Source organism: Ambystoma mexicanum, chromosome 13, assembly GCF_040938575.1.
Source record: "Ambystoma mexicanum isolate Mex_15411 chromosome 13, UKY_AmexF1_1, whole genome shotgun sequence".
Taxonomy (NCBI): Eukaryota; Metazoa; Chordata; class Amphibia; order Caudata; family Ambystomatidae; genus Ambystoma; species Ambystoma mexicanum.
Genome location: NC_090938.1, coordinates 599580252 through 599724430, shown reverse-complemented (window position 1 = coordinate 599724430; position 144179 = coordinate 599580252). Strand labels below are relative to the sequence as shown.

The 144179-nt window shown below is 45.9% G+C and overlaps 1 protein-coding gene across 1 annotated transcript; it reads left to right on the top strand.

The window, feature by feature from the left end:
- Positions 1–39839: 39839 nt before the first annotated feature.
- Positions 39840–133549, top strand: NAGLU (N-acetyl-alpha-glucosaminidase). The gene is made up of 6 exons (XM_069634436.1): positions 39840–40454; positions 98892–99039; positions 119816–119962; positions 122896–122981; positions 123612–123868; positions 131933–133549. The coding sequence occupies exons 1-6, from the start codon at positions 40057–40059 to the stop codon at positions 133144–133146; spliced, it is 2250 nt and encodes a 749-aa protein (XP_069490537.1). The 5' UTR covers positions 39840–40056; the 3' UTR covers positions 133147–133549.
- The last annotated feature ends 10630 nt before the right edge of the window (positions 133550–144179 follow it).

Here is a 144179-nt window from a genome sequence, read left to right as displayed (position 1 = left end):
TCGTTTTGACAACTGTTGTGCAGATTTGTCAAATGGCACCACATTTGTAAGCCTTTACCATATTGTGGGATCCCCCTCTCATTTTGCCCCTCTTGACAGAATCCCACAAATCTTTGCAAAACCATTTGGAATTAGGTCTAGAATCAAATTCCAAAATGACATGCAGTTTCATTGAGTGGCACCAAAGTTTTAAGCCATCCAAAAACTGCTTTTTACCAACCCTGTAATGCAGAAATGCGAACCCCACAGGACTGTCCCAGGACATCTGCAGTGTTTGTGGACTTTCGGGGATCAAAACCACCTGTTTCTTTGCTTCTTATGGCCACTTATTAAACGTGTAACAGTATGCAAAACTGTAATAAGAAAGTAGTTATCATTTCAGTTTTGAATATTGCAAAATTATGTATATTACACTTCCATCATGTATGTTGCACACAATGTGTATGTTTCTACATGAGTATGTTAGTATACTTGATAGAATTTATAATAGAATGCATTTATATCAACGTATTGATTAATACACTAAATAGCTCATGATATTTATGCTAATGATCCTTGACACTTTTTTGTGAACATTATAATAGGAATGCATTGCACACAGTTTTTATGAAAATTGAATGCACATGTGATGTCATCAGTGGTGTCATCAATTACATTTGTGGTGTCATCTTTGATGTCCTGGATGTTAGTCTTAGCAGTGCACAGTTGTGGCGCGAGTTATGGTTGTTTAACTTACCATAACTGGCGAATTTCATGGGTTTTTCGGTTTTACTTGGAACCATAACGACCCTTTCACAAAGTTTTTTTACTGAATTTCATAGGTTTTTAGTAGCGCAACTTAACCATAACGTCCCTTTAACAAAGTTTTTTTACTGAATTTCATAGGTTTTTACTAGCGCAACTTAACCATAATGTCCCTTTAACAAAGTTTTTTTACTGAATTTCATAGGTTTTTAGTAGCGCAACTTAACAATAATATCTCTGACTTTATGTAAATGTAACATGGAACATACTGAACCCCCTCTACTGAATTTGATGTCTGCGAACTCTTCTAATATCCGCAGACATATGCGGACAACAGCACCACTACCCAAAAAGTCTGGGGAGTATGTTTAATTGTTATATCATAACATATGAAAATTTTACAAATTCACAAACCAGCACACATACACATTATATGTAGTAATAAATAAGAAGTGTAACCTATATATATAACACATTAACCATTCATTTAAATACAATATGTTCTAAAATGGAATATACCAAAAGAAGAAAGATAGTCTTCCAACATGATTACCTCACTGAAACTCCATAACTAAGAGCAACAGCAGATCTACAGACCAGTAAGAACACACCTTACCAGAAGTTAGTAAGTGTACTGTATTTTACTCATATATTTCTAAACTTTCTGTATTAGATACAAAAAAACTGATATTATTTTTTGTTCTCACAGAAATGTCTAGTACTCTGGAGTGGCTAGAGGAGCATTTCCCACGTGAGGAAATGTCTGAAGATAGTGAACCTAATGGTAGACACTTTACTATATAAACCAATTAATAAATATTATTTTATATACATTTAACATATACATTTTTTTTGTACAGACCATACAAAAATTGAAAATACTAAAGAAAAATAAGTATTGGATAAGACTCTCCAGCACATGGAAGAAAAAATTGACCTACTCATGGCAAATTTCAACAATTTAAAAAACTTTGTGGAGGATCACTTGAAACAAAAAACTAGATACCATTGTCCCACATGTACCTGCCCCCCTCACCATATCACAGTCAATTTTCCCCAAACGTTCCCCATGAACCGAAACGTTTTGATGAGACTTCCATCCCTTCTTCACCTCATATAAATCCTATTGAAACCCCCAATTCTCCTGTTTTTGTTTCAGTTTCTGCTTCACCTTCTCTGTCATAAATTTAACATCCATATAAAATAAAGTAACATTTTTATATTGTGTCCTAATTCATTTCTTGTCTTTTTTAAAAAAGCAGTTCAGGTGTCCGCCGACAGTGTGGGTGTCCGGAATGTCTGTAAAGAAACGAAAATGGGGGCATCCTAAGGACACTATATCTGTCCGTACTGTTCACATGCAAGTTGAAACTGTTCTAAGAACACAGCTGGTGCTCGGGAAGTCCGCAATCAAACTACGGTGTCCTGAAATGTTCATCAATAAAAAAATTGGGGTGTCCTGAGTACGCTAGACCTGTCCGTATTGATCGCAGGCGAGTTGAAACTGTTCTAAGAACACACGCAGTATTCTGAAATGTTCGTAAATAAACAAAATGGGGGTGTCCTGATGATGCTATACCTGTCCGTATTGTTCGCAGGCGAGTTGAAGCTGTTCTAGGAACACACGCAGTGTCCTGAAATGTTTGTAAATAACCGAAATGGGTGTGTCCTGAGGACTCTTGCCTGTCCGTATTGTTCAGAGGCAAACTGAAACTGTCCTAAGAACAAACGCTGTGTCCTGAAATGTTCGTAAATAAACAAAATGGGGGTGTCCTGAGGACGCTAGACCTGTCCGTATTCTTCGCAGGCGAGTTGAAACTGTTCTTAGAACACAGGCAGTATGCTGAAATGTTTGTAAATAAACAAAATGGGGGTGTCCTGAGGCCGCTATACCTGTCCGTATTGTTCGGAGGCAAGCTGAAACTGTCCTAAGAACACACACGGTGTCCTAAAATATTCATAAATAAACAAAATGGAGGTGTCCTGAGGACGCTAGACCTGTTTGTGCTGTTCGTAAGCATGTTCAAACTGTTCTAAGAACACATCAAGTGTCTCGGGGTGTTCGCAAATAAACAAAATGGGGGTGTCCTCAGGATTCTATGCTTGTCCGTATTGTTCACAAGCGAGTTGAAACTGTTCTAAGAACAAACGCCTGTTTGTAACTGTTCGTTTCACTTGTGACGCACTTTTTATTAGTTTCAGGACCCGAACAGTGTCCGTAGAACACCAACGCGCATGCGCAAAACAGTTTCAGTGCATTTCATTTCCTGAGGACACCCGCTCCTTTCGCGAACATGTTCGCGAAGCTATCATATGACTGCACCTATGCTGAGCGTGTGTTCTGACTGCGAACACTGTTCGTGTCCCCGAACAATTTAAAACTACCTTTTCAAGCAATCCACAATATTTTTCAATAATAACTCACCATAGCACAAGTCCCACATAGTAATCCTGAGTTTCTACATACTTTTTGGGACTTTTTGAATCTTTTTTTGGTGTTTTATCTGTCCGCGAACAGCGCGCATGTCCGCGAACCGCGCACAAGAACCCCTATAAAAGGCCACACCCTAGAGCTCATTCTCATTGTGTTTCTCGCTTTCTTACAGAACAAAGTGCATTTTGCTGCCAACTTTCCAGATTTTCATCTGAAACCTGATGGCATCCATGGTTGCAGTACTGCCACCTGGTGCCACATCTGCCTCAGCACCTCCCCTACCCCCTCCACCACCACCACCTCCCCAAGGGCCTGAAGAGGGTAACAGGAGTGAGGATGCAGAGGAGGATGAAGAGGATGATGAGAATGAGGTAGAGGAACTCCCTACTACCAGCACTCGGCGTGAGTCTTGGGTGTGGCGGTTATTTACCATTCATGGTTATGTACCTAAGGCGCGTGCAAACCGAGTCACCTGCAACGAGTGCAAAATGGTACTCAGTCGCGGGAGGCCTGGTTCATACAGCTTTGGGACAACTACGATGAAGCGACACCTAAAGTCATTCCACACTGGGGCCATTCGCAAGGTTGTACCTTGCGAGGAGCGTAGTAGGTTGACTTCCTCTACTACATCTTCCGTTTCCAATCCTGTCACCACAAGGAACACTCCTGTGGGACAGCGTATTCCTCAAACTGCCTCACAGGCCATACGCAATACTGATGACCCTTACCTTTCGAGGGTCACAGTTGTGTGTATGTACTGCGACGCAGTACTCTGCAGGGGGGAGAGACTTTGAAGTGCTTTTGAGGCTCTGGTCTCAGAGCACGAGAAGATCTGCTCACTACCCAAGTAAGACCCACTCTACATCTTCCTCTCTCCACCCGCCCTTTCTTATCCCCGTGGTTGGTGTCCCCCCTTACCCTCCTTTTCCCTCCACTCCTAGTGTGTCGTGTATAAAAAACCAAAAAAAAATAAAACAACAAAAATCAAAAAGAAATGGCTCTTTTCAGAGCCGTCTTTCACAGTTTAAATATAGAAGTGAAAATAAAGGAAGCAGGGCCCTGTGTATTTTTTAGAAGTCCGCGGACAGTCCGCGAACATCTAAAATTTTGGGGTGCTGCCCTATCATAACCATTGCAGTTTTGTCTGGGAGGAAGTGGTGGCTCTGAAAATAGCCTTTTGGGGGTGTTTGTTTGTGTTTGAACAATTTGAAATGCTCAACACCTACTAGAAAATGGATGCTGTAATTCCAAGAAAGGTCGCAATGCATTTTGTACATTTCTCAGAAAAATCTGATTGCCAGCGTAAGTAAGATGGACTCCATCTCTGCGAAAAATGTATGTGCTACGAAACATAATATTTTCATTGTGAAAAGAGGACATGCCAACATCTCTTAGAAAGGCACAAACAGCTTTATTGAGATTGCGCCTTGCTTTCTCCATTTGTGGACCAAATAAAGAAGAACAAAGCCACATTTGTCTCTGCGCAATCCGTGAAAAAATTACTTGAGCATTTGGAAACATGTCCATGACCTTCCAAAGTCCTTCTTTCATTGCAAATTGCAAAGAAATTCCAGATACATGTCCTAAACTGTTCCCTCCGCAATGAATTATAATTATGTCTCGATGTTGCGCTGTCTCCAAAGTAGCACAGAGAGGTAGCAAGTCCAACCACTTCATTCCACGTACTCCATGCCAGTGCACTTCCACATGTGGGAATCCAAGATCTCCAGCTACTCCACAGCTTTCTGCATGCAGCTTCAACCAATGTATCCACGAGTCTCCCAAAATCCAAACAATCTGTTTTCTGAAACACACAGCCATAGCTATCTGTTCTTCTCTCAACAAAAAGAGTATCCGAGAAACTCTCTCCTGGCACAACACACCCACTAAACTTTACTGACCAATCCCTTGCTCTGCTCATTCTCATTTGCATGCCTCCGCACCCCAAAATCCCCGGATGTAACACGCGATGTCCGCGGACTACCACCATGTCCATGGACATATCGTAACATGGACAGTCCTTCTACCATTTCCATTTCACTTTCTGTGCCATTCCCTCATTGGATATAGCTAAGCAGCCACACGACCATCCACCAATCACATCCAAGACCTTTACATCTAACTGCATCATCATAGATCAGCACTTCAAATGTACTGTTAATCTCTCTGAGTACAAGTGTCATATCATTGGAAAGCACCTTCTACAAGAAATACTGTACAAGTCTCCAAGATTTCTACTTGCAGCTGCATGCATATCCATATGCATGAACACAAACTACAGGTATGCATATTTTCTGCATAATACATGTACAATTCTTATAGAGTCATATAAACAGATTAACTGACTTTTAGCTGTATAACCTATAAAATGAATTTACTGTCATTTTTTCCAAATCCTATAATCAACTGTCACTTCCAAACCCATCTGCTATTTAATTTCTTTTTACACAGACATTTGCAAAGCATGTTGAACTAACATATTTAAAGTACAATATAAAGAGTTAACATACTCAAACAAAATTGCATGCACACAGAATGTTCAAATATCAAACAATACTTGTACAACAACATAAAAATCAAAGTCTAAATTAAAATCAGTGCTATATACAAAAACAATTACTAATTTGTTTCCTTTACAATTGCAGTGAAGACCACTCTCCTGAAAAGAAGCAGCTGCATTTGAAGTACAAAGAACAACTAAGAAGAAACCTGCTCATTCCAGAAGAAATGTAAGCTACATACCACCATAATATTTCTACTATTACTCAAACACAATGTAAGGTTAATTCATACTATTTCTGCACCTAAAAATACAGATTGTGCACCATTCTGTCCACAAATCCCCATTTCTTAAACAGAGATTTACAGGCAGAATGGCGCACAAATTCCTATTTTTCGGCGCACAAATGACCCAACTCAGCCCCTAGAATTTTGATATTATAGAACAAACAACTGTTTTAATTGTATACCATTAGATTTACTATTTGTACTTCTCCACACCACCAGCTTACTTTCTACTGTCATCTGAACCCCAGTTTAGTAGCACATAAATTCAAGAATACCCACCCCAACTAGTTGTAGTTGCCCAATGCACAATCACACACCATCACATACATCTTTATCATCATACTCAGACACTCATGCACACAGCACACATACATTGCAGAACACCCCAACCCATACCTTCTTTATTTTTTTCAACAGACCCTAAAGAATGCCTACCAAAAATCAAGTCCGTAGAAAGAAACGCAGAAGCAGAGCAAATGAAAATAGAAGTGTCCAAAATAAGAATCCATCTCTAGCAGAATTTGTAAAAAAAGTTCAAACAAAACAGCTAATACAGTCATTTAGCGAAACAAAACAAGCTTCAAGTAAAGAAACTTTGCCTCCTCTATCAAAATGTAAAACGAACCAGAAAACAATTAACAAAAATTCAGCTCCAACTACTGATAAAACTGTTCCTATAAATCTTGATGTAACTTGTACAATCAAAGTGGGAAGCAATCTGTTCGATATATGTATTATAAACATATATTGGAATCCGCTGAAATTTGATGTGTCTCAGCTAACTAAAGAACTATCAGAGGTTACTGCTAAAATTGATGCATGGCGCGAAGTGAAAGTCAATGGATTGATTATGATGGCTGGCGACTTAAATGCAGATTGCAATATTGATAACAACGAAATTGATTCACTAATGTGTAGTATAGATGTGGCTTCTAAGCAACCCAAAACTTTGAATGATAACGCAAAACTGAGGGGGGCTATTTGGATGAACTTTGCTGAGGTCATGGGACTAGTGCTACTACCAAACCACACTCAAACCTGGAATGCGAGAGGGCATAGTTCAATAGTAGATTATTTTTTTGTCTCTTATGGTTTGGATGCATACATATCTAATTTAAAGGTAGAAGCAATGATAACCAGCGATCATAATCTCTTGTCGACTTACATAATGCACACTAATAAACCTGAAGATGATGTGTTTTATAATCCTGGCTTGATTGCTAATTCAAATGGTTCTCGGATACGTTGGTCGTATGCTAACACTAAGAGATTTACATCAGTCCTAGTAAAACATCAAAAGAATATGTCTTACGAAGAATGTCAATATTATTATACACCAGCCTCCTTTTCAAACTACTAAACAGCATTACAAGAACTGGCTAATAGCTAATAGAGTAGCAAAAGACCAAACGGATGGAGAAAATATGTTGGCGACTATAAAAGGAAAAGACATTTCTACTTTTTGGCAGATGATTAATGGGACCCGGTTTTTGCAAAAAGAGATACTACTGACTTCGATCAGCGAACGAAATTGGAAAACCCACTTTGTAAAAATGTATGGCGATGTCAATGATTATGTCAGACAAGCTCGTACAATAAAATCCACGTGGACAATGGATATATCTCCCAACAATATTACGAAAATTATTATTAAATCAAAAAAATCGGCAGCACCGGGTCCTAATAACTTATCTAACCAAATACTAAAAATAAATCTGCTGTTATGGGGCGACATCTTGCATGTGTTGTTTAATAATATTCTTGTAACTAATCAAATACCGAACTCATGGAGATTGGCAATATTAATTCCTATTTTTAAACATGGTCCTAGATCCGCCCCTGGAAGCTACAGACCAATAGTGATCTCTGATCCTGAATATAAAATGTTTACATCCATTGTTTTGGAAGAACTAGATGTTTGGGCTACTAGTGACAACATATTGGATGTCAAACAAATAGGATTTAGAAATAATGTAGGTACGGACTGTGGAGGCTTGATTGTATAAAGCCTCCAATCTAAAACAGCTAAGAACTTAGGCTACGTAATATTTGTGGCTTCAATGGACCTCTCTAAAGCGTTCGATCTTGTTGACAGGCATACTTTATGGTCAATCCTTATAGATCTCTCAATTCCTAAACATTTATTAGAGATGATTATTGAGTTATACTCCAACACCAAGATCAAGGTAAGACTCAACTCTGCAGGGCGGCTCTTCCGAAATACCTATACCTAATGGGCTGAGACAAGGCTGTAAGTTAGCCGCCATTCTATTTAACTTATATATCTCTAAGGCTGCCAAAGCAATATCGGGTAAAGGTTTGGTTCCACCAAAACTAGGTGAAACGGCAATAGAGTGGATAGCATATGCCGATGATTTTTTATTATTAGATCGGACTAAAATCGGTTTGCAAAAATTGATCAATGCTTTTGTGTTATTTACTGCTGGTTTACACCTAAAAATTAATGCAGAGAAAACTATCATTATAAGATTGGGAAAATTAAATAAAAAACAATCTTCCTCAACATGGTGTTGTGAGGGGAAACGATTAAAAAGTCAATCGGTTCTGAAATATCTAGGATACCATTTTATAGCAAATAGTACGATGCCAATAATTAAAAAACAGTTAGAAGTTAAAGCAGAAATAATAAAGCGACAGATGTCGAAAATTGATGCCAAATATGGTAGATTCACTGCAACACCATTGAAACGCTTTTATGCTATTTCGGGCATTCCTAAACTTACATATGGTTTAGCATTTTACGAACTTGAAGGCTCTGATTTCATGAAAAAACTTGAAAGAGATATGTGGAAAGGTGTGTTATTTTTCATCCCTAAAGGGGTTCCCATTCATGCGATTAGATATGAATTTGGTCTGCAATCCTTACATTCAATTATTATATGGAGAAACATGTTGTTGTGGAGGAAATGTTTGATGAATGATACCTCATCTCTATATATGATTGCAGCAAAAGATCGATCTAACCCTTTTTGTGTGAATTTAAAATCTGTAATTGAAGAGTCACTATTGAATATAGGAGTAACTATAGAGATGTTGATAAGTAAACCGCAAAAAGTGAAACTTATACTTCAAAGTAATGATTGGCATAAGACTTTGGACTCGGTCCTGCAATCTAAAACCCTTAATCAGATACACTCTTTTTGGAAATTTTATCCCGTTCTTGAGAATTATTTAGTGAAATACCCTTCACGGAATTTTAGAAACTCTTTTATGAGGTTCCGTTTTGATATCTTGAAAACAAACTATATCTTAAAAAGATGGAACCTATTGAACGGTGAATGGATGTGGTGTAAATACTGTAAGGTAGAAAGGACCGAAGAAACTTTGAAGCACATACTATTACAATGTCCAGCTCTTTTAAAACAAAGGATTTTATATTTCGAACAATTTGTAATGCATCTTCATGCAGTTGATACAGAATCTTCATGGTATCAAATTAGACATAACACATCTACTGTTTTAAAACTGAGAATTTTGGCGTTTTTAAAAAATGTCTGTGATTTATCTTAATTCATTATAATGAATTTTCCTCTTATGCTCAAACCTTATATATAAATAAGAAATATCGGTGTAAACAAACTTACATATTTTGGGAATCTTAAGAATTCTTTTAAGGTTTACAGGATCGACTTTATATGAATTGTTTCTGATCTGGTTCGTAATTATTATGGTTTTTATGGTGTAATTGTTATTTGTTTATTTTTATCTTGTGATCTTAAATTGTCAAATTTTATTTGAAGGTGTTTAAAATGTCTGTTTGTTTCAAGTATGTATCAAATGTACGATATGTCTTTATTCGATTCTGAAATGTAGTTTTATTTCTCTTGATGTACTATTTTGTAAAGGTTTATATAAACCATAAACAAATAAATAAATAATAATAAATCTTGATATAGTGCCAAGTAAGCATACCAAAAAAAGTATTTAAGCAAAAATGTTTGTCACAGAGTCCTTCAAAATCTTATGAAAACAGGAGAGGAATCAGGCACAACCCTTAAAACCTATCGTAGGAAATTAATCTTAGAAGCGTTGATAGATAGTGCAATCCTTCTCAAAAGAAAGTTATTTATTTTAGTGTTAAACAAAATGAAACCACTAACAAAACTAATGACTAAATTACAAAAAAGACTTCTCAATAAACGAAATGTCAACAGAAATAATTTCTTAAATATCTGTGGAGGCGAGTGGAGTCACACTACAAGCACAGAACCATATTTTAATGAAGAAGCATACAAACAAAAGCAAACAAATACAATTGCCTTACATAGCAGTGGACGAGGTTATGAAAAAGTTAATAATACCATAATGGAACAAGAAATACTGCTTAAAAAAATATCCCCAGAAAACTTAGAATTACCTCTCCATTCAACTGAATCAGAACGTCTAGTATACAAAAGGCCATGCACGTCAATGTGTAACATTCCCAAAAAATCTTTCAATTATTTACGCCAATTCCTCAATTAATATGTGAAAGGCAAAGACAAAATCAAAATTAAACTACGGCAAAATATGGATACCTGTCCAATGCGCAAGTACACAGGACTACAAGGACATTCATTGGCCTGAATTTCAGGACCTACTTGCAAAACCAACTTCCATTATATCAAAATGATATCAACACATCATTCAACTATAAGAAATCTAATCTATAAACTGTACTATGCTAAAAGTCCTGCTTTATCACTAGCCAATTTAAATAACATTCTTCTAGATGGTACAGCAAAAGACCTACTTGAAGAAATCGACTATATCCAGAAAAAATATTTTGGAAGTGAAAGCCACTTACAGAATGAAATAGCTTTAAAGCAAATTAGCAACAATTATATGCATGGCAACCTTCTACTACACATATACAAACAAAAAAGAAATACTGAAATGTAAAAGTACATCTGCTGAAGTACCAAACCATGTGTGTGTATGTTGCCGCATAACTTTTTGTAAAAGTAACACAAAAACTGTAGACCTAACATACAAAATAGAAGACAATGAAGATTCTAAATGGTTTGAATTAGCTCTCGACCTTATAGCAGAAAACAAATACGAAATAACGGACCCCTTAATACTTTGCAGTTACTGCACTACAAAACTTGACAACAACCAAACTCCTTCACGTGCTATCACAAATTAATTGGAATTATTTCCACTACCAAAACCCCTACAACAACTCAATTTATATGAGAGCATCATAATTCAAACAGTGCACCCCTTTCAAGCAATAATACGCCTTCAACCTAAAACAGCAAAATTACCTCCCTCTGAATTAGTGAAAGGTATTCGTGGAAAAGTAGTGTATTTACCATTAGATCTAAAACAAAATGTGCACACTCTAGGAGTGCAACGTCCAATGGAGCAATCTTTAATTATCTTAGTAAATGATGTACCTACAAAAGACAAAAAAAATTGGCAACAGCTGGTAGATTTACATAAAGTTAGACAAGCCTTGCAATATCTAAAAGACAATAATGAATGCTACAAAGAAATTAATATTGAAGAAAACTTGAAGGATACCACTGAAATATTTCAAGAGTCACAAGAAGCTGGTCAATTTGAGCTCCTAGATCCTGCTACAGTATCCAATACTTTAGACCATTATGCAATTCATCCATTGCACTCTAATGACACCGTAGAAGATGCACTAGAAACGTACCAAATGTGACAAACAAAAGGATCACCAATCAGCATATGGGAAAAAAGTATAGAAGCGCATGCTATTCCTATACTCTTTCCTACTGGCAAAGGAAGAAGGTATGATGATAGACCTATTCAAATAACAGCATCAGAATACCGCTCGTTGGAGATGTATTCTGAAGATCCCAGATTTAGACAAAATGTGGAATACATATTCCACCTACTCTTTGAAATTGAACTAGAAACTTTATATTACGGACTTGCACACACATTAAAATCAGGATCCCACTTTCTAAATATGTCAGATACACAATTATTACAAAAAGTGCAACTAAAGATGAGGTTTTACAATCAAATATTACAAATCTATTAGCAAACATGCGTGGTACGTAAGAGTACTGGTTTCAACGTCATGGAGATGTACGTTGTATGATAAGAAACCTAGACCCAACCACTTGGTTTGTTACATTAAGTTGTGCAGAATATGCATGGGAAGATTTACATGATTTCCTACGCATATCAAACAAAAACAAAACAAACATAGATATACTAACACCTGGAGAACTTTGTTCTCTAGATCCTGTTAATGTTTCAAGATATTTTCACCATCGCTTCATTGCTATGCTACACTTTATTTGTAATAAAACGGTTTTTATTGTTTTTATTGTTGCTCCCCTCGGAGAAGTGCAACACTTCTTTTGGAGAAAAGAATACCAAGCCAGAGGAGCACCACATATCCACATGCTTTTATGGATTAAAGATGCTCCTAAATTTGCTCAAGACAATGATGCCACTGTGTTACAGTTTATTGAAAAATATGTCACTTGTGAAATTCCATCAGAAGCAACAAATAGTTATCTTCATGCACAAATTTTACAATTTCAAAGACACAAATGTGGCAAATATTGTCGTCGCAAATACAAAAACAAAGGGAAATACTACACCAAATGCCGCTTTGGTTTCCCTAGACCGGTTACAAAAACAGGTGAAGTGAACAACTTCATGTCTTCAGTTAGACATAGTGTTAAAGGTAAATCACCTAAAAATACATATGACATAAAAAGAACAGAAGAAGAAAAATATATCAATGATTACAATGCAATCATTGCCCACCTATGGAATGCAAACATAGATGTGCAGTACATTGCAGACAATTCCACTGCAGTTGCACGATATGTTACATCATACTTAACCAAAGCAGACAAAGCAGAGCTCCAAGACCTCTGTAATGACCTGTTATCAGACAAAACACTGTCTCAGAAATTATACAGCTTGGGCATCAAAATGCTCTCCCATAGAGAATGTGGCTCCTATGAAGCAGCAGATCGTTTAACTGGTACTGCTTTGTATGGAAAATCTGAAAATATAGTATGGCTAAGTCTTGGTCCTGCTAAATCTAGAAAAAGAGTTCTAAAATCATACGAAGATATAGAAACAGTAGCCAAATATGATCCCAACAGCCAAGACATTTTGAAAAACAATTTACTGGACACATACTACCCAAACAGAAGTACCACTTTGGAAACCATGTGTCTATACCACATAGCCCAAAACTTCACATACAAAAATAATATATAACCCGATGAAAAAAAAGGTTAAATACAGAGTGTCATATTGTGGAGGCAGCTTAGTAAAACTCACCAAACCAAATTTAATTAATCATATCAAATTGTCATTAAAGACTCCTCAACATAAAGAACTATATTACATGTCCCTGCTACAACTCTTTAAACTATGGAGAAAAGAAGAAGAAATACTAGATAACTATGACTCCTATGAAGACGCTTTCAAAGCAAATGAAAGCACTATAACCGATGTAAACTTTACATAGTACAAAACAATGTTGCACAATGAACAGCAACACGAAGAAGAACTCCAGGCCCAACTAGATAAGGACACTCCTTGTCATGAACTACAGAACACGCCCCTTTTGGACTTCCTGGTCCTTGTCTCAACGGGGCTTACACTCCCTTGTACTTCCAACATGGCCGTCCACTGTGAAACACCTTCCTCGCTCTACACCTTGGACGTAGCGTGTTCTATTACTAGACCACGCCTCCCGCGGCTCTGCGCATCTCAATGCTATTGCGAAGTAGCGACCAGACATGTGCTCCATAGCTCCCGGTATTGTTTCCCTTGCTTCTTCCAGCCAACCCCATTCCTAGTCCCTTTCCTTCCTTTCTTCATTCGTGGACTCGTGTGCTAGCAGCGCACTCTGTAAATTTCCCGGATTCCAGGATCCTTGCATCCCGGAACTTTGAACGCACGCTGGAGTCGGAAGAGACTCGTGCAGCCTTATTCAAGACTCGATCCGTCTGCAAGAAGGCATCGATCAAGAAATCCAGCAAAGATCGAACTCAGGCGAGAAGGGGGGAACTCCTTGACAGTTTGAGACGCCACCCGACCGAACTCGATATGGACATAGAAGCGGCCGTCCAGGACCTGATGCGTGGCATGCAAGAGCTATATACCGAGGTGCAGAATCTAAAGGCATAAAACACCGCTCTAAAACAATTAGTTCTATCCCGAGCTTCTGCAACAAAAGAAAGTGTGTTGCTGGGTGGCATAGTGGACAAATACGATGGGTCGGCAAAAACCCTTCGCGGATTCCTGGATTCATGTTTGGTCCACTTTACTTTTAAGCCCTACTACTTTTCAACTCCCAGGGCTAAGGTGGGGTTCATAATTTCCCACCTTTCAGGAAACGCCTTAACCTGGGCTACGCCCCCTCGTTAATTCCGACGATGCTCTCCTAGATGACTATGATGGCTTCATACAAGCCCTTAAGACCATGTTTGACCATCCAGAGCAGGTCTATAGTGCCCAGGAACACCAGTTAGACTTTCAGCAAGGATCCCAGGATATGCTCACCTATGTTACCCGATTCAAGCAATTAGTCAAGGAAGCTGATTGGTCCCCTGAGGCGAGTTTTACCCTTTTCAGGAGAGGACTGAATGAGGAGATTAAGGATGAGTTGGCCAGAGTGGCTCGCCCAAACTCATTCCAGGCACTAATGGACCTTGCCATGCAAATAGATTTCCGTATCCAGGAAAAAAAGGCAGAGAAGAAGAAATCCAGAGGTAATCCTCCGAAGCTGTCCTTTGAGAGTACCACCAAGACGGACACAAACCCAGGCTCAGTTTCTGAACCAGAACCCATGCAGTTAGGAGCCTTCCGTGGACCTATATCCCTGCAAGAAAGGATGAGAAGGATTCATACAGGGTTGTGCATGTATTGTGCCTCAGACAAACACTTGGTTAGGGAGTGTCCTCTAGCCCCTCCTCGGCATTCTGGAAACGCCAGCTCCCGATCCTAGATGGAGCAGAGCTTCGGGAGAGAGATGTTTGCTCCACATCAATTCCATCCTTGAACTCTCCTGGACAAAACAATTTGGTGATACTACAGGCCTTCCTGTCGCCCTCCAAGAATAAGACCTATCCCATTCTGGCCTTGGTAGACTGCGGAGCTATGGGAATTTTCATTGATAAAGACTGGGTTGTTACTCATCATATTCCGTACGAGACACGAAGCACCATGCAGCCGGTGAAAGCAATCGACGGAAGACCCCTCACTTCAGGACCCATAAGCCTGCATACAAAAGAGATCCAGCTTTCCATAAGCCATCACCAAGAGCGGATTACATTCGACATCATTAAGTCAGCTCATTACCCCATGGTATTGGGTATGCCCTGGTTACAGAAGCACAATCCGTATATCAAATGGACAGCAGGATCACTATTCCTAGGCTCAGAGTTTTGTATGTCCCACTGTCTATTCCTGGATCCCTCCTCGACACCCCCTAAAGAACCACTAAGAGACCAGCAAACACCACTCATGGTTTCAAATATCATACAAGTCCCAGAGGCCTATCAGGGATATGCTGATGTATTTTCAACTGCCATAGTCCAGGCCTTACACCCTCACAGACCTGAAGACTGTGCCATAGATACAGATCCCTCAGCAGTGATTCCCTTCAGTAGAATGTTCATCCTTTCCGAACCAGAGAAAAAGGCCCTCCGAGAATACCTGGATACCAACTTTGAAAACGGCACCATAAGACCCTCAAAATCTCCAGCGGGTGCTTCGTTGTTCTTTGTTCCCAAGAAGGACACCAAGGAACTCAGACCTTGCCTCGACTATCGTGGCTTAAATCAATGCACCCTCAAAGATCGGTACCCTCTGCCCCTGATCTCAGACATCCTGGAAGCTGTGTGAGGCGCTGTAATATTCACGAAGTTGGATCTCCGGGGTGCCTATCATTTGATCCGTGTCCGGGAAGGAGACGAATGGAAAACAGCCTTTAGAACACCCTTTGGTCACTATGAATATCTAGTCATGCCCTTTGTACTAGCTAATGCCCCCGCAGTTTTTCAACGTTTTATGGATAGGGTGTTTTCTGACATGTTATTCCTCTTCGTCATTGTCACTCTGGATGACATATTGACCTTTTCCAAGGATCCTCTAAAGCATGAAGAACATATAAAGGCAGTATTACAACGACTCTGTGAACACAAACTTTTAGCCAAACCCGAAAAATGCTTGTTTCACGTTACTTCTGTTCATTATCTAGGATTCATCCTTAGCCCAGAAGGAATTGGTATGGACCCTTCAAAGGTAAAGGCCATACTGGCATGGCCCTCTCCCACGTCCGTGAAACAAGTTCAATCCTTCCTGGGGCTTGCCAACTTCTACTGGAAGTTCATCTCTACCTTTTCCGAGATCGTTCAGCCGATCGTTGCCCTCTTGAAGAAAGACACCCCCTTTATCTGGTCTACACCGCAAGATAAGGCATTCCAACGTTTAAAGACAGAGTTCACGCAAGCCCCCATCTTGGCCCAACCCGACATAAATCGGCCATTCCTAGTGGAAACGGATGCCTCTAACTATGCCATAGGAGCGGTCTTGAAGCAGGAACTTGAGGATAAACTGGAACACTCCATTGCTTACCTCTCACGAACCCTGACTCCCAGTGAGACACATTACTATGTCCTGGAAAAAGAACTGTTAGCCATCCGCCAAGCCTTCACTGAATGGCGACATCTACTTCTGGGTGCTAGATATCCAGTTCAGGTCCACACTGACCATTGAAATCTTCAAATTCTACAGTCATTGGAGTGCAGGAACAGTCGTCAGGCGCGTTGGGCCTACTTCTTTGCCCACTACCAATTCCAAATCACTCATGTTCCCAGATCACAAAACATGATTGCTGACGCCTTATCTCGATGTCCTGACTATGTAAATACTGAAGACAGGGCCTATCCTAAAATGTTTCCCCACACGATCTTTGTAGCTCAAGCAGTCAACCTCCTGGAAGAAATTCGAGTGCAAACACAATCCTCTGACCTCTGGAAGGATATTTCAAGGAAGAATCCATGGAAACTAAGAGTTAAGGAAGGATATTTATTCAAGGACAATGCACTGGTCATTCCTACACAGAAATTACAACAAAGAATAATAAACCTATGTCATGATACCCTTCACTCCGGACATCGTGGCATAACCAACACCCTTCGTCTCATAAAAAGACAGTTTTGGTGGCCTGGAATGAAGACCAACGTACAGCAGTACATCAAAGCTTGTACTATCTGCAGTCAAAATAAACATGATAACAAGAGTCCGGCGGGTCTTCTACTGCAACATACACTGCCAACAAGGCCATGGGAATTCATTGCTACAGACTTCATTGTGGAATTACCACCTTCCCGAGGATACACAACCATCATGGTTACCATAGACTTGTTCACTCATATGGCTCATTTTACACCCCTTTGTAAGCTACCATCCTCGTCCGAGCTTGCTGGAATCTTCCTGGAACACATATTCCATTTACATGGACTTCCTTTCAAGATCATATCTGATCGAGGACCTCAATACGTCTCTCACTTCTGGAAACATCTCTGCCGCATTTTGGGAATCCAACGCGCCCTCTCATCTGGTTATCATCCCCAAACGAACAGGACCACAGAACATGCTAATCAGACCCTGGAGCAGTATCTTCGATGTTTCACCACCAAGGTTCAGGATGACTGGTCGCTCCTGATACCCGTGGCTGAATTCGCCTACAACAATTCCGATCATTCAGCACTTAAGACCAGTCCCTTTTATTGTAGCCAAGGTTTCCATCCATCGGTTCTTCCCTCTGTTCTCCCTCATCCTACACCAGTATCTGCTGTCGACTCCTGGATAGAAACCCTCATCAACGTACACCAGGAGGCCAAAGAAAACTTAGAGAGGGCCAGAACACAGACTAAGAGGTATGCAGATTCCAAAAGAAGACCAGGTCCTTCCTATGCAATTGGTGATCAAGTCTGGTTGTCGTCGAAATTACTACCCCAACATCTACGGCCAAACAAGTTGGCCCCTCGGTACTATGGTCCATTTCCCATCAAGGAAATGATCAATCCAGTTTCATACCAGATCAGACTACCAGACTCCTGGAAGAAAATTCACCCAGTATTTCACACATCTTTATTAAAACCCTACACCCAATCCTCCCGGAAATCCTGCCTACCTCCTCCTCTGCTGGTCGACAACCAATTGGAATATGAAGTATCCCGAATATGTGACTCCAGGTATAAACGGGGTCAGCTTCAATACCTGGTTGAATGGAAAGGACATCCTCCTAGTGAAAGAACCTGGGAACCACTTTCTAATCTCAAGGCCCCTCGACTGCTTAGAAGATTTCACCTTATACACCCGTGCAAACCCGGAGGAACGGGTCTTCGGAGGAGGCATGCTGTCATGAACTACAGAACACGCCCCTTTTGGACTTCCTGGTCCTTGTCTCAATGGGGCTTACACTCCCTTGTACTTCCAACATGCCCGTCCACTGTGAAACACCTTCCTCGCTCTACACCTTGGACGTAGCGTGTTCTATTAATAGATCACGCCTCCCACGGCTCCGCGCGCCTCAATGCTATTGCGAAGTAGCGACCAGACCTGTGCTCCATAGCTCACGGTATTGTTTCCCTTGCTTCTTCCAGCCAACCCCATTCCTAGTCCCTTTCCTTCCTTTCTTCATTCCTGGACTCGTGTGCTAGCAGCGCACTCTGTAAATTTCCCGGATTCCAGGATCCTTGCATTCCGGAACTTTGAACGCACGCTGGAGTCGGAAGAGACTTGTGCAGCCTTATTCAAGACTCGATCCGTCCGCAAGAAGGCATCGATCAAGAAATCCAGCAAAGATCGAACTCAGGTGAGAAGGGGGGAACTCCTTGACACTCCTGATAGTAGTCAACCTTCTGTAACAGGAAGCCAAGAATCACTGGGAGAGCCACTAATAACAAATGAGGCAGAATTAGCTATGATGGAAGTAGAAAACACCATGTGTCAGTATGAAGATAAAGAAGAGTTAACTATACTACAATCAAAACTAAACAATGAGCAACGTAGCATTTTTGAAGAAGTAACAAAAGAAATTGCACATGGTGCATAACATGAAAACAAAGAATGCACCTGCCAAAATTACAAACCTATACAACTGTACGTCAGTGGTGAAGCAGGTTCTGGCAAAATATTCTTAATCAAAATCATCAGTAAATTCCTTCAACAATTGACAAACAACAAATTGTCAGCTGTTGTCACTGCCCCCACAGGTTTAGCTGCCTACAATATAGGTAGTCTCCCTTTACACCGATTACTAATCCTGCCAGTAGAACACCAGAACAAATTAGACTATTGCAAACTTTCTACAGAAGCTGCAATGGAACTACGCAGAGTATTAAAACAAATGAAAATGCTACTAATAGATGAAGTGAGCCTGGTCTCCAACCTAATGTTGGCTTTGATTCACCTCAGATTACAAGAAGTACTCAAAACAAACTACAAAGAGCTCTTTGGAGGAAAACACATTATTGTTTTCAGAGATCTTCTTCAATTGACACCAGTGAAAGGTGAGCCTATTTTTAAAACCTTAGGACACAAACTCTGCCGTAAAACTGTTGGCAGTATTGGAAATGTCAACCTTTGGCAACATTTCCAATACAGAGAATTAACAGAAAACATGCGGCAATCTGCAGATCTCACTTATGCCAACATATTAAAAAGTCTTAGAGTTGGTATATTATCTCAAGAAGCACAAGCAATATTGAAAACCCGGCACACTCATGCACTTTATGGCGATAATGCATGTGCTACAGATGTTATGGAACAATTAGCCCACAAAAATGTCAATTGTATGGCCTTAATGCCAACTCTTGCAAGCTGTTTCAAATTCAATGAAACAATGTTAAAAAAAGAAATCCAACCAATAATTGAAATTAGCGCCACAGACAAACTAGACATACATGGTATGACACTATCCATCTGTGAACAAGCCACAACAAGTCTAAATAGTTTAGAAAATTCAATCTCCAACACAGCTGGATTGGAAAAAATATTAAAATTATCCTTAAATTGCAGAGTAATGCTTAAACGTAACCTTGACGTGCATCAAGGACTAGTTAATGGAGCACTGGGTACAGCTGTTGGCTTTCGAACATACCCACGTGACAACAACATTCAGTTTGTCAATATTCTCTTTGACAAACTTTCAGAAGTGAAAAGGATAGGACGCTCAACAGCTCGATTCCTTCTCTTCAAAGACATGTATGTACGCAGAGAACAATTTTGTCTAACTCTTGCATACGCAGTCACCATTCATAAATCACAAGGTCTTACCCTAGACAAAGCATTGATAGACATTGGTAACACAGTCTTTAAAGAAGGCATGAGCTACGTAGCACTATCATGCTTACGTACATTTGATAGTCTATTTCTAATCAACTTTGATGCAAATAAAGTAAACGCTGATATTCCTTGCATTTTGGAATACAATAGACTTTGTTCACTATACACCCCCCATCTAAAAAAATATCCTGTTCCAAAAAAAGTAAAATGTTCTAAAAGAAAACTAAATCAGACAGAAATGCAACAGGATGTCACTGCAAATCCTCCAAAGAGACTAAAAGAAACGAATACTTCATCAAGTACCACAATCAAAAAAGAACCTATTAGGGAAAGTAAACCAGGTACTTCAAAGAAGGAAGACAAACTCCAAAAAAGCACTCAGATACAGAACTATCTGGTCCATTTTAACTTTCAAATGTAATTGGTGTAAGTTGCTAGGCAAATGTAGCAATGAATATTCTATTTCAATTACCACCAATTGATAACAACATTTACTTACACAGTACAGACCAATTGTGTTTGCAAATGTTAGTACTTCATAGAAACGCAACAAACAATCCTGACAACATGTATAGTGTTTATGGAATAAGACAACAATTGGACTACTGTGCTGGAATGGTGAAATTCACTATAAACTCACAGGAAGATCCACAAGAATTTCTAATGTACTTACTACAATTACTGGAAAACAAAAACATACCTATAAATGAAATCTTCCAGATTTCATACATGTGGAAACATACATGCACTCTCTGCAACAATGTGACACAAGAACACTTGAGCGCTTTGTGTATGTATCAATACCTAATTTTGAATCCGTTCCATTTCAGCAACTTGTACAAAATGCAAACCATGGTAGATTATGTACTACCTGCAATTCGGATAATCGCTCCACCTTATTAATACAAACACATAGTAAATACGTAATACTAATGCTTCTACGTTACAATGCAGATGGTACTAAAAACAACTGCAAGCTGACTGGATTCACACATGATCAAGTATCACTTGGTAAGAAAACCTTCACAACAATAGGTATAATCTACCACACAGGAGCCACAACCAATGCAGGTCACTATACTGCATATATAAAAAAAAATGTGGATGGTTCGAATGTAATGATAGTACCATTACTCTAAAGCAGAGATTACCTGCAAATCTTACAAACGCTTATTTAGTCTTCTTAAAACCAAAATGTATTAACTAAACTGTACTTAAACATTAACTAAACTTCTATTAAAAAACTGTCAACTGTTACAATATGCCAACAGCAATATAACTGCCCCAAGATTCTACAACAACTAAACAGATAAATGAATACTACTAAATTATATCTAAAAATAGATAGCTAGAATACGCCAACTGGTATCTAACTGCCCCAAGATTCTACAACAACTAAACAGATAAATCAATACCACTACATTATAACAAAAAATAGACAGTTATAATACGCCAACTGGTATCTAACTGCCCCAAAATTTTACAATATCCAAACAGATAAATCAATACCACTTCATTATAACAAAAAATGGACTGTTAGAATATGTCAACAGGTATCTAACTGCTCAAAAAATCTGCAACAACCCAATATATAGAGCATTAGCCAGAAACAACAAGTGAACACTGAAAACAAACAAACAAATAGACTGTAGCATAACAAAAAAAGTTATTTTTTTTAATCCACCATGGATTTTTTGCACAGTACACTGGTTTGTAATCTACTAAATATGAGGGTAAAAAAAAATGTTGATTATTCAATGTTATAAGTCGTTACAAAATACCAATACTAACATGATCTTTTCTTTTATCACAGAAATGACCAAGAAATACATGTACTCCAGTCACTAAACCAAACAGTAAGTATATTATAATAAGTACAACCATCACAGCAAATCACACCCATAGTGACTTATAACTTTGGTGCTTATAAATTTGGTCTTGTCCATGCACCCAAGACTATAGGCCCTGCCCACAACCACCACAGCATATCACACCCATAATGGCTTATAACTTCGTTGCTTATAAATTTGTTCTTGGATCCCAAAGTTATAAGCCGCTATGGGTGTGATATGGTGCGGTGGTTGTGGCCAGGGCATAGAGCCTTGGGTGCATGGCCATATGGACAGACAGGCATACCGTCCTCAGGACGCACCCATTTCGTTTATTTTTGAACATTTCAGGACACCGCGTGTGTTCTTAGGACACAGTACGGACAGGTATAGCGTACTCACAACACCCCCATTTTGTTTATTTACGAACATCCCAGGACACATGATGTGTTATTAGAACAATTTCAACTTGCCAGCGAACAATACGGACAGCGTCCTCAGGACACACCCATTTCGTTTATTTTCAAACATTTCAGGACACCGCGAGTGTTCTTAGAACAGTTTCAGCTTGCTTGCGAACAATACGTACAGGCATAGTGTCCTCAGAACACCCCCATTTTGTTTATTTACAAACATCCCAGGACACTTCATGTGTTCTTAGAACAATTTCAACTTGCTTGCGAACAGTACGGACAGGCATACCGTCCTCAGGACACCCCCATTTTGTTTACTGACGAACATCCACCATCCTCAGGACACCCCCATTTTGTTTATTGACGAACATCCCAGGACACATGATGTGTTCTTAGAACAGATTCAACTTGCCTGCGAGCAAAACGAACAGGCTTACCGTCCTCAGAACACAACCATTTTGTTTATTTGCGAACATTTTAGGACACCGCAAGTGTTCTTAGAACAGTTTCAGCTTCTTTGCGAACAATACGTACAGACGTAGTGTCCTCAGAACACCCCCATTTCGTTTATTTACAAACATCCCAGGACACTTCATGTGTTCTTAGAACAATTTCAACTTGCTTGCGAACAGTACGGCCAGGCATACCGTCCTCAGGACACCCCCATTTTGTTTATTGATGAACATCCCAGGACGCATGATGTGTTCTTAGAACAGATTCAACTTGCCTGCGAACAAAATGGACAGGCTTACCATCCTCAGGACACACCATTTTGTTTATTTTCGAACATTTCAGAACACCGCATGTGTTCTTAGAACAGTTTCAGCTTGCTTGCGAACAATACGTACAGGCGTAGTGTCCTCAGAACACCCCCATTTGGTTTATTTACAAACATCCCAGGACAATTCATGTCTTCTTAGAACAATTTGAACTTGCTTGCCAACAGTACAGACAGGCATACCGTCCTCAGGACACCCCCATTTTGTTTATTGATGAACATCCACCGTCCTCAGGACACCCCCATTTTGTTTATTGACGAACATCCCAGGACACATGATGTGTTCTTAGAACAGATTCAACTTGCCTGCGAGCAAAACGGACAGGCTTACCATCCTCAGGACACACCCATTTTGTTTATTTTTGAACATTTCAAGACACCGCGTGTGTTCTTAGAACAGTTTCAACTTGGCTACGAACCATACGTACAGGCGTAGTGTCCTCAGGACACCCCCATTTCGTTTATTTAGAACATTTCAGACATTTGTGATGTCATCTTTGATGTCCTTGGTGTTAGGCTTAGCAGTGCACGTTGGTGGCGCGAGTTATGGTTGCTTAGCTTACCATAACTGGCGAATTTCAAGGGTTTTTCGGTTTTACTTGGAAGCATAACGTCCCTTTAACAAAGTTTTTTCACTGAATTTCATAGGTTTTTAGCAGCGCAACTTAACCATAACGTCCCTTTAACAAAGTTTTTCACTGAATTTCATTGGTTTCTATTAGTGCAACTTTACCATAACGTCCCTTTAACAAAGTTTTTTCATTGATTTTCATAGGTTTTTATTAATGCAACTTAACCATAACGTCCCTTTAACAAAGTTTTTTCATTGAATTTCATAGTTCGTTATTAGTGCAACGTAACCATAACGTCCTTGTCAATGGATGAAGACCACTAGCATCCTAGGTTCTCAAAGTGGGAACCCGGGGTGGTAAGAAAAAGATTTTTCTTCCCAAACCGGAACGCCTGCGGCATCCCGGTGTAGGCAGGAAAATCTTTTACCGAGATGGACACCATGGAAAGGGAAGGCGGGGGACCAGGAGGGAGACGCAGGGCATGAGAGGGTGGTGGGGGGGGTACAGGAGAGAGACACGGGGCATGAGCGGGGGTGGGGGGCAACAGCAGGGAGACACGGGGCATGAGCAGGGGATGGGGCAACAGCAGGGAGACACGGGGCATGAGCGGGGGGTGGGGAGGAACAGGGGAAACACGGGACATGAGCGGGGGTGGGGGGCAACAGCAGGGAGACACGGGGCATGAGCGGGGAGTGGGGGGAACATGAGGGAGACACGGGGCATGAGAGGGAGGTAACAGGATAGAGACACGGGGCATAAGCGGGGGTGGGGGCAACAGCAGGAGACACGGGGCATGAGCGGGGACTGGGGGGCAACAGGAGAGAGACACGGGGCATGAGAGGGGGTGGGGGGAACACGAGGGAGACATGGGGCATGAGCGGGGGTGGGGGGTAACACGGGGCATGAGCGGGGGGGTGCGGGGAACACGAGGGAAACACGGGGCATGAGCGGGGGTTGGGGGTACAGGAGGGAAACACGGGGCATGAGCGGGGGGTTGGGGGGTGGGGGTACAGGAGGGGGACACGGGACATGACCGGAGGGTGGGGGGGCAACAGGAGACACGGGGCATGAGTGGGGGGTGGGGGGTACACGAGGGAAACACGGGCATGAGCGGGGGTGGGGGGGCTAACACAAGAGAGACACGGGGCATGAGCGGGGGGTGGGGGGTAACAGGGGAGACAGGTCATGAGCGGGGGGTGGGGGGAACAGGGGAGACACGGGGCATGAGCGGGGGGTGGGGGGTGGGGGGGAAGTCGAGAGAGACACGGGGCATGAGCAGGGGGTGGGGGGAACAGTGGGGAGAAAGGTCGTGAGAGGGGGTGGGGGAAGTGGAGAGAGACACAGGACATGAGCGGGGGGTGGGGGTAAGGGGAGAGACACTCGGGGCATGAGCAGGGGGTGGGGGGAACAGTAAGGAGACACGGGGCATGAGCGGGGGGTAGGGGGGAGGGGGAGAGACACATGGGGCATGAGCGGGGGTGGGGGGAGGGGAGAGACGCACGGGGCATGAGCGGGAAGTGAGGGGGAAGGGGAGAGACACACGGGGCATGAGTGGGGGGGAAGGGGAGAGAGAGACACGGGACATGAGCGGGGGTGGGGGGAAGGGAAGAGACACACGGGGCATGAGAGGGGGTGGGGGGAAGGGGAGAGAGACACGGGGCAAGAGCGGGGGTGGGAGGAGGGGAGAGACACACAGGGCATGAGCTGGGGGTGGGAGGGAGGGAAGAGAGACATGGGGCATGAGCGGGGGGTGGGGGGGAGGCGTGAGACTCACGGGGCATGAGCTGGGGGTGGGGGAAAGGAGGGAGACACAGGGCATTAGCGGGGGGTGGAGGGGGGAGGGAGACACGGGGCATGAGCGGGTGGTGGGGGGAAGGGGAGAGACACACGGGGCATGAGCGGGGGGTGGGGGGAAGTGGAGAGAGACACGGGGCATGAGCGGGGGGTGGGGGGAAGGGGAGAGACACATGGGGCGTGAGCGGGGGGCCGGGGGGGGAAGGGGAGAGAGACACGGGGCATGAGCGGGGGGTGGTAGGTAACAGGGGAGACAGGTCATGAGCGGGGGGTGGGGGAAGGGGAGAGACACATGGGGCATGAGCGGGGGGTGGGGGGAGGGGAGAGACACACGGGCCATGAGCAGGGGGTGGGGGGAAAGACGAGAGAGACACGGGCATGAGTGGGGGGTGGGGGAACAGTAGGGAGACACGTGGCTTGAGTGGGGGGTGGGGGGGAAGGGGAGAGAGACACGGGCCATGAGCGGGGGGGGGAGGGAGAGACACACGGGGCATGAGCAGGGGGTGGGGGAGGGGAGAGACACAGAGATACATGGGTCATGAGCGGGGGGTGGGGGGAAGGGGAGAGACACACGGGGCATAAGCGGGGGGTGGGGGTAGGGGAGAGACACACGGGGCATGAGCGGGGGGTGGGGGGAAGGGGAGACACACGGGGCATGAGTGGGGGTGGGGAGGAAGGGCAGAGACACATGGGGCATGAGTGGGGGGGGGAGAGACACACGGGCCATGAGCGGGGGCTGGGGGGAACAAGAGAGAGATACGAGGGCCTGTGCCTCACCGCCTTTTCGTGGCCGATGCAGGGCCGATGCAAAGCCAACGCAGCCCACATCTACACTGTGCAGGCAGCAGATCCCAAAGCTGGCGGGCGTCTCTGAAAATAGACGCACTGCACGCTTTACTGCAGCCAATGGGAGAGCACGTCAGATGTCCGCGGACGTCACGCAAGCTGCTTGCCCAATCACCGTCCTGTCCGCGGAGCGAACAGGGAAGTGTGTCCACGAAGCGAACACAGATATCACTAATTTGTTCTGACCTACTTTTTGGTCATTTTTTAAAAAAACTACTGGACGGATTTTCACCAAATTTGCGAAAAGAACGCTTTCGGGAGCAAGCCGCTGCTCCTGGTCCAAATTTGGTGAAAATCCGTCCAACTTAGAGAGGGCCAGAACACAGACTAAGAGGTATGCGGATTCCAAAAGAAGACCAAGTCTGGTTGTCGTCGAAATTACTACCCTGACATCTACGGCCAAACAAGTTGGCCCCTCGGTACTATGGTCCATTTCTCATCAAGGAAATTATCAATCCAGTTTCATACCGGATCAGACTACCAGACTCCTGGAAGAAAATTCACCCAGTATTTCACACATCCTTATTAAAACCCTACACCCAATTCTCCCGGAAATCCTGCCGACCTCCTCCTCTGCTGGTCGACAACCAATTGGAATATGAAGTATCCCGAATATGTGACTCCAGGTATAAACGGGATCAGCTTCAATACCTGGTTGAATGGAAAGGATATCCTCCTAGTGAAAGAACCTGGGAACCACTTTCTAATCTCAAGGCCCCTCGACTGCTCAGAAGATTTCACCTTATACACCCGGGCAACTACAGAACATGCCCCTTTTGGACTTCCTGGTCCTTGTCTCAACGGGGCTTACACTCCCTTGTACTTCCAACATGGCCGTCCACCTTCCTCGCTCTACACCTTGGACATAGCGTGTTCTATTAATAGACCACGCCTCCCGTGGCTCCGCGCGTCTCAATGCAATTGCGAAGTAGCGACCAGACCTGTGCTCCATAGCTCACGGTATTGTTTCCCTTGCTTCTTCCAGCCAACCCCATTCCTAGTCCCTTTCCTTTCTTCCTTGATTCCTGGACTCGTGTGCTAGCAGCGCACTCTGTAAATTTCCCGGATTCCAGGATCCTTGCATCCTGGAACTTCGAACGCACGCTGGAGTCAGAAGAGACTCGTGCAGCCTTATTCAAGACTCGATCCGTCCGCAAGAAGGCATCGATCAAGAAATCCAGCAAAGATCGAACTCATGTGAGAAGGGGGGAACTCCTTGACACTCCTGATAGTAGTCAACCTTCTGTAACAGGAAGCCAAGAACCACTGGGAGAGCCACTAATAACAAATCAGGCAGAATTAGCTATGACAGAAGTAGAAAACACCATGTGTCAGTATGAAGATAAAGAAGACTTAACTATACTACAATCAAAACTAAACAATGAGCAACGTAGCATTTTTGAAGAAGTAACAAAAGAAATTGCACATGGTGCACAACATGAAAACAAAGAATGCACCTGCCAAAATTACAAACCTATACTACTGTACGTCAGTGGTGAAGCAGGTTCTGGCAAAACATTCTTAATCAAATTCATCAGTAAATTCCTTCAACAATTGACAAACAACAAATTGTCAGCTGTTGTCACTGCCCCCACAGGTTTAGCTGCCTACAATGTAGGCAGTCTCCCTTTACACTGATTACTACTCCTGCCAGTAGAACAACAAAACAAATGAGTCTATTACAAACTTTCTACAGAAGCTGCAATGGAACTACGCAGAGTATTAAAACAAATGAAAATGCTACTAATAGATGAAGTGAGCCTGGTCTCCAACCTAATGTTGGCTTTGATTCACCTCAGATTACAAGAAGAACTCAAAACAAAGTACGAAGAGCTCTTTGGAGGAAAACACATTATTGTTTTCAGAGATCTTCTTCAATTGACATCAGTGAAAGGTGAGCCTATTTTTAAAACCTTAGGACACAAACTCTGCCGTAAAACTGTTGGCAGTATTGGAAATGTCAACCTTGGGCAACATTTCCAATACAGAGAATTAACAGAAAACATGCGGCAATCTGCAGATCTCACTTATGCCAACATATTAAAAAGTCTTAGAGTTGGTATATTATCTCAAGAAGCACAAGCAATATTGAAAACCCGGCACACTCATGCACTTTATGGCAGTAATGCATGTGCTGCAGATGTTATGGAACAATTAGCCCACAAAAATGTCAATTGTATGGCCTTAATGCCAACTCTTGCAAGCTGTTTCAAATTCAATGAAACAATGTTAAAAAAAGAAATCCAACCAATAATTGAAATTAGCGCCTCAGACAAACTAGACATACATGGTATGACACTACCCATGTGTGAACAAGCCACAACGAGACTAAATAGTTTAGAAAATTCAATCTCCAACACAGCTGGATTGGAAAAAATATTAAAATGATCCTTAAATTGCAGAGTAATGCTTAAACGTAACCTTGACGTGCATCAAGGACTAGTTAATGGAGCACTGGGTACAGCTGTTGGCTTTCAAACATACCCACGTGACAACAACATTCAGTTTGTCAATATTCTCTTTGACAAACTTTCAGAAGTGAAAAGGATAGGACGCTCAACAGCTCGATTCCTTCTCTTCAAAGACATGTATGTACGCAGAGAACAATTTTCTCTAACTCTTGCATACGCAGTCAATATTCATAAATCACAAGGTCTTACCCTAGACAAAGCATTGATAGACATTGGTAACACAGTCTTTAAAGAAGGCATGAGCTATGTAGCACTATCATGCTTACGTACACTTGACAGTCTATTTCTAATCAACTTTGATGCAAGTAAAGTAAACGCTGATATTCCTTGCATTTTAGAATACAATAGACTTCGTTCACTATACACCCCCCATCTAAAAACATATCCTGTTCCACAAAAAGTAAAATGTTCTAAAAGAAAACTAAATCAGACAGAAATGCAACAGGATGTCACTGCAAATCCTCCAAAGAGATTAAAAGAAACTAATACTTCATCAAGTACCACAATCAAAAAAGAACCTATTAGGGAAAGTAAACCAGGTACTTCTTCAAAGAAGGAAGACAAACTCCAAAAAAGCACTCAGATACAGAACTATCTGGTCCATTTTAACTTTCAAATGTAATTGGTGTAAGTTGCTACGCAAATGTAGCAATTAATATTCTATTTCAATTACCACCAATTGATGACAACATTTACTTACACAGTACAGACGTATAGTGTTTATGGAATAAGACAACAATTGGACTACTGTGCTGGAATGGTGAAATTCACTATAAACTCACAGGAAGATCCACAAGAATGTCTAATGTACTTACTAAAAGTACTGGAAAACAAAAACATACCCATAAATGAAATCTTCCAGATTTCATACATGTGGAAACATACATGTACTTTCTGCAACAATGTGACCCAAGAACACTTGAGCGCTTTGTGTATGTATCAATACCTAATTGTGAATCCGTTCCATTTCAGCAACTTGTCCAAAATGCAAACCATGGTAGATTATGTACTACCTGCAATTCGGATAATCGCTCCACCTTACTAATACAAACACATAGTAAATACGTAATACTAATGCTTCTACGTTACAATGCAGATGGTACTAAAAACAACTGCAAGCTGACTGGATTCACACATGGTCAAGTATCACTTGGTAAGAAAACCTTCACAACAATAGGTATAATCTACCACACAGGAGCAACAACTAGTGCAGGTCACAAAAATGCATATATAAAAAGAAATGTGGATGGTTCGAATATAATGATAGTACCATTACTCTAAAACAGAGATTACCTGCAAATCTTACAAACGCTTATTTAGTCTTCTTAAAACCAAAATGTATTAACTAAACTGTACTTAAACATTAACTAAACTTCTATTAAAAAAACTATCAACTCTTACAATATGCCAACAGCTATATAACTGCCCCAAGATTCTACAACAACTAAACAGATAAATGAATACTACTAAATTATATCTAAAAATAGATAGTTAGAATACGCCAACTGGTATCTAACTGCTCCAAGATTTTACAATATCCAAACAGATAAATCAATACCACTTCATTATAACAAAAAATAGACTGTTAGAATATGCCAACAGGTATCTAACTGCCCCAAGATTCAACAACAACTAAACAGATAAATGAATACCACTAAATTATATCAAACAATAAACAGTTAGAATATGCCAACTGGTATCTAACTACCCCAAGATTTTCAATAACCAAACAGATAAATCAATACCACTACATTATAACAAAAAATAGACAGTTAGAATACGCCAACTGGTATCTAACTGCCCCAAAATTTTACAATATCCAAACAGATAAATCAATACCACTTCATTATAACAAAAATAGACTGTTAGAATATGTCAACAGGTATCTAGCTGCTCAAAAAATCTGCAACAAGCCAATATATTGAGCATTAGCCAGAAACAAGTGAACACTGAAAACAAACAAATAGACTGTAGCATAACAAAAAAAGTTTTTTTTTTATCCCCCATGGATTTTTTGGACAGTACACTGGTTTGTAATCTACTAAATATGAGGGTCAAAAAAAATTTTTGTTTATTCAATGTTATAAGTCGTTACAAAATACCAATACTAACATGATATTTTCTTTTATCACAGAAATGACCAAGAAATACATGTACTCCAGTTACTAAACCAAACAGTAAGTATATTATAATAAGTACAACGATCACAGTAAATCACACCCATAGTGACTTATAACTTTGGTGCTTATAAATTTGGTCTTGTCCATGCACCCAAGATTATAGGCCCTGCCCGCAACCACCACAGCATATCACACCCATAATTGCTTATAACTTTGTTGCTTATAAATTTGTTCTTGGATCCCAAAGTTATAAGCCACTGTGGGTGTGATATGGTGTGGTGGTTGTGGCCAGGGCATAAAGTCTTGGGTGCATGGCCATATGGCCATGCTTCCAAGACTCTATGCCCTGGCCACAACCACTGCAGCATATCACACCCATAGAGTCAAACATTTTAACTATGCCATATGGGCACTTTTAATGTCCGCGGACATGATGAGTGTTCTTAGAACAGTTTCAACTTGTCTACGAACAGTACGGACAGGTATAGCGTCCTCAGGACACCCCCATTTTGTTTATTTACAAACATCCCAGGACACATGATGTGGTCCTAAAACACTTTCATCTTGACAACGAACAATACCGACAGCGTCCTCAGGACACCCCCATTTCGTCCATTTACGAACGTTTCAGGACACTGCATGTGTTATTAGAACAGTTTCAACTTGCCTGCGAACAAAACAGACAGGCATACCGTCCTCAGGACACACTCATTTCGTTTATTTTCAAACATTTCAGGACACCGCGTGTGTTCTTAGGACACAGTACGGACAGGTATAGCGTACTCACAACACCCCCATTTTGTTTATTTACGAACATCCCAGGACACATGATGTGTTATTAGAACAATTTTTCAACTTGCCAGCGAACAATACGGACAGCGTTCTCAGGACACACTCATTTTGTTTATTTTCAAACATTTCCGGACACCGTGAGTGTTCTTAGAACAGTTTCAGCTTGCTTGCAAACAATACGTACAGGCGTTGTGTCCTCAGAACACCCGCATTTCATTTATTTACAAACATCCCAGGACACTTCATGTGTTCTTAGAACAATTTCAACTTGCTTGCGAACAGTACGGCCAGGCATACCGTCCTCAGGACACCCCCATTTTGTTTATTGATGAACATCCACCATCCTCAGGACACCCCCATTTTGTTTATTGATGAACATCCCAGGACACATGATGTGTTCTTAGAACAGATTCAACTTGCCTGCGAACAAAAAGGACAGGCTTACCATCCTCAGGACACACCATTTTCTTTATTTTCAAACATTTCAGGACACCGCATGTGTTCTTAGAACAGTTTCAGCTTGCTTGCGAACAATACGTACAGGCATAGTGTCCTCAGAACACCCCCATTTCGTTTATTTACAAACATCCCAGGACACTTCATGTGTTCTTAGAACAATTTGAACTTGCTTGCCAACAGTACGGACAGGCATACCGTCCTCAGGACACCCCCATTTTGTTTATTGACGAACATTCCAGGACACATGATGTGTTCTTAGAACAGATTCAACTTGCCTGCAAGCAAAACGGACAGGCTTACCATCCTCAGGACACACCCATTTTGTTTATTTTCGAACATTTCAGGACACCGCGTGTGTTCCTAGAACAGTTTCAACTTGCCTACGAACCATACGTACAGGCGTAGTGTCCTCAGGACACCCCCATTTCGTTTATTTAGAACATTTCAGGACATCTGCATTGTCCGCGGACAAAGCGAACACAACAGGGGTGTCTACCACCTAAATAAATACAACATTTAACCCATCTCTTACTCCCCCACCCTCCCCAAACAGTTTTACACACCAACACACTCTACTAAATAGTATTTTTCCACCAAGTTTCATCGCGCTGTCTGTGGACGTCCACAAATCCCGAAAATCTGACGCGCTTCACGCTCTTCACCGTCCAATCAGCGAACACGTTGCATGTCCGCGGACATGACGCAAGCCGGTAAGCCAATCAGGACACTGTCTCCGGAGCGAACAGGGAAGTGTGTCCGCGGACCGAACATAGATATCACTAATTTTTTGTGACCTACTTTTTGGTCATTTTAAAAAAAAATACTGGACGGATTTTCACCAAATTTGCAAAAGCATGCTTTCGGGACCAAGCCGCTGCTCCTGGTCCAAATTTGGTGAAAATCCGTCCAGCGGTTTGGGCTGTAGGCGTCAGTAAAAATGTTTCCCCATTCAGTCTATGGGAAAAAAAAAAGTTTTGGGACCCCCCCTATAACTTTGCCCGCCCTGGACCAAACCTCACCAAAAATTCAGAGTGATCCATATACTTTTTTTGCAAAGTTTGGTGAGGATTCGTCCAGGAGAGCAAAGTTATAAGCCACCCAAAAAGGGCTCTTCCTATGGAAACAGCAACTTAACCATACCGTGGCTGTGTAATATATATATATATATATATAGTCCTCCGCACCGTCTGCACGGTGCAGTTTTGAGCCGCACTCCCAGAGTGGTGTGCCAAAATTGGAGTCAATCCTTACGTTCTCCCAGAAAACTCACTGTAGCCAAATGCAGGTTAAAATTCTTCTTTAATGATACAAAAATTAAAAATCCATGTGGAAATCTCCAGCCCTCGCCCAGTAGCACAGAGGAAAAACCTCGACGATGAAGCGTTTCGCTACATTTGGGTTGCGGATATATATGTAACAATTGACCTTCACAATTCGGTGAATTGTGCAAAGGTCAATTGTAATTCGAACAATTGTAGTTTGAACAATTCGTATACAACCGTATCGACAAGTGCTAAACTTACTAAGATACCTTACAGGATTGGGTGCCTACACATCCTCTATCTCACACAGGAGGTGGCTACACAGTCCTGTTTTTTCTTTGCATTCGGGCACTTTTAGGCCTAGATTTCTAGTGGGAAAAGCAAAGATACAAGTCCCTGAAGTTAGAGAAAAAATATAGGACTTCTCAACCATCTTCTGAATGCTAAGAGGCATGTTGGCATCTTGTTTATATTTACCAATGTATTAATACGTATACCCCCTGCTGTATTGGCATTATGCATGCTTGCAGTGCCTCAGCATGCAGTACAGCATCACTTTTTTGGTTACACAGCAGCTGTAAGGCTACATAAAACAAATAATATGCTCTAATTACAGTCATTAACAATATAGAGCTGCTTTTGCACAGAGCTCCCGACAGCTGAGCTCGCCCCGTCCACACTCAGCAATACTATTAAATACACAGAAGGGGACCAGCCAGGCCAGCCTGAAGCTGCCATTTTATGCTAATGAACCTTTGCTTTGGTTGTGTGAGTTGTTGCCAGCAGTGCTGGCCTTGGTCCGGATCCCAGATCCAGGTAAACCCAGTTGCACTCTTCAGTTAATTGATCATTTGCCGACTGATATGAATCGTGCCGAAGCCGGGATTTGACCCCACCTTGTTAGGGCTGTTGGCGACACACAATTACGTTCTAGACCACTTGAAGCACTGTTCAAGCTGCCTGTGACCAAGGCTGATTTGCACATGGTGTTTCCTCTTCTGTAATTAATTGGCAGGCTGGCAACGATGGCCTGAAGGGTTTCTTACGTATTTATTTATTTAATTGTTTTTTAACGCACCTAATACAGTACCTGAGTTTGGTTCCTAAGCGCGCACCTGGAATTCGAACCTCTGTTGCTCTGCGTGTCTTGCTGCCAAGACCAATGCATTGCCCCTGTGCTATCCTCCTGCTTAGAGGAAGGCCAGAGGTTAGGATTCATTCGGAAAAGATATTCAGAAAGGTATTAACAAATGGTGTAATCCCGAATTCGTCAAAAGAATCTCTTGTCATCCCAATCTTTAAAAGGGGGAGCCATAGTGATCGGACTAACTATCGGCCCATCACGTTATTGGACATTCCCGGCAAAATATTTGCCCAGTTAATACTCTGAGATCTGAATAAATTGCTTAAATCGGGCAATTTATTAGACAATTTTCAATCCGGTTTTATTAAAGGCATGGGAACATCACCTAATCTATTATTGGCAGCTTTAAAAAAAAACAATCAATAACTACAAAGCAATCAATCTATCTGGCTTTTATAGATGTTAAACAAGCATTCGATTCCGTATCGAGACATTTATTATGGCCTAAATTAATCAAAGCAGGTTGTGCCACCTATATTTATAATTTATTGCATCAATTTTACTCTAAAACCTCTATTAAGATCAAAATAACCAGCGACAGAGTATTATCCAAACCAATTATGATACATTCAAGGTTAAAACAAGGATGCATTTTAGCTTTGACTCTTTTTAATTTTTATATTAGGGATATCAATACATGTTTAGACTTATCACAAGCTTTTCCACCTAAAGTAGGGAATAATCTGGTAGCGTGGCTTCTCTACGCTGATGATCTAGTGATAATTGATCAGACCCCAATAAGCATTCAAAGGATACTTTCTGCCTTGGCTCACTATGCATCAACAAATTGTCTAGTGATAAACACGCTGAAATCTAATATCATAGTAATACATTGCAATAGAAATAAGCATGCTCCACAGTTTAAATGGTCAATTAACACTCTAAAGATTGATATTGTCCATGAATACAAATATTTGGGTCTAAATATTAATAATAATTCAGGTGACCAACCGTACAAAAATGAAGTCAACTTTAATATGCAAATAATGACTTCGCAAGCTAAATTAATTCAAATGAAGTTAAGAAAATTTTCTATTTTTCCTATTATCCACTTTTATAAACAAAAGGTTATTCCAGTGGTTGTCTATGTAGCCCAGGCTAAACTTCCTGAAAACCACCCGAATTTGGACTATGTGGAAGGTCTTTACTGGAGGAAAAAAATATTTTTCTTGCTGAGGAGTACTCCAATGGCCATCATTCGAATCGAGCTCGGTCTTGTATCCCTTGCTTCTGTGGTAGCATGGCAAGCTATATGTTTGTTCCGGAAATGTCTCCTAAGCAAATTTGATGATGGAAATCTATTGACTTTACTTATGGCAACAATAGAGAGTAAAAAGGAGATATCCCTGGAAAAGTGGAAAGATTATTGCATGTTAACAATGGAAGATGCTGATATCTCTGAAGAATTACTCCTTGAGAATCCTGTCAGAGTAAAAACAAAATTGAGGCAGTGGGACTGGTGCTGGACTTGGGACAAATGCTCCCCTTATTTAATATTTGCAAACAGAGAATTTCAATTGAAACCTCTCCATCAAATCCCAACATAGCTAATAAAATGTCCAGAATTTAAATATGCTACTACCCTAATGAGAATATGATTTAATATATGGCCTCCGAGAACACAAATTGTGACTCGTTCCAAAATTCCAAAATCTAACACTGTATGCAGATTTTGTATTGCACCTGGACAAAGCGAAACTCTAAAACACCTATTTGTAGAATGGAAAATTCTAGCTTTGCTAAGGAAAGAATATTTTTATAAATTCTTTGGCAAATATCGAATGCCATCTGATCAGCAACTTTGGTCAAAAATGTGTAATGCAAACCATGTTGCCATAAATATTTCAACTATTATGTATTTATTTTGATTGAACATTCATAATGATTCCATTAATCAAGGATCGGTTATACAAGTAAGTGAAAAATCGATTATGATATACAATTGTGACAACCGTCTCTAGTGAATTTGTATTATGTGGTTAGTGTTGTTCAAAATTCGAAGATATCAAATCGAAATGATAAAGGAAGTGTAACACGAGTGGGGAGAAATAGATCCTGATATGTACTTGTGACAATTTTCTTCTGCCGTATTTTTAGCACGTGACTAGCAATGTTTAATTGCGGAAAACAGCAAGTCTGAAATTAATGACATACTGTTTGTACAGTGAGAGAAATGAACCGTAATGACATGTAGGAAATCTCCTTATACTGGCATCTGGTAGTTCTTATATACACCCTTATATAAACATTTTTAATCCATATTTTATGAAACTAGTATATATGAAAATCCTATGTTTTTATATACCACTAAACTCTGGTAAAATAAGTATTGTGTTACAAATGTGGGCCTCTACAGAGGAGCTAGAGGTAAGAGACTGTTAATAGGCTATGTTTTTGTTTTTAATTGTCTTAGATCTATGAATATTTATTGTTTTAGTTTTGTTCGGTTTTTACAAAATGAGTCTTTTAAAATTAATGACTGAGGAGGAATGTAAATAAAATGTTGACTACTCTCAAATAGATGGGTAAATGTCAAAGGACTGTATTTAAAAAGAATGTCTATGGGCCTCATTACACGGACGGCGGTAAGGGTTTACCGGTAACGGTAAGGGCACCGGTACCGGTAAACCCTTACCGCCTTACTACGAGGTCCCTTTGCGGGTTGGTACTTTGACGCCTGCTTTTAAGCAGGCGTTAAAAACCAACCCGCAAAGGGACCAGGGTGCTAATTACGGTACCGCAATTCGCGGAACCGTAATTCGTGCCTTCCCCATTCCCATTATGCCCTATGGGGCAAAAATGGCAATGGGGGAGGGCAATGGGGGAAGGGGGAATTACTGCCCCGCCAACCTTGGAATAGGGCGGTAATTCCCCTTTCCTCCAAGGCGGTGCCGGTATTTTACCGGCATGGACCAAGGTGCTAATAGCACCATGGTTCTCCGCCTACCGTGTAATGAGATCCTATGTAACTTACGTTTGTCGAATATTTGAAAGGTTGCATTTAACACCCAAAACAAATTTTAAAAAAATATTTATAAAAACAATCTTTCAGCCATCCCCTTTCTATTTTGCTTGAGAGATTTGTATATATCCTTGCCAGTGGTTTCAGTCCTGCCACGTTGACTTACACTTTCTTCTGGTCAGTGAGTACCATTGCAATGCTAACCCCCAACACTTCAGAAATGATGTACAATCTTTTGGTTCCATGTAATGATGTCCCCGCAAAAATGTCTCCTGACAAAAATGTTGCAGTTTCTTGCACATGCATTATTACATTGAACATGCGGGGGACACCCCTGCAACCCCCAAATTACTTTATTTTTTACATGGGGAGCAGGGGACATCCCCGCAACCCGTCCCCATGCATAAAGTCGCCTTATATAATGTCACCAATGGCTTTTCCTGGCGACATTATGTATGGGGACATTATGTATGGGGACATTATGTATGGCGACATTATTACCTGATACCAATCTTTTTTAGTCAATTAATTTATCTAACACTGTGCATCGTTCAGATGTTGTTTTATGTCGTATGATTTAAATTGAAACTGTTTTATCAGCAATAAATGTATACTAAAACTTAAACAATAATTTTGACAAAAAGTGCAAAATAAAAGTGGCTATTTTGTGTCAACCTTAGGTTGAATGAAGTTGCCCTTCACATGAAAGCCCCCAGAGAGCTCAAGTTGATCCATGCCAGGTGTGGCCTGTTCATCAAGTCGCGCTCTTTTTGGGGCAGTGAAGCATCTTTGGGCCATCATGTACCCTCCTGGGCCTCCATTTTGTGACCATTGAACACATTATACCCGCCCTGTCAGTAGTCATGGTCACATAGTTCGGCTCTCTTTCCTTTGCTCGCTAACTTCAGAGCGCTCAAGTTGTCCCACGCGACATGTGTGCCCTCATCCCGTGGCGTTTTTGATTTGCATTCTGGTACTTGCAGTATAGCTCTTGTCATTATATGTGCAGAATACAGTAACTGGAACACAGAGTAAAAAACAGAACTCGTCTTGAATATTTTCTGAGCGTTTTCATTAACTTGGACAGATCGTGGTCACTAAAACGGCATATGATTCTGAAAAAAAGCGGTATTATCAGAGAAATGGTTCCTTTGCTGTTGTTATGCCAATGTGGGTTTTTCAAAGCGCCACACATGCAGCTAAAAGGCAGCTTCCGGCAGCTGGTGGCTGCTTAAGTCCTGTGATCTCTAGCTCGGATCTTTCTTCCTCTTTTAACACAACCGCATCTCTCATTTCATTTTTATTTCTCCAGCTGAGTCCTTTTTGAGGGGGCATACTGGGGGATACATAATTAAGGCAGCTAGATGTATGGGCGCCAGATGGCCCGTGTGGCTTGCGCTCAAGCAATATGTTCATAGGTGGGAGCAAACAGGCTGGAATGTGCAAGGGTTAAAAATGAGTACTGCCACAGAGGGGGTGGGGGAGAGTACTTCTGCAGTCCTTTGCTGGAGCCCCCTCCTTATTTGTTGCTTACTGGGCCCCACACAGAGGGCGTATTCTCTACCACTGGTGGTAAATGGTACCTTGACGGTACGGCCTACTGCGCTGTTTACCGTTGGTGGTAACATTACTGCTAATCGTCAACTGTAAAAGTCCTGCCGCCAGAGTTAATTGCATACCTACGGCGGTAATGCCACCGGCACCTGCCAAAGGAGTCTAAGCAGAGCAATAATTTGCCGCCATCGGTAAGTGCTCTCCAGTGAGGCCCAAGCCTCGGTGTAAAAGTAGGCGCTGGCGTGGTATCGTGTGGCATCCTAGTGATCTTGGGCAAGTATTGTGAGCTGTAAGAATGCATTGGCCCTCTCATCAACTCTATTTCTTCTGGAAGGTGCCGATAACGCTGTTCGGCTATCTCTCGTTGTACAGAGCGGCTCTCATCAGCTTCACAGAATGAATGTACTTTGGCTGAGCGATGGGGGATGAGGTGAGGAAGGTCGCAGCAGCCAATCAGAGGAGGCGTCTCGCCGGCATCTCACGCGCTGTGACCATCGGCCAATCGTCAGCCGGCTTAGAGTTGGGAAGCTGCTTAACTTCTTAAGTCCAGGAACTGGCACGGGCTGCGGCAGTGCCTGTTGCTGCTGGAGCTAGAAGTGCTCGTCTCAGGGCTGCTCCGCAGGATGCTTCGGGGAAGGGACCGGGGCATGTCGAGGAGGGTGCAGCAGAGTTGCGCAATAGTTTGAGTGGTTCGGGCGCATGTCGGTGCTCGCTTTTGCGCTGAACAGTATTCTTGTTTTCCCAAACTGCGGACGTTTGTCCCCTATCAGCCCTGAGCCATGATCGGGCGGGTGCCTGGCCTCCTCTGCTTCCTCCCCGCCCTACTGGCAGCCGCGAGCCGTGACTTCCCCACCCTGGCCCACCTGAAGCCCCAGGCGGGCGATGCCCCGCAGATCCAGGCGGTGCAGGAGCTGCTGCGGCGGCTGATCGGAGGCCGGGCGGCTGACTTCGCAGTGCAGGTGGACAGCTCCCTGGGCGCAGACACCTACCGGCTCAGCTCGCTGGCCGGCGGGCAGGTGCAGGTGGTCGGCGGCAGCGGGGTCGCCGCTGCCACCGGGCTCTACAGCTACCTAAAGTCCTACTGCGGCTGCCACATCTCGTGGTCGGCGGCGCAGCTTCGGGTCCCGTCGCCGCTGCCACCGGTGAAGGGCACCGTGATAGTCACTGCACCCAACAGGTAAGTGGGCATCCGGGAGGCATCTCCATCAAGGGAGATAAATGGCAATGCCAGGGCATGGGTGTCCCCTAATTAGCATGTAACGTGACCACAGAAACTGACACGATCTTTGATGCTGAAGCTCATCACTCTAAGTTACATTACTAGAAGTTGACAAGAGACTAAAACCTTTATGCTGTGCAATATATGAGCACTCCTTATGGTTATTACAAATGGGACAAGACTCCTGTGCATTTAATCCTGACTATATTGGTGTACATTAAGAAAATGTTTATTTAGGGCCCTTCTATTTTGGCATGCGAGGCACACTGATGTACAACGATTTGCCCAGGATCACACGTATCAAATATTAAAACCAAGGTTTGAACCCTGTCTGCTGGTGTGACACTTCTCAACTCTAGGTGGTACACATATGCATTCATTTTGGACTTTCATGAACTTGAAAAGCACACAAGACACACACTAAACTGAACTGGTAAGTTTTCTCACCCCTCTAGAAACTTATAAGCAAAGGTTGTGATTGTAGTTATATCTCTACAGTCGCATGGGGAATGTAATCAGTGCCTTTTAAAAATATTCTTTGTTTTACAACTGTGCTTCCAATAGAGACACACAACAAAACAAGCAATGTGAGAAGGTTACCTGCTTGTGGTTATTGTTTGGCACAGACATCTGCCACGGCTATCCACCCACACACATTAGAATTCAACACTTCCGTCCAACTGAACATGTAACATCTTTGTCTCCTTAAACCAGACTTGCCTCAACACCTCTGCCATTAGAATACAGCGACAACCTACGACCATATTTGGTCTAGCTGGACACATAACGAGTCTCTTGCAATAGCACACTCTCATGACCTACCTCCGCACCCGTCCACATGCACAACCCCTTAAGTTGCTTAGTGGAGGCTGGCCAGCCCACCTAATTCCTTTTCTTGACCAAATGCAAATACTGAGCATAATCCTTTTCTGAGTATGTTCCTAGGGGCCTCATTACGACCCTGGCGTTTAACCATGGCGCGATTAGCGCTATGGTTGACGCCAGTATTTTACCAACTCCGCCATGGTGAATGGCGGAATTACCGCCCCATTCCAAGGTTGGTGGGGCGGTAATTCCCCATTCACCATTGGCCCTTCCCCATTCTTGCCCCCATAGGGCTCAATGGTAATGGGGAAGGCGGTAATTACGGTACCGCAAATTGCGGTACCGTAATTACCTCGAAAGTCCCTTTGCAGGTTCCTTTCTTAACGGCTGGTAAAACCAGCTGTTAAGGTCGGGACCCGCAAAGGGACCTCGTAATTAGGCGGTAAGGGTTTAACGGCGCCAACACCTTTTACGGCGCCGTTAACCCCTTACCGCATGGGTCGTAATCGGTCCCCGAAGGCGTCCACACCACAAGCCCGTTGAGGCCATAAAAATGGATGAAAACTTGCTATATAAATGACTACTACATCCAGATTGTTGGAAGGTACATTTGCAGTTATACAAAAAAATGCAACTGCTTTTGTGTAAAGAGTGCAAAATATTTTGTGAGCCAGTTTAATTGGGTTGAGAGGAGACCTAGATTTGAGCAGCGGGAGCTCTGTGCTATAGGGCTTCCCACTGGAAACCCTACCATTGCAGTTCTTAGCGCCCAACATTCACACTTGCTAGAGGAACAAATTGGCACCACCCCTCCCTGTTAGGAGGCCCCACAGGGGCACGTTTCTTTGTTTTTTACAGTGAATTTCGATGGACCTCGAAGGCCTCCCAGGAAGGGGATGTTGGGTGGAGAAGCGGGGTCTCGCACTCTTCGGCTTGAGGTATCTAATGTGTACAGACGGGTACTACCATCGATGCGGACCCTGGCAACCGCACAAACTGCCCACACCTAGCGAGAACCCGCCCCTACGATGACGGGCTCTTTGAACTCTGTCCATGGCACCCAAGATCCTTGCACTTTCCAGCAATGGGATTCTTGCACTTTAAATGTATGTGCCCCAGTCTTCACTGTCTGTCCACGTGTCTCCCTTTCTGTCCATGTGTCCCAGCTCCGTGCACTGTGTATTTCCCTGCAACGCAGCGCCTACACGCGCCTGTGTCCATGAGCCCCCAGAGGAGGCCCCTCTTGCTCATGCTACCTCATGTCTTGGGGCACCACACGATCTCATATGGGCACCGCACTCTCTTGTGTGTGCCTCTGGGCACGACAGGCTCTTGTGTTGGCCCCTGGGCACGACAGGCTCTTGTGTTGGCCCCCATGCGCCACGGGCTCTCTGGTGGGCCCAAGACGCCACGGGCTCTCTGGTGGGCCCAAGACGCCACGGGCTCTCTGGTGGGCCCAAGACGCCACGGGCTCTCTGGTGGGCCCAAGACGCCACGGGCTCTCTGGTGGGCCCAAGACGCCACAGGCTCTCTGGTGGGCCCAAAACAGAAACGCCACGGGCTCTCTGGTGAGCCCAAAACGCCACGCCGTCTCTGGTGGGCCCAAACCGAAAACACCACGCCCTCTCTGGTGGGCCCAAAACGGAAACGCCACAGGATCTCTGGTGAGCCCAAGATGCCACACACTCTCTGGTGGGCCTGAGACGCCTCCCCGAGACGCCCCGCGCTCTCTGGTGGGCCCGAGGCGCCCCGCGCTCTCTGGTGGGCCCGAGGCGCCCCGCGCTCTCTGGTGGGCCCGAGGCGCCCCGCGCTCTCTGGTGGGCCCGAGGCGCCCCGCGCTCTCTGGTGGGCCCGAGGCGCCCCGCGCTCTCTGGTGGGCCCGAGGCGCCCCACGCTCTCTAGTGTGCCCGAGGCGCCTCACGCTCTCTGGTGGGCCCAAGGCGCCACGGGCTCTCTTGTGGGCTCAAAGCACCACACGCTCTCTTGTCCATTGACCTTGCACTCTGTCCCTGTGTCCCAGAGGTAAGAGGTGGGGGACATAGCACTGTGACTGGACTCTGGTAAGCTGCCCAGCCATTCGCCCCTCCCCCAGACCCGCCACTTTACTCTCCCGTCTTATCCACACCAAACCCCATTATCCAGGGAGGCTTGCAAGCACTTAAATGCATGCCCCCAGGTGGACAAGCCCTCAGTGTGTAATACTTTTTCATGCCTTTTATCTTAAGAACCATGCACTTTTAAGGGGAAAGGGGCGAGGCCTGTTTGAAGGCGTGCTGCGACCAGCAATTGGAACATGTCCGCAGAGAGCAGTTGGAAGGTTATCTATCGCCTTGTGGTTAAAGCTCTGTGATCGGAAACGTGTGCGTGTAACTTCGGGCTTACCCAGCAGAGCTGCTTTTGGCAAATTCCACAAATGTTTCATCAGGGGTGGACTGGGAAATAAAAGAGGCCCTGGAAATAATTACTGGGGACCAAAAGAGGCCCTGGAAATACTGTTCAAAGTGGCCCCATATGACACATTTTCAGCAAGCCCAATGCTTTTCCTATGAGAAAATTCGGAAATACCACACAAGAGGCCCAGGGTGCAGAGGCCCACCAGGAAATCTCCAGAGTTCCCTATAGGCCAGTCCGCCCCTGTGTTTAATTTGTTTCAGGCCAGTAATTTGTTTTTCCAGCTCTTTCTTTGGTGATGTCCTTGTTTTCTGAGTCGGTTGTACTGCCTTGCGCACTGATGCTTACTGCGGCGTTCTAACTGCTGAACCCATATGCATGCAACTTACATTGGCCGAACCCTTACCCTCACCAGTGAATAAGCTGGAGCACAAAGTTTGTCAAGTGTTGGCAATAAAAAGGCTGTAGGATTTTATTGTGCAGATATGGTTATGGGAATAACAATAATCACATGTCATAATAATATACTTTTGGGCACCGGGTCCTGAGGTTACCCCCTCTGGCCCGTGCCGCCAGACACGGGCAGGTTTGCCGGCTGACTGCGTTCCCCCGAAAGTATATCTTATTGGCAACCCCTGGAGGCTAAGGTTGCTGAGATTTCTCGAAAGAAATGTTCCATGCCCTGGTTTGATAGGTGGGTGCCGTCGTTGAGAAAAAGGTCTGGGTCACCCAAAGTAATGGCTGGGTGTTTTATGACGCATAGGCCTCTTGCTATACAGAATTTCTCTAGCCCCCTGCTCAGTTTTCTTCTGGAAATGTCTATTGATTTGTAACAGACGGCCCCCTGCCATTTTCTTCTGGGCAGGATGGCCGAGAAGTATATTTCTGTGTCCCTCCAGTTGTGTGAAATGCCAGCTAAGGAGATGCACATTTTCTCAAATAACTTTCTCCTTCCTGTGGTCACCAGGTCGTTGCCCCCTAGGTGTACTATCAGGAATTCTGGCGGGTCTCTGTATGCGACCAGCTCTGCTAGCTTATCGTGGATGTCGGCCCAAAGGAGGCCTCTGTATCCCCACCAGGAAGCGATGGTGTTCCTAAAAGGTGGCCCTCTTTGGTTTCTTCTGCCCATCGACCTGTTCTGAAGACGAATGAGTGTCCGACTATCCATGCTGATCGGAGTAGGGTCTTCCCCCCCGTCTGTTGTTTCTGGAGGGGTAGAGGGAAAAAAGGGGAGGGGTACTATATTAGCTGTGGTCTGATGTATCTCTTGTAGCAGTCTGACTTCCATCCCCCCATGTTTTTTAGCTGTTGAGGGGCCAGACCTCCTTGCCAGGCTGAGGTAGCAGCCCCGATTCTAAAGGAGTGGGTGCCAAAATCCTTCGTATCCCATCCCGCTTTGCTGATTGCTTTCATCAGCACCCCTTTAAATTGGTAGCTGATTAGTGCCGAGGCATCCTTGTGGATTAGAAACCTCGCCCCCACTTTGGGCCTTTGTGCGTAATAAAGGTTGGTGAAGCACACCGGGTAGTTTGTTGCATCATCAATGCAGCAAATATTGATGGTTCTTTTGGCCCCCGTTTTGGACTGTTGGATGTCTATGCTGACGCTGTCCCGTCTGACCCTGGCCTCCATGATGCCTAAACCGTTGTTGGCTTTGGTGCTGGAGGCGATGAATTCTCCTACCCGAAAAGCCTCGAAATAAGACAGAAAAAATGCTGTTTTAAATAGCATAGTCACATATAGATGCCAGCATATGCTCTCCAGCTGGCCTGTTATCTTTACTAGTTTGTTGAAATCTAGGGGATGGCGGGTGTCTACCTGGGGTCCCTCCATTCTGCCCCGCCTTTCATGGTGTAGGAGATCAGGGCGTTCTGGGTGGGGTCTGAGTCCCCCCCGTACTTTTGAAAAATATGAAATTGCTACTGGGTGTTTCTTTGCCCAATCTCTCTTAACACCCTGTTCATGCGCCCATTTTAAAAATATTTCTATATCTTTAATCAATATTAATTCTACATGGTTTAAACCTGTGACTCTAAATACTGTTTGTAAGCACTTACTGTACTGCGCTGCAGTAGTGCTTGCCAGCGGCTTTTCTGCCATCTCTGTTAGGAACCTCGAGCCAGGGTTCGTGTTCTCTGTTGGCAGCGTGTTGTTGGCACCTGTTTTTGAGGTGCCCGGTTCTTGTTGGGCATCCCGGCCTGGGCTCTCTGGCGCTGGCGTTGATGCCATATTTCTTAATTTCCCATTATTGACCAGCATTCTGCTGGTATTGCCGTCATCTGTTTTCGGGCGTGTGGTGCTAGCTCCCGGAATCTTGGCCACTGAAAGCGAGATAAAGCATCTGCAATATTATTGTCTGCCCCAGCGATGTGCTTTGCTTTGATCACAATGTTTTCTTGCAAGGTGACTGCTGTAATGGCTTGTAGGACTTTCAGCACTACAAGAGTTCCGTGTTAGCTAGCTTTCTGCCCCAGATGTGTAGGGTTAGCCAAATGGGAAATATTTCTGGGAGGGTGCTGTTTTTGTGTCCGCCCCGCTGATTGCCATGATTTGGGCCAGTGTCCTGCCACCCATTCTGTATCTAGTATGGCTCCAAAACCCCTGCTCCCGGCTGCATCAGTGAAGAGGACCCTTTTTGTCAATGTATTCAATGGCATGCGCCAAAGTGAGGTCCCGTTAAAGTTTCTGAGGAAATTCTCCCAAATTTCCAGATCTTGTTTCACCTCTTTGCCTAGCAGGATGTGTAGGTGGAGTTTGGTGTATGATTTGACTTTTAGTTCAAGACCTCTGGGGGATGATTCTGGCTGCAAAGGTGAGACTTCCCGCCAGTGACTGGATTTTTTTTACTGTGCCCTTGTTGTTAGGCCTTGTATTTTTTCCAGGAGTTCTGCTATCTTTGTTTTTGGGATTCTGCACAAGCCCCCTGCAGAGTCTACCTCAATACCCAGAAAGATTATGTTGGTGGCTGGTTTGGTCGTCTTCTCTGTTGCCAGGGGGATGCCCCACAGTGCAGCCATCCTTTCTAACTTGGCCAGTGCTCTACTGCATTCTTCGGACTCTGCTGGTCCCATTACCATGAAGTTGTTGAGGTAGTGTACTACTTTGGCCCTGGGTCTCTGTTTTTGGAATGTCCATTGGAAAAAGAGCTGAACTGCTCAAATAGGGCGCAGGATACTGCACATCCCATGGGGAGGCATCTGTCGACATAGAATTTGTTTTTTAAAGTAAACCCTAGCCATTGCTGAGAGTCTGGGTGAACTGGTAATAGTCTGAAGGCAGATTCAATGTCTAGTTTGACCATCAGGGCGTTCCCACCACATTCCTGTATGCGTCTTAATGCTTCTTGGAAGTGTGTGTAGGATACCGCAGATTCCGTGTGCGGGATGCCGTCGTTCAGTGATTGGCCTTTAGGGTAGGACAAATGATGAATTAGCCTCATTTTCCCAGGTTCTTTTTTGGGGACCAATCCTAGGGGGGATATTTTCAGCTCTGGTTGGTACAAATATGCTTTCATTTTTGACTTTCGTGAACTTGAAAAGCACACAAGTCGCACACTAAACCGAACTGGTAAGTGTACGTTTTCTCACCCTTATAGAAACTTATATTTGTAGTTGTATCTTTTGCAGTCGCACGATTGTAGTTGTATCTTTGCAGTCGCATGGGCAATGTAATCGGTGCCTTTTAAAAATATGCTTTGTTTTACAATTGTGCTTCTATTGGAGACACAGCAAAACAAGCAATGTGAGAAGGATGCCTGCCTGTGGTCATTGTTTGGCACAGACATGTGCCACGGTTATCCATCCACATACATTAGAATGCAGCTACGACAACACGTTCTGTCTAACGGAACATGTAACGTCTTTGCCCCCTTGAACCAGACTTGCCTCAACACCTCTGCCATTGGAATACAGCGACAACTTATGACCATGTTTGGTTTAGCTGGACACATAATGAGTCTCTTGCAGTAGCACACTCTTGTGACCTCCCTCAGCGCCCGTTCATATGCACAACCTCTTAGGTTGCTTAGTCGAGCCTGGCCAGCCCACCTAATTCCTGATCTTGACCAAATGCACATACGCAGCATAATCCTTTTCTGAGTATGTTCCTACACCTGGACTTCGCTGAGGCCATGCAAATGGGAGGGGAAAGGCGCTATATAAATGACTACGACAGATTGTTGGAATGGAAATTTGCAGTTATACAAAACCCCTTTTGTGTAAAGAGTGCAAAATATTTTGTCAGCCAGTTTGATTGGGTTGAGAGGAGACCTAGATTTGAGCAGCTGGAGCTCTGTGTTATGGGGCTTCCCAATGGAAACCCTACCATTGCAGTTCTTAGCGCCCAACATTCACCCTTAATAGAGGGACACATTGGCACCACCCCACCCTGTTATGAGCCCTTAGGCACGTTTCTTTGTTTTCTACAGTGAATTTAGATGGACCTCAAAGGTCTCCCAGGAAGGGTATGTTCGGTGGAGCAGTAGGGCCTCGCACTCTTTGGTTTGAGGCCTCTAATTTGTACAGGCAGGTACTACCATCGATGCGGACCCTGGCAACCACACAGACTGCCCACACCTAGCGAGAACCCGCCCTGACGCTGACGGGCTCTTTGAACTCTGTCCATGGCACCCAAGATCCTTGCACTTTCCAGCAATGGGATTCTTGCACTTTAAATGCATGTGCCCCAGTCTTCACTGACTGTCCAGGTGTCTCCCTTTCTGTCCATGTGCCCCAGTTCCTTGCACTGTGTTTTTCCCTACAATGCAGTGCCTACATGCTTCTGTGTACATGAGCCCCCGAAGGAGGCCCCTCTTGCTCATGGTCCCTCATGTCTTGTGGCGCCACACCATCTCGTATGGGCACGGCACGCTCTTGTGTGTGCCCCTGGGCACCACACGCTCTTGTGTTGGCCCTCGGGCGCCACGTGCTCTCGTGTTGGCCCCCCTGCAGGCCCCACATGCTCTTGTGTGGGCCCTGAGTAACACGTGCTCTTGGGCGGGACTCGAAGAACGCCATGTGCTCTCTGGGGGGCCCTAACACCAGGCGCTCTCTGGAGGGCCCAAACAACGCCATGCGCTCTCTGGAGGGCCCAAACAACGCCATGCGCTCTCTGGAGGGCCCAAACAACGCCATGCGCTGTCTGGTGGGCCCAAAGCGCCACGCGCTCTCTTGTCCATGGACCCAACGACCTAGCACTCTATCCCTGGGCCCGAGAGGTGGGGGACAAGGCACTGTGAGTGGACTCTTGTAAGCTGCCCAGCCATTTCCCCCACGCCCCCCCCAAGCCCGCCACTTTACTCTGCCCTCTTACCCACCCGAAACCCCATTAGCCAGGGAGGACTGCAAGCACTTGTATGCATGCCTCCAGGTGGAAAAACCCTCAGTGTGTAATACTTTTTGAAGAACCATGCGCTTTTAAGGGGAAAGGGGCGAGGCCTGTTTGAAAGCGCGCTGCGACCGTGAATTAGAACATGTCTGCAGAGAGCAGTCCGAAGGTTATCTATCGTCTTGTGGTTAAGGCCCTGTGATCGGAAACTTGTGCGTGTAACTTCCGGCTTACCCAGCAAAGCCGCTTTTGGCAAATTCCACAACGTTTCATTACCAGAATGTCTCCTCGCTCCTTCCTTTGGAAGTGCCTTGAAGCCGCTTCTGAAGGGTGACTGGGTTCTTGGATCATTAGTTAATCCACGAGGACAGAATTGTGGTAACTCTGGAGCATGATTCGCCAGGGAGAGAGGCCTGGTGTACTTGGCAAGCAGGCCTGCCTCGACGCCCGCAGCCACCCATTGCAGTATTCAAAACTTCAAGACCTAAAGCTGCCAAGCTTGTCCCCGTGCCTTCTCATGTTCGAGAAGCGGCTCACTTATTGGGAAATCCTTCTCATAGCCCCACGTGACGTGTATTCTATGTTCTGGAATTTAAGGCCAGTGGTGTTTTTCCAGCTCTTTCTTTGGCGATGTCCTTGTTTTCTGAGTCGGTTGTACTGCGTTGCGCACTGACGCTTCCCCGGTGGCCAAAAATTCACTCCTGTAAGTTTAACATGCATATATAGTCCGCCAAAAGGTGGACCTAAAATCTTTATGCACTGGGCCTGTTTACCTGCCTCTCATTCGAGTACGGAAGTCCTCTTTTGCACGCGAGTCCATGCTCCAGTGAAGTTTACCAGCGGACCTAAAAGCTAAGCTCTTTGTAGTCTATGGTGCAAGATATTTGCATTGCTTGCTGAATGGGAGTTAAGGTTCGCATGGGTCACTGCTAACCTGTTCTGTTTTGTTTGGCCTTGGGCTTAGGTCTGTAGTGAGTATCCATAGATGTACCCTCTGAGTGAATTACTATTTAAATGTAACTGTTATTCTAGAGAGATGGAATATGTAGCTAGCAGCCCCTGGAAGCAAAGGTTATTCGGTTTATGTTGAACATAATTGTTTGCTATATTTGAATTGCCATATATGCCCTTTGAGTTTGTTGTATGTATAAGTGTGAGGGACAGATTGTTGTGTTTTACCTATCCTCACTATGTGGCTATTCCCTGTATGTATGTGTGCCTGAGTCTGGAATGTTTGGTATGGAGTGTTCTGGTTGGAATGTTTGGATGTGAGTGCCTGTGTTCCTTGATTGCCAGTTGGAAACTTAAGCTTGGCACAGGGGGACCGGTGGATGCTTCTATCCCATGTACTTATCCTATATTATACCTGATGTACTTACCTGTGTTCCTGTGGACTTACTAAAGATACCTAAACCTAACAAGGCTCCTGAGTGGTTATTTTTAACCTCAAACCCACAACCTAACATTGGCGACGAGGATCTTGGAAACTGAAGGGAGCAGGAACATAAAAGGAGCAAGGACGCAGGTTGTACAAATAAAGACTGGTACCAGGAGACAAAGGGGACAAGGAAGTTGCCCACCAGGAAGAAGCAGGAACAACGGAGGCATCCACCGGGCCCCCCCGGCCCCAAGGTAAGCGCGCCCCACACCTGCATTATTTAAGGCAGGCCCAGAACTTTCATAGGGGGGCTGCGCTGCGCGGCTGTATCATTATGGCCAAGAGGTGTGCAGTAGCCAGTAGTTACAGCGCGTAAAAGGGCCGGGGGAGAGTTCATGAATAAAAGTGCCCAGAATTGCAGAAGAGCAGCGGAATAGGCGGTTGGAGTGACACGAAACACTTTGGAAATTGTTAAGTGTCTTACCGTACTGACATTTCTCTATGGAAGCGCCGTGTGAGAGGGCAGTCTGTGTGGTCCGGTATGGAGTGCAGCCATGACGAGGTGACTGTTGGCCCAGAGAGCTCCGTTCGTGGCTCCACTCATCTTTGTTCTGGTGACGTCACTGAGTGGCTGGAGGGATTGGTGACCATTGCGAACACAGAATGTGTATTCCAGCGTTCCGAGTGCTCACAACGCAGAGCATTTCGTAACAAGAAACTCATGGGAGTTTTGAAAAGCGCACCTTTCAACATGCTAGTAACATGTTTTACTTCCGGGTCTGCTGCATCTGTTCTTCGGTGTAGCATGGATGATTCATCGAGGAAAAGGACGGCAACAAAAGCTAGATGCTGTCCAGAGTGTATTACACTTCTATGGAGAAGAAACAACATTTGGATCAAAGCGCTCGTTTTAATGGCACCAGTAAAAAAGGAAAGGGAGATTGTGCGAGTTTACAAGTGGATCAGCTGTGTTAGCTGCCGAAGCAGAGGAGTTTTTTTTTCTGCACTTAATGCATATTAGGCCATCGGTGACATGAGGTACTGTGCTAACGTTTATTTTGCAGGATCGGACGGCCAGCAGCTAACGAGTTTGTTTTTTTTTACTGCACTTAATGCATATAAAGCCATCGGAGACATGAGGTACTGTGTTAACGTTTATTTTGCAGGATACGGCAGATTTGTTTTTTTCATCTAGTTGCATTGACATTACTATTGTACATGGCCTGTTATTTTTTTTTTGGTTGAAAGCAGACGTCTCGAGCTCATGGAATTTGAGTAATGCAAAGACCATTATAAAAAAAATAAAAAATGTCATGATTTCTGTATTGTTATGCTGGATATTGGTGGGTCAATGACAAAAGATTTCAACATTACAGATCTTGCAGTGTGAAGATGTGTTGACTTCAAATGTATATTGTGGCAAGTGGTGGTGTTGGTTATTATGCTATATGGCATTCGAAGGGCATATTGTGTTTGGGGATGCAGTTCCCGGAGTTGAGGTGCCTAAAGAGGTGGTGTATTTTGCCAATATTGGTGGCGTTGTGTGGCGCTAATGGGTGAGTCTATGGGAATTTCTGATGTCTTGGCTATGTACTGAAATTCAAAAGCTATGTACTGAAATTCAAAACCTAATGTGAGTTGTGTTTATGTTTTGCACTGTATTAACCAATTATTCTTCCACAGGAAAACAGCCATGAAGGACTTTGTAAGCTTTTATTATTGGACTCAAGTGTGGTGTTTAACCCTTGTTTATCATATTTAAATGCTCAAATTTTCCTGACTGGTGTGTTGGGGGAAATGTGTGTGGTGCAAGTGAGTGGAGACCATGTGGTTGCTCAGGTCAGGTACCCTAATGTGGAGAATATGGTTGCTTTTAGTAGCTCAGGCATGGTGCCCGGGGCTGTTGTTAGTGTGAGTATTGGTTGCTCAATGGTGAGCATAGAATGCTCAAATGTGAGCATTTATTAGCTCAGGCATGGTGCCTGGAGTGGTGGAGTGGAGGTTATTGGTTGCTCTATGGTGAGCATGGGATGCTCAATGGCGAGCATTTATTAGCTCAGGCATGGTGCCTGGAGTGGTGGAGTGGAGGTTATTGGTTGCTCTATGTTGAGCATGGGATGCTCAATGGGGAGCATTTAGTAGCTCAGGCATGCGCCTGGAGTGGTGGAGCAGTGCGAGTTTTGGTTGCTCTATGGTGAGCATCCATTAGCTCAGGCATTGTGCCTGGAGTGGTGGAGTGGAGGAAGTGGTATTGTGCTCCTTTGCGAGCATTTGATTTCTTTAGAGGGTGTTTGAGGACACCCACAGTGGAGTGGAGTGGAGAATAGTATGCTTTAGGCAGATAGTAGGGTGAACCCTGTAGATTGTGTTAGCACATCTTGTTGTTGGTGAATGATGATGCAGGGTTATTGTTGTGATGTAGGTGGTAACGGTTGTGAATGAGATTGTGGGCTGGTTCCCTTGTAGCGAGTTCCATAATAGGCTTGTTATGGTTCTATTGATTGTTTTGGAAGTGTGTTAGCCAATTGGCAGGTACTCTAAGGACTTGGTAGGGGATAGCTTTATGCTAGGAGCAGTTTGCCGGATGGTTGTTTAGAAGGATTGTTTTTTTTATATACTTACATGTTAGTAACACTGTTCTGTTTCTTCCTTTGATCGCATGGTTATGTATGGGGGGAGATGTGTTGTGTTTTACCTATCCTGACTATGTGGCTATTCCCTGTATGTATGTGTGCCTGAGTCTGGAATGTTTGGTATGGAGTGTTCTGGTTGGAATGTTTGGATGTGAGTGCCTGTGTTCCTTGATTGCCAGTTGGAAACATAAGCTTGGCACAGGGGGACCGGTGGATGCTTCTATCCCATGTACTTATCCTATATTATACCTGATGTACTTACCTGTGTTCCTGTGGACTTACTAAAGATACCTAAACCTAACAAGGCTCCTGAGTGGTTATTTCTAACCCCAAACCCACAACCTAACACAGATTCCTTTTGTTGGAGTGTTTCCTTTAGTTTATTTTGATAGGCAGGGAAATCCTCTTCAGGGTAGGGATAGTGAGGCGTTTATCAAACCCTTTTTAATTAATAAAATGGCATCTTATGAAGTTGTCTGCCTCACATTTCTGACCCCCTCACAACAGCTAGGGAGAAATGGCATGTCAGGAGTGATACAAAGGTTGTAGGTGTTTGGTTATTTACTCATCCATTAGCTGCCCATGGCCATGTTAATTCCTACAGCCATTCCCAGCCACTTTCTGCCCGCCTCCCTACTGCCCAAAACACATCCTCCTAGGATCTCCTTGAGCTAGTTTTATCCAGGCAAACTTTGCCTCAAAGTGCCTGCCAGTATTTTTTTTTAAACCGGCTTCTGAGAGTTAATGTCTTAATTGGAGCTGTAAAGGCGCTTCTGGTGTAGTAAAAATGTCTTAACCAGCTCTTCCTTCAGCCACTTGATTTGTAACCACTATGCGTGTCTTTCACGGAAGTCCTGTCAACAATAAGCATTGGCAAATCCAAGAGTTTTGGCTTGCGTATAAATATTAGGCTTTTGCCAGGCACTGATATTATGTGCCCAGGTACTTGCACCCCTTTGCAGCTGCTACCATCAATAGCCAGTTAATACCTACGGCACTACACTACGGCAGTGCCCGGCAAATGGCTTAGCCATTCCTACTCACAAGCCACAGCGGTTGGCATTGCCACTGTTTGTTTTTGTCGCTTATGCAGTGTGGAATGCTGTCGCTTGCAGCTTCAAGGCACCCAGGTTTTGATGGGTGTAGTTGGCTCTCTCATTCACTTACTGGTGGGCCATGTGTCTCTTTCTGGATGTATTTGAAAATGCATTTAATTAGATAGCACAATGTTTTCCTTACATTTTCAGTGCACCCCGCACTCCCGCAAAGAGCAATCTGCTGTTTAATGATTTTCACATGTTGCTGGAATTTCTGCATTTTCGATGAAATGTAAGATTTCTGTATTGCACAACATGGTTTAGTGTAATCATTAAGTGTTGTGGAGATGTGGGATTGATGCAGGCACACACGCTTTTCACTGGATTACAATGGCGTTGCACTTCTTTCACCCCCAATGGAATGATCATGAGGATTCAGGAATGAGTACTGGGGCTTGGCTCGCAAGTTTTTTTTTCTTTGCCAGTGACCACTATTTGTGGTCTAACCGTGCAGAGGCTTGGCTGGAGGATTGCCTATTGTGTGTCTGCTAGGTATAATCGAAGCTTTAAGTGGGCTGGGGCTAGGCAGGACCCAGTCGCTACAGTCTCCAAATGGTTCCCTTGAGTAGGGTTCCCCCAACTGACTTCCCAGATCTGATTTACTCTTGCACTAATGTAAATGAAACGATGAGTAACAAAATACACGGGGTGGTTCCCAACAATCTAAAATGTAACACTAACTGTATTTATTTTTAAACTAAATGCTGTGCATCCCAATCTAACAATCAAATGACTAAAAAAAATTGAAAGAAAAGCTCATCGCCATTAACAAATTATGCAAACCGTTTATCACTTTATTTATTTTTGCATTGAAATATATTATTTTCTGCATTAACAAAAACCCACATCTAACCCACTAGGTTACACATACAAAACCCCAACTCAAACAAAGTTGACAAGTGATCAAAGAGTGCAAAGCATGCAGTAAATAAACGTTATAAAAACAATATATCATAAATATGACGTGGCGTTCCATTTTCTGCGTTAGCCTCTTGGCTAATCAATATGTTGAAATACACTAAGAGAAATGAATTCTCTATGATGGGGTCCAGGGCTGAGTGACAGTACTGCTCTTTTACAGGAGAGGCACTATCGGCCATGTTCAGAATCACAACATTGGCTAAAGACATTTGGAATTGGGTTGTTTTCCAATTGGACAGGACATTAAAATCTAGAGATTAAGCTGTTTGATTTTTTTTTTAAACACATTCTAGTATTGTCATTACTATGATTTAATTCAATTCATACAGGAAACGTGGGCTTCTTTCCAAATAACCCTGGGATTGCATGGTCCATTTGTTTACAACATATTCATGCAATGGGCAAGTGAAGAAAAATAAAGGACTGAATTCCAGTGTCACACACCAGGCTAGTGAAAGGGTCACACTCAAGTTCCAGTGAAAAGCGTCTGGCCAATGATGGGGAGCTAGTGAAACTCCCGTGAAATGCACCTGGCCAATGATGGGGAGCTAGTGAAACTCCCGTGAAATGCACCTGGCCAATGAAGGGGAGCTAGTGAAACTCCCGTGAAATGCACCTGGCCAATGAAGGGGAGCTAGTGAAACTCCCGTGAAATGCACCTGGCCAATGAAGGGGAGCTAGTGAAATTCCTGTGAAATGCACCTGGCCAAGGATGGGGAGCTAGAGAAACCCCTGGGAAATGCACCTTGCCAAGGATGGGGAGCTAGAGAAACCCCTGGGAAATGTACCTTGCCAAGGATGGGGAGCTAGAGAAACCCCTGCGGAATGCACCTAGCCAATGGTGGGGAACTAGTGAAACTCCTGTGAAATGCACCTGGCCAATGAAGGGGAACTAGTGAAACTCCCGTGAAATGCACCTGGCCAATGAAGGGGAGCTGGTGAAACTCATATGAAATGCACCTGGCAAATGGTGGGGAGCTAGTGAAATTCCTGTGAAATGCACCTGGCCAATGAAGGGGAACTAGTGAAACGCATATGAAATGCACCTGGCAAATGGTGGGGAGCTAGTGAAATTCCTGTGAAATGCACCTGGCCAATGAAGGGGACTAGTGAAACTCCCATGAAATGCACCTGGCCAATGAAGGGGAGATAGTGAAACTCATATGAAATGCACCTGGCCAATGAAGGGGAGCTAGTGAAACCCCTGCGAAATGCACCTGGACAATGATGGGGAGCTAGTGAAACTCCTGTGAAATGCACCTGGCCAATGATGGGGAGCTAGAGAAACCCCTGGGAAATGCACCTGGCCAAGGATGGCGAGCTAGAGAAACCCCTGCGGAATGCACCTGGCCAATGAAGGGGAACTAGTGAAACTCCCGTGAAATGCGCCTGGCCAATGAAGGGGAACTAGTGAAACTCATATGTAATGCACCTGGCCAATGAAGGGGAGCTCGTGAAACTCCTGTGAAATGCACCTGGCAAATGAAGTGGAGCTAGTGAAACTCATATGAAATGCACCTGGCCAAGGATGGGGAGCTAGAGAAACCCCTGGGAAATGCACCTTGCCAAGGATGGGGAGCTAGAGAAACCCCTGGGAAATGCACCTTGCCAAGGATGGGGAGCTAGAGAAACCCCTGCGGAATGCACCTAGCCAATGGTGGGGAACTAGTGAAACTCCTGTGAAATGCACCTGGCCAATGAAGGGGAACTAGTGAAACTCCCGTGAAATGCACCTGGCCAATGAAGGGGAGCTGGTGAAACTCATATGAAATGCACCTGGCAAATGGTGGGGAGCTAGTGAAATTCCTGTGAAATGCACCTGGCCAATGAAGGGGAACTAGTGAAACGCATATGAAATGCACCTGGCAAATGGTGGGGAGCTAGTGAAATTCCTGTGAAATGCACCTGGCCAATGAAGGGGAACTAGTGAAACTCCCATGAAATGCACCTGGCCAATGAAGGGGAGATAGTGAAACTCATATGAAATGCACCTGGCCAATGAAGGGGAGCTAGTGAAACCCCTGGGAAATGCACCTGGCCAAGGATGGCGAGCTAGAGAAACCCCTGCGGAATGCACCTGGCCAATGAAGGGGAACTAGTGAAACTCCCGTGAAATGCACCTGGCCGATGAAGGGGAACTAGTGAAACCCCTGCAAAATGCACCTGGACAATGATAGGGAGCTAGTGAAACTCCTGTGAAATGCTCCTGGCCAATGACGGGGAGCTAGTGAAACTCATATGAAATGCACCTGGCAAATGGTGGGGAACTAGTGAAACCCATATGAAATGCACCTGGCAAATGGTGGGGAACTAGTGAAACCCCTGCGAAATGCACCTGGACAATGATGGGGAGCTAGTGATCTCCTGTGAAATGCTCCTGGCCAATGATGGGGAGCTAGTGAAACTCCTGTGAAATACACCTGGCCAAGGATGGTGAGCTAGAGAAAACGCTGCGAAATGCACCTGGCCATTGGTGGGGAACTAGTGAAACCCCTGCGAAATGCACCTGGCCAATGGTGGGGAACTAGTGAAACTTGTATGAAATGCACCTGGCCAATGATGGCGAATTAGTGAACCTTCCGTGAAAAGCTCATGGCCAATGATGGGGAGCTAATGAAACTCATGTGAAATGCACCTGGACAATGATTGGGGAGCTAATGAAACTCATGTGAAATGCCTCTGGCCAATGGTGGGGAACTAGTGAAACGCCTGCGAGATGCACCTGGCCAATGATGGGGAGCTAGAGAAACCACTGTGAAATGCACCTGGCCAAGGATGGGGAGCTAGAGCAACCCCTGCAAAAACCCCTGCAAAATGCACCTGGCCATTGGTGGCGAACTAGTGAAACTCCTGTGAAATGCACCTGGCCAATGAAGGCGAACTAGTGAAACTCATATGAAATGCTCCTGGCCAATGATGGGGAGCTAGTGAAACTCCTGTGAAATGCACCTGGCCAATGAAGGGGAACTAGTGAAACTCATATGAAATGCACTTGGCCAATGGTGGCGAATTAGTGAAACTTCTGTGAAATGCTCCTGGCCAATGATGTGGAGCTAATGAAACTCATATGAAATGCACCTGGCCAATTAAGGGGAACTAGTGAAACTCCAATGAAATGCCCCTGGCCAATGGTGGGGAACTAGTGAAACCCCTGCAAAAGGCACCTGGACAATAATGGGGAGCTAGTGAAACTCCTGTGAAATGCACAATACAGTGCTTGGCTAATGGTGGAATTCACAAGGCAAATGATCGGTAAATTGCCAGAGGTTCAAAAGGTCACTGTTGGAGGTGAAGTGAAATATCTGTGGTCCAATGGTAAGGAAATGGTTAATGTTAAAGGTATTTGTACTGCGCACTGTCACCAACGGATTTGGTCCCCAGGCTCTCAGGCGGATCTCCAAACAAGAAGGCGGGCTGGGTTAGTCGGGTGAAGAGGGAGTAGGAAAGTGAGAGAAATGCTGTGTTGTTGGCGGATTCAGTTTGGTTTTCACTGTGCGCTGAGCTTTGGTGTGAATATGGGACCGATGCGAGACCTAGTGTGCTGTTGGTGCAGTTTGTGTTTGTTTGTTGCGGTGTGGTGAAGTGCGTGCGGTTTGCTGAGGGAGAAGATTGTTGCGTGGATTTTCGTGTGAGTTAGGTATGCAGAGATTTGAGCATAGGGTTAGTGGGTTATATCTCTTAGTCCTTATAAATCTTGTTCTATGTATCTGGTTGTCCTATAGGTAGGCATATTTTCCACTTTTCTTCCTGTCCGTCTAATTGGTATGAGTGATGGTGTGGCATGTTCCCAGCTGTGTTGTTTTTGAACTTAGTTTAATAGGAAGGGGCGTGTCTTGTCCCACACTCTGATAATGGTTTGTAAATCTATCAGTTACCCACTACCTTGCTAACTATTTTCTGTCGGTGGTCCATTATTGCCTGTGTAGTTTTGTAGGCCAAGGTGTTATAGTATAACTAGCTAGTGAAAAGTGGCATGCAAATGAGCGGGACATTGTGACACGCCAGTGAAATCCAGTGGGCCAAAAAGAAAAAATATAATGAAGGTACGCACAGCAAACGGGGCCAGTGGCTGAGGAACCATGCAACATAGTAAAACTCTAGTATGGGGCACCTAGTCCCATACTGAGGCACCAAATAAATGGAGAAATTGAGGCACCAAATAAATGGAGACATTGTAGTGAAGTTTGAAAAGCCATTGATGGAGAATGTGTAACACTGCAGTGACGTGCTCAAGGGCAGCAATAATAAGTGTGAACTGATAATGAAGTGCAGGTTGGCAATTAGGGGGGTTAGTGTAAATGAGTGTTCAGCGCTGATGGTGTTGAAACTGTATTGATGTGCATGGAATGAAATGGGGATCTATCTCTACGTTGACTTGGTGGCAGACTAAGGGGGCTGTGGTTTGAGAACTTGGACACCCCCCATGACTTTAACCAGGCCAGCCACAGGGGAAGGGCTGTGATTTGATTGACTGGAGAGTCCGCAAACTCTGGTTTGATAAACTCCATCTAAGACTTTATACCAGTGAGGAGAAGCATTGAGACTGTAAGGTTTAGGAGACATGTGGGAAGAGATTAATCGAAGACGAATGTGCAGTTATCGCCAAAAGCTCACTGGGAGGAGGGTCCTCCCCTTGGCCCTCTACCAGCAGACGGCCTGATATATCCAAGCTAAACAACTGCACTCAAAGCTCCAAATTAACAATGTGGGGAGGTGGAATGCCAAGACTGTGGCAAAGAGTAGGAGGACTAGGAGTAACATGATTACCCGTAGGTAATCCAGGGTTTACCCCACGTTCCTCGTCCAATCCTAAATAGGTGAGAGATATGGAAGCCTTTGAGCAGCTTTTATCCACACCCAAGTAAGATCTAGCAGACCTCACTACTGCGACACCCTTCGGGTTTATTGAAATATGCTGTGAAAGGAAGTCCTGTGAACAAGACTTGCTTTGTTCATGGACTGAAGTACTTGCACTCCAAATGAGTTTTCGGAAGCATCCAAAGATTGTAGCAGGTAGTGCGTGATAAAATGGGGAGAAGCCCATCTAGTGACTTAACAGGTGTAGCATTTCGGAAGTCTTTACTCCGCAGCCCAGCACACTGCAGGTTTGCATGGACGGGCCTCTAATCCCCTTAACCCAAAGCAGGCCCACCACGTAAGAAGCGAGTGCACATTTGTATATAAAGCAAGTTTATTGTACAATCGTCAGGGGAGCGGTTAGGTGACGCTTTAGAGTCAAAATAACATGAGAGCCACACAAGTTGACACATTTATGCAACAGTTAAAACACTCCCATATATTTTTTACAATTTACCCCCCACATGTGATTGGTCAAGACCTATACAAATAAATCCATTCGTTCTCTAATTCCCCCATTCCCATTGGTTGCAGTTATCTTAACCATCATCTTCAGCTCATTGTACAACACTCCTTTCTAGGATTTGTCCGCGGCAAGCCATGACATCCTCACAGTTACACCATTCATATACAGACATAATTTATTACAAGTCACATCTGGTCAAAATCACCTAACCCTAAATGTAATTGCACATGGTTTGTACGAATACTTCAAACGACATGAGGCAGAATAAACCGGTTCCCTTTCAACTATAGATAAACATCTCACCCACCCCAACTTGATGTTGTCTCCGGAACATTCTAATCTAAATGACTACCAATTCGGCATACATGGCACATCCTGAGGAAACAATGAAACCCATGAGTATCAGTCACTCTGTCCTCGAGCGTCACTACACCTCACATGTATTGTTGGTCAAAAGCTAATGGCCGGATACATCTGCAATTTCTCATGCACTTAAAAACATTACGTCTGCCTTCTGCGAAACTACCAGGCCATAGAAGCCTGGCTGGTTTGTTGGCTGACCAGTTGCTTGGTCACTCATTACTTCTCCTTTGGCCTCAACCCTGCAAAACTAGATTTTCCCAGTCACTTAAAATTCACCACTTGAACTCTTGATTGCAGAGTTCAAGCAGCAAACCCTGTCAAGGAATAGAAAAGTATGGTAGTCGCTCCAAACCATCTTCTGAGAGACACAGGGCAACATTCCTTCCCTAACCTGAAACCCCAAAAGTGATGAAGAGGCTGAAGATTTGCAGAAGGAGGTTCTTTCTAGGTAACGCAAGACTGCGCAAGGCCATCTCATTAGGAACGGAGGGCGAAGAATCGCTTCCTCAAAATGATAGAAAAATGGGAACAAAAACCAAATGAATGAATGACTGTCTGATTAGGCTGCCGAAAGAACAACTCTGATTTTATTATTTATTATTTATTATTATTCATTATTATTATTTCATTACACCAACTTAAGGTTCGCTGCATACATGGCACGTAGGTTGGACCTCCGGCAGATCCCAAGATGTCAGCATTGACTTGGACAAGGACTGTTCCAATGACAAACACTGAAAGATGGCAGAGTCTTAAGCGCCCTAGAGCACGGATCCTTGAATGCCTTAATAGTTGCCCACTGACTGCTGGCATTGCATTGGAACCACACATTAATCATTTGGCATCACGGCTAAGTTCGGGAAAAAGTGTGGGGAGACTCTGGCATGCACCCTGGGAAGGGATGTCACATGAGCTGAACGTATCCTAAAGCAAAGTATGCACATTTCTTTCCATTTGTCTTTTCCAACTGAAGAAAGTGCATAGGACAAATAAACCTTTGCCAAGGGGAACAGATTCCCTATAACATTGCTGGGTAAGTATAAAAGGTGTGCACCTTTTATTTCTAAGACTCTTTAACCAAACATTATTATTAGGGTATGTATTGAGCACGGACCTCACTTCGGGAAGCAACGGAGTGTTCTACATTCATGGGGGAAGAACACAGGGAGGGGCGTGGAGAAAAAGGAAGCAGGTAGCCGACTGGGGAGGTTGGGCAAGTGGGCAATTTGCATCAAGGGATCTAGAAGCAACCAGTGGAGGAACCAATGGGGAGCATATCACTGAATCTCAGGTAGGGTGGGTAGAGGAGGGTGTGTGGACCTATGTGTTGGGGAGGAGCCATTCCTTGAAGAGGAGGGTCTTGAGCTCTTTCCTGAGCCATAGAAACGATGAGGTGAGTCTTATGTTGCCGGGGAGGAGGTTCCAGAGTCTTGGAGTGCAGATGGAGAAGGCCTGTCTTCTGGTCCTTTCCTTCCTGCACCATCAGTGTGAAACATGCCTTGTATATCAGAATATATATTTTAAAGCTTTGTAATAAGCAATTCGAGCAGTCTTGTGACTGAGTGTTTGGCCTCCCATCTGTGCAACCTATTTTTCAATCCCGGCCACTTCCCTTTTTAAGTGCGGGCAGAATTTCTTTCTTTAATTACTTGAGAATATACAGGAGGGATTGCATCCACGCTCTCAAAAAAAGGTGGGCTGACGCTGTCCACCCACGTGGTCCCTCGACTTGTGTGCGCTGTATTGCATCAGTATCAAAGCTTTGCGTAACTGTTGAATAGACACTGCTATGTGTTGAGGAATTCTCGGTCACTGTAAGCAACCTCCGGTATATTTTCAGAGTCAGGGAAGGAGCCCTGCTCGGAGGTGACACTGGCTCCTTGATGTAGAGAGGGAGGGGTGAAAGAAGGGTGCAGAAGAGCCCTCCAAGGAGGCCAGAATGAAGAAATGGGCCTCCTTTGTACCCTCTGTGACCCTGGCGAGGAAGGGAAGGTGTGAGTAGAACTTCCGGGCCTAGGGTGGGCAAGTCCATACCGCTCATGTATGGATGAAATCGCAAATTTGATCCCATTGAACTCTATGGTGAGGTAGGGGACTTTCTGTGAGTGTGAACTGATCCCAAGGCAAGTGATACCCGCCAAATGATTTTAGCAGGTGAGGGAGAGACCTAGCAAGAATCCAGCACCCACCTCACACCCTAACAGTCCAGGAAACAAAATCTTTGACAGGTATTGTTGCTGGAGCCACACATTTGGAGATACTCAAACTTTTGTTGTTAATGTGCTAGACCTTTTTATTAGGCCAAAATAGATCAAACCGTCACACAACAAACAGAGTAAGGGGCAAAGTGACACACCTGGGCATTATGCTGTGTTATTGTTTTGTACTGTGCACCGTTACCATTTGCATGGTCTCTGTGCGCTCGCGTGGCTCTGTAAGAAAGTGGGTGGGGTTGGTTAATGAGGGAAGAGGCATGGGATAGAGGTTGTGCTCTTCTGTTGATGCTTGCAGAACCAGGAGAAACTGGCGCCAGTGCAAGGCGGTTTTCTGAGTGTGCTTTGATTTGTGTGTACTGGGCTTGTGTCCAGAGGGGTAAGGCCCATTGTCTGGGTTGTTTATTTGCAGTTGTTTGACCTTGAGGTGAATGTGTGGTTGTGGTGTGTGTGTGCATTGTGTCTGGCCCTTTTGGGGCGTGGTATTTGGGAGGTGTGCGGGAGAGGAGCAAGGGACAGAGGTGGTTAGTACAGTGGGAAACTTCAGAGCGTAGCTAGCTTTCAACACCATGGCAAAATCCCAGGGGCAGCAGTGCATCACATCTATAGAACAGCACAAAGATCCACATGGTTGTTCAACGATTCATGAATCTTCCTGTAAACTATAAACGGAACTAGTAACGTGGACAGAACAGAGGGTGGGGGATACCGGGACCAAGAAAATGAGAACACATATAGAAAAAGTAGATGTGCAGGTCATTGAAGACCTTTCAAATCCAATAGTATCTATCTAATATGCCTTCCTGCGTGCGCCTAACCTTCGGACAGCATTTGAGAAAGACTAAATGGGACAGAGAGCATTGCCTTAAGTGAGGATGGGAAAATGAGTGGGGGCTCATCAAGGGGGCGCGACCCAGCTTAATGTGCTGCAGCACCACTGCCAGGCAGCCCTGTTGGGGTGGGGGGGGGCAGAGGGTGTGCATCTCTGCATCTATTACATAAAGGGATCCCTGGTGGGGGACAGCACCACATGTTTTCAGCCTTAATGGTGGCGCTGCATTGGCCTCACCAGGCTGACGGCAGCAGCACCAATAAGGTTGAAACCGTGAGGCAGCTGGAAGCTGAGGCCTTTTTTCCTGAAGCTCCAGAGAACGAGCTGCAGCTTCAGGCTTTAGAAAAAGGCCTTGCCTTTTCTTCTATAATGGTGGAACCGGCTAACGGGCATCTCTTGAATAAAGAGATGCCTCTCAGGTTCCAGCACCACCATTATAGCTAAAAGGTATTTTATTCTGAAGCCCTCGTACATGAGCGAGAGCTTCAGGCTTTAGAAAAAAGCCTTGTACTCTAGCGGTTGTGGCTGCCAGGAGACATTAGGGGGCCCCTGCATGGCCCCAGCTCAGAACCACATTTCTGAGCCTGCCGTGGCTCTGCTTCGGCTAGCCCCGGCTCACTTAAAGCCCTGAACGAGTGAGAATCTGGGATGATGGAAAAATCCCCGTCGTCTGTCTGATATTTTCGGACCCACTTTAAGGAAAGGAGATGCTGCACACCAATAGTGACAGGGTGAGAAGACTAGACCACGCCCCCACCTCCCTCCCTATAGGACCTGGCTGACATATTGCCCTCTGTTTCTTATCCCTCTTGCAGCACAGGCTTTATGATGGGCCCGCAGGGTGCGCGCATTGAGTGCACATGGATGCCAGATGGCATGCGCCGCATAGCTCATCTATTACCCCCTGCAACGCATTCCCTGCATTTATCTGGCCCACGGCTCTGCTAAGCTTCTCTGATGGCTATCAATTATTGGCTCAACTTGGCCATACTGCACAGCGCAGGAATATAAAGAGCAAGCATTGGCAAAACCACCAGTTTGGGTTTTTAGGTGAGAAGAGGATGTCCTTAAAGATACTACACGTGCATAATATGGTAACTGGTGTGAGCACCAGAGCATATGAAAGCAGTGCTTGGCAAATGTCTACCTAATACTTGTACATAAGCCAAATCTGTTGGCTTTGCCAGTGCTTGCTGCTTTTAAAAGTACTCCAGTGCAAAGAAACGCATGCATACTGCCTTTAAGCCCAGTAGCTGCAGGCAGACTTTCTTAAGAGCTTTGTATTACACCAGCAGCACCACGTGACCACAATTAAGGCATTCAATCTCGGAAGAATGCTTTGAAATAGCGTTTGCAGGTACTTGCAGCACAGCAATCGGACCTGGCTGCTTGACAACGCTGTGCAGAGAGATCCCAGGAGGATGGGTTTTGGGGGGGCAGGGGCAGGTAGTGGGTGGAAATGACCCTAGGAAGTAGCATGCCCATGGGCAGGCAATGGGTGGTTAAATGACTTTAAATAAGACCCACAAGCTATGTCCCTTCTCGTATCCCAGCTCCCTCCTAGCTGTACTCCAATGCCATAGTTTTGGTGTATAGCTGGTGCTTAAGCGCACCCTAATAGCTAAAACTAAAAAAGGTCCAATGAAGCAACGGCTTACTACAAGCCAGTGTCCTGTTGGAAAACGTCATGGGCCTAGGGTATCAAGACTTTGGTACTCCTGGTTTATTTTTGCTGTTACTCCAGTGAATTCTAAATTGCACCACTCTTACCCACTTTACTACTGAGCTAGTGCCTCGTCATAGTGCTTTGAAGCGGCCTGAAGGTGGTATTAAGAGTTAAAAACCTACATGCATACGCCCAGCAAGGAAATGATAGAAAAACCCTTTCAGACATCCCTCTCCCATCTCTCCATGTGAATAAAAACTCTATATGTGAATGGTCCTATGGTCCTTTGGTCCTTTGTATCAGCAAGGAACGACTAATTGTAACTTCCATACCAGAGGATAAATGGATTCAGCACTTTAAGGCCCCATATAGTGCCTAACAAATAGGTGTGCAGCACCCGATTCTAGAGGTGATGCTGCTGGTTGCTTCGATGGCTGTGCAGGCTAATGCTGTCTCTCAAATCATGATCACACTAGTAAAGTTAGGTATAATGTTAATGATCTCTAAGATAAGGGTGGGCAAAGGCCTTGTGCCCGACTTTATTCCATCTGATCTGTTCAAGGTCCGCCCAGACACATGGGCTGCAGTATTTACTCAAGCATTAAATGCATTGATACAAAAGAAGAGTTTCCCTGGGGGCTTAAAAAGGCAGTCATTGGACCCATTTACAAGAAAGGAGACAACAATCTCCCCAAACAGCCATATCGCTGTTCGACAGTTCATTTAAGATCTTTGGCGGAATAAAACAGGAGAGATTACAAGATCACGTGGACGAGTATGATATCATCGCACTCACCCAGTTGGGTTTCTGGGACAGAGCTCCATGTCTTGAACTTGTATCTGATTGTGGCCATTTGTTAAAGAGAAGAACCTGAATGTGGCCTTCGGGGACCTGGCCACAGATTTTGACTCATTGGATTGCAACAAGCTTTGGTTGACCATGGGGATCTCTAGTGGATTGTTCTACATTTTAGTGGCCCTCCCCGAAGACAACACCCCAGTGGCCAGTGTTGGGGTGGCCAGGAAAGGTCCCCACGATCAAGGGTAGTTATGTTGCATGCACCATTTTGATGACTGGGGGTGCGCAACTGAGCGCGATGTTGCAATTATATATCTCGAGTGTAGTTAATTGTGGATGGGAGGTGTGTTTTTTTTTTTATGTTACTTTTTGATTAGAACTGATGCATATTAGCTTGCATGCGTGCAGAAAGATAAAGGGGCTGATTCATGGAATTATTTGTGCCAAAAATCGGGGATTTGTGCGCCATTGTGCCCGCAAATCCCCATTTGTTAAACAGGGATTTGTGGGCAGAATGGCGCACAAATCACCGTATTTCAGCACAAATAATTGAATGAATCAGTCTGAAAATGTTAAAAACACCAAATGTAACATAAGCATGATTCACACATGAGGTTTCTTTCGAAGTACATGGAAACTTAGAGACAGTTTTAATGCACCTGCAAGGAAGAGGACTGGTTATAGAAAATGGGTATTAAAAATGCATGCACATTGATAGAAATACATGGGGAATTCATAAATCTAAACCTAGCACTCTTTTTAAAAATTAATCAGAACACTGTAGTCGGGGCTGTTTGCAAAGTGAACTTTGATTTTGAGAGTCTGATTCTGTGCGGTTTTAGATCCCAGAGGACGGGTGAATAACTTCATAACCTTCGCGGTCAGCTCAGCTGAAGAAACTTGCCATGAGTTTTTATGGTCTGATAAGTATCGGAGATAGCAGATGTAATCTCCTGATGCATGGGAGCGTGACGGAAGGGGTTTCACCATTTGTTTTGGCCAGCAGTAAAACACTGGGTGAGTCAATGCCCATGGGTAATGTAATCGAAACCCACGAGTTTCAATTATATTTTCAGATGTACTATGTACGATAAAGTAGCAGTTATTTAGATTAGAATTTTCCAATGGACCCAGTGACCTGTGGAATGAGAGAGTATCGCTAACTGAAAGTTAACTTCTTTACCCAGCCTTCTTCATATTGCTTGAAATATTTATGAGAACCATGTGCAATTTTTAAAATCAATGTTAAAGGTGCTTATGCCATTTATTGCTAGTAATGAATGATGTTTGCATACAAATGTTTAACTGAATGATTGTCATGACTTACTGCGAACAAATCCTAAGAAGAGTTGTGTTCTTCACATGAGCTGAAGATGGTAGTTAAGATGAGGGCTATCAATGAAAACCTAGGAATTGGAGACAGATGGGATTTCTTTGTAAAGGTTGTTGGCCAATCACATCTGGGGGGTGGATTGCAATGAAGTATCTGGGATTTTTATTTAACTGTTGCATAAATGTATATAAGATGTCAACTGATGTGGTTTGTTGACTGGTTAGTTTGTTTCTATAGCACCATCTAACTGCTCGCCGGATAATTGTACAATAAACCTACTTTATGTACAAAATGTGCACTCATTCTACAAGTGGTGGGCCCACTTGGGTTGCAGTGATTAAAGGGCCCACCCTTACACCAGACATGGCAGAATGGCAAAATTATCTCTCCAATATTCTCTAAAAGAGAGTTGATACAGGGTTGTGCCCTGACCCTTCCCCCTCTTGTTTAAACTACAAACAAATTCTTTATATTGGCATCTTTGTGAGAGTGGAGCAGATGTTCCTAAAAGGGCAGTGTTGGAAAGAACTCCCAGGTATGCCAGAGGAACGCACTGGAAGTCTGCGGATTTCGGAGAGCCCAACACCCTCCCCAGAGCACAGAGGACCATGTCAACGGCAAGTTTAAACTGCGGTTTATTACAAACAAAACCAACGGGGATTAGCACCGGAACAGGTGAAGTCTATGCACGCCTCATTCGTCCTCGGTTCGCACGCTGGTTTTACACTACAATTGCATCAGAGTCACATCAAAACCTGGGCCCTTCTCCAGGAAACCTATCCACCTAATTGGTTAAGGAGTACCTTACCACCTATAGTGGACACTATACATTTTATTCTATTGGCCCTTGCTTGTCAGGTGTCTGGCCTGGTCCATCCCCAAGTCACTATCTATACAATTTTGCAGTGTGGTGGACTTACCATTGGTGCTGACCCATTGCTACCCACCCCAGGATACTAAAATGTGGTTGGCTAGAGCTGACGTCCCAGGCCTGGGATCTGCAAAGATTCTCAGCTCAGCGTACCTCTTCCAGGTAACAAGAATAACTGTGTCTTCATTGTAACTTGTGTGTACCACCTTAGTCTATGAGAGTGCTCCTCTGCTCGGCGCAACACTATTGTAGCATATTTGTTGCAGTCTTCTGTCTGGTAGCCTGAGATTGGCTCCCTTTCCCAGCGCTGTCCATTGTCTGCTTCAGCCGAGTCACGTGTTCAGAGACCACGAATTTGAGCTGTGCAGCTCTGAATTATAAGGAATTATTCGTATTTATTGCAGCTGGTGCCTTTTGTCGTCTAGGGAATGGAATGACAACCGTATCTTGAAGCCTTGGCTGTGAGTCCTGTCTTGCTCGCTGTGCAGCCTGAATTCCGCTCAGCTCGGCTCTTGCTGAGAAGCCTGTGGCCTGCTGTAGTTTTCCTAAACCATTATAGTGCGGTTTCCAAAGTGTCCATGCTAAACTACATTCTACGTAGGTTAGTCATACTTTGTTCTGTTAGGTCACATAGGTGCTCCTGCAGTTCCATACATTTGTTTGCATGTAAGCCCCTGCAAGCTTTGCTCAGGGTCTCTTCCCTCTTGCTGTTTCTGCCTTTCTTTGTTTGGCTAGTGGCAAAAATAATAAAGACACTGACAGTGTGTATTTGTGTCTGTCCTCTAAGTATAGAACTGTAAGATAGAGTGCGTGTTTATGTCCCTAAGGCCGGATGGCACGTGTGCTTCATGTCTAACGCTGCTATTTCGTGGTGTCTCTGACGACGTCAGCAACATGGCTTCTTGGTGCTTTAATTGAGACTGTCGATCGAGGTTTCTTTGGTTATGACCTGAGGCTCCTCATCCACTCTGGGGTAAATTTGTACTGCGACCACAAAAGTGATGGGTGGAAGGTTTTGAATGAATCTGAACCACTGGCAATTGCTCTGGGCAACCTTCCACACCACCATTTTTTAGCCCGTCTGCGCCATTGCAAAAGGGGTCCAGTTATGTGCAAATCAGTCAGCTGCCGCCACCAATGGTAGCAGCCCAGCCAAAACTGCTAGGCCAGGTCCCCTCTGCACAGAAAACCGAGCAACCCCAGACATGTTTCAGTCTTGTTGGACCTCCTCAGTGAGGTGCAGCCTGGTTCCCTATGGCACAGCGAGCAAGGGACCCACGTCTGGGCATACCCTCTCACATGGAGAGACAAACTGTGACCAAAAAAGTGATGGGTGGAAGGTTTCGAATGAATTTGAACCACTGGCAATTGCTCTGGGCAACCTTCCACACCACCGTTTTTTAGCCCGTCTGTGCCATTGCAAAAGGGATCCAGCCATGTGCAAATCAGTCGGCTGCCGCCACCAATGGTAGCAGCCCAGCCCGAACTGCTAGGCGAGGTCCCCTCTGCACAGAAAAACAAGCAACCCCAGACATGTTTCGGCCTTGTTGGACCTCCTTGTTGGATTCAGTCTAAACCTTCCAGCCATCACCTCTTTGTTTTTGCTTTGTCACCCCGAGTGGGACGGGTATGCCCAGACGTGGATCCCGTGCCTGCTGGGCCTAGAGACCCAAGTTACTCCTCACTGATGAGGCCTAACAAGGCTGAAACATGTTTGGGGATGCTCGTGGTCTCGTGCAGAAGGGATGTGACCTAGCAGTTCGGGCTGGACTGCCCGTTTTGGGGTGGGACCAAGCCTGATTTGCATATGGTCTTTCCCCTTCTGTAATGGCTTGGCAGGCGAGGAACGATGGTCTGGAGGGTTGCCCCGAGCAATGCCAGTGGTTAAGATTCAGTCTAAACCTTCCAGCCATCACGTCTTTGTTTTTGGTAAATTTGTCCTGCAACTGGTCTGTAGGGCTGGTTGAGGCTATATGGCTAGCTGTGGAGGTATCTCTCAACATACTTGTTAATCACTGGGAATCGGTCCGAAATAGAAGGGTGATTGCAGTGTTTCCTGGCCTTTCACGTCAAGAACTTCTTGGGTACGGGAGTGTATGGTAGTATTCGCCATCCCTTTTCAGCAGATTTAAAAATTCTGGCACTTCCTGTGCAAATGACCGCATTCTGTTGATGCGTACACAAAATTGCCTCCAACAACTAATACATGCATATCCAACAAATTTGATTTGTTAATCACCTACCTCTGTTTAAAAAATTTAGAAACCGCTACAAGAACTGGCTTACTCAACACAAACACCAAATATTACAGCAAGACAGTGAGAAGATGCTAAAACTAGTTATAAGTTAAAACATCTATGGCATCTGGAAACTAATTAACAAAACCTGTATCCCCGTAGATTCGAAAACTGTAAACCCTGTTTCATCCTTGGTCTGGGAGGAGCACTTTGCACTTCCAAAAACTTTACTCGGTGAGGAGTGAGTGTTCTGTACAAAACAGCCCTAATTCAAATGAACCTTGGGACTTAATTTGAGAAACAGGACATACTTGATCTCATCAACAATTCAAACTCCTCTAGTGCGGCTGGGCCCGACGGCCTTACCAACAACATTCTCAAGAGCGATCCGGAGAAATGGGCACTATTTATGACAAACCTGTTCAACGTTATAAAGAGAGTTAAGAGGATACCACTTTCTTGGACTAGGTCTATAATTGTGCCCATTTTCAAGAAGGGTGATAGGTCTGATCCTGCCAACTACATAACTATTGCCCTCCTGGACGTCGTTGGCAAGATATTTTCCGCAATACTTTTGAGACACCTGAATGACTGGAGCTGGTTGGCACACCACCCAGACCCTTGGCAGTCGGGGTTCCGCAAGGGTATTGGAAGGGCCCTGAATGTCTTAATAATCAACACACTAAAATGAATGGTCAAGGAAAAAAAAATAAAAGCACCTATATTGCATCCATTGACTTTGAACAGGCATTCGACTTGGTCGACCAAAGATTATTGTGGAACAAATTGAGAAAATGGGGCTGCCCAAATGATCTAAGAGAGCCCTTGGAGGAACTACATAGTGGAACAACACTTAGAATCAGATTGGACAGAAAGGGAACCCTCTCGAACATCATCTCACAAAATGGGTTGAAACAGGGGTGCCGTTTGGCACCTGCAGTATTTTGTTTATTTATTTCTGATATGCACGAAGTTTTCAGAGCAATGAGAAGTTTCCCACCAAAGATTCCGGAGACTTCGGTAGGTAGGCTGTTGTTTGCGGATGATCTTCTATTGCTGGATCAGACAGCAATAGGTCTACAGCGACAGCTTAGAGCACTGGAATCCTACGTCCACAAAAATGGCCTCCGACTCCACCCTAAAAAATCAAAAATTCTTGCTTTAGGGACCGTTAACCAAGTCAAGAAATTCAGGTGGTTCTTATCTGGGGAAGCTGTCCCTGTGGTCTTGTCTATGGTCTACCGTGGAATTGCACTAAACGACAGCATTAACGACGGTCCAGGAGTTGCGAGGCTAAGAAGTAAAGTCAAGAACCTGGCATCACAAGCACTTCTAATCAATCAATGCTACTGTTCGTTTTCATGTCGTCCACTCATCGACTTCTACAAATTAAAAGTATCACCAATTCTGACTTGCGCAGCTGAGGCAAACCTCTTTTTGGTTCCAGAGGTTTGGCGCTTGCTGGAAGGACTATTTTGGAAAAGGGTATTGAGGCTCCCACCATCTCTCCCTATCGAATATGTGAGGAAAGAACTGGGGCTAACCTCCCTCTACATTTCTATGGTATGGAAATCCCGGACCCTCTACAACAAATGTCTTGCTCCTCCGGAAAGAAGTGGATTTCTGTCTATTCACAAAGCACTGTCCTGCAAACAGGTAACCACTCTTAATACATGGCAGAAAACTAACAGAAAATCTGTTAGTGGAAAATCCGACCAAGGTGAAGAACAAACTCCTCGACTGGGACTGGATCGTGACCCAGGACAAGCTCAGCTCTTACAAAACGTTTACCTGGGGCTGCGACGAATATTACAGTCGAGGTACAGTGCTTCCATATTTAGACAAGTTCCCTTCACATCAAGAAAGGTAACAATTCCTGAGATTCTGCTTCAACATCTATCCTACTAGAGAAGTTCTAGGATGAAGAATCAAAAACAAGGAAGATCGGATCCTATCATGTCGCTGTTGTGATCAGGAGACTGAAACTTTATTTCATTTAATAATGAGTTGTGTTACATTAACAGCCCATAGAGAAAAATGGCTGGGAAAATATTTCGAGAATTTCGAATTTAAAACTACTCTTGAGAGGTGGTACATTTTTAAGATGGGGAGGAAAAGTATCTTTGACCTTGGTATTGTTGAACTTTGAGAGAAATCTTTCCAATTTTGGACAATTAATTCCCCTTGGGTTTCAGGAAACTAACTTTGTGCATTGAGACAGTGGGCCTCATTACAACCCCGGTGGTAAGTAGCGGTAATTACCGGCATGGCGCAAGTACCGTGTCCGTGCAGGCAATATGCTGCTAAAAGTGGCCAATTACGAGTACGCGGGCACAAGCTTTCCGCCATGCCGTTAATGACCCAGCCACCATGCCGTTAAAGGGTGAAAAGTCCCCCTTACCGGCATCGGGTGTGGTGGCATACAAGCCATCGGCATTAGCGTTGACCGCTAATAGCGGTCACCTCTAAAAGCGGTCACTGCTAATAAGCGGAACCGGAAGTAGCGTCATCTCACAGGAATGGGAAAGCATGGCGGCCATCTTTAAAAACACAATCCATTGCCATTCACCACAACCAGGAGCCATCTGACCCCCAGAACTCTGCCACACCTCCAACAATGCCTGCTGCATCTCACCATGCCGAAAGCTGTCAGAAAAACCACTGATCGCCTGCGGAAAGGAGCTAACCATGCTTGCGGAGACGCTGCAGGAACATGCCGATGTCGTGTTTCCTCAGACATGTCCTGCCCTGCAGTGCAGCGTAAAAAACAAATATGGACGGAGGTCGCCCAGAAAGTAAGTGCCATTGGCACCACACCCCGCACTCCCAAAGATTGCCGTAAGCACTGGGACAATCTGCGTTTACGTGTGCGGAGCATCCTCTCTGCCAACCGCAACCTGGGGATGGCGACAGGCGGAGGTGCAGAGTCCCCCATCAAATTGCAACCGTGGGAGGAGATATGCGCCAGCACCATAGGGACCGAGGCAATTGAGGGAGTGGGGGGCATGGAGTGAGGAGCCCCGTCATCAGCCGATGCAGGTAGGTGTCACAAATGAAACAATGCCAATACCACCACAATGATGTCCACCTGAACTGACAGTGCAATGATGTTGAGCAGGGTCCACCAGGCGCATATGTACAAGACTGCCTACAGGCAGTGCACAGCATCACGTTGTCCACATGCACAATGCACCCCATGTGTCCCAACCCAGACGCCTCCATGCATCACCCACCCAAAAGCCAAGCAACCCGTAAGTCACTCCCCAAATGTATGTCAATGATCTGGCATACCATATGAATGCAGCCACCCCAATGCATGCCTGATGCCTGTAGACCCATCACTAACCCTCTCCCTCTATTGGTCCCCCACAGGCACGCATTCAGACAGCGGTGACGAGGACACCAGGGAGGAAGATGCAACATCACATAAGAAGGCCAGGGGCGAGAACACCGTCCCTCAACTTCAAGGGGTAGAGGCCAACCTGCACCACTGCGGAAGGCCAAGAAAACCCCACAGACCACAGCACCAATATGCATCACGGCCCCTACAACAGCACCTACACCAGCCACCATCACCCAGGAGGTAGTGGAAGAAGGCACAGCATCGGCTGCTAGCAGCACAGTTGGTGAGACCGCTGCCACAGCAGCCGTATCGGATGATGAGCCAGACGTTCAGCTGCATGGCGAACCACCCACCACAGGCCCCTTGCACTCACCACAACTATCCCCATGCAGCTTGCAGAACAGCAGCATGCACGGGCTGTCGCCTGGTGATTCATGGCCCGCACGTGCTAGCCCCACGCCAACTGTGCATGACGAACAAAGCATGGTGGAAACTCCTCACATAGCCACCCAAGTACCAACCAGCCAAGAGGGGATCAGGGCTATTCAGATGCGCCAGGAGGAGCTCACAGGGCTGTTGACGCAGCATATAATGAAATGTGGCCAGGCAAGGGACGACATTGGGGACTGTGCTGCCTCCCTGAAAACAGCAACTGAGACCACCTCGAAGGACGAATTGACAGCAGTCCGGCACGTCCTCTCTGAAATGGTGGCAGCAAGCAGGCGATGCATCCACCACAGTTGCCAGAACAACCTGGGTCATCTTCGAATGCAAGTTCAACCAGGACCAGCCCCGTGCGTAGGTCTACCCGGAACCTGCGCAGATGGGACAGGGGTGGATCTGGTGCTGGAGGAGAGGGAGGGCTGTAGGCACAGGCAGGCATACTGGTGCCATGTGGACTAATGTTGCACGCTACTGCACACCATGTGTGGGGAAGTCGAGGGGGAGGGGAAGGGGAGAGAGGGTGTGTGGGGGAGTTGAGGGGGAGAGGGTGTGTGGGGTCGAGGGCTTACGCCCTCCACCCCACACACCCTCCCCCTTCCTGATTTGAACCACATTTCCATGCATGAATGGAGACACACGATGTGACTATGTGCGTATTCCTCTTATGGACAGGTGTGCATGCCATCGCCTAGTGGGCGCAGGGGGGGTCCTGTTCCTTGTGAGTGCCCATGCACTATGTTAGTCCATGCCGGTTGTTTCCATGATCTGGCTGATGTGCAGTCATTTATATGTTTTCATCCGGTCACCGTTGATGTCAGCCTCATGATGATCTCACTATGCACAACAAATGGATGACATGCAGTTTTGTACGACCTCTGTGTCAGTGTAGTGGTGTATTAATGTATTTGTCCCTCATGTGACTCCTTTGTACGCAATAATGGGGGACAGTCCATTCTGTTGATGGTATTTGGTGCTGTGTATTGGCCATACTAATTGCTTGTAGCTGCATTGTGTTGCAGGGGATAGTCTAATTGAGTACAGTGCACATGTAGATGCCTATGGTATGGTTGTGACACTGCATCATTTACATGGTAGGGCTGCTTACATCTTGCATTATGTGGTCCGGTGTCAGGTCTGCTCTGGCCTGCTTTGGGGTATGAGCATGGTCAATTCTCTCAGGCACTCGCAGCAAGGTGAAGTATGCATCTCTTCCCCCGCACCCCCAATCTCAGCCAGGTGAAATATGCATCTCTCTCTCTCCCCCCCCCCCCATCTCAGCCAGGTGAAGTATGCATCCCCCCCCCCAGCCAGGTGAAGTATGCATCTCCCCCCTCCCATCTCAGCCAGGTGAAGTATGCATCTCCCCCCCCCCATCTCAGCCAGGTGAAGTATGCATCTCTACCCCAATCACCTACCCACATCACATTTCCATGAGCCTAACATCCAACTCGCAGAGAAGCCAGGATCTCTGCCCTGCATGTCGCTCCATGTAGCGTGGTATTGTGGAGTTCCGTAGGACCATTGAATCATGGGCTGATCCAGGGAATCGGGCACAACAATGTGTGATGTTCTTGTTTGAGTCACATACAATTTGCACGTTGATGGAGTGGTATAACGTACGGTTGCGGTAGGCTACCTCCATGGCATGTGGGACCCCCAATTCCACATGGGTGCAGTCGATGGCGCCAATGCAACCAGGGATGCCGCCCAGTGAATGGAAACCAACTTTGGGGTTTGAGATCTCCTGGCCAGTCCGTGGTAAGTAAATGTAGTCGCCTGTGTGCTTCAGGAGGGCATCAAGCACTTGGTTCAGCGTGCTGAGAACAATGGGTGTGATATGCCATGCATGTGCTCCACTGTCTGCTGGTAGGTGCCTGTGGCCAGGAAGTGCAGCACACACTACGTTTTAGTAGGGGTGGGATGGTGGTGCGTGTTTCAATGAGGCTGACAATGTCATCATGTATCATGTCCACAATGGTGGTCATGATGTCCCGGTCCAGGCGGTACAGGGTGTGGATCTGCTCAGGGGTTAGGTTGAATGAACTGGCTCTGATGCGAGGGATTGGGGGTTGCCTGCGTGGTGCCACTGGCTGCACTGGTTGGGCATGCTGGGCCTGCCTCACCCTCCTTCTCCTCCTGCGTCTCCTCTGTGCTGCCTGTTTTTTTGTTGTTGTTGTTGCTGCAGCAGTTCCAGTGCAATCATGTCCTCCAGCCCCAGCATTGCTAGTAGTGTTGGAATCATTTTGGTGTGTGACTGGGTGTGGGAAGTGGTGGGGTGTGCTCCTTTTGTGCTGGCCCAGTCTGTATTGCCTCCACTTGTGCTGATTGTGTGCACCTTTGGCAGTTGGGAACTCTGCACATGGCCCTTTACGGGTGGTCTGCGATGCCGGTATTTGCTCCATGCCGGTAAGGTACTTTTCGGGCTTCAGTAGGGCGTTATTTGCATGTCCGCCTGACTTGTGATGTTCCCCTGTTTGCGCCATGCCGGTGTTGCCGGCATGAAGGGTCGCGTGTCCGCCCTCTTGCCGCTATTAGCGGCACCGTTCATTACGGTGCCGCTAATAGCGGGTTGGCGTATCATCATCGTGCGGAGCGGTAATCGATGCTGGTAATCTTTAACCGGCATCATTATTCACTTACCGCCCGGGTTGTAATGACCCCCAGTGTCTTTCCTTTCAAACATTTTCCACTTAAACATTTTCTTCTGACTTCGATGGTTTTATATTTCCTCCCCATAGAGCTAATGTAAAAAAAAAAATCTTTTTACTTTTCTTTTTTTTAGACTTTCTATGTGTTTATTTTGTACTGTGCATTTAAAGTTTTCTTGGAAACTAATTTATGCAATAAAAATAAAAAAAATAATGATTTGTTAAGTTTCCATGTCGTGAACACGAGGCTGGAGAAGGTGAGCCCCTTCAAATACTTAGACATTCAGTTTTGTGAGAAACTTAAAAACGGCAGCTATAGAGTGGGAAGCAGTGACAATGTCACAAGCGAATAGGTGGAGTTCAATGGTTTGCTCAGACCAAGAATGAAATGATAGACCCTCTTCATATGCCCCATTCACGTTTCACCCCTCCGTTTTCCATCTCCGCAAACACCCCTAGGGTTTTTTCCAAATGGCCTGGATATCTAGACTTTTTTGTTGTACTGATGGCAATATCGTGATTTGGTGACAAAAGAAGGACCGTGGCACCACCAGTAGCCAAGCTACCTCCAGGCTGGAATCCAAGAAGTTTAAGAATGAAAGAGAAGGCTAGAAACCAAGCACTCGCCTAGTAGGCTCCAACCCTCTGGAATAACATACAGGCAAACATCCGGTTAGCTCCTTCCCTCCTGTACTTCAGGAAGGAACAACCTTGCTCTTGGAGAAACACCACATCGATCGAAGACACCCCCTTCCCTACCCTGCTAACTTCTATGTAGCCTATGCTCTAGTTGTACATCTCTAGCTGGACTTGCAGTATATAACCGTCCTACATACACATACATGCATATGCACTTGAGTAGAGAAATGGACTATGTTTAAAAAAGAATTGTATTGCTTTTTTAAAATGTTTTCTGGGAGCAGAATTGGTGTGCTTTGTGGAGAGCCACAGCTTTTATTATTTAGCGCACTTTCGCCCAATACATTTCTGAAATTACCCTCTGAGGGAGGAGTTTTGGCTATTAGGCTAAAGCACCACATAAAAGTTGAACCATTGCATTAGCGTACAGCTAGGGGTAAATGGCATATGATGAGGGACACAAAGCTTGGCGGCGTTGTTTGGTTATTGACCAACCAATTTATTTTCTTTAAGCTCTTGTATTGACATTTTATATTCAACAGTACATTGACAATGCTTCGCTATTGTTCGCTCAACATTTACAACCCTGTTCCCCTCCATCTTCGATGACCAAGCATAACTGGAACTTTACCTCTTCCTGTACCCACTTCTCGCTACCTCTACCCCCTCCCCCTAAATTCTCCCTTATCCCACCGTCTCCTACCTCCTCCAACCCCCAGTTCCCTCCTACAATGATGCACTCCCATATCGCTTCACACCGGTCCGCCCACATGTCCATAGTTCATGTAGTCCTTCGCTGTCCAGCATCTCCGCCGGCTCCTATAAAAGGAGCACCCGGCCCACCTTCCCCATCACATTATTTGAAGGACTCCCAACTTCTAGTCATCAAGTGTCCAACAGCCCCCATAACCTTAACCCGTTCAGACTTGTATAGTCCTTGTTGAGTTTCCGACATGCTCTAACAGAGGCCTCCAGGTGGAAGCATAATTTGCTATGTCGCCCATTGCTGCATAAAGGATATTTTCCCTCATTGCTATTTCCCATGTCTTGTACCAATCTACCTCGTCTGGATGCTCAGGGTTTTCCATCATTGGGCTATGTCCAGCCGAGCAGCCAGGAGTGCTTTACCCAGGAAATTGCCCGACCTCCGCGAAGCCCAGTGGCTCCCAGGTGTGTCACCAGCAACCCCAGCACTGGTTCTTTCGCTACTGGTCTGTGGTAGACATCGTTAAGTTCTCTACCAGCTCCCAGTAGTGCGTCCGTGTCGGGCAACGCCACCATATGTGCATAGGAATGTACCCGCTCCCCCACAACCCCTCCAGCATAACCCTGTTTCTCGTTTGCGGTATTTGCTCACTCTAACCAGTGTCCGATACCATGTATCTTATACAGCTGTCCCTTGTGCTGCATGCAGATTGTGGTGCTGTGAATCCTCTTCCACGTTGCCACTTTAAAAAATAAATATTTTTTTATTACGTTTTTTTTAAACAAAAAGGTACACATCAGGTAGCAAAAATACACAATAACTCGGATTTTCGTAGCAAGAGTTACATCACAGATCGTATTCAACACTTCTGATACCGAGCCCCCTGAAATCTCTAGCCCTCCCCAACTGCCACACGCTAGATCTCCCCCACTGAGTGTCTGTAGTCCCACCCATGCCCAGTCGCCTGACCCTGTTCCGCTCTCTCCACCCAGCCCTAAACTTGCCTCCTGCCATTTGCCCTATATTGTATGATGCTTCTGGGGACTGCCCCTTTCCTGGTATATCCTAAGGTCGAGCTCACAGCAGTGGTCCATTCACTCTTGCAATGTTGCTATGCTTGGGCTTGCTTGGCCTCCCCACTCTGCTGCCAAGTCCCTTTTCGCCACCATCAATGCCATTTTGATCAGGCATTTTTCTTTGAGGGTAAAATCTGAATCCCAGTTTGGGGTAGTCCAGCACCGGGTTCCCCATAATCCGAGACATGGCATACCTTACAGATCTCCAGTAGGGCTGTTTCCTGAGGCACTCCCAGATGGTATGTAAGAACGTGCCTGCCACACTCCCACACCTCAAACAGTTCGGGTCCATGGCCCTCCCCATGTGTAAGGAAGGCAAGGTATCAAACAGAAAGATGGATGCAAGTGATCACAGTTCAAGTGTGTTTATTGAACTTCAATTAGGTTTCCAAAACACCAATACAATCCTAAAGATGGGAGCAAGCTACGACCATCAAATAATAACGCAGTCCTAGTCGAGTCTGTCAAAATAAAAGGGCCTATGCTAATAAACCTATTGCCAATCCTTACTTCTAAATACAAATATTGTGGGGAACAATGTTATGCAAAAGAAAAGTGTTCAAGAATTGATATGTCCAGATGTTTAAGCCATTGGCTTCCCTTCCCCACATTTTCAGCACAGGTAAAATTGGCACATTCAAGCTAAGCACACTCTCTAGCTTCTCTAGTACAAGGATGCAGTTCAAAACCTCAACATCAGGGCCTTCTGTGCCAAAGTCTCTTACTGCAGAGGGCCTGATGCAACACGACAAACATTAAAGTTCCTTTCTAACTTCTCTCAGGTGATTTACTGTTCACCCAGGGTCCCCATCCGCCAGGCTCAAACCCACATTGACACACAATCTTCAATTGGTCTCCCTCTGCTGGGCTTGGTCAAAATCTTTCTACTTTTCCAAACTTTCTCTACTTCATCCTAATCGAAGACTTTCGACTGCGCTGGAATTTTGCTTCACCCGTCGCAGGACCACTTTGATTCATAATTACTAATTTTCTTCTTGATATAACCTTTTCCTCACTTTCGCCACTTTTCAGCTGGTTACCTTACAGAGACCTTCGATGGAGCACCCACGCAGTGCTGGACCACTCTGGCAAAGGTATTTCATCTTACTTTTAACGTTCAATCACTTATCAGCAGTTCACTTTACTTGTGTCTCTTATCACATGCGTGTTAGCAATGTTCGCTCCAGTGCTTGCCATATAATGTTGCTGCTTGCAACCTTTGCTTCAACACAGACTGGTCTTGTATCGGTCTCCCCAACTCAACGGCTGTGTTAATTTCACTGGCGCTTCTTTGTTCTTGGAGCCAAGGATGGTACCACAGTGGCTGCTACTTCTCCTCGCATTGATTATTCACACAGGACAGCCCAGGGTATCTCCGACAGACAATGCAGGATTCGTTAGCCTGGTTTCCTGGTCTTATGCTTTCGATTCTCGAGGTCCTGGGAAAGTAACGGTTCCTTGTCAAAGGTCAAGGGAACTTCCCTCCTTGCACTCCTCTTCTGTTTTGCCGTCTTTCTTCTCTCATTCAGCTGCCGTTTCGATTATGTTTCCTTGGGTGCTTTGCCTTGCTCAGAGTGTGCTCTTGTGCTCCACCTTTTATCCATGTGGGGAAGCTTAATGGAAATCAGGTGTGTGTGTGATGGTCAGTAATTGCCTGACCAGTGTATTGGGACACATCAGGTATACTGCTCGGGTGTTAGTCTGTTTTCTCTCATAGCGGGGGTGTCCATGGGAAAGTGTTTGCGTTGTAATAGGGGGGTGGGTAGAGTTCTGAAATATCCTACCTTATAGGATGGGCTAAAGGTGTTACATAGAAGGGGATACCGCGTCTCACCATCTGATCTCCCACTCCCCGAAGACCTCTCACCCAGGTGATCCTCCCGCATTGGTCCACCCCCAGGAACTGGATACAAAAGCGATGGCTGTGCCCTGGCCACCGGGATGACAGACCCCTGAGGACTAGTCATGAGACACCTTCTGGTTTCTCGCACATACCATGCAAACTAATTCTAGTGTAGTATGACCTATGGAGTATTTTGTATTGGATGAGCTGCAGCCTACTGGATATGCTGACCTACGTATGGGCCCCCAAAGCCTCCAGCCATTCTTCTTCTTCCTCCATAGGTCCCATTCCCCTCTTATCACAAACAGCTTCTTAACCTTTCCAGCTGTAATGTTATTTCCTGATACAGCGTAGTCGTCCCTTTCTCAGCAATCCTCTCCTCCATCAGCTTGGCTTCTAAGTGGGAGCTCACCGGCCTATCCCACTCATCCTTACCCTCATGTCTCAATATATGTTGAAGGGGCATTTATGTAAAGCGATCACACGCCTGCAAACTATGAGTGTCCATCAGCTATTGGAAAGAGTCAAATTGCTTGTCCTCAATGTTGTGTTTCATATTTGGGATTCCTGCAGTTACCCATTTGGCTTGGTGCACATTGGCACTCTTTTCGGTAGAATGTCCAGCCCAATTCCTTATGCCAAGCCCTAATGTACGTGCCTTTGCCTGCCTTATGTGTGAGCAGAATATTATAGATTTTCGAGGCCAGGCCCTTCGAGGAGGTCGCTAAGAACATCAGGGTCTCAAACGCATTAACTCATGCACCCCGCTGCTATTCAGCCAATGTTTCAGCTGCCAGTACCTGTATCACTCTTCCATCCACTCCCAAAAGAGTGCTTGCATTCTGGGAAGGTCTTTAAGCTGGCTCCTCTTGCTATATGCCTCACAAACTCGCACCCACCTCCAGAAGCTGTTGCCAACATATGGCAGGGAAAATTCAGGATTCCCCTGAATCGGGGGGTGGGTGTGGTCATGTTCGCCCATAAATGTGGTGAGCCCTGTACTTACCACAACTTTATCCCACATAGACGTTGTCGCTTCTATGGCCGGTAGCTCCTTCACCACCAGTGCCCTATCCTTTGGGGGGAGCCAAATAACTCTCCTCAGCGGCTGTCCCACTACATCCTCCTCGATTGTTTTCAATGCCTTCTTAACTGAGGAGAATTCATTTAGAGGTTTTAACTGAGGAGCCTGATAGTAGGATCCTAAGCTTGGGCACACCATGCCCCGTCCTGGACAGTAAATCACAGCCCGCACCACTCTTGGCCTATTACCCTGCAATATAAACTTCATTATGTCTTTTTGTAGACTTTCCAGGACCTGATCCACAATATGCACAGGAAGAGTTTGGAAGATATAAAGGAGCCTGGGCAGCACATTCAATTTAACAGAGCCTCGCCCAAGGGATTGCCAGATACCTCAAAGATAGGAGGCCCTCCTTTACTTTTGCGATCACTCCCAGTATGTTGGCTTAATACAGGTATCCCAGCTTAGTTGGTCCTGGCCCCGCAAGTACGTCAGGGTATTCCACGCATCCGGCAACCCACACGTGTCCTTTAATTCTGCCCAGTCTTCCTTTGGCACATTTAAATTGAGCATTTTGACTTTGAACCCTGAGGCTAGCCTGAAATTCTCCAGCACCCGGTGCAGGGCTGGGGGAGCAGTCTTCGGCATTGGCAGCGTTAGTAGAATATCGTCTGCGAAGAGCGATATCTGATATTTCCTGGGTATCCCACATGCATTGTGCAAACGGTTCCACTACCATCACAAACAGCAGGAAAAGCGGGCATCCCTGCCTGGTCCCTCTGTGGAGACTGAGAGAAAGCCATCAACCCAGATCTTTGCTGTGGGAGCCGCATCCATTGCCATGAAAGCACTAATCGTCTGGGAGCCAAAACCTATTCTGCCCAGCACCCTCTCCTCTCCCCTTCCCCCTCAAGAAGTTCAACTCCACCCTGTCGAAAGCTTTCTCAGCATCCAGGGATACCAGAATGGAGGGGATCCTCCATCTAGAAGGCTCAGAAACCCTGCATACATTGGCAACCCCCTGACGCCCTGCCATAAAGCCACTCTGGTCTCCGTATACCAGCCTGGGTAGAATTATTTTCTATTCATCTAGCGTGAATGGTAGCATATATCTTTGCATCTATGTTTAAATGGATAGGGGTCGATACGAAGCGCATTACTCCAGGTCCGTGCCTTGCTTAGGGAGAACCACAATTGTCGCCTCACTCATGGAGGCCGAAAGCCAACCAGGGGAGATGCAAGCGTTAAATGTGTTGACCATGGGCTGCATTAAAGCCTTCATCAGCTTTTTGTAAACTATCGTGGTGAAGCGGTCAGGCCCGGTGACTTTGTCCGTTTTTGAGCCCCCAATGCCTGTAGTAGCTCCTTTCATAACTGCCCCCTCCAGAGCCGATAGTTCCTTCTCAGAAAGCGCAGGTAGCCGAGTCTTCCAGAGAAATTCAGCCATCTCACTTCCATTGATTTTGCTGGTGTACAGTTGCTCATAGAAGCGCCTAAACAAGTGCAGCTTCTCTGCCTCCCTATAGCGTTTGTCTCCCCCAGAATCCTTCAGGGTCCTGACTCTACTATGGGTCTGTCTGGTCTTCAGTTGGTGTGCTAGTAGCTTGGAGAGTTTATTGCCCAGTTTGTAGAATCTATTTCCGGTTCTGAGATTGAGGTACTCAATTCAGTTAGATGGCATTGTGGCCAGCTGTTTCCTCACCTCTTGTAGGCTCTTGAGCACCCTCCTCGAACCCTTAGCTTTATTTTCCCTTTCTAAGCCCTGGATCTCTTACCCACCCATTGACAGCCCGTGGCCACGCTAATTCCTATGGGCATACCCACTCACTTCCTGCGCCTCCCCACCCAAAACACATACTCCTGGGATCTCTTTGAACTGCCCTTTTGAAGCCTTACTATCAAAATGTGAACTCTAAGTACCTGCAAGTGTGTTTTCAGAGTAGTCTTCTCAGAGTAAATGATTTAAATGGAGCTTTAAATGCACTACTGGTGTAATAAACAATATCTTAACCAGGTCTGCCTTCAGCCATTCGATTTATAAGCACAAAGCACATTCTTCACTGAATTCCTGTTCAGGGGTACTCACTTGTTTTTGCAGCTGCTACAATCAATGGGCAGTTAATAACACTACGACTGTGCCTGGCAAATACCTTTACCATGCCTTCATAAAAGCCAAAACTGTTGGCATGGCCAATGCTTTTTTTCTGTTATGCTGAGTATCTATACTGCGCTATTCACCACCATAGTGGTCTTATGGCTCCTGACCTTGTCCAGGGAGTCGTGCATTGTTACCCAGCCAGGGAGTCGTCAGACCTTGGTCTGTGGATATAGAAAATGTTTGTGAGGAGAGGAGGTGATAGAAAAGGGGGATTTAGCCAGTAGACATCATGATTGTATTAGCTGGGATGCAGGTTTCTTAATGTTATTGGTAAGCATGAAAGAAAGTTTTAAGGAATGTCTAGTCCATTTAGCAAGGAATACTTAAATGTGATGGCAGTTTCTAGACCAGACGATAATGGTTGGTGTGTGCTTGCGTGACGGACTTGAGAGGTGCTCAACTGGTTGTGGTAAAGTTTACCAGCAAACGTCAGTATTTTTTGGCTCTGTGTTTCTACCCGTACTGCGAACATATTGCGCCTTGGTTTTCCGTGTACCCAAAATCTCACGACCTTTATCAAAGCGCCTGCAAATTAACTCTGACATGTCGACTCATTAGAGGGACTTTCAGCTGGCGCTCGAGCAGGAGGAATCCCCTACAGGCTCATGGTGCTTGCGTGACTGCAGAGGTGAACAGGGGGTTCTTTTTTCTTGTTTAGGCTTGTCTCGTCTGAAGGGTTTGTGGGGGTGGTAAGCCCATCAGAATGATGAGGGTCCAAACAGAATTAAGGTCGGCTCCATCCCAGCCTTCATTTGGCAGCCCTGGCCACTAATTAAGCATTGACAAAGTCAGTATTTTTGACTTTTGCAAAGTGCAAATGTTGTTTGTAGTTGGCAGAGGGTTGTGACGCAAAGGGAGCTTCCATATAGAAGAGGGCTGTGAAAGGAGGGTGGGGAGAGGGGAGATCATAGAGTAACACTGAGAAGATTACACGAGGAGAAGCCAACTAGTGTAGCATAAGAGGATTTAAGGTGGGGGATTTTACACAGTATTGTCAGGAGGGCCTTAAATGGACACTTATTTTGGATACCTACGTGAGGCACTGGGCCCAGTTACAGGCATTATGGGGCCAGTGCAAGGGGTCAGAAATGTGAGGCGGATACGTTTGTGAAGGTTTTTCAAAAGATGCAATTTTATGAACTGAAACGGTTGGATAAACGCCTCACCATCTCTACTCCGAGGTTTTCCCTGCCTAAAATTAAACTAAATGAAATGCTCTAACAGAAGGATTCTGTCCGTCACACTTGAGCATACATCAACGTAAGAAGGTGATATATTGCAATTCAACAGCAACAAATATAACCATTATTTTCACATCATAACTGTTCTCTCTGGGTGAATTCCCCTTCCCCAGACATGAGCAGGTTTTCTGTTCAACGGTTTCATAAAGGTTAAGGAAATCATGTCTCGTATCGAAGTTCCTTTTTAGTTCACTTTTTAGTTCCAATCGCATAACACAAAGTTCCAGCTTGTATTCAACCAACAGTTTATAAGTGGCTAACAAAGATTTCTGTACCGGTTCACAAACCCACTTGTTTGACAATGTTAAATATTTCTGCAGCAGTCACACAATGCTTGCTTCAACAATATTCATTTGTCAGGATGATTCTGTATTAATCCACAAAAACACGTTAGTGGCTCTTCAATTTCTGCTTCAAGATTTTTAACCATACCACAGTACTTCAGTGGCTTCCACCTGGTCCAGTCCTTTGCCTGGCTTAATATGATGAAGTTCTCTGCTCTGGTGTACTCTCCTGCCAGAACAGATCAAAGTACTACACCATTCTCTGACCTGTTGTACTCTCCTGCCAGGCCAGAATAAACTACTACTTGTAAGTACGTCTGTGGTTAAGGTTGCACTCAAACAGGTTAGCAATGTCTTTTGTGCAACAACATCAAAAATATGAAACCCTTAAAGTGAAACAACAACCACACGTGTGCTGTTTGTTACAGCCATGCTACTGCCACAGCCTTCCTGCCACTCTTGTTTCCCCCCGTTTCCACTAACCAACTGCTGATAAGGTTTCTGTTTTAATTTCACACTTCCTTGGCTTTGGCAATGTGGTTTTAAGGCATTCTCTTAGGCCCTCCTTTTCATATGGGCAATAGTTTTTACCAACACTGAAAGTATCAACTGCCTTCTTTTGGCTTTGGCAATTCAGGTTCTTTCCTAATTGCCTGGATACGTTTCTCTTTTGATTTTGGCAATGCTGGTTTATCTTTTGTCGTATAAATATATATTGCCCCTTTCTGTTGCCGGCTCTTATGTCCCATAATGTCACAATCGCACTCTTCGGATATAGTGATCAGAGTCTTATTCTGTCATCTGCGCCCTCAGCTTGGTTGTCAGTCGAAGAATGAACTTGCTTTCTATTGGTTCGGTATTCAAAACGTTTCTGCTAAACTTGTTTTACTTCGTTTACCAGGTTTCTATGGTTAAGGCCCCTGGACTTGGCCAGTGAGTGGCTATGGAATGCTGTCGCCATCTAACGGTGAACTCACCGGGTCTGGCATGCATGTCTGTTCGCCTCGCTGCCTCAGGTTCTCTGCTTCAGTTTCCCCCACAGTCCGGGAATCTCTCCTCCATGGTCTTCCACGACTCGCATCACTCACCAGCAGGGCTCTCCAGGCTCCCACAACACGTCGGTGCTCGTCTGCCTCCGGTGCTTGTCAGACAAGGGGGAAAGTTATCAAAAGGGGCATTTCTGCTGCCCAACCTCTGCCACTGCGCTCCTCAGAGGGAAAGATGTCACTTCGGACGCTTCCCGCTGTGCCAGCTTTGCAATTACGGTCTTGAGCATCAAAGACCCTCTCAGAACCGGCATCTACGTTTCCTGTGGTCCTGGCGTCTCTGCTCACACATGACCTCTGCTTCTTCTGCCACGTGGAGGTAGGAAAACTACTCCACCTGCTACTACTGCTCCTTCTCATGGCCTGCACCTCGGGGCTTTTTATGCCTCCCAGTCCTCCTCCGCTATGGGTCATTATTCCTAATTGACTGCAACATGCAGTCTTGTGCATCTGCAGTCCTCTTCTTCATCCCAGTACTTGGGGATTTCTGGGACTTGAAGTCCACAATATCAAAATAGGCTTTTCGAGTGAAATTATCATCACCATGTTCACTATTCATCTTATACATACTCCCCAAAGTACTATAAGGATTCCATTAATTATTTGACTTTACAGAAGAGTATACCATCTTTGGATTTAAATTGGTAACATTTGAAGACTTTTCCTAATTTCTCTGGGACTCCTGTCAGTGATTTTAAGACGGTTATTCTGACTGTCAGAACATGACTGCCTGTGGTCATCTTCATCTATATTCTGACAGTCCGTTTAAGAAAATAAAAACTCTCTCTGACAGTAATCTTGGAAGATAAATACTGCGTTTCATCCCACAAAGTCCTCCTACTACTTCCCTGGGGTCCTTCTCCTCCCAGGTGATCCTCCTGGCTAACACCGCCCCCAGGGTTTGGATCAGGAAGCGTCTGACTTTCCCTTGCTACCTGGGAGGAGACTTTAGTTGGCGTTCTTGTGAGGACGCCGTAGGATTCATTACACTAGGCACATCGTTTTATGGCTATGTAAGGCCTGATCTAAAATGGACATTAAATGTACAATGTGGTAAACCAAAAGAAGACACACCAATTTGTGGCATTTATGCAAGTTTGTTTATTGAAATAATAAATAAAAAGGCCTAACTATCTCTAGTAATAAGGTGTTTGCCCTCCCTAACACAAAACTAACTAGGCTGCTCGTCATCAGTGAGGTTGTCCAAATCAACAGCCCGTCCTCTGTCCAGAGCTATCCTATCCTGGTCCTACCACTAATCTAGACACCCCAAAGAAAAGAGGGGTCCAAGAGAAAGACTATCTTATGAACAGGCTTCTATAGCCTTAACAGTTCTGTCTTGGGGTGTCTTAATTCTTCATGGGTGATTTTACCCCTCCTAGGCTTCACCTTGTTTTTTTATATAAAAAGTTAAATGGTTCCACAAATAAGGATATCCTTCCTGCTTCTTCTTTGAACCTTGCAGTGCCTCTTCATGAATCTGTTAATACATTTCTGGAAGCATATTGGATGGCTGGCATGGTGTTCCTTGCTTGGTTCAATGTATTCCTTTTTCCTGAGATGAGTCTGACTGGTCCCTTGGCAGTCTCTACTCTTTCCAATATTCACAAATACTGAAGACGAGTATGATTCGTTTCTTGGTAATCTTCACTCGCTTTCCAATAGTTACTTGTACTGGGACGAGTGTGATTAGTACCTTGGTAATGTTCACTCTTTCTAATCGGTCCCCCACACGGATCTCCCACCATTCACCTCTTTTGAATTCAGTAGGCGTCACTGTTTCTTCCTGTGGGAGTCAGGTTCCTCCTCCTAACACAGCCACTTCATTGTTCGCTTCTTCTCCCTTCTTTACGTGGCTCTGCAGAGGCCTTCCTGGTACAGTCTTGGTGCAGCTCGAGGACCATCCGGTCCACCCTTTCTGGGTCGTGTAACCACCTCCAGGATCTTCCCAAGCACACAGCTCGGCTCCCTGCCTTCTCCGTTAGCTTTTTGGCATCATCTTTGCTCAAGACGTGTCAGCGTCTCCTGGCTTTTCCCTCAGCCTTGGTTTGAACTTCCCAGGCTCCAGTGACGAACTTCACTGGTCCATCTTCTCTTTATTAGACAACATTGGATCCTCCCTAGCATAGACAGTCTTTTTTGTTTCTTTTGCTTGAGGACTTGTTGCTCCTTGGTCGGTTCTTCGTCCCAGTGTGGTTGGCTGCCAACCACTGAGTACTCTGTTTTGGTTTTCAATTGTCGAACAATATTTTATTTGTCATGAACAATAAATGATACATGACAACATTAGATTCAAGCAATTAAAGCAGAATTACAAATGAACAACCAAACTTGATAACTAAAAAATTAGTTCGCTAAAATTGAATTAACAATAAAGCAAAGGGAGAAGAAAGAAGAGATAAGAAAAAGAAGAGGGGAAGAAAGTGCACACATTATTAATGGTACATATGAGACACCAACCGTATGTCTCAGGAATTCACCCTTAAATATCTCTAAACCTGCTCAGTACGTTGGCCAGATAGCAGATGACCTATTTGGATTTATAGTTTGGTTTGTTTCATCTTGCAGACCACATGAAATCCGAACGGACAGACTGAAAATATTGAACACAGTCTCGATACTATGATCTTCTCAACTAAAACTGCGCAAAATTACACTCTTATTGAGTATCCACAATAACTAATGATAGTGGAGGAAAGTAGAGAAGAGAAACAAATAAGTGGTTTAAGAAAATGCGCACCACAGAGTATATACTTTAAACTTGGGTCATATTAGCCATAGACATCAAGAAAGCATCCCCATATGTCTAAAAACTTGTCATCATCTCCTGGTTTGTTTGTAGATTGCCCTCTCATAGGTGGACATGGTTAGCAACTCTTCCACCCAATCGTCGGTGCAAAAAGAGGCAGACGATTTTCAGGATCTCAATCATTTTATTTAGTAACCATATATGCCCGCAGGAACCATACTTTTTTACTGAATTGTATGTCATCTAGCAGAGATTCGTCCCCCAAGCACCACAACTGTAGCCTTCATTTGAACTGCACAACTCGGGACCAAACCCAGTCTTTCACAAACCCCTACCCAGAATGTTCTCGTTTTTTGACAGAACCAGATGAAATGACTTGGCGTGCCCCTTGCTTGTTTGCACTTCCAACATTGTTCGCTCTCTTAAAGATGTCTCTTGAACATGTTTGGTTTTCACATTCTTCTTCTTCACAGCACAACTGACGTGATGAGATTGATTCTTGCGGTTATAGCAGTAACAGATAGTAACTGGTTTGGAGTGCCTTGCGTGGTCATAAGATATTCATTTTGACTCCTCCATAAGGGGTCTAGGGAGTTCCTTGATGGAAAAGGACCTCTTGTCTCCAAGAGGGGAGTCTCTCCCTGTGAGGTCCCGCTTTCTGACAAGAAGTAGTGGACCTATGTTCCCTGCTGGCCTGCCCTCCCTCCTACAAACCACATTGATATGCACCCCCAACCCACACGCAATCCAAACCCCCAAACAAACACACCTGCTGTTTAAGGGAATGTGCAGTGCACAGAAGTGCATGTTTAAACTTCTTCCTACACTTATTTTAAAAGTAAACCATTCCGGAACGTTTTCTTTTTAACAGTAACACAGATAAAAAAAAAAGAGGAGCACTGATCCCAGCCACTTCCGCTCACTTCGAACACTACCGCCACCCCTAAGAGGGAATATCGTGTTGTGGGCTCACCTCCCTAGCCGAATAGAGAAGGGCTCCCCCTCTAGGGAGAAGTGACAAGATCCTGTGAATTATCACAAAAGTTACTCATGCCGCATGCGTCTTAATTCCGACATAGGTTCACATATTCCTAATAGAGAATGAGTATTGCAATGCGTATAAGTACACCGCCAAATGCCAAGGTATGCCTGCAACATGCTGGGTATTGCTAGTCAGTGTATCCGGTAGTGCCACTGCATATCCAGGTAACCAAACTAAGCTATTTCCATAATATCGGTTCTGCCACTAAATGGACAGGAATTGGCATATTCTGTACAGTTACTCTGGCTGCAGTGATCCGGGTAATGAGAAGTGACTGGGCCACTAAGAAGGCGCGAAACAAAGTTGGTCAGGACTGGATCCATGTTCTTAGTTCTTGTGTTTATTTTTGTATACCTTCCTGGGTTCTTTCCCTTTCTAGTGTATGTCGGTCTCGTTCTCGTCCCGCTCCTATGCTTCACTGGAGTGCAAGGAATCATTAGTCTCCCCCTGTTCTTTCAGCCCTTAGAGCTTTTCTTTAGTGTCCAATAATGCAGCGCCAGTCTCCCATTCTTCTTTTCACTATCTGGTCTCTTTGCGATCGACCTTTTTCCATCTAAGTGACATGTATTGGAAGTTCTAATTTGTCAAAGCTTAGGGATTTCCCTATCTCCAAGCTCAGGGTCTTTCCTAGTTTTCTTTTTTGGGTATTCTTTATCGCCACTAGAGCATATTTTCTTAAGATTTGTTTTGCTGCCTTGGTCGATGGTTAGGGATTCTCTGTTTTCCAGAATGCAGCGTTTTGCTCTAGGTTTCTCTCACTGGACTCTTTATCCACCAGAATACCTGTGGCTTGATGTTTTCCCATCAGGCTCCCTTGAGTGTGTTTGTGTCAGACGGTATCGCCCTGCATCTTGTGTTCCTCTGTCTACCGGTTCCCTTTTCACTCTTCACCCTCTCAAAGCTGCGCGCTTTCAGTTTTCCCAGGAAGCTAATTCGTTGATACCTCAGTTGTTCAGCTCCTTCCAGCGTGCAGGTTCCTCAGTGGAGCAGAGTTTATTGCTCCCCTTGTTTGGGGCTAAATGCTGGTTCTTAGTTTCTGTAATCCCCTCTCGCTTGCTTGGGTTTGCAAGCCTGGTCTAGTACCTCCTCTCTGGACCAACTCCTCCAGGCTCGTCATGTACCCGTCTGGTCTTGGGATTTCAAGCTCTTCCCATGGGTGAGGACTTCACTGCTCACTTTTTGCTGGGATATGTTTCTCTGAGCTTCCTGCAGCCTGACTCAATCATGTCTGGTACTGGAAACGGCCTCTTTGCTCCCGGAGTACTCTAGGTGTCCATCATTCACTCTTGGGTGTTAGGAAAGATTTCATATGTGTATGTAATTTTCCCTCCATATGTCAACCCCCAAACTTGTTGCTGCTGTTTAGACACACCTGACTGACTTTGCCACAGAAGCACAGCCTTCAGCTGCACTCCTCTGGGCTTTACGCTCACTTTTTATGGGGAAACTGACATGACCTTAAGACAGTCAGTACTGGGAGACTTTGTTTCCCTTAGTCCTTTTCCTCATGTTGCAACTTTTGTGCAACATGTAACAAGTGTGCAATGTATCTTACTATACAGTACACTTGGGTCTATAGTCATTTCCAAAGGCCCTAGATACTTTTGCTGGACTTTTTGTGAACTGTGCAGATGTGTCATGGACAGGACCGGTGGCGGCTATTGTTTTGCATTATTTTTAACCCTTTCCTGCAATGTTAACCGTGTTTGGCACAAATTGGTTGCCTGGCTCCAAAATGGCCATGCCACGATGTTCTTTGTCCTGTCCTTTGGCCACCTTGCCCCTTCTCCTTCCCCTTCCCCAGGTTGAGTCGACCCGGGCCAGTCCTTATTTTGTCATGCATTTTCCCGTGAATCCCAATGTTTTCATGGGCTTCTGCATGCCTTGTGGCTGTGCCTCCAGCATGTGGGCTGGGATGTCTGGTCCCAATACACATCCTGGGTGGCAGAGAGTCTGGAGTGTCCTGAATGCCTGAGACCACTGTGGTCTGTGATTGGTCTACGTATGGATTGTGTGTTTCTGAGCAGCTCTCCCATTGGGTCCTCTCCGTTTTGGCGCGAAGGCAACTTTGGATAAGAGGAGGCTGGAAACACCACCACCATGTCGATCGCCTGAGTTCTCACTGAACAAAGGATAGGATACAAGTATCCTGCAACTACGAAGCTGAGTCGAGGAACCGCTGGTGACCCGCTGGAAGGTTTGGGGTGTTTGGGGTGTTTGGGGTGTGTGTGTGTGTGTTCATTGAGGTCCTTCAGTCACCCTCACCCCTCCTGAGACTTAGTCTTGATCGCCTGCCATAGCTACCCTGATTGGTCTGGCTTGTCCAGAGGTTACCCTGTTGCAAGAAACTAGGTTGGCCTTCTGAACCTCTGCCCCTCCTGGACAGAGTTCAGAAATCCTTCTTAACATTGGGTAACTCCGCAGGAGACTTAATTGCCCTCGGATTCTGTCAGGGGCTAAGCATCTGATATTCAGCGGCTGGACCTTCTGCATTGATCGCCATGTTCTCTGTGCCATCCTCTGGCCTCTTTCCTTACTGGCCACCATACAGCTGCTTCTTGGCCAGATTTCGACTACACCAAACACATTTCCAGGTTTCCTCCACCTCTCGCCCACAAAGGTCCCATGTATTGGCTGTGGTGCTACATGGCCCCTGCCCCTGAGGTGTTGTGCATAGAGAATATTTCTGGGTGAACTCACCTAAATCTACAGGTTATGAATTCATAATTCGGCTGGGGGCATCATCCAGGGAGTGTGTAAAGAGAAGATGGTAGACTGCAATGAGCACATTCCTTTTTGTACTCCAAAGGTGATGGACTCGCAAAGGGAAGACACAACACTGAGTTTAGTGGCTTGTTGGAAGGAGGAGTCAGACACAACACAGACATTTTGAAGTGCTTTATTTTTAAATAATAGAAAAGGCTTGGGTTGCCCTATCGCTATAGGAGAATTCCCTACAAACTAAATGAAACTAAAGTGCTCCTCTGTCTTCAGGAAGTCAAAAATCAAAAATCTCCTCAGTCCAAACCTAACCTTTTCTGACCCTACCATTAATAATGCTAACTAAACTCTGCCCAAACTAATCTCTCTCCTGGTGGCCTCCCCTTTGCCTTTTTATCTTGCGGCTTCTTCCAGGGTCTTCTGGTTTCATGCAACCCTGAAATATCTAAACTTGTATCACAAAATACTCCTTAAGACAATCCTCTGTTACTGAAATGTCTCTTTTATGAGCTCCTGTAGCTCTTCCCAGCTGTTGATGGGTCATATTGTCCTGAGCAAACGATTCTTGACATTTGTTCTCTTAAATATATTCTCTTAAACACTTTCCTTTCGCTCTGGGTTGTTAAGTTTGAAAATTCCCCACCTGTGATATGGCTTTACCAAATTCTGTCTTTCTTGGTGTATCTTCACTTTGTATTTTTAGCTCATAATACGTTTCACAACGTTTCTTACAGGGGTCCCCCCTCTTTAACAGTTGTCTCTCTTGAAATCACTTCTTCGGGTTTTCTCTCTCTTCCCCACGATAGTTGTTTCCACTTTCTGAACGCTTTACAAGCTTTGCCTTGCTTTAGGCTTTTGAATAGCTCCTCAGATATCTATTCCTGTTCACTCGTTCTTCTGTTAATATATGTATTGCAATCATAGTCTCTTTGCTTAATTATTCACCCTCCCGGCGACTGCCCGCTCTTTCAGCACATCCCTGTACCTACATTAGCTTCGGTATGATATTTATAAGGCATTTAATACGCAGAGGTTTCTAAGCGCGGACTCTGCGTGGAGTCGACTCATGCTTGGGTAGGTCATTTTCTTCTCTTTGGTTTCACTTCTCGGCTGTACAGGCCCACCACTGCAAGTGAAAACCCAGAGAATGCAGACTTTAAAATGAAGGGAACACTCTTGGTGTGTCGAAAGGAGTGCTCAGGCAAGAATTTCAGCAACAAAGTGTCAAAAGTATTGACTATGTCTTTCAGAAAGTAGAGATGGGGGGGGGGGCTTAAAAATGACCAGGGTTCTATAAGGCAGCCCAGAAGCCACTTCCACATATTGGTCTGGGTGCTTTCGGCACAGAGCTAAGTTCTGGGAACCGTGGCAACGTGCTGCAGAAGTGCAATGCTGTTCAGGAGCGACGACAGCTTGCAGGTCGAAGACACCAGGAATGACAGGTGGTGTTCAGCTGCTGGCACTGGAAGACTGTAGTTTTGGGTGCAGGAAAGCAATGACTTGCTTTCGGAAGCGAGCAGACATGATTGGTTCCACACATTTGTCATGGTACTGCAGTAGCAACGGCTTGGAGCTTGAAGAACCTGGTAGCCAGGGAGGTGGTGCCGAGTTGGGGATGGTGGAAGACTCTGGTCTCGGATGTGGAGACCACTGTACTTCAGCATCAAGCAAAACTGAAATGCTACGACACTCTGCGTTGAAGTTGGAGATGATTATGGCTGTTGGTTGCAACATATTGGATGGCATGGAAGGTGCCTAAACTACTGTCAGATGGGTTTGGAGAGGAGAGTGAAAGGTTGCATCCTTCGCTCTGTGATTGCTGGGAGTCCCAGTCCAGAGTCCTGGGGTACAAACCTCTTCTTTTGCTCTTCCAAACTAGAAAGGTTTGTAGAGCTCATTTGCAGGATTCTGTCCCCTCCAGTGGAGCAGGGTCCTGGGTACCAGTGTCTTAGTTGCAATAGGCCTTGTCCAGCAAGCTTGTCGTCCCCAACAGGCTCTTGTGATGGCAAGGGAGAAGAGCTTGGAGCTCCTGTCGTCACCTCCCTGGAAGAGGACCTCAGAGTAGGCCCTAGTCCTAATCGGCTTTTAGTTAATCCATGTTCAATTCTGATTGCAGTTGTGTTGAGTATTTAACTGGGGAATAGCACATAAACTTGAACACAGCAGGAAACCTTGTTCTGGCATGTGAACATAAGTGCCACAATGGGATGAGTAATAATTGGCTCAAACTCAATGGTGACAAAACGGAGGTGGTAATAGTGGGGCCGTCCTCTGCTTCTACCCTTTGGGCTCCTGCATTTTGGCCATGCGCTTTGGACCCTTTTACTTCTCCCATATCATGGGTAAGGGATTTAGGGGTCAAAATCTAGGCTTCTTTATCCATGGAAGTCCAGATTAGCGTGGTGTGCCATAAAGACTATGTCCAACCCAAAACCTTACGTAAGGTTCTTCCTTTTATCCCTCCTCGGCTTTGGGCACCCGTGGTGTCAGTCTTAGTTTTGTCCTCGTTGGACTTGCAACATATTGTTCCTTGTTCAACCAGCCTACTTGATTTGTCGTCTGCGGATGCTTCAGAACTCGGCGTCTAGCACCGCCACCATTACACCTAGTAATATTTACACCTAGGATCTCTCCTATACTTTGGCATCTTCTTTGGCTACCTGCAGTCAAACGTATTCAGTTTAAAGCCCTTTGCCTGGTGCACTTTGCCTTCCACGATGTGGCCCCCGAATATTTACTCCTACATTCCTGCTCAGCTTATTCGATCTGCTGACACATGACTGGTGCTGGTACCACGTCTCAAGCTTTCCCCAGTTGACGGGTGATCTTACTCTGTGGCTGCCGCCCATTTGTGGATTTCTCTTCCTGCTGTTCTTTGTGCCACACAAAATCATTATTCATTTAGGTGCTCTATAAAAACCTCTATTTTAAGTCTTTTCTTCCCGAAACTCTACATAAGCTAGCGCCAAGATGCCTTCGGGTGCACCTGGCGCTTTATAAATCTGGATAACAATTGCAGTATCTAGGGTGCTTATGCATGTATATTATTCTCCTCCTTTAGCTCTCCTGTTAAGGAGATTTGTCTACATCCCTCCCCTCTGATGCCCTCTGGCGTCGGTTGCTCCTTTGCCCGCACCTCTTGGGTTCCCTACCTTTATCTCATAACTGCGGTTGTACTTACAGACTTGGTTCAGTTTTATCCTATGAGGAACTTTTCTGCATCTCCTAGAAGGTGACTTTTAACGGTACTTGCATACAGAATATGGTCTACCTGTGTGTATCCAATGGTTGCTATATGCTAGTGGTTTTATGGGGTCTCATTACGAGGTCAGCAGTAACCCGCGGGTGCTACCAGCGGGTTGCTGCCGACCTTGTAACACCATTTCTGCCGCATGATATCCCAGTGCCACTGGGATATTACAAGTCCCGGCGGCCCGGGATGTCAAGCGGCGGGAACTGTAATTCACCATTCCCGTGGAGTCTAATAGGACTCCACGGGAATGGGGACAAGGAAGCACCGGCCCCCTTGTCAACGATATGATATGGCATTTGTAACGCACCTATACACAAGTGTTTCAAGGCGCAACGAGGCAGGGAGGGGGGAACAAGGGGAAGACGGACAACGATCCTACTAGGCCAGGTGTCATTTAGATCGCGCAAGTGCAGGGTTAAGGGGAAGGGGAAAAAGTGCAAGTGCAAGTGCAAGGGGAAGGGGGGGTGCAGTACAAGGTAAGTAGTATAAAATAAATAAAATAGGGCCAGCTGGTGGCAAGTGCAAGGAGGGGAGACAAGTGCTGGGAGGGGGGGGGGGCTGTAGGGATACAGAGACAGTCCCACAGTGCAGGGGTTGCCAGGGAGGCAGTGCAAGTGGCTGGGCTCAGTACCGAGGTCGGTGAGAGTGGCCCAGTTGCAGATTCAGTGCAGTTTAGTGAAGAATTTAGCAGGGGAGAGGGAGAGAGAAAGCAGAAGCAAAGAGGAAGTTTTTGAGGTGCTTCCGGAACCGGAGATGATTCTCCTCAAGTTTCAGGGAGGCAGGAAGGCTGTTCCAGAGGGAGGCCCCTGCCGCAGAGAGAGATCTACCCCCAGCTCGTTGCTTCGAGAAGCGGCTGACCCTGAGGGAGTTGGAGACGGATGAGCGAAGGGCTCGGGAAGGAAGATATTTAGGAAAAGAGAGTTGAAGGTATTCAGGCCAATGGTCAATGCAGAGGGTTTTGAACTTAATCATCGCAGCCACTGGGAGCCAGTGTAGAGATTTCAGTCCTGGAGAGATACGGTCCCTGGGCTTGAGGCCAAGGACAAGTCTCGCAGTCCTGTTCTGAATGAGTTGCAGAGGGCGTAGAGTGGATGCAGACAGATTAAGATGGAGGCTGTTACAGTAGTCCTGCTTTGAGAGAATCAGAGCTCGGGAGACAGTGAGCTTCTGGGGGAAGGAGAGGAAGGGAAGAATACCTCTGAGGAGGTGCAGTTGGTAGTGTGACTTCTTAGAAACGTCAGATATATGAGGAGAGGTTGCTGGTTCTTCTGTGAAAACCATGCCTGCGGAGACCAGTGCTCCTGGTTGGTCGGATTGGCCCCTGCAGGCATTCTCGTAGTCAGGCCCAGACCTGCCAGGAGCACCGGCTCCTGCAGGCATTCTGGTAGTCGGGCCGTCCGGAAAGTGTGCTGGTGCGTTGCTACCGGCACCCTTATTTCCGGACCGCCAGACTTGTAATGGGGCCCTAGGTTTTTCTATGTGTTATGTTTAATCCAATACTTCTATGAACTTAGTTACTCTTTGAGTCCTTTTATAATTAAGAGTTCATTTTTCTGTACCAGTTATTTTCACTAGACCAATGGGCGAAAAAGGGAAGTATGTATTTCATTGATTTAATTCCAGGGGCAGTGCAGTGCAGGGTATGGGGAGTCCAAACTACGTTTGTGATGAGCATGGATCGAAATAAAGATTTGGGGGCCAGGAGATAAAGCATCTTCTGGGCATCGTGCATCGCCCAGTGTGCAGGTGCTACCACTGGGGAACAAGGAGCTAGTGCATAGTGTAGTGTGCCACTAATCTAAGTGCAGCTTTATATCCCTGACACGTCACCCATTACGCTCCAAATGCCCTTTGGAGGTTTCCTAACGCACCTTCATGTAAATGTACCAACACACATTTAATGTCGCAGGTATGTTTGTATTGCCCTCTCCCTGTCATATGCTCTAATGTCCTCTTGTTGGTGTGTTTCAGGTTCCGCTACTACCAGAATGTCTGCACTTCCAGCTACTCCTTCGTGTGGTGGGACTGGGATCGATGGGAGCAGGAGATCGACTGGATGGCCCTGAACGGCATCAATATGCCCCTCGCGTTTACCGGGCAAGAAGCCATCTGGCAGCGGGTAGGTTGCTCATGCGGACAATATCAATAACGTTGGCCATTTATGTGGCACACACTGGAATCGTTTGACACTAATCCCATCGATTATTACCAAACTCATTGGCATCTTTCAATCCTCCAGACGCTTGAGTATGGCCCATGTAGAATGCAAGTTCCACATCTGTGCGGTGGGCGAAGAACCATAAGAAGATATTGTGCCATGGGTCTGCTTCCACGCTCTCCACCTGTGGATGGGTGCATTAGGGGAATTATTCTGGACATTAAATGCTGGTGGCGTTCCTTTTATGTTCTGTTTGTTTTATGGGAGAGTAAGGGGTATAAACGAGTATGGGGAGAGTAGGGTAAGGAGAATGCAATGAAGATAACCACATGTAAAAAAAATGCCTTTACTAGCGTCATTCAATTGCCAGGAAATTGATACAGATCCACGGATAAGTCCAGCAACTCGACACTCCTACTTCAAAAGTGTTCTATTTGTACTACGTAAATGCATCCAGGTGTTAGACAAAAATCAAAGGTGTGGGATATTCAAAGAAATCAAGAATGAGCGGTTCGGTTAAATCTTCGTTCGGTTTCTCTTGGCTGCACCATCTTGCAGTCGGATAGACTGCACGCAGTCTTTCATTTTCAGTGCCCCAGAACTTCCGTCTCGGCTTGGAGGAGTGGTTGTCCTTCACTGTGTTGGTGGGTTGATCAGGATGTTTTCATTGATGGGGAACTCCACCAGATAGGGCTCAACGAAAGTTCAACCCTTGCAGCCGGTTGCGCCAGACCCCTGTTGGCCTGGGGTTGCAAGGCAGAGGCCCCAGCCAGCCATTGGCAGACTCTGCCACGGTCTCGCCAGTAATTGGGTGGGCAGTTCCCTACAGATTGAGTACCATTAGGGCCTCCTAAGCTCTTCCCCTTCTTCGCCAACGTTCTCTCTGTACTATTTCCCCCTGTATGACCTGTAACGATCAGGGATATCACCTCTCCTCCTGGCTTTCAGCCTCTTCTCCTTCCTCCTCTTCTCTATGGATCGCCCCCCAAGATTTTTCCTCTCTCCTTCTTTTTGTTGTGTCTCCACCTTATCCTTTTTCCAATACTTCCTTTCCAAATTCTAAGTCGTGTTCTATTGGTTACCTCCCCACCTCTCAGCATCTAGCTGTACTAGTAATGTTTCTCTGCTGTGGCACTCTTTTCTCCCTCGCCTCTCACCTTTGTCTGCTCTTTTTCCATCCTCCTTTCTGTTACCCTTCTCTCTTCTGCAGGATCATTTCTTTTAACCTCTTGCTGACTCTCTTTACCACTCAACCTTCTCAGCCTGTGCCGCAATTGCCTGTTTTCTTTTCAATTTTATCCTTGAAATCTCGTCTCCTTTTTTCCCTCCTGTCCTGCTCGCTCCTTCACTGCCCTCTTTTCCTCACCTCTTGCTCATCTTCCTAATCTCTTTGCTCTCCTGCCTACCCGCTGATTCATAGCACCGCCTCATTCCTTCAGTGATTCTTAGATCATACGTGAGACTTAGCACTGCTCTTCCTACATAGATAGAACCCAGGGTGTAGACATTGCTTGTACAGCTAATCCTTTTTCTTACTCTTGCACACCGCACCTTCGTTACTTAGTGGACGGCCCAGGCTCATTCCCACACACTCTGCACTCGCATATAATATAGACTTTTGTACACAACACCTCTGCCATAAGAGTGAAGCTACATTTCACGAAACAAATGAGCATTGTAGCCATTCACCTAATCTCTATCCATTTAAACACAATCCACCGTGTTTAGTTCATAGTTCACCTCCTTTCTGCCCATTCACTTGCCATTCAGACATGGGCGACTAGCAGGGCCTTGGCTACCCTCTCATAACTTTAATGGCCGAATTGCAAATAGCACCTCCCAATTATCCCATATTTTGGACTCTGGTCCCTCTGAGGACGTTCAGCCCACCGCGCGCTAGGACCATCATTATGGTGAAAGGCGCTATACAAATGATTAAATGAAATGTGACTCCATCCGCCTTCACCCACACCTGGCATAAGCCACCTGAACACTTTCAATGCTTGTGTTGACCTCTTCCAATTTAAATATTTTCCTGGACTGTTCTAATTCATTGGTCCTGGTTCTATGTGGGACCACGGACCCAAACCCACCTAAGCACTGTACGCAACCTTGCCCTTAAGATCTGCAGCAGTGTTGCTGCAGACAAGTCCCACGGTTCTCGGTGGCAAGATTTCCTAACTCTGTGAACACCCGATCTCCAGGTTTGCTGGAAAGCCCGATGTAACTTCAAACCAACTCTGCATATCCTAGCTTTCCAAACTGTGGGGACCTGCGCATGTTTCCATGAGCATTGATCCAGCCAGCCATCTTTGTTGCACAGTCCTCATTGATGGGTTGTTGTCCATAAGCCATACTTACTATGGATGCCATGGTAGCCCGTGCAGAGTATTCTCACAGTTACCTCTGCTATGGGCAATGTTCACCCAGCTGGCATGTGAGTTTAATAGACTGGAGCAACAGGTCCTTGGGACGGGGCAAGATGGCAAGGTACGTATACTCCAGGGACATGCTTTCTGGGGTGGTAGGTGTAGGGGACCGCTTTGCCTTACTGAAGGTGTATTAGGGGTGGAGGTTGTCTTGTTGGGTAGAAGGTCATCGGGGTGATTTTCCAGGTCTCTCCTCCACCTCCAGTTCTGTTTGGTGTAGGGTCATTGGAATTTCCCCCAGGAATTGGCTGGTTGACACCGTCCTTCTCTTTGTTCTGTCCTCCTCTCTTTCTAGCTCTTCTCTCCATCTCTTCCCCCCCCCCTCCCTTCCCTGCTCTGCCCTAATCAGGAGTCAACCTTTCCAAGAATCGAAACGTTACCGGAGCCATTTCGACCCTAGACTTACTTTTCAGGTAAAAATGGTGGGTGGGTGTCCTGTTAGCTAGACGAAGAAGATGCTTTGTAGGCTGACCCAAAAAACACACTGATGGCAAGTAACCTTAAAAGGAGGTTGCCTAGATCAGGCTAACACATATTTACAACCGCAAGTGTTCAGGACGCCATAAGGCCCTCCCTGAAAGCTTGCAAATGAAAATGTGTTTGCCTAAAAGGGAATCCGCCTTCAAAATTGCTTCTTGTTTTTATTAGTATTTATTTTATTCAAACTGCATTTCAAAAGCCGAGTTCATCTTGAATGAATCCCAAGGCTGGGCCTGTTGGAAGGCACTTCTTGGCGGATGCCTAGGAAACCACAAGTAGGTGCAGTTAAATGCAGCCCCACTGCAAGGGAGGGGATGTCCAAATGGTATTTGCCGAGGCAGCATCCATCCTCCCACTAGAATGGATCCTGGATTTTTTAAAGAACCCATGTTTACAGTGGCCAGTTCCGCAGTGGCGGCAGTCGCCCCAAGGACTGGAAACCCAGTTGTGGAAACAGTCGGACTGGGACAAAGTATTGGCCTGTGCTTTAAAAACAAGCATTTGCAATGCCAACAGTTGTGGCTTTTGTGTAGGTATGGGACAAGCAGCTGCCAGGCACTGGGATAATGGCGCTAATTGGCCGTTACTGGAAGCAACTGCAAACGGTGCAAGTGCCTAGAGATATAGTAGTGCCTGGCAGATGTCTGTTTAATGCCTATACAAAAGCCAACCTGATTTGGCTTTGCCAATGCTTGTTTTGACCAGGACTTCAGTGAATGACACGCCTACTGCTTATACATCCAGTGGCGCAACACACACTTTTATTACACTACTAGTGCATTTACAACTTCGTTTCAGCCATTCACTCTCAGACTGCTTTGAAATAACACTGGTATGCTCTTCGAGCACGAGATTTGATGTCACTGCTTGATCTGTCTCAAAGAGATTCCAGGAGGATTTCTTTTTTGGATGGGCAGGAAAAGGGCGGGAATGGGTGTAGCGATTAGAATGGCTGTGGGCAGTCAATGGGTGGGTTAATAACTAAACCACACATCAAAGCTCACGCCTATCCCATCTCCCTCCTAGCTGTAATTCAATGCAATAGTTTTGGCCTATAGGCGGTGCCCTAGCACCACCGAAAAGCCACACCTAAAAAGTGGCCTACATTTGAGAATGATATTTTGTGAGTGGTCATGCTGAGTAGTGCACGGGAGTACATTTTCGGGAACTGCATTTGCAGGGATATTGGTGAAGTAACGGTGGTCACGTCTACCAGCTGCACATTGCACCAAGTTATCAAAGTGGCCCAAACATCTAGCCCACAGTGGCGCATAGAATCCGAGTGGCACTTTGGGTATTGCCTTACTGGCCAGTCGGGGCCTGGGTTGAAGTGTAGCTAAGGCACTCGCTTCCTCCTCGGGCTTTGTAGCTTGCATTCGCCGAAAACGCACTTCTACACAATCTCTGCTGTGCGTTTTGAAGCCTCCCCTTTTAATTGAGGAAATAGGCGTAAAACCATTCTCTACCTCCTAAACGTTCTTTCTCAGGTTAGAGGTCTGTTGGCACATTCATTGGAAAGAATGCTTTCGGGCAGCCAAACCTGTGGAATGCCGGCAGTAATTGCTGTTATTGGACCGCAGTTTCAGTCTCCAATCGTGTGCTTTATCAGATGTGTTCTCTACGTTTGTGCTTTCATTGACTTATCGACGCTGTTGCTTGCTTAATGTGTTTTGGACTTCGCATACAGACCAGAGTCACTGCTATTTTCTGGACTTTATTTATGCGCCTCACAAGTCTGGTGCAGGTACACGTTGGCATTATTGACCGGATTGCTGGGCACCTGACATCCGAATGCACGCGGATGTGTGTTGGGGTAAGCAACAGTGCAGCAAGCAGACGCCATAAAGCATCACACGTGCGTATTGCTCAAGGCGCCTGGTTTCATGTCTTGTTGGTGCATACACACCACTGAACACAGATTTCAGAAATGAGGTCACAGCTACATCTCAGAGCAGTTATGATTTAGCGCGAGAAAGTATCATTAACAAAACGGAGGAAAAGCTTACGGATGGCCAGTTTAAGACCGTGTTCCAACATGGCCGAAAGCGCTCTCCTATCCACTCCTGTTTCTTCTGACGTAAATATGTATGTATTCTCAAACTAAGCATGTTGTCCCGTAACAGCGCCCCGATGCCTCAGGGCTGTGGTGCGCTTTATAAATGTAAATAAATAATCCCTCATTTCGGAATGAGAGGTGATTTGTCTTTCGTTTGCTTGTCGTTAGAAGGATCTCGTGGTCGATTTATGTTGTGGTTTGGGAACTGTTTACTTTTTGTAACTTTCCCTCTGTCGACATCAATGGAGCCCGCATTATATTCGTTATGGATCAGGACCTGGGATGGTTTTTGGGAAGACTGTGGTCTTGTTAACCTCACATACCTGCTCCACTCACTACCTTTTGGTGTGCAGTGGGAAGTCCTTCAGACACCCAGTGTTTTTACTGTAGCGGAGCCCACCTTGAAGTGGCGTGTTGCAGGAACACTTTATTACTATAACGTCAAAATGGCTGCTCCTCATGGAGCAAGCCCTGTTTTTTTGCACAGTCTTGCTTTATGGGCCTTTCTGCCCTCTAAGGTTGGAAATGGCCTTATTTGGTCATGCTCTTGTGTGTGAGTTTGGATAAGGACTCCTAATCAGTGCATTATGGGTCAAGTAATGTTTGTTGCTGTGCAGATGGGGGTGACTAGCAGGCTGTGCTTGACTGGACAGCCTTAACCTATTTGAATTAGGGTGTACCGAACTTCGGCTTTGAGTAAGTATTTGGCCGAATTCCGCCTGGAAAAAAGCTCCGGACGAATAGTTTCTTCTATTTGGCTCTTGCCGAATACTTTGACATTCTCAACTCAGAAAGGCAAATATAGACTTCAGTTTGCAAAACTGAATAGAATTAGACCAGACAAATTGCTATCACACAGCTGAAAAATATCTTATATTGTAATCTGCTCTTTAAGACATGTTTTGTAACAGATTCTTAGACATAAAAGGTGCTCATCTTTTATACTTAGCCTGCAACAATACAGGAAAATATTTTCTTTTGGCAAATGTTTATATGCAATGTGCACTTATTTCTGTTGGAAAAGACAAACTGAAAGAAATGTGTATAGATATTTCACTTCCTGTCATGTCACTTTCCATTGCGTACGTCATAGTCCCCCCCCCCCCCCCCTTTTATTTTTTTTGAGTTTAACATTATCTGATATTTTATCACGAATGATAAGTTGCCTATGTTTGTGTATTGGCGAGAAGGAGTGGCTAGGATAAGTGAAAAGTGAGCAGCATTTGTTTGGGTGGGGTGAATAGTTGTGAGACGGAGTTCACGTATTTAAGATTTCCTCTTGACTTGTGTCCTGCATGAGCCGACATGAACCATTTCATACATTTCTATGTGAGCTGCAAAGAAGTTTCGAAACTAGACTGCATCGACTTTGCAACTGGATAGAGAATGCAATGCATCTGATTCACAAAGGCAGTCCTTTTGCATTTGTGAAGCCCCTACTTTAACTGGCACTGAATATGTAACAATCTTCTGTACATTTGGTCCCTTCATTAGAGAAATAAAAGTATAGAATGCATTTAAAATGGTGCTTCATAAGTGGGGTTTTTGAAGTTTGGAACATGATTTACTAAATAAAGCAACTATTTGGCATCATATTCGGCTTCGGCCGAATAGTTGACAAACTTTTCGGTATTTGGCCGAATACTAAATATGCTGTTCGGTATTTTAATGGTGCACAAACTTACCACCGGAGGGCTGGAGTCCTGGGGCTTGATTAAAAAACTTTGCACAAGTGCTTGTTTGCATGGTATTAGCGCTAGGGCAAAGTTTGCCCTATTTTTAAAAACGCCGACATATTAGAAAACCTGTGCACAGTGACAAGTGTAGTTTGTCATGGCATAACCAGTAGGGCAAAAATCGTCCTAGTACAAAAAATCATTTTCATTGCATTTTTATGCCAGGGGAACGTTTGCCCTAGTGCTACCAATCCATATTTGCACTAGGGCACAAATGCATTGCACCAGAGCAATGTTTGCACATGTGCTTACATGTCAAACTGTACTTGTTATGGTGCAATAGTTTTCTTATATGTCCCAGTGTTTTTTTTAAAAACAGTATACTTTGCCCTAGTGCTAATACCGTGCACACTATCAATTGCATCAGTGCAAAGTTTCTGTGATCTGGCCCCTGGAGTCCTCCCCAGCCTGAATATGGATATAAAAATGGGGGCAGGGGATTGAAGCCATTCTGGATGTTGCGAGAGTCAGAAGTGTGAAACCGACAAGAAAGAACACCAGAGGGTTGCAGCTGCAGACCTGCACTGTCAAAGCTATTCAACAATGAACCTCTGGACCATCTTGCCACAACTGGAGATGCCCACCAGGTGCCTTCCTCCCTTAGACTGGTAAACTTAACCAGTCTCGCATCCTGTGCAGCTGTCCAGCTCTCTATGGACATCAGAAGCATTGCTGCATCATCCCAGGGCCTGGGCGATCCTCTAAAGGGACAGTGCTACTACTCCGACGCTATCTTGACTGGAGACCCGACACTCTGCATATGCAATTGTTTTGGGACCTGACACTTGTCACCTGCTGCTGCTCTCCAAGAGGGGCCTGACAGGAGAAAGTGTTCTTCCGCCCTAAAACCCAGAGCCTGCCTGTACCTGTCCAGGGTGGCTGAACCAATTTACCACACCTAAAAAGTCCCACAGGTAATCCATCATGGGAGTCCAAGGGTTTATGGTCATTGCATCAAACTTTCCAATACGTTTTTTGCATCGAAAATGTTAGCATTAAATGCATATTTTTGTTTTTTTGAGCGGGGGGCGGGTCCACCAACACCCATTTTATTTAACCCTTTACCACCCCCCCATATATGCATTCGATGCTAACATTTTAGATGCATATTTTTCAATGTGAAGTGTTTTTTTGGAAATCTTTTCGATGCAATTACCAGATACGAGTCCAAGCAGTCCTCCTTCAGCCGTCAGTCATGCCAAGCTGGTGAGTCATCGGAACCATGAATCCTGAGAGGGTATGGAACCGTTCCTAAGCAAGCCCAAACCCGACACCAAAAACTACCACTATGCCACGACTTCTGGACCAAATGCATGAATATCTCCTGCTTTGGGCCCAATCAGCCTCCTCCACCTTCCCGATGCTTCCTCTATTCTTTGCCAATGTCATCCTGCTCTTCACAAGTCCTTTATCACCTTCTTCGGATGACCCCCAACCTCTGCCTTATGTTTCTCTTTACCTGCCTTCTAATCTTCTCCCACTTCCTCCTTGCTGCTTTTGGCCACCTTCTCCTGATGTTCACCACCTTGTACCTTGCTTTCCTCTACCACGTCCGCCTGATGGTCCATGCTTTTTTATTTTTTTATTAACATAATGGTGAAGGTAATTCGGTTTCTAAAAGGGTCTGCTAATATAACCTACTTTCATGAAGTGTAGAGAGAGCTTCCTGGCACCCCCTGCACCTGGCTTTCGGTGGCAATTGGCAGGTTTTAAGGTCGCGTTTGCATTCCTGACTGTTGCTAGTACAGTTTCTGCAGGCAGAGTTAGCTTTTTAATCTTCTGCACCTCTGTTTTCAAACTTAATAATTGTATACCTAAATCAGGCTGGTGGCACGTACTGTTTAAAATATAAGTCATGCATGTTAGGGCATGATGACTGCTAAGTGCACACAATTATATAGCCACAGCAATTTAATATATCAGTGTCCACTCTGTGAGCAAGACTCCAACTTTGACAGTACTGATGTGTATTAGTGTCTGGTTTGACTGTCTCCAATACAGCCATGCGGAACAATGGCCGGTATGCTGTGATTTGATTCTCCTACAGGAAGGATAATACCCTTGCCTCAGTGCACAGGAACCTCCTCCAAGAGGGCTGCTGGGAACAGATGTCTCAAAGGCAGCTCTGACACCAGGGTGCTGACCACTGGAGTCCCTTTCAAGTCAGCAGGGATGGGATGGAATGGGGGTGGAGTTAGAGTAGCCAGAAAGGAAAGGTGGCTTGAGAGGAGAGTCTCACCATCTTGGTTTCTGTATGGGCTCTGTTCCTTTTTCCTGTCGCCGCCATTTCCTGCGGGCCATTTACTCTGGGTGTCATGCCATGAGGGAAAGGACACTAGTTCAAACAGCAGTTATTGGCCCCTTTCAAACAAGCTTCCTATGGACCAATCCCATGTGACATTTTGCCTTTATAAGGAGATGGGCACCCCCTTATTCCTTGATTCATCTTAGTACAATTAAGAGAAGGATAAACATTTGGACCTCTGTTGGGGATGGAGTCTATTCCAAAGTCCTCTCCAATAAAGGCAGAAGATTCGAAGGCAGAGGAAAGCTCTGCCCCTTACTAACCCCAGGGAACAGCTCAGGTGACACTTCTGTTGGGCCAAGGCATATCTGCTGGCTGTTAGGTTGAACCAGGGTCTTGCTCACTGGAGGTGACAGACTCCCCCAGCCCCCAGTAGGTGCCAGACTTCTTCCTGGAGTGATAGTGCAGAACTAAGGAGTCATCTTATCCCTGGAGGCCCTATATTGGGCCTGCCAGGAACCCAGTAGTCAAACCGCTCTGGCCCTTACTCCCGCGTTGAGCAGTTAGTGAGCTTCACTGATCCGGACATCACCTGCCTGTCCCCAGCTTCTTCACGCCACGTGCCAATGCTATTTGGACTGCACTGTGTGTTGGAACCAGTTGACCAGCTCACCAACCCAACTGAGTTACAGGCTGCAGAAGCTCCTAGAAGCCTGGCTCAATGTTGCTGAGCCCCCAATGACAAGAACCCAAAGACACTGTGAAGAGGCTCTGTCCTCCTGGTCCATGTTTCGGGACCATAATGAGTTTCAAGCCCCCCTTCTCTAACATTTGTCCTTAAACTATTGACATTGTTGTCAAGTCTCTTGCCTGAGCACCTCTACAAAACAACCTTGAGTGCCCTTTCATACCAAGTTCTGCATTCAGTGTTTCTTTTACAGGGGTGAGTTTGTAGTGTATTTTTGCACTGATTGTTATAGTAACTATTCTACATTTTTAGAGAACCGTAACTTATTTTGGAACCATTGTACTGAATCTGTTTGGGTTGCTACTCTTATTAGCTCACACACCTGAATATAGCCTGCCCTTGGCCTGTGCTACCAAAAGAGACGATGGAGGAATACCTTTCAAGCTGTGCCCGTTTTACCTATATGATTGGTAGCACTGCTGGTTTAGTAGTAGTGTGGGGATGAGTAGGCTGTTTAGCCACTACACATCCCTGAACTCCTGCAGAGCAGTAGTCATTCTGTCACAACGCTCCTGATGCTTGCGCTAGCATATGAGCGGGATGGCACCAGAATTTGCAAATGGCCTCTGATGTGGAGGAGACCTCCAGCACAGCGCTGCAATTCTCCATGCAGAATGCTTAGTTTCCCCTGGAGTGTTTGAAGTACACCTTTCCTAAGGTAGCAGTGCTTCCAGGATGGAACTAGGTCCACACAAGTGCTGGAACGCGGTGGGTGGATGAACTTTCAGGAGCAAAGGGGCCTCTTTATTGGTTCTTAAAACAGTATAGTTATTGGACATGGTACTGTCCCCTGTTCCATGGAGGGATCTAAATGGAGGTGACTTGGGGATCCTCCCCATAACACACTGGGGCTCGTCATCCACTTTCTTGGGGCGACCCAGACCCCTGGGTCACCCCACTAGAAGCCTCCATAATCAGGCATAGAACATCAGCACACCTTCTATGCAGCAGTAAAGAATATCAATGGCCATTACTTGATTAGTGTAATGGCATTTTAATTCTATGAATGACACTTTCTTTACTAAAACTTCCAGCAGCAAAGCACTGTACAGGTAGAGCAATCCTTACATCCTTACAAGTGCATCCCTGTGAGATTGCATCCTGTCCTTTGATTCACCTTTTTCTGTCAAGATTCATAAGTAGGTATTCTGCTTGTTCAAAGCATACTCCCCACATTCAAACAAACACCCAAACATGGCCTTGAAATAGAATTCCTTGAAGACGTAGTACCTTGGCAGTCCGGATTATGTCTTCAAGCCTGGCCCCCAAACGGAAATCCCATAGACCTTTAATCTACTCCAGCCTCCAGCATCACCCTGGGAACCCACCACACCAGCGTAGGGAAGTAACAAGGCAAAAAGGCGGCTGCAACCCCAGTAGTAGAAGATGGGAGCCAGGTGGTCTGTGAGGTGCGGGAGCCGCTCGTCCTGCCTATGGCCCTGCAGCCAGCAAAGGGTGGGATGCGCTTCAAAGACTAAAGAGGTTATGGTTATTCTTCTTAGTGCACTGGGAGATGGAGAAGGCAACCTCCTCCAGCGAGAACACCCTTTGAGAAATTGCCAGGGTCTTCATGTCTGAAACCTTCTTACAGGAGACGAGGCACAACGACTGTGGCAAGCTTAGTGAATTGCAACAGTGCAGCGTGTGTTCCCCCTCCCGCCCTGACGCCAAAGGACCTTAACATAGCATAGACATCATTCATAATATTCTTTTTATGGCACACACAAAGTACATACAAAAGGCGAGAAACCAAGGGGTTTTCCACAATAGGGCCACCATCCACGAAATAACACCACACCGGTAAAGAACATCTATAGACCCCACTCCTCAGAAGGCCACACCTCCTCTGCAAACTGAGCCAGACACAAAGTTCAGGATTGACCGTACAGCTGAAACTGGTTGGTAACCCTGTTTCGCACATCACCCATGCCAGACCAACCAGGCAGTCTCATAACTACAACTGAGGGTAGCCCAAGTGTGGCGAGGTTCTGTGGCAACAATGGACTGCCCAGTGAGCCCCCCGAAACAATTCTCACCGACAGCACCCAGGAGCGATCTCATACCATTGGGTCAGGTGCTCCCAGGAGATCCAGGGGGGAGGCAAGGACTCTGGGGAAAATGTGATTAGCAAATCCCAAAAAAGTTCCAGAAGAACTGGAAACCCCACTTGTGAAGTCCAAAATGCTGTCGCGATCATCTAATGTGAGCTATCTCTGCCCTCTTTCGCCAGATTTCTCACTATCATTACAAAGGAATGAAATGTGTAGTCTACCTGCGGACCCCAGACTTAGAGAAAGGTGTGTGCTGCTGCTGGAAAGAGGTTTGGGTGCAAGATGAAAATCTTGGACTGGTGCATATGGACCGCAACAATGCATACCCACCCAGATACAGCCTGCAATTACTGACATCCATTTGGTATCTGGAATTCCAGTCTGCCTGCACCTTGGCCAGGCCTGGAAGGTATTCCCCCATGTCTGTGAGATGCCTCTGAAGGCCGTAATGTCAAGATTCCGTGATATGATAGGGCATTTATGACGTGCCTGTACACAAGTGTCTCTAGGCGCGAGACATAATTGATGCCCTAAACATAATTGATGTATCATGCCGCTGATACATTGTCCATCCTGAGTAGAATACAAGCATCCACCTTGTACCCGCTAAGGGCTCTGATCCTAAACAAGGCTTCTAAGATCTCAAAACAATTGACAGGCTGGCATCTGACTTTGTCCCTAGATTTGGGGCTGCCCCAAAAAATGGCCTAGCCACTCCATGCTGCCATGCGTTCTAACCAGCACCCTTCTGTACTGGCATCCAAGTACAGTGGCCCTTTGTCATTCTAGGAGAGGCCCCTGCAGAAGCGAGGGATCCTCGTCTGAAGGACTTTGTAGTTTAGGGGACTTGGGAAGAGGGGCAGTGGTCTGAGATGCAACATCCCTGGCTAGGTCCTCCACCTGCCCATCCAATAATTTCTCGGATGCAAACAAAGTGTTTGGGGGTGCACGATTGAAATGTGCCTTATTGTCTGAAATACCCATGCATCATCTGATAGTACCTGCAGATATGTCAGAAATTGCTTTGTGCCCTCTGTGATGGGTCAGAAGGAGGACGCAGACTCTTAAGGACATTTTAGACAAGTTTTTATTACATAATAGTTAGGAAGGCCTAGCTATGGCTATGGCTATGGGGTGTTCCGTCACTAAGAAATGACTAAGGTGCTCATCAGTCGTCAATGTCCAAAAAGAAAATCTGTCTACCATCCAAAACTATTACTAACTGACCCTATCGCTTACCTTAACAAAATAAAGGCAGGAGAATGACTCCCTTCGTGCTTCTAGCGCTGGTTCTCTTGATATGCGTTTATTTCTTTAGCAGTTCTGCTGATCCGTTCCAATAGTTAATTTCTCATTGTAGACAGTTTATTTCCCACTTTAGGCACGTCTTTGCTCTGTTCAACTTGTTTGGTGGTGTAGTCTATGTATGCCTTAACTTTTCATATTTTCTTTCATTGGTTTCACACCCTTTTGCTTTGGGTATCTCACAGGCTTTCCTTTCGTTAATGGTCTCTTTGTTTCTCTGTCTTGTATTCACATTGATAAGGTTTCTCTCTTTTTCATGCGGGTCCCTCTCTGGGAATGTTACTCTGTTTACTAAATGTGAATTTTGATAAAATAAAGAACAACATACTGTATTTCTACTTCCCTCCCTTCCAGGGAATAATCTTGTTTTTTTTCCATAAACTATCACTCTTCACCTTTGACAATGGTATTTCTTTCGTATCCAATTCTCCTTCACTGAACGTTATGGATATCGCACTTATTTTATCACAGTTCACATATAGTAACTCTTCTTTTGTACTGGGTTATTCATTCCGTGTTACTTTTCTCGTTATTCTTCCCGTGCCTCCTCAGTCCCCTGTTACCTTCTCTCTTCTTCGGAAATTGTCCTCTGGCTTTTATGGGTCTGACAGCAGTTCCTGTTTTTTGCGGTACTTGGGAACTGATGTGTTCGGCGTCCCTTGTCTGCGGTCCTCGCACTTCTATTCTCTGACAGTTCAGGATTCATTCCCTTGCCCAACACCAAGTTTGGATTTCACGTGTTTCGCGTCCTGTGATGGCTCTGTCTCCTTCCAGGCTTACGTCAGCAGGGTACTTACCCTGCGTGGAGACGTACTGCTCTCTCTTCTCTCTTAAACATTCTCCTTCTTTTTCTTCCAATCCACTTGTCTCAGTGGATTGGTCAGCTTCCATTAAAGAGAGATTTTCTGTTCCCCAGGAAGAATAACATCCTTTAGCATCTTCTTTGGCGCAGTCTTTGTTTGAGAGGATTTGATAGTGCGATGTATGCCATTCGGCTTATTGGTGAAGGGAGTTACAGGAACAGGAGTCCTTGTCCCCAAAGCGGTAACCTTTCCTTGTGAGGTCCCACTTGCCTCAACCCCTAGGGAGGGTCTTGCATAGCAGGATCACCTCCCTAGCATCACAGAGGGCTCCCCCTTGAAGGGAGGGGGGGGGCAAATTCCCTCCATGCCTCACACCTCCTACTGGGGGTAACCGAGATGACAGTAACCCGAAGTAATGGTTGGCTGCCTGTTGTTCCTCCATCTGTTGCGACCTCTATTGGTGAAGATGGTATGCTGGAGGTGGGAATCCCAGTATCCTGCCACATCTTTTCCTTGGTACCTGTTGCAGCCTGCCTGGGAGAGGCCAGCCGTGTGGCCTCTGTCAACAACTCAAGAGGGAAACCTCTTTGTTTTGGTACCGGCAAGTGCAGTGTATGTGTGGGCACATCTCTTCATTTCCTTGACAAGCCATCCCCAAAGAGTAGTGTGTATGCTTCAGGCTCTTGAAAGTACCATTATCTACACCATGGGGGCTGTCAAGTCCAGACGTTTGTCCTAGTAAGTGTACCAAGAGTGTGTCAACATCTTTCTTCAGATATCTGTAGCTTTTAGAGTAAAAAGTGAGGGTATGAAGGGTCCAGATCCAGAATCACAGCCTCTTTACATTCCAAGGAAACTGGAGGACATTCTGCTTTCCACTTGGCATGGATCTCTTGATGAATGGCTCTGTGCAAGGGCATGCCCATGTACTCGGCCACTCTTGGAAATTGGAGCCATTCCACGGTAAATAGATGGCTTTATGCCTCAGGGTCCAGCCTCTCTAAACGCGGTAGTTCAATCGAGCGTCCAGGGGAGCGCAGATGAGTACTTCCTGCAGAGTCAAGGGTCTGAGACTTGGCTCCTTCCCCCCCCCCCCCTCACTGTAAAGGCTGTGTTTAGCCTTTCAAATGTGGTCTCTGGGAGGGAGACCCCATCTGAACATTTTAGCCAGGGAAGTAGAAGAGGCAGATCTCTCCCGGGAAGACCCTGAGGAGCCCCCCCGACTGTATTTGCCACTCACTGAAGGGTGTCATTTAGGTGAACGATGTGATGCCGAGGGTGGGGGGTGGGGTGGGGGGTGTTGGGCGCGGCGCTGGAACCACTGCACCAAAAAGCTGAAAAGATCTAATCTCTTCTGGCTTCATGCAGGTTGTCAGAGATGGCATGATGTGTCATTTGGTTCAGGGAGATTCCCAGGACTCCCCTAAAAACTAGTGACCAGATTTTCAAGAAGGAAAACCGAGATGGCGCACTACATAAATGGACTACCCCTCCTATCAGTGCCCTCCTCCCCCCAACCCTAATACCTCTGTCCTCCTCCCATCCCACAGTATTTCCAGCACTGATCATGCTTATAAAATGTGCGGTTTTGAATCGGGATGTATGAATATTAATTAAAAAAAAGGGAACTATTATAACAGGCCTTTCTGTTTATCCGATTGTCAACGGGTCTCTGTGACACAACCAATTAATGCATGTGGGTGGGACCTGAGAGGTTGTGAGTTCAATCCCAACCTGCAACTGCAAACATCCGACTGTGTTGTGATGTATGTTTACTTTATAATTGTTGGTAATTACGATTAAGTTGTCTGCCTCCCTTTCCCCAAAACCAGGACTGTCACATGTGATCGAAGTGAGTGGGAAGGGTCAGGAGTGGAGTTCCAATACTTTTATTTTGTACAGTTCTTCTACTTTTTACAACCATATTCACTGTTCTACAACTGTACTTTTTGAAGTTAAAGTATACCTTTTTACTTTACCATCTTATAGCAGTTGCAGCTAGACTGAAATCTGACCGTACATTTATGAGGCCGAAGTGAAATAGCCTGGTTGAGTTCTAGCTGGCTTCATTTTAGCGAGGGAAAGATGGGGGCAATCCCCGTAACACTCTCCTCACACTACATCGCCCTCTGAATTTTGGAAAACTTGCCATACCAGGTAAAATGATAAGACCATATAGTTTCTGAGGGTCCATGTCATTCGAAAGGAATTGGTACCCCTGTATTGCTTTTCTATTTTTTACAGGTAGAAAAAAAAGCAATACAGTAGTACTATTTTCTTTCACCTTTCACTCTTTCCACCCACTTGGCTGTCAACCACCCCCCCCCCCCCCCCCAACCCCCTTACACTAACCTCTTGCTACCGCTTCCCCTGCCAAGGTCACAGTTCCACTACTTTTTTTGGTACACTTCTACCACTGACTGTCACCGTCCCTGTCCCCAAAACCGGGACATTTTTTCAACAAAAACAACTTTTGTGACAGAGGCCCCAATCCCCGGACAGTCCCGGCAAAACCAGACTTATGGTTACCCTACTTAAAACTGACTAGCAGAGCCCCACCCGTGTATTCCTTAGGCCTTTCAGTGTGATGCCTTCTTGCGGAGGCGCCCCTTCTGCAGCTGCAAAAGAACAGAAGGCACAGAGACACTCTGCACGCCAATCTTGTGCTCGCAGGTCTTACATCTGCGACCGGAAATGCACTTTTTCCAGCTAAGCGAAAAATATCCGCATTAAGTGCAACAAAACATCAGACAAAAGTTGCCTGAAGCAGCACATAGTTTAGTGTAAAAGGACTGCCACAAGTGGAAGAGACCTAATTAAGCAGCACACGGGCAATCTATAATAAAGTAGCTTCTTTCTATCAAATGGCCCAACAAAAATACCACAATGGAACTAACCAGAACTAGAATTAACACAAATGTGCTAAATAAACAGCAAAGAAAGAGTTGGAGCGAGAGGCAGGATGTGACCTAATAGGAATGGACTTGAAAGAATTGGTCTACTTGTATCATGTGTTCTACAGAGGAAAAGCCCAGATGTTCCTGGGAGTTGTAGTTTGCTACGTATTTGCTTTGCTGCTGAAACCTTTGGTAAAGTAAGAGAAGCATAATCATCGGCTCCTGGGTCCTCACTGTTTTACCAGTTTAAGGGCCATTTGTCGCTACTGCACCCATTATATTTCCACCACTGCTTCAGAATGTAAACTTGGTATTTTACGGCCCAGTTCAAATGTCCGTGCACAATGAAAGAGTTGTTCCATGGAGGAAAAGCACTTTTCCTAAAAGCACCACGTCCTGTGAAAGAAAGAATTTGGCGTACTGACATCAAAGCCTCGACTCTTGCATCTCTCTGATTTACAGTCTGACAACCGCCCTAGTGACCGTCAGTAATGCAGGGCAGACCTTGCCAGGGCAGTCCCCCTTGCAGAGCTCTACTTTTGCATTAAAAAAGGACTGAAAATACAGTGCCTATGAGGTGTCCTCGGCATGTCTGATTTCCACACTAATTTTCTCCAGACCTCAGAATCGGGCCTCAAGTCGCTTAGAGCAACGGTAGGTTCCAAGGTCTTCCATAGGCCCCCGCGGTTTGGGCAGGAAAGACTGAACTAGAAAGCATCATGGCATTCTGCCAGAATGCACACCATAGACCCCCCCCCCCCCAGAACGTGCTTCTAACTTTGCTATGTTCAAAGAAGATGTGATCCCAAAACTGCCATCTTTGAATGGTCTTTACATCCTCAGAAGAAGCTTCATCTGGGCTGAGACCAACATCAAGTTCAGCCCTGCCGCGGAACCTGCCGTCTGTTGTTCCCGCCTCCCTCCTCGTATCATTGGATGCTCCTTGCCATCCGTCCTACTTTACTCTTGGGGCTACTTAGTCCCGTGTGACACAAGCAAAGGGCGAACAGCTAAGGTCAATGTCCCAGCCTTTACTCCCACCCAGACTCTTTGCCTGTGAGCCTTAATACCACCACCTCCTCTCCCCCCCCCCCTGGTAATACCTAAAATCCACCTAGTACATTGCCAGCTACCCCTGAACCAAGATGCATTCTCTCTCATCCGGGTATACTCTCCGTATTCTCTCTCCAGTCACGCAACATTTCCCACCTTTCCTATCCCTATAATAAAACTCACAACTGGACACTCTTACTACATAATTCTCATACCACGCCCCCCCCCTTCTAACAAACAAAGCCAGCCTACAGACTGCGCAACTCCCATCATCCAACCCCCCCAGCCTCTCCTGCTCTGAAACTAAACTCCTCTACTCCCCCCCCCCCCCCCTGCTGCATCAAGTGAACATTGCACTCTGGAACGCTCAGTCTGTTTGCAAAAAGACTTCCTTCATCAGACTGCTTTCGTTCTAGCTCACCTCCCCTTGCTTTTCTTGCTATCACTGAAACCTGGATCTCTCCCCCTGACACTGCTAACCTGGCACCCCTTTATGACTTAACTTTCCTTGTCTCACTCTTCTCATCTGACTGGCAAAGGTGGTGGTGGTGCCGAGCACCTATTTTCTTCCTGTCTTAAAATCTCCCCCCCCCCTCCCCAATCCCCTCGTACCTCCTTTAAATTTCCACGTGCACCTATTGCTCTTCCTCACTCTATTCACTTCCTTTCTATCGCCCTCCTGGCCCCAATGGACCATACTTCGATAAACTTGGGCAGCTCTTTGATTCTCTCTCTCTCCCTGCCACATCGCCTCATTTTAGGTGAATCAAACCTTCCTTTGCCCAACACCCTCAAAAAAATCAGATCTTCAATCTTTTCTGAATGAACAGGCTATCCCCTCTATTCATGAACTACCTCGCACCCTCCGGGCAACTCTCTTGACCTCCTGTCCATCTCCAACACTCTCACAGCAACTAACACTAATATCATGCCATCTCTTTCGGGCCACCACCATTATCTTAACTCCCTCTAACCTTTCCTCCCCACCTACCGCTCCAATTCCCAAGAGAAAATGTAAGCCCTCTGCTATTCCTCACTGACCTTCAACTCTTACTCTCCTCCTCTCCAGATCCTTCCTCCGTGAACACTGCTTTCTCCACCTTGCAGTCCCTTCTTCTCACTGCTAACCTTTGCCCCTAAATCCCAGCGTTCTCAACCTTTGGTCTCCCCATTCATACGCAGTCCCTGCACTGACATGCAAGGACTCCAATGTAGATTGTGGCGCTCCCTCTCTTATGAGGACTTGCAGCTATGCCACCCTGCCCTTGACTCTCTCGTGTTCTCTTAATAGTGTTAGAAGGAATTTCTAGCTTTCTTTCACTAACACACACTCCTGGCACCCTAAACTCACTCTATGCTCCTCCTAAACCCACAACTATTAACTGTACTCTTTCAGCTAGTGATCTTGCTGAATACTTTGCTTCCAAAATCTCTGATTTTTAGGGAATTTCTCCACGCCCTCCTCTTAATCCTTCATCCTACTTTCTTTCCCATCGTTCACTGACACTATCTCACACTTCAGTCATACCAACACTGAGGAAGTCCTTGCACTGCTGATGAAGGCTAGTCTCTTCTGTGCCCCATCATATCCTCTTGCGCCTCAGCTTGTCAAACCTATGGCCCCTCTCACTGTGCAAATCTCTTCAACCTGTCCTTCAATTCCATCTACTTTCAAAATGCCCATAGTCCTCCCTTTGACGAGATTATTAACTTTGCTACCAGGACTCGCTTTGAACTCCCTCGCTTCACCCCACTTACTCATATCGCTAGCAGCCTGGCTGGCTAAGTATGCAAAACTGGGCCAAATTCAGATTTCTCCTACTACTGCATAAATCCGTCTGCGGTAATGCAGTGCTGGATCTATCCTCTTCAATAAATTCCCTACAATCACTCTTACAGCCATCACTCTGCCTCCTCCATCACCCTTGTGGCACCTTGCCAACCCTGTGCTTCCTCTCGCTTTGGTTCTTTCACTCTTCTTGCTCTTCTTACTTGGAACTCCCACCACTCTGCAAATTGAAAGCCTGCCGCCTCACTTTTGAGCCATCCCCTTGACTCACCTCTCCATCCTTACTGCTTGCACCTTTCCTCACCACTAACCAGACTCAAACCACTCTTTTCCCCACCACACTACCACTTAATAGACTTAATAGACTGAGGTCACCGCTCATGCTTAGCTGGCTAGACTGCATGTCCTACGTTTGTCCACCGTATTTTTTCTCGGTATCTGTCTAATATGTCTCTTCTCAAACCCAGTGATTATGGCACGCAAACTCTTTCCATGAAACTTCCGGAGATGTGGGAAGCCATGTTGAGGGCTGGGACACTGGCCAGTGCCCAATGTTGGAAGAACAAAACGTTCCCCACAAAAGCAGTATGGGAAGGAAAAGTGCAAAACATGATGGTCATGGAAATCTAACTGCAGTGGTGAATGATAAAATGGAGGGTTTCCACACTGAGTGGTCTGCCCTGCTGCTTAAACGGGGGCTGCAGGAGCACAACCAGTAGACAAAGCCAGAGGGTGCATGAAATGGAAGGAGGATGAGTGGAAAAGGGGAGAATGAGGGAGGGCCTCAGAGAGGAGCCTACAAAGGAAATTTACAGATGATCGGAGACAACAGAAAATGCACACACCATTAAAGTTGATGGGGACAAGGAGTTGGGGGGGGGGGGGGGTTTGGGGAAGAGGGGAGGGGGCGGGAGATCCAGATAATTGTTACTAATGTGGATTGCACATTTTTCCTGTTATATTGAAAATGTCTGTTAATCGTTATAAATGCCAATAAAAAAAGGGTCACTCTTATAAGAGGCTCACTGCCTCCCATTTATCTGCTAAATCGCCTTTTGTGCACTCCTTTGTGTCCCAAGAGCTAGTTTCACTGTATGTAAGCAAATTCATGTGGTAAGGAAAAATGTGGCTCGTTTTCGTTTCAGGTGTATTTAAGATTGGGCCTGAACCAGTCGGAAATCGATGAGTTCTTCACGGGCCCCGCGTTCCTCGCCTGGGGTCGGATGGGAAACATTCACACCTGGGCCGGCCCGCTGCCACTGTCCTGGAATTTAAAACAGCTGTACCTGCAGGTAAGTGTTTTGTGTTTCTGCTGTTAACAAAGCGTTGTTGGTTCTGGTGCCGCGCAGTGGACTAAAAATAGTGATGGCGCAAACGGCGTGCCATTGGACACACAAGGCATGGCTATAGCTAGTCGCCCCATCACCGGGGACTATGTTTATTTGCATTCAGAATAGGAGGACCCACTCGACTATGATTCAAACATATCCAAACAATGGGGGTGGTTTTTTATCGGCTCAAGTTAATCTATATGTAGCTACAACTCCAAATTATTTGAGCCCAGATTCGAGCAGCTTATTTAGATAATGCCACTTGTTGCCTCAATCCGGCTGGAATGTTTAGCAGTTTTTTTCTGTTTTCACTCCATTTATTTTGATCAAATTTATATTTGATTTTACTCTGACTCAAAAAGCACCCATTGGTTTGAATCAATTTAAATCAATTAGACTATGAATCAAACGGTTTGAATTGAATCAAACCTCTTAAGGCTTGGTTCAAGTCCACTCCAATGTCCCCTCAGGGGTTCCACTGTTTTGGAGCTGATTCAAGCAACTACTTGAATAATTCAAACCATGATTTTGAGTCGAGCACCTTTGGGCTCGCCCACCTGCACTATATATCAGATGATCTAAAACAGGACTGCCAGTGTGGGGGTACAAAATCAGTGGTGTGACTGTAAGTTGGTTCCCCGCAGTGCTGGCCTTAGTGGCGGCAGCGTGCCGGGCAGTGAAAGAAAAATGTGGCACCAAATCTTTAACTCCCTGTTCCGGAGCAGGGAGTTAATCACTGGAATAGGGTGCCGATGCGAAAGCATCAGCACCCTAGTCTAATGAAAACTGCTACGCTCCCATGCCGGACCGGTAGGGTAATCATCTAAATAGGATGCTGATGCAATAGCATCAGCACCCTATTGGTATTAAATGCACCCCGCTGCTGCGCTGGGTACATTTAATTTTAGTAGGGCGCCTAACGTGCCTTGTCCCACCATGCCAGCCCTTGAAAGACTCACCTGAGCTGGCGTGGCTGATCTCACCACCCTGCTCCACTGCTGTTGTAGGTCTTAAAGCATTTTACGTAGCACTGATAGTTCACAATGCAGCCGCATTAAGAAGCTCCGGGACACCCCAGGCAGGCAGAACTGCCCAAAACAAAGTCAGATTCAGGCAGCCAGAGTAAACGGAGGGAGCAGTGGTGCATCAAAGAGTAGCAGGTAAGCGGGGCCTTGGAAGTCATGTTAATAGTGTACATTGAACAGAGGGGACCTGTGCACATATGTGCAATTGTAATCATTTGCGCTACGAAGTGCAAAATAATAAAGGTTTTAAGCTACCCTATTAAAAGCAGTCTCTCTATGCGACAGAAGTGAAACACTTACTTGATGGTGCTGGGCTGTATGGGATATGCAGTGTCCATACTTCTTTGTGTCGTTGCCTAAGCACAATGTCTTATTGCAAGGTTGAAAGCAAGAATGTTTGCAGCTGTTGTACAACTGGGTGATCTACCAAAAGTTTAATAAAACTATCTAGTTTAAGAGATGTGTACCCCCCCCCCCCTCCCACTCAGCTAGCATAGCATGTGAGCTCTAAAGCCCAGTAAGGGCTGCTGATTGTATGAGATCTCGGCTGCAGGAACATGATGAAAAGCAGATTTGTAGACATTATTTCCAGCCAGAAGCAAATGGACCTTGCAATTTATCTCTAAACGGGCTGTTATCATGGCATGTTTGGTGGGCAACCTGGAAAGAGGCAAGTGAAAAGCTGGCCACGTCTAGCCTGCTGATCTTATCTCTGCATATCTGACTGTCGGAGTAAGTGAGGTGACCTCCTATCCATGAACACATTGAGAAGCATGATTGTCTCATGAGGTGAGCAACCTAATGTGCTATTAGCTCATCGTTTGCACATCAGAGGGTTGACTGCTCTTAGCGACAATTTTATGATGGGCAAAATGATGACCTTTGGATTAGTTGCACCCTAGCACAGGATGATACACTATAGAAGGTCACAGAATGCCCAAAATAGGGCTCATCGCCGTCACAAATTACAAGGGTATCTTAAGGACCGTGCCCCAACATTTTAGGGTCATGATTTTTGCACTGCAGAAAGATTAATGAGTTGATTTTGTTTCTACAAAAGCATGTGAAACTGAATTCAACTGCAGGTGGGAGCAATTTTTTCATCTGTCATCGTTTCAAATTCGAAGGCCATGCTTGCAGGAAAACGAGGCACAGGGGTTGCCGTCCTTAAGATCCATTTTGTTTGCTATACGCTGGTTTTGTTTCTGAAAAAATAAATGTGTTCGCCTTCTCCTGAAGGACTTCAATGTGTCATCTCTCATACAAAACATTGTGTTCTGCAAATTGATTCAATCCAAAACCTCTTACAGTTGCTAAAATACATATGGTGAGGCACCTCCCCTCTTGACCCTCCTTAAGTGTTCCTCTGAAGGTCAGTAGAAGCCTCTGCTACTTCTCATGGGGCTCACAGGCCATTTAGCTCTGAGAGGCACCAGCAATCATTGACGTCCATATCAAACCCATTTGGCGTAAAATGGGTAAAAGAATTAAAAGCCGCTGATTCTGTTCGGGTTCAAGGCTGGTAAACGCTGAAATCTCAAATGTGATGTCAGTCAAGGCATTCAGGATTATCCGCATTCTCTTTTCCTGCACCCGTGTGAGCAACGGCAGCTCTGCATCCCGCTTTCTTACTGACTCTGCACTAAAAGTGGGATTTCAGGCTAATGCTCACTGAAGTCTCTATCAAGTCGATTTGGGCTCCTTCAATCCTGCAGCGGGTTGATCCCTGGGATCTGATATATCTGCTCAGTCCAGGACTGTTATCAAATCTGGAGCAGAGGGAGGCTTGGAAGAGGATGATTCGTCCTCATAAAGCGCTTGAGTTCCCTTATCCTTGTGGTCTTAGCCTGTGTTCTTTCTCCACCCCAGTACAGGATCCTGGCAAGAATGAGATCATTGGGGATGATTCCAGTGCTTCCCGCCTTCGCTGGACATGTTCCACGTGGGATTCTAAGGTAGGCTACGTCCCGCTTCTTCTCAGGTGCATGTTCATCTTGTTTGTTGAGGGTGGGAAGCGTCCATTATTTTTTGGGTAAAATTGCTTAAGAGATCCAAATGACAAAGGTTTGTGGTTGGGGGGAGGGTAAAATCTTGTTACAGGGGTTCTGCCTACCTATTGCAGTGCAAGGAGGATTGCTCTCATCCATGCATGAGAACCAGTGTCAAGAGAAGTGCTTGAGGATGTTAGCGTGGATGTGCGCTTTGAGAGCAGCTAGTTGGGAAGACTGTTTCCCTTTATGACCGTGATCTCTCCTGGGTGCTAAAGGTTAGTGTCGTTAATGAATCAGAACTACTGCTTCTCATTGGAAGACGGCAAATGGGTGGGGTTCTGAGAAGGGAGCATAGGTGGAGGAAAACGTTGAGTTTGTACGTGTTCAGGCTAAAAGGCACAAGCATTCTTGAGAGATTCACAAATCAACCATTGTGGTCCGAACTTTCTCGAAAATCACATACCTCTTCACTCTTGAAAATGAGCAGCACCATGTTCTGTAGGTGGATGTTGTGTGGTCCATTTTCTAGCTCTATATTTGCATGTCTGGCTGTCAGCGTCTAATGTCACTCTATTTTCCCTCCTAATGGCTCAGGGTCTTCCCTGAAGTCAACGTGACCAAGCTGGGAGTCTGGAGTCACTTCGACTGCACCTACTCGTGTAGCTACCTACTGGACCCCGAGGACCCCATGTTCCAGGTGATCGGGGCACTCTTCCTGAATGAGCAGACCCGGGAGTTTGGCACGGATCACATATACAATGCCGACACTTTCAATGAGATGACCCCCACCTCCGCGGATCCTGCATACCTCTCCGGCATCAGCTCCGCCGTCTTTAAGTCTATGTCAACTGGTAAGCATATGGTGGATGGAAAAAATTGAAGTTCATTCCACATCCTCCCCTTTCTCATTGCTGTCGCATTGTGTGGTTCTCAAATGTTGTATCCAGCGGAGGCTTTTTCTTCCCACCATTTTAAATTAGAGGTGCACCGAATATCAGATCATATTAAGTATTGGGACCCAATAATTGATCAAGTACTTGGGCAAATCCGGCATCAAATGTTTGTTTTTTCATACCTTAACATTCAAGCTTGGGGAAGTGCACTGTGAGAGAGTAATCATTATCTGGACTATACATTTTATCTCTTTCAAAACATACTTTTTTTAAATTAAAGCATTAATGGCAAAAATAACCAGTTCTTATCAAGTATTAGCATGCAGGATCAACCTTAGGTTGGTTGGAATGTGGGCTTTAAACCCCAGTAGAGCAGTGCAGTTTCCAAGCAAGTCGTTGACTTTCTACACCTAGGTGGCTCAGAAGGGCAGGTTTTCCTCCACACCACTTGGGCCCATACTTCCTGTGCAACTCAAAATGCCAATTTCCGCATCTGCTGAGGCGTTTTCATAGTGCGTTGACCTATTTTGTTAAGGTCAGGTGCGTCCGCACATCTGCGCAAGCTGGTCTGTGCCAGTCCGTGGCGCTCAGTGGTGCAGGTTACTCGTGTCTCGGGTGAGTGGGTAAGATATCTCTCCTTCAAACTAACATGCAAGTATTGACAATGATTAAAGAGGCTAAAGATAAAATGTCTGTGAATAATAGGAAAGTGGGTTCTCATACGCGGGCGGGCATACAGCGATCTAAAAGAGTTCATTGTTATCTTGCAGAGGTATTGTCACCGGCCATACCAGCTAACTCTTTGCGAACACAAGACATGGCAGAGCTGGTCGATAGCGCTCAAGTGTGTCCAATTTCAGATTTAAATGGACAAGCTCAGGATATGTACCAGTCTTGAGCAGAGATGAGCAGGATATTAATGATTTGGCAACTGTTCAGAACATGGCAATTTCTGGGCAAGATGGAGTTTTAAAGAAAATGAGCGATTATAGGTAACAGATTGCAATTGCACACCGCATCAGAGGTTGGTGACCACTGTGCCAAGACAATATATGATACAGGTCTTAAAATACTGTTATTGAACACAAGGTCCCTACTCAGGCATGCGCTAGATGTTGCAACATATATTACCGCTCAAGATGTTGACGTCTGTGCACTGACTGGGACCTGGTGCCATGCTGCAGCAGGACCTACCCTAGCATTATCTGTTCCGCATGGCTACAGTATTTTTGGTCAGGATCGACGTGAGGGTAGAGGTGGGGCGTTACCTTTATATTCAAATCCAAACTTGAGGTCTGGGAAGTTGAAGTACCAGCTATAGAAGAGAATGACATTATAAAGACAAAAATTAGGACGGATGCTGAACCGCTTTTCAACATGGTTCTAGTCTAGAGACTTACTATCCCTATGCGTACATTTTTGATGCATCTTTGTAATATCCTTCTACCCAGTCTCAAACCGAACAGTAAGGCTATTGTCCTAGGAGACTTTAAATTCTGGTTAGGCAATAGCTCTGATTCTATAGCCAATATTGAGGAGGACTCACTAGGCAATTTGGGTTTTCAGCAACTGATAGTCACCCACGCACACAATGGGAAATACCTAGACTGGCTCCACATAATGTTAAAAGGACAGACATGATGGGGGGGGGGGTATCCTGCTCTGTCTGTAGTCGGAGCGCTTTTTGTGCACTTCACAATAGCCTGTGAAACGGTTATCAGGACCTAAGCTATAAAAAAAGATTAATACAATCTTTAGGAATCTGAAAAAATGTACTCCACAAGCTTTGGAGCCTTGGCTACTGCCTATGATTAATAAAATCCAAGAACTTGAGTCGGCCGATGATATTGCGCATGCTCAGGCAGCTTGGGAAGCCACCAACACTTTGGCACCCCTCTGGACCAGATATGTTGTAGTGAGAAAAGGCAAGGCTTGGGAGCACTCACTCCCGCCCCCCCCCCCCCCCCCCCCACAACCCACTCCCACACCCCACCCTGGTGATTGTGAATGCACATTTGGAATATAAAGAACTTTTAAAGATCTTCAGGGAATTGGAAGAACACATCCGAGATCCTTATCCGCAGCTTGGTGTACATTAATTCAGGAAGCTATGCTAGGGAGGCTCGATCGGATAAAAAAGAACATTGAGGTCAATAAGGAGATCACTAGGCCGGTAATTAGTGGTCTAGATGGGTCAGAACGAACTCTGCAAGACCACCAGTTTAATTATAAACATGTGATTCAATCAAAACTGGCCATGATTAATGCTAATCTTAAACCAACCAGTTTTAAAGGGGATACATGTCCTGCAATGGTAATTAAGGCTTGTGCTCGCATTCTCATAAGCACTCTCTGGAAATGTGTTAATGGCTCTTTTACAGAAAATCATGTCTCGGCAGTTCTCAAGAATGCTTGGATCACCCCTCTACTAAAAAAGCCAGGTTTATGTGCCACCACGCCAACAACCAATGGGCCTATCACTAATATGCCGTTCCTTTGAAAAATGTTAGATCGGGCGGCATACATTCAAAATTCAGCAAATCTGAATGAACATGTGATTGTTAAACAAATGGCAATCAGATTTTAGGCAAGGGCACAGCACCGAAACGGCATTACTCGATTTGAAATCCATGTTACTCCAGACTATGGATAAGGGGGGGGGGGGGCTGTTTTGCTCATGCTGTTGGACCTGCATGCAGCATTTGATCTGGTTGACCACATTAAAAGAAGTTGCTTATTTTTCTGACAATGCCACACTATGGATTCATTCATTCTTGAGCCATCGATGGTGTAGAGCAGGCTTGTCCAACCTTTTTGAATGTGGGGCCGAAGCATTCACTTTTTGTCAACCAGTGGGCCGGCGAGCCAAAGGTCAACAACCTCACCCAAAGCAGTATATTAAAAAGCGATATTGTGTGACCTTTGACACAATAGCATCACAGGCAGTGATGCGCCATGCAGTCCCAAAGATAGCATTTGGTGTCAGGGGCAGTGAGTATCTAAGGGAGCCCCTCCATCAAATGATCAGAGGTCAGTTGCTTTGCTATTGATTTATTTTCAGTGTGTGTGTGTTCATATTTTCCTGAAATAGTGGGGACGACTGAGCATAGGGAGCTATAAGGATCTAGGGAGGGTTTGGGGGGGGGGGGGTTCCCCCTCCAAGAATTATTTTTCAAATATGGGGTTGAAATGGTGCATTTTACAGCAGAAAAACTGACCAAAAAGCCATAAGTTTATAATCCGTTCTGAAGGGGAACATGAACATTCCATGTCACCAACAGCAGACAAGAACACTTTACAACACAAGACATTTTAATGATCAATGTGTCCACAGTGTAAGACAGCACTGTCACTGATGTAACACATTGTCATGCTGGTTGTGCCCAAAATATGCCTCTGTAGCAACATGTCTATTCTGGCTGTTCCCAATTTAGGCCAACATTGCCCTTTACAAAGCATGATTGATGCTGCCTGAGCATATGCAGTGTGCCCAATACATATGCCAGCTTATCTCTCTAATACACATTCATTACTTCTGTGTTAATGAGTGATGCTGCCTGTGCATTGTGCCCAATACATATACCAGTTTATCTCTTTATCTGGTGGGCTACGGTGTTATGTGCTCAGAAATTTCACTCCTGCAGCTGGCCATCCTCCAACAGGGGCACGTACACCTCCGAAGGGCTGTTTTGCCCCGTCCAGGTTAGCACTTGTCAGTTGAAAATACAAAAACTGGATAGAGCCCCAGGCATTTTACCCACTGTGCTGCTTTTCTGGGTGTGGATGGCGTGATTGTGTTGCCTAGCCATTTTGGCAAGGAATTAATTCCCACATGCAGCAAAATCATGTGGGAATTCATTCCTTTTGTGACGCAATTTGAACAGTACACAAGGGGGAGGTTTTTTCCAAAAGTGATGCAAATTGTACCCTCCCTCCGGAGGCGAAATGTTCAAACCTTAAGGCAGCCCACGCTGCTTTTGAGCCTTCCAGATACTGCTGGCCAGATACTTGTGTTTCAGTGTATCTGGCCAGCAGTATCTCAGAGGCTCAAAAGCACTGCATGCTGCAAACATACATCGGAAGAAATGGCAGGCCGTACTTCCCACTGCTGGAGGCAAGGAGAACTAGGCCTCGGTGTGCACCGCACTGTGAACCTGGGCTGAGCTGCTGGCTCACGCAGGCTCTGCCATGCAGATGTGTGAAGGTGACGCTTTGTGCCCGTCACTCCACCCACACACATTACGTGATTATAATTTCCATCGGCTGAGAAACAGCCAATGGAAATACTGTTACCATGCAAGGCAGTTATTTATTTCCACTACTACAACATGCCTTGCATGGTAACAGTATATCCATTGGCTGTTTCTTAGCCAATGGAATTCGCAATGTGTGTGGACTACAATTCCTACCCTGAAACTGCAGCCACAACGCTCACTGCGTATAAAATAAATACAAAACGTACAAAAGTAACCCTAATGCTTTGTTTGTGCTCTTGGGCTTTGAGGGCCACATAAAATGGCTTGGAGGGCCGCATTGCGGCCCTTGGGCTGCATGTTGGACAACCCTGGTGTAGAGTTTGCAGCAAGGAGGCAGAGGCCCATCCAGCACACCTTGATTACGGCGTGCCTCAGGTGACATGCTTATCCCCTGCACTATTTAATATTTTTACGGTCCCCTTTTTTAATCTTTTATAAGAGAATAACATTGTCTTCACTAATTATGCTGACGACACACAATGTGTTGTCCCACTATCTGGGAATCATGCTGAGGATGATGAAAATGTTAATAAAGTTTAGGAACTTATTCAAACATGGATGGCGGGTAATGGTCTGACGCTCAAAAAAGAAAAAAAACGAGCTGATGGTGGTCGGCACTGCAAATTAAATACGGAGATTGAGCACAGATTATAAGCACATTTTAGTGGCCGGCTGTAGTACTTAGGCACAAAAGATAGTCGAAACGCTCGGGGTCCATCTGGACCAAAATCTTAACATGTGGGCCCAAGTCAGTAGTTTAGTCTCTTCTACGGATTATTATATCAAACTGTTGGTGCAACCACGTCCCTACATCTCGCGAGCAAATTGCGAGACGGTGGGTAGGGCCATTGTGGGTCCTAAAATTGATTATTGCAGTAGACTACTGGTGGGCATAGCCACATCAGATTGCAAAAGACTTCAAATCATGCAAAGCTGTTTGCTTTGGGTAATTACTGGCCTCTAAAGGAGAGATCTAGTATCCGATGCTAGATGTAGTTTGCATTGGTTGCCTATTGGAGCAAGAGTACAATGTTGCATATTGTTGACCCACAAGTGCTTGCTTAGCTCTAGCCCTTTGTGCTTGAGGGAAGTAGTGCTTCCTAAACCATGTGTCAGGACGCTTAGGTCCAATAATACCAACCTGCCTGAAATACTGGCCTGTAAGCTGACCCAGGTCATGACAGCTGCTTTTTTCTCAGCCGGGGCAAAGGCATGGAATACACTGTCCCCTGACCTGAAAGCTCTAACAGACTGTAATGTTCAGAAAAAACTGAAGATCCTATTGTTTACATAATGATTTTGGTTGTATTGTTTGAGGACTGTGATATCTCTGGTACCTATTGTACTGGTTCTGGCTATTGTATTGTTTTGTCGTCTGTTATGTGTTGCCCCTTGTACTTGCTTTTTCTCTGCGCCCATAAGCCTCTGGGTCACTAGTGTGCATTACAAATCAATTAAACTAAAGGTCCAGATGCCCACTGCAGCCTTGGGGCAAGGAGTTGGTAGATGTGTCTGTCATTTTCCCTCTGTCTGTGCCTCAATTTCTTCTTTTAGTCACGGCTTGTCTCGGCCGTAGCTTAAGTGGAAAATAAATTGTTGCTACATTCTTTCGACATACGGATTTTTAGATTTAGTGTTTTCCTCTTTTCAATGTGCATTGCACGTGCTGGGATTTATATAGACCAAATCTGTTAACTTGCTGTGTAGCAACAGAGCGCTGTGCAACAAGGAGATAAAGCAATAGCGTACAATAATATGAATGCAATCAGAAGGAGATGGAGAGAGGGTAAACAGCGGGCTACCGGCATGGGTGTCAATATATGAAGGAAATGGCATGGTCTCACTCAATCAGCATTTGTGTCTAAAAAGTATAGCAGATGGGAAAGTGGCCGTGAATTTAACCGCTTTATAGCCCGTCGTTATGAGGCAAACAATTCTTAAATGCCCTCAGAATTGAGTAGCACTGCTTAAGCTGCAGTGAATACGGCTATAATAGTTTGATTTTACACTTGTAAAAATACCAATTTTATGAACTAAGTTTCTTTTTTTTAGACTGGTTGAAGCAGACTTTTATTAAAGGCTGATTCATTCACTTTTGTCTTGGTAATTCTGGAAATATTCGTCTGAATCCGATTGAATTTTACTGAAGACAACGTTTAGTAACAGCAAACAACTTGCTAGTTGCCCAGAGAGTAGTTTCATGGTTTAAAACCAGTACTTTAAATACAAATATTGACGATCAGTATATGCTAGGCGGAGGAGTTGCTTACTGCTTAAGTGGCGGTGCTCGCCTATCAAAATCAATGAACCTCCCAATGAAAAGAGCTGGTATGTTTGCTCCTTTCAGAAAAAGTGCAGTTACGAAGGACCAACCATGTCTGCCAAATGCAAGCACCTAAAAACGGATGTATTGCTGGAAACCGTGGAATGTCACAACTTTGGTGGCAACAGCTATCACCATTGTGATCCCAGCTCTGTCGCACAACAAGGGGTGGGTTGGCCATTTTCCCTGCTAGACTAATGGGGCTGTTTTGGGCTATAGCCCGTGACACAGCATCTCCTCAAACAGTTACTGCATACATTACTTTTGAGTCTAGAGCACCTGGGAGAGGTTGTATAGGGGCTGGGTGGACATTTCCCAGTGCGGTGTTTTATTTTAAATCCAGCCCTGGGAACACTGGGCTATTTATACCCCACTAGTGGGTGCTGAAAACCTTGCATGTAAAGTGTGCTCCATCAGTCCATTTCCATGACTGTTCCTGTTCTGGGCAAGTTGGGGTCTCTGGGTGGTTAAGAGTGTTGATTCTAAAGGACCAGAAAGCATCAAGCCATGTTGCCTAATCTGTGTTGGACAAATAATGATGTGCCTGCTTGCAGATACTGCAATATGCTCCGGATGTTACTTTTAACAGCCTCAGTTCATATCCAGTCATCTTCTTTAAAAGATCTTGAATTGTGGGGGGCATCCAGCCAAACTGCCAATACTTCAACTATTCTGATCCATGTACCTGAATACGACCCCTGATGAATTGTTTTGTTTTCTCGCCTACTAGGTCTCTCATCTCCACCCTTGTACTCAGTCCTCGTGACTACTGCTCCATTCCATTGTTGTGCCTCCCTCTCTAGTCTTTTCTCCCCTCGACAACATTCTCAACTTTGCTTGCCGCACCCTACAATCTTCCATGCTCCTCTCGAATCTTCAATTTCTCTATGTAGTCTAGCTCTCCATGGAAACCGCTACTTTTTATGTTTTTCTTCTAGTCTTTCAAACTAGACAGGGATGTGCCCTTTCCGCCCCTACAATCCCTGATCTCTTTGACCATCTGTACACCTCCAGTCTGCTCCACATACAACCTTGCTGTTCTTTGCCCACGCTGGGCCTCCTCCTGGTCCTGGCCTTTTCCTCTACTTGCATGCAATTGTGCCCCCCCCCCTGCCTCGTCTCACCAATATTGATACCCTCTCCTTCTACAAGAGAATGTCTCCCTCTCACACCTGGGCTCGCCCTGTCTTGGACTTCACTCCCCCAGAATGTGCATGGCACTACCGCTCCTCTTCTTGTATATTTCCTCTAAGGCCCTCTGTCACTTTTATCTCTAGTCTATGTCCTACCTTTTCCCCCTCTTCATCAACTCGTCATCATTCATACTTGTATTGCTTTGTAGGCACCTGGTCCCAGGATTGGCCCATTTGCAGCGTGCATCTCTTGAACATGTTTCTGTCAAATGGAAATACATGTATGACTTGTGTGTTTGTCTCTCCACAGTCGACCCGGATGCCATCTGGCTGATGCAAGGATGGCTGTTCATCAATGAGCCAAGTTTCTGGAAGCCAGCACAGATCCGAGCCCTGCTTCTCGGGGCACCGCTCGGAAGAATCATTGTCCTTGATCTGTTTGCAGAGACTGTGCCAATGTACCTCACCACTGAGTCCTTTTATGGGCAGCCGTTCATTTGGTGCATGCTGCACAACTTCGGGGGCAACCACGGGCTGTTTGGAAATGTGGAGAGCATCAACCGGGGCCCGTTTGATGCCAGGCACTTCCCCAACTCCACCTTGATAGGAACCGGGCTGGCACCAGAAGGAATTGACCAGAACGACATGATGTACGAGCTGATGAACGAGATTGGTTGGCGCCAAGATCCGGTCAACCTCTCGGAGTGGGTCAATGACTATGCACAGAGACGTTATGGCAGCAAGGATGCAAATGCTCTTGCTGCCTGGCAGCTGCTGCTGCGTAGTGTATATAACTGCACTCTTTTATGGAAAAACCACAACAAGAGTCCTTTGGTCCACCGCCCCTCACTGAAAATGCAGACCGATGTGTGGTACAATCAGAGGGATGTCTATGAAGCCTGGCGCCTGTTGCAGAACGCGTCGAGCACGCTAGCTGCAAGCGATGCCTTCCTGTATGACCTTGTCGATGTCACAAGGCAGGCCATGCAGCAGTTGGTGACCGAATATTACCTGGAAATCAAGCAGGCTTATCTGAGCCATGCCTTGCTTGATTTGATGACTGCAGGTGGTGTCCTAGTCTATGACCTCATCCCAGAACTGGACCTTCTTCTGTCAAGCGAACCTCACTTCCTACTGGGGCGATGGCTGTCGGGCGCTCAGTCTTTAGCCACAAGTGAGCAGGAAGCCTCCCTGTATGACATGAATGCCCGGAACCAGTTGACTCTCTGGGGTCCAACAGGCAACATTTTGGACTATGCCAACAAACAATATGGTGGCCTTGTCATGGACTATTATGGGATGCGCTGGGGCTTATTTGTGTCTAGCCTGGTGGAGAGTCTGAACACGGGGACGCCATTCCACCAGGATGAGTTTAACCAAGAAGTCTTCCTAGTGGAGAAAGGTTTTACCTTCAACCAGAAGAAATATCCCTCAATTCCCACTGGGGACACAGTGGAGATCGTGAAGAAGATCTTCCTGAAATACTATCCACACCGAGTGGGAAAATACACGCTGGGAGTGTAAGTTGTGTGCGCCTGTGAGTGCGTGTTAAAATAAAGGCATTTTCTTGGAAAAGGGAACCTAAAGAGGATGGTTTGTAAAAGCAGGCGTTCAGATTCATTTCCACGTCAATGTTTACTAACTTGAGCTTTTAAATGGACACCACCAATATGGCTGACTGGTCTTAAATCATTTTACTGTCCAGATCATCAATTGGACTTGAAGTTGGGCTGATTTTTGGAATTCAACATTCTACTCAGCTGTGTCCTTACTGGGGCACTAAGGGGAAGCTTGCATTGCTGCACTCTGCAATAAGTGGACAAGAGGATATTGCCGTCCAGTAAGGCCTTTCGGGCTCTTCTACCAAACCTCTAATGGAACGTACGCGTTAGGTTTACAGATGTGCCATCCCAAATGCTGTGAAACTGTGATAGGTCCATGTCAATGATCTTGTGCAGGAAGTACTTTGACAACTGCAACTCCTAATTAGTGGCTGATCAGCAGATTTATGGCAACTGAGGAGTCGGCTGCAAAGATCTGGGCTGCCCGCAGAACACCCATCTTCACCCCTTCCTGCTGTACAGACTGGACTGCAATGATTGTCATCAAGAAGTATTGTATTCCCTAGAGTTGTCTTTGCTTGCATTTCAATGAGGCATAACGATCCCCTAAAGCAGGCAGAAGTCCTGAAACCTGTAACTTTCTAGATGTCTTGTACTACAACCCCCATCATCCTAACCCAACATTTTCAATGGTGAGAGATTATGGAAGTTGGAGTTCGATATATCCATAATCTCAAATTGCAAAACCTCACCTCGGAGAGATGGCCACTCATTCCAGAGGTCAGCTCTGGTCTGCGGACTCAAGATCATTCAGACTAATCACCCAAGAAAAGGGAACGCTTCATCAGTCTGAATATGAGGAATTCAGAAGAAACATGTTTCATACTTTTATGAGAGACCCAAAAGGGGCCAGATACATTAAGGGCACACAAAGATCAGGTTAGAGCAATACAGACTAATTACTACATTGATGAGGTTCTGTGATACCACAATATAGTGTCCACGTTGCTCTCTTGCACAGCTTCTTACAGCCCAACAGTCCAAAATGTCTGCAACTCCTGCCACCCGGACATCCACCAACAGATCGTGGAACGTCCCTTCGGCTGATGGTGTCTGTGTTTTCTTAAACTTACTGTGACAACATGAACTACATTCCCCCGTTATAGTGCTTGAACAGGTTACTGGATGCAGAGCACTTTGGATGTACTTGGTGTGGAGGGTACCTCCTAATACCGCCATACCCTCCCCCACCCCCTCCCCCCCCAAAGCTCTGGCAGAGATCGCCATCTTGCGTGGAAATGGCAGAGGATTGAAGAACAAAAGGAAGGCCCAACTGCACAGCATGGTTCCCAATGTATTGGATTTATTAAAACAAAGTGAACGTGTTTCGTGCCAGAAGGGGCTTTCTCAAGGGAAGAGCCAGAGTATTCTATATGCTTTCCCATGTTATGAATCTTTTCTTTATCGTTTCACAATTTTCTATTGGTTTACATAATTGAATGCTGCTATATTACTGCAAGAGTGTCCATCGGCTCTGGGATGTTACATTAATCTAGAGGTGAAAAGAATCGGGGGCTGGGGGGTCCGGGGGGAGGGGGGGAGTCACGAGTGACCCAAAACTCACCTTATTGCTTCATGATGGAGAAACAAATAAAGCAAACAAAAAAGAAAAAAAAATGTTGTTCAGTTGAAAACTAGGCAAGGTATAAAAGGTATTCTAGTTTTAGTTCAGTACATCTGACTGGTATCCACATGGTGGCCGCACAAAAGTGACAATCCAATATCACAAGGCCCTCCCAGACACCAGGGCAACCTGCTGCCGTGTAGCACCTGCCGGGTGAGGCACTGGGCCTGATTGGGGTGCGATCATTCCCTGCTTCTGGTGCAGGCTGCTGAGGTCTGCTTGCCCATGGGTAAGATGGGGCGAGCCATGGTCGGATTGGGGCATATGAGGTACTGCGTCAAAAGAGAGAGTGAATGCATGTGTTCACCCGGTGTTTCACAAGGGCGTTGCTGGGGGTAAGCTAGTCATGCACACTGGGGCGCGTGGGAGGGATTGGACCACCCTCCCTCACAGAGCAATGCATTGGGTGAAGCACAGGGAGCGGTTTGCTTGGAGAGAGAGTTCACCGGGGGAGCAATTTCAAGACAAGTGGGTCCCTGGACACGTAAAGGGTATAGTTATCGTGGCTGTCTACTAGCAGCCTATAGTTCATATAATGTGGCATAATGTTGGGAGACAGTGGAACACCCGGAGAGTTCATCTGAATCTAGGGGGGCATAAAACCTCTCAGGTTTGTGTTATGTATTTGCGTTGGAAGGGTCCATCAACCCTTGGCTTCAGTTTGAGTGCTTACTTCAATCAATGTGGTGATATGTTGATGTCTGGGCAGATCAAAGTGTATTATTTGGAAAGAACCACCCCCACCCCAACACAAGGGTGTATTGGGCTAGAATGTGGGCTGCCATAGATGGGGCCTGGGTTCCCTTGCAAACCAACACATAACTCAAGGTCTAGGGGGCGACCTCAGAGTGTATAGTGGGCTTGGAATGGGGGTGTTGCTCAGACAGTTAAACCCAGGAGTACTTCTGGTGACTTCCTTGAGGGGGCGCAGGCGGGCAGATAGGCCAGGGCTTTACAGGTTAGAACTGTGCAGAGGAAAATATAGAAAAGCGTAATAATGTATTTAGAATGGCAACATGTGTCCCTTGTTTACGAAATAGTGTTCCCTATTTAGGGCTAAACATCATTTGGCTGTTGTGTGACCATTGGACGAGGAAGGGGTGAGAACTCAGCATGAGTATAAAAGGGGATGGGCCACAACACTATCTGTTTTGGCGCAGGTTGCCTAACAAACCTTTTTCCTCCATAGCCCTTCTGGGGAGTGGGTGGCATGCAGTAATCGCACCCTGACCTGGCGGCAAGGGCCAGCCAGTTGGCCAGGGCTAAAGTACCCTTGTCTGCAAGTCATTGTCTCTTCTACACTCATGTGACTAAACTACAATGAGATACACAGACTGGGAGTAAAAAATAAGTTTTTTTTTTTTCTTCTTTTGACGACAATAACTAAACAAATATGTACCATACAATATTTTCTCTTCAGTGATTTTGAACAGGCTTCTCAAATTTCATATTGTTCAGCAAACCACAAACTGCATAGTAACGTCTCACAGACTTAGCAACACGCGTACGAATGTTTCTACAAAGTGTGCAAATGCTGGGTCTGCAGCCCCAATTATTATTATTTTAATTGTAAATCTTGACCCTTCTCAATAAAAACACCGCTCGACCACCTCCCCATGCTCTCTGATAACTACCGCCCCAATATTATCGTACCCTACCTTACCAGAATCATGGAACGCTTTGTAACTACCCAACTACAGCAGCACAACACCACAAACAACCTGCTCAACCCCTTCCAATCTGGCTGTTGGCCTGAACACAGCACTGAGACTGCTACTCTACAGATCCTCGATGACCTCCACAGCACCACAGACAAAGGACACAAAGCGCTACTCGTGCTCCTCGACCTCCCGGCAGCCTTCAACACCATTGACCGCACCATTCTACTAGACATCCCAACCCACAGGATGAATCTCTCTGTCACCGTACTCGACCGGTCACCTCCTTTCTTACTGACGGGCCACACTTTGTCTGCATGCCCCCTTTTCGATCAGACCCCACTCCTGCCGTATGGGGTCCCGCAAGACTCCTCCCTATCTCCTCTTCAACCTGTATGTTGAATTCCTTGGGCAGTCCCTTAGCAAACAAAGTGTAAGTTTCCACCAATACGCAGATGTCGCACAAATATACTTACACATTTCACCTTCACAGCTCCACACCCTCAAAACCTGTCTTTCCACCATCACCAACTGGATGTCCACCCCCTTTCTCAAACTCAACCCTTCCAAAATAGAATACCTCCTCATATGCCCCCTTCCCCCCCACACCCCAAGGAAGAAACCAGAGCTGACACCATGGATCGAAGAACTCGCCACAGACAGTCCACACTTATCCCTCTCCACATCCGGTAAACCGTTGGTTTCACCATTGAGCCCCACCCTCCACCACCACCACCACCTTTCTTTCAAACACTACACAGCCGCTATTACCAAAATTGCAATCTACAAATACACCCCATACACAAAATCCGACATCTCCTTCCACCTGACGACTTCCACAATGCATTCCAAGCACTGGTTCTCTCTAAACTGAACTATGGGAATGCTCTCCTCACTGGACTCTCCAACAATAACAATAATCCTTGCACCCCTGCAATCCATACAAAATGCAGCAGCCAGACTCATCCTCCACCTACCCAAACATTCACACATCACCCCTACTCTTGCAAGCTCGACAGGCTCCCCCTGCCCCAGACAACTGTCTTCAAAGGACTCTGCATCGTATTCAAATCTCTTCACACCCCCAAAGCCCTTCACCTTGCCTTCATGACAAACTGAAACCCATCACCCACACAAACACCAGACAAGCCAGCGAACACCTCCTACACATTCTCTGCTGCAGACTCGCATGCACACAAAAAAGCATTTGCACACTGGACACCCAGGCCATGGAACACCCTACCTCTCCACATACGCACAGCATCCGCCATCATCACTTTCCAAAAGAGCCTCAAAACCTACCCGTTTCCCCACACATAACCCTGCCCTCCACCACTGCGATTGCCTGTTTATCCTAATCGTCCTATCCTTTCCTGAAAGCATTTTATAACTTCTTTATTCAACTCCCACCTTTTCAATATTTGAACCATCTAAGCCACCCTTAAATAAAAAGTAAGTTTCTGAGAAACCCAGTAATGGAACCAATACCTGGCACTTCTTGCCCACCGCATTGCCGCTCTCTGCCCCAACTTCCAGTGCTATGCGGATGATACTCGGCTCATTTTCAGGCTCCTCTCTGCCACCTCATCTCCCTCTCTCATCTCTGACTACCTGTCCGCCATCCAGGAGTGGTGTGCCGCCAATGATCTCTGCCTGAATGCCAGCAAGACAGAGATTCTCCTCATCGGCACACCCACACCCTCCTTTCCTGACACTCTTTGGCCGGCCTCTCTTGACCCTCTCCCTGCTCCCATCTGTGTGGCTAAAAACCTTGGGGTCATCTCCGACTCCACACTCTCCTTCTCTCCACACATCTCTGATATCGCTAAGAAGTCACACTACCAGCTGCACCTCCTCAGAGGTTTTCTACTTTTCCTATCCTACCCACAGAAGCTCACTGTCTCCAGAGCCCTGGTTCTCTCTAAACTGGACTATTGCAACAGCCTCTTTCTAGATCTGCCTGCTTCTACCCTCCGCCCTCTGCAGCTCATCCAGAACCAGACTGCGAGACTTGTCCTTGGCCTCAAGCCAAGGGATCGTATCTCTCCAGGACTGTAATCTCTGCACTGGCTCCCAGTGGCTGCGAGGATTAAGTTCAAAACCCTCTGCATCCTCCACAAGGCCTTCTGGGGCCAGGGGCCTCAATACCTGCAACTCGCTCTTCCTAAATATCTCCCTTCTCGAGCTCTTCGCTCATCCACCTCCAACTCCCTCAGGGTCAGTTGCTTCTCTAAGCAACGAGTTGGTGGTAGATCACTTTTTTCGGCCGGGGCCTCCCTCTGGAACAGCCTCCCGCCCCTCTGTAACTTGAGGAGAACCACCTCCAGTTCCGGAAGCACCTCAAAACCTTTCTCTTTGCTTCTGCTTTCTCTCCTCCTCTCCCCTGCTGAGCTCCTGGTTTATACTGAAACTGGACTGGTTTACCTGGCCACCCTCTGATCTCGGGCCCAGGTCCCTGCTCCCCCCTCCGCCAGTCGCATTCCTGCACTGCCCTCCTGGATACCCCCGCACTTGAGAACTGTTCTCTGTATCCCTACAGTCCTACCACTAGCACTTGACACCTGATGCCTGCACTTACCCTTTTCTCTTGCACTTGCCACCTGCTGGCCATATTTTACTTTGTTATTATTCTATTATCCCATGTTTTGCACTGTCCCCTTCCCCCTAACCCCCCCCCCCCCCCACACTTTCCCTTCTCCCCTTCCCATGCACTTGCACGATCTGAATGACACATGGCCTAGTAAGATCGTTGTCTGTCTTCCCTCTGTTCCCCCTCCCTTGCCTCGTCGCGCCTTGAAGCACTTGTGTACAGGTGCGTTATAAATGCCATATCATATCATCTCCGTGCTCAGAGTGGGGCCACAAAGCCTCACCAAGGTGACCAACGCAGGCTTTACCACTACAGGACTATGGTAAGAAAAAAGAAAACACAAATGTCCAGCTTGAGAGAGATCAGAGGATCACTTTGCTGGGTGTCCTAAACTCAGCCTGCGCCGGGACAGCATCCTATCGTCCCCCTCAAACATGGCACCGCCAGGTACATGTTAGAGCTTTGTTCCGGGAGGCTGGAACATACGTCTCTCCATATAGTTTGACTACAACCCCCATGATTCCTCACTGTTGGCTAGCACTGATATGAGTTGTAGTCCAAAGCTTGTTTACAGCCAAAGGTTGTAGACCCCCTGCGGGAGAATAACATTAGCAAATGGCTGCTAATCCCTCAAAACGGTGAATTTGACAAAGGCATGGACAAGTAACTGGTAAAACCATTTCCTGTGTCATTTTGGGAATGAAAATCCTCTATCCACGAAATAACGAGTCCAGCTGGGAAGACAGTGCTGTGAGTTAAGTACTTGCCCCAGAGGACTGTTTGCCATCTGCAGCCACAGGTTTGAATCCTGGCGGGGCTTTCTCACTCCATCTTTTTTGTGAGGTCCATAAACTCAGCAAAACAAAATTATGAAGTAGTAATAACACCTTTTTTTTACAGCAGTTGGAAGTCAGAGGAATCCATTATGAAGCGCTTTATAAAAAAAATTCTCAGTTGTTTTTTCGTAAACGAATACAAATATCGTATTCATTCTCCGGATGAGTATTGCTCGCTATCGTTTATTTGAAGTGCATTAATAAAGGCGTCCTGGTGTTTGGGATTGGGGCCGACTCGGACCGATAATGCAGCCCACAATGCAATATCTTTTGAAGTGGAGCATCCATGGTTGGTTTGAGAACACTAGTTAAATACTAACAAGTGTGTGAGTGTACCGGGAAAAGGACAAACTATTAAAGTGAATCCAACGTGGGTTGGTGAACATTAAATTGAGAAACTTAACACGATTGCCTTCTTTTGGCAAATGGGTCAACGAGGGAACTCGGAATGCAGTTCACTTGATACACCTGGGCCTAAAGCAAGTGATGTGGAGCTTGCACCGTGTGATTGACAAGGGGCACGAGTAACTGCTGAACGGCATGGGGGTGATGTGGCTTGTGTGTTCTGCATCAATTTTGGTTGATTTACTGCAGCCAGAGGGTAGCAGTAAATGGAGTTAGAAGCAGGCTGGAAGAAGGCCTACACGCGGGATAACCCAGAGATAAAAAGCAAGACTGGCAAAAAGTAACCCATTGACCAGACACGACAGCCATTTTGGTCCCATCTAAAAGTAATCAATTTGTCAATTTCTAAATGGGCTGCTACATAACTGGAGATTCTCCTCAAAGCAGATAGCGGAATGCATGGTTTTAATCAACTGGGGCCCTGTTTCATGCTGGGTGCTAGACAGTCGCACAGTTGCTGCTGGAGGTCGTCTGTGCTACCATTACCAAATCTGGTGAGACTGGACAGAGGCTCCCGCCCCGTGATAATAAAATGGCCACGGTGTGCTAGCTACCACCAGTGAGGAGGCAATTTAGCATGGGGGTGTGCCCTACGTTAAATTAACCCTGCACCACATGTACTGCCAACTCCAAGGGCCAAATTGGTATTACAGCGGCAACAGTACACAGACCCGAAATTGTGCGATTATTGCATGGGGCTGATATCCAGACCCGCAACATGTAGTGAGGTTCTGGGGACCCTTTCACTCTCACGCCCCCATACCAGTGTTTGGTACACTGGATGGTGCCATGAACACCTCCCTCACCCGGTAAAAGGCATTGCCACCTACTAGTTCGATAGACCCCAGGTGCAAATTTCCAGGCGGGCAGTTAAACCGGTGTTCTCCAGCATGGGGTCTGGCATGTATTCACATGCTCATGAATATTCCCCGTCGTTAGGCTGGGAATCCTCGGTAAAGAAAAAATCAGTATCAGTTTCTTTTCTGATCTGTCTTTCGTAGTAGTAACCAATCACTGATCTCTGCGTCATACTGACCACAGCCAATGACTGCCCTCTACCTAAGCCCCGCCTCTGGCAGCCATCTTCAGATTTTTACCGCACGTTCAAGTGTTGGGATCCTCGTGCTATTGCTCTCGAGCGTTAGTGCTTTCTTCACGTTTTTTCTCAGAAAAATGTCTCTTTTTTCGGTCAAAAGAGCCTCAAGCTCCACCGTCTCTTCATCCGATTAACGGGGACCCGTGTCGGATTCGTCTACGCCCCTCAAGGGTGAAGATTTCGTCAAGCCACGCTTTTGGAGGACTCCAGAAGTTTCTCAGGCCCATCTCGGACATGGCCCAGGAGAAGGGAAGCTCGACGCCCGGAAAGCTGTTCAGGGTCTGGCCTGGATGCCAGCTTCAGAATGTCTTTAAGGAGGACGAACACTCCCTTTGCCTTTACTGCCTACATGAGGACAAGACGCACGTGGAGAAGGACTGTGCGTTTTGCAGCAATATGTCGGAGCGGACCATGAAGGACCGCCATCAACGTCTCGCCAACTGGCTGGAAGGAAAGAGCCCGGCACGCGTGAAGAAGAAGAAGTCTGAGTGGTCTTCTAAGACCTTTGAGGGCGCCCCGGTGACGGGGGTCCAACAGAAGGCCAAGCACCGCGAGTCCGCTGGCACTGGGAGCGCCGAACGGTCGGGCTCTACTGGCGCCAGGCAGGGCGCATCCTCCCCGGCGCCATCAACCACGAGCCAACGCTCTGGCTCGGGTAAGAGGAAGGCCAAGCACCCGGCGAAGCTCCTGGAGAGACCCCGGTCGAGCTCGAAGGCCCCATCGGAGGGGGAGCGAGGCGGTGACCCTCCCCCCCCAAGGAGAAGGTGGTGAGCGCACCTAAGGTGGTGAAAGCCTTAATCCACCCGGCCAAGGGCTCTATCGAGACAGTCGCGGCGGCCCTGGCTCAGCCTGTGGAGGCTACACCAGTGGTGGCGACCTCGGGGCCCAGAGTCTCCCTGCCACCGCGGAGGGAGTCCTCTTTCATGCCCATCGACAGGACCCCCGTGAAACCTCCGACGGAGAAGAAAAAGGGGGGCAAGAGGTCGTCGTGTATTCGGTCTCAACCTCTGAGGAGGAGCTGATCGAAGTCTTAAGCCACGGCGTTGGCGTGGAAGAAGACCAGACCGTCGGGAGGGACCCCTACGTAGGAGACAACGAGAACGTCGAGGGTGCCGACGGGGCTCCTGACCGCCCGTCGGACTCCCCTCAACCAGTGCCGCAAGACAACTCAGCGGCCATTTTGTTGGCTATTCAGTCCTTATGCTCGGAGATAAGGACGAGACTGCCGTTACCACCAACGGAGGAACCGCTCCCGACGGGGGACCCGGAGCCAGGCCCTTCTGGGAGCCCTCCCCCTAAGAGAAGAAGGATTCATCCTCCACCTCCTTTTCAGCCATCGCGCCCTGTTCAGCCCTCCTCCCCGTCCACGACACGTGGGGATGATACGGGGACTGACACGGCCGCGACGGGTACAGACGACGAGGTTTACGACGAGGATCTCCCGTCGTCACCTCCCACCCGGGCTTCCCCGCCCGACGAGATTGGATCGTTTCACTCCATGATCGCCAGGGCATCCGAGCTTTTCCAGCTCTGCCCGGAAGAGGAGAAGAAGGAAGGTTTCCTTTATCAACGGCACGAGGCCAAGAGGAAGACGGTCCTCGCTGTACCTCTACTGGACGATATTTGGGATGAGGGCCTCGCCCTCTTCAAGAACCCATCCAAGACGCCGGCTAGAAGGGATCGGTACGAGAAGAAGTACTGGGTCCCGGACGCAGCCCCCTTGTGCCTTCGGGCAAAGCCGACCCCGGACACGGTCGTCTCCGCGGCGGCCAGGAAGAAAGCAGGGGGGGCGCGGCCTCTACGTCGACCTCCCCGCCGGACGGCGAGGGAAAGAAATTAGACACGATGGGACGCAGAGTCATCTCGTCGGCAGCGACGATGATTAAGGCGGCCAACGCCTTGGCTATCCGTAGCCCGCTACGACAGGGAGTTGTGGTACAAACTGGCCCCCCTGCGGAAGCCCTAGAGCCCTAGAGATCTTGCAGGAAGGAGAGGTGGCGTCGGACCACGCCATTACGATTGCGACGGACATCGCTGACACTGGATTTCGCCAGTTGGGCAACGGCGTGTGCCTTAGGCGGCGTGGATGGCTGAAGGCTACTGACTTCCGTCAGGACGTGCAGACCAGAGTCTTGGACATGCCGTTTGACGGAAACAACCTGTTTGGGAAAACGGTGGACGATTCCCTTCAAGCCATCAAGGCGGACACGGAGACGGCCCGGGCTCTTGGGGTTCTCCAGCAACGGTGGCCGCCCTTTCGGAGCGGCGGAGGCAAACAGGGTGCCTCCAAAGGTTCCAGCGGCGGATTTTCCACCTACTGTCAAGCGGCCCGTTCGTCGTCACAGGAAGCTTACAGGGGACGAGGCAAGTCAGGCGGACCCCGCCGTCGTCGCCAAAAAGGACAAGGCGGCAAAGCCTCGTCGAAGCAGGACTGAACCGGCCGTGGGGTCGGGCCCCCACCGAAGCACCCCGGTGGGAGGCCGGCTGGCGAGCTTCGTCAGCGTGTGGGAGTCCATCTCCACCGACCGTTGGGTGCTGGACGCCCTAGCTCAGGGTCACGCGCTCGAGTTTCTAAAGAGGTGCCCACGCGTCCCCCCTGTCACCAGGAAAGAACATCACGTCCCTCAACTTCTCTTGGAGGTAAAGGCGATGCTCAAGAAGGGCGCCATCGAGCTCGTCCCAAAGAGGCTTCGGGGCTCCGGAGTTTACTCAAGATACTTCCTCGT

What these genes read in the sequence shown, in the direction of transcription:
- NAGLU (XM_069634436.1), top strand. Translation starts at nt 40,057, where the DNA reads ATGATCGGGCGGGTGCCTGGCCTCCTCTGCTTCCTCCCCGCCCTACTG. An exon ending in AAGAAGCCATCTGGCAGCGG is followed by an intron (nt 99,040 to 119,815) that starts GTAGGTTGCTCA and finishes TTTTCGTTTCAG; the next exon opens with GTGTATTTAAGATTGGGCCT. An exon ending in CTTTAAGTCTATGTCAACTG is followed by an intron (nt 123,869 to 131,932) that starts GTAAGCATATGG and finishes GTCTCTCCACAG; the next exon opens with TCGACCCGGATGCCATCTGG.